The sequence below is a fragment of the Haemaphysalis longicornis genome, unplaced genomic scaffold (genome assembly GCF_048455015.1).
Source record: "Haemaphysalis longicornis isolate Haplotype H1 unplaced genomic scaffold, Haemaphysalis longicornis Haplotype H1 scaffold_1, whole genome shotgun sequence".
In the NCBI taxonomy this organism is placed as follows: Eukaryota; Metazoa; Arthropoda; class Arachnida; order Ixodida; family Ixodidae; genus Haemaphysalis; species Haemaphysalis longicornis.
Window position 1 is genome coordinate 72655200 of NW_027526203.1, and position 144179 is coordinate 72799378.

General features: G+C 47.9%; 4 protein-coding genes across 7 annotated transcripts; 1 reads left to right on the forward strand and 3 right to left on the reverse strand.

The window, feature by feature from the left end:
* Positions 1 to 2104: 2104 nt before the first annotated feature.
* LOC144177519 (uncharacterized) lies at positions 2105 to 60081 on the reverse strand. The gene is made up of 7 exons (XM_077705265.1): positions 59997 to 60081; positions 45123 to 45275; positions 40508 to 40667; positions 33680 to 33846; positions 6688 to 6927; positions 5401 to 5632; positions 2105 to 2314 (listed from the first exon to the last, which is right to left on the reverse strand). Exons 3-6 carry the CDS (start codon positions 40651 to 40653, stop codon positions 5469 to 5471), a joined length of 717 nt encoding a protein of 238 aa, XP_077561391.1. The 5' UTR covers positions 40654 to 40667; positions 45123 to 45275; positions 59997 to 60081; the 3' UTR covers positions 2105 to 2314; positions 5401 to 5468.
* LOC144178360 (uncharacterized) lies at positions 45123 to 83527 on the reverse strand. Its single transcript, XM_077706181.1, has 10 exons — positions 83491 to 83527; positions 81453 to 81505; positions 81190 to 81359; positions 76708 to 76874; positions 72406 to 72449; positions 67051 to 67183; positions 65758 to 65798; positions 65258 to 65408; positions 63335 to 63870; positions 45123 to 45210 (listed from the first exon to the last, which is right to left on the reverse strand). The coding sequence occupies exons 1-9, from the start codon at positions 83525 to 83527 to the stop codon at positions 63713 to 63715; spliced, it is 954 nt and encodes a 317-aa protein (XP_077562307.1). The 3' UTR covers positions 45123 to 45210; positions 63335 to 63712.
* Positions 83528 to 87284: 3757 nt separating this feature from the next.
* On the forward strand, positions 87285 to 88716 carry LOC144178423 (uncharacterized). Its single transcript, XM_077706310.1, has 5 exons — positions 87285 to 87485; positions 87550 to 87653; positions 87724 to 87797; positions 88038 to 88096; positions 88194 to 88716. The coding sequence occupies exons 1-5, from the start codon at positions 87285 to 87287 to the stop codon at positions 88197 to 88199; spliced, it is 444 nt and encodes a 147-aa protein (XP_077562436.1). The 3' UTR covers positions 88200 to 88716.
* A 7242-nt stretch (positions 88717 to 95958) lies between these two features.
* LOC144177535 (uncharacterized) lies at positions 95959 to 105577 on the reverse strand. 4 transcript variants are annotated; one of them, XR_013323826.1, is made up of 4 exons: positions 105337 to 105577; positions 104377 to 104405; positions 102860 to 103427; positions 95959 to 96167 (listed from the first exon to the last, which is right to left on the reverse strand). XR_013323826.1 is itself a non-coding variant. In XM_077705266.1 (3 exons), the coding sequence occupies exons 1-3, from the start codon at positions 105392 to 105394 to the stop codon at positions 96051 to 96053; spliced, it is 504 nt and encodes a 167-aa protein (XP_077561392.1). In that variant the 5' UTR covers positions 105395 to 105577; the 3' UTR covers positions 95959 to 96050. The 4 variants fall into 4 exon arrangements, 1 of the variants encoding a protein (XP_077561392.1); XR_013323828.1 differs by lacking the exon at positions 104377 to 104405 and having other exon boundaries at positions 102860 to 103465; XR_013323827.1 differs by lacking the exon at positions 105337 to 105577 and having other exon boundaries at positions 102860 to 102988; positions 103099 to 105328.
* Between the last annotated feature and the right edge of the window lie 38602 nt (positions 105578 to 144179).

A 144179-nucleotide genomic window follows, 5' to 3' on the forward strand; every position in this document is an offset into this window, starting at 1 on the left:
CCAGCTAAATATTGTGGTGCTTCTAATTGTGCCCGGGTACACCTTAAGAACAGCAACGGAAGTTGCCACTACGCCTCATCACCACAGCCGGATGTTACTCCGGGCGGCACAAGTAGCGCGTTACTGGGAATATTTTGAGCATGACGCAAGCCGTTTCCATGATTTTTTTACTTAATATGCTTATAAACTACTGCAGCGACGACAAACTATGTTAGAAAAGCCAGACGATTTCACACATTCGTAGACATCGCCTTTTAAAACGCGTGCTCCCATTGAGGTCCGGGTCCTTCGCTTAGGCGGAGTGATAGCGCACATGAGCTATTGCCGCTCTTAATTTCTGCCAGAGTATATCAAAAAATTTCCAGCTGGGAATAAAGATCGAAATGGGAATTTCCTACCATGAAATAAATTATTCCACCCGGTAATTGTACTTGTCCTGCAAAAGAAAACTAATTTCTAGCTAGAAATGCAGCTGGAAATTTCTGCAATCCAGCTTGAGTTGCAGATTTTTTCAGCTACAAAATAACTACTACTCCAGGTATCAAAATTCCAGCTGGACATAAAGCCCAACAAAACTTCTGGGTCTATAATCCAGCAAGAAATAGAATTATTTGCACCTAGGTGCACCACATTGGTGCACTACTTTTGCCAGTAAGGCATTACACTTAAAGGAGCCATGAAGAGAAAATGCAAGTTGGTTTTATTCGAAAGATTTCGAGTTTTATAGTGCCCCCAGCGCTTGTCCGGATACAAACGGTGCTTTATTCACTGAGAAATTAAACAATTTAGGTTAAAATTTTGATTTTCCCGCTCAATCGTGCGTTTTCGTGGCCCCAAGTGACATCACGGGAACCGACCGCTCTGCAGCCTAGAGTACCTTCATTCACGCATCCGCTGTACAGGGTAGAGACACGTAACGCTGGCGCCGCCATGTTCGGTTGCTCGCTCGCCGCCGAAGCAAGTCATTGTGTCAAAACCGCGCTAAAATTATCGCCGCAACGCGGTTTACTGAAGAAGTTTGAATCATATTGTCGGTTTCGCATTGCTAGGTCTCGTGGGAAACGAAAAGAATAACGCGTTGAGCCCGTTGGCCCAATTGCGGTGGCACGGGACCGTTCAAAGGTTGTCTCCACCCTGTACAGCGGTGTAGGTTTGTTCCCGCGTTTCTTTACGTTCCGTAACCTAGATGGCGCCACCATACCGTGGCAAGCGTTTGGTTTGTTTTTGCCCGCATTTAAACCTGGCTTGTTTTTGTTCTAGGAGAAAATATTCGTTCCCTGAAACACTGCTCGCTCGACAAATGGGGTCACGTAAGACACCGTTGCTTGCGTCAATCGGCCAGTGTCGTCTGAGACAACCCCAAGCCCCGTAGTGCTGTGCAGCTAAACCAAAGCATGCTGTGCGCAGTACGAACAGCAGAACGTATCAGTACTTATGTTTACATGTGCTTTCGCAACTTCCACTGTTTGTCCCATCATTCTTATTGCTTTGTAAAGAATGTGCCCTAAATTTAAGCGCAAATCGCTCGTTCGTCTAGTTTGTAAGCTCTACCTAATTTGCGTCTGCTTCTGCCAGCCTCCGCCAATCGCAGAGCTTAGCCCATGTGACATCACAGGTTCTGTTGCGGGAAATGAGCTGGTGGGTCGCATGACCATTCCCGTTTTTCCTAATTATGTAGCTTATTTGAGCGAAGTGTACGTTAAAAGTGGTGTCAGTATGATTCTAACGAGACAATCTTTTGAATGAACCAAACTCTCCTTTAAAGCTCATTTTTTTCAAACTTCAATACTTCGAATTTATGGATAATTAGAACTGTACGATTTGGTCTGGCCAAGCTCCATAGGGGTCGATATATGAAGAAGCCCACGCATTCGAACCCGAGTAGGTTCCGCCACACAGAACTAAAATACACACCACAATGCCGGTGCCTTAGCACCTGGCACGTGGCCAAGGAAATGCACCCGATGCCTACACATGAAGCTGCGTACAATAGAGAAAGCAACATAGAGTAAAACTGATCTAAAATCCCCCATGGCAGTTTCTCAGAAAAACGTATTCTTTGCGGATTACCTCCTTCGGCTTTCGAAAATGCAATACTGCTTTTTCGGCTTTCGAAGATGCACTTCTGTTTTTCGGCTTTTGCAGATGCATTTTTGCTTTTGCGGCTTTTGAAGATGCGTTTTTGCTCTTTCGGCTTTGGATGGTGCATTTCCGTGCCGTGGAAGATGTGGGCCTCGAGTCTGCGCCAAGATCCACGTGATGATGTGGCTCTGTTGGGCCTCTCCCAGAGAAGTGTGGTGTTGGGGGGCGGTGCCTGTAAATACAAGAAAAAGAACCCAATCAAGGGACGTGTGTTTGCAAATGGAAACAGTTCACTACTGCAGATTCTATTCAATGTTTCACACAACTGCAGCTGTACTGGAGGGCACAAATCAACGAATGAGCTCTGAAAGAAATCATAACAGCATGATTGCTGCCTTTGTGCGGCGAGGAGTAGTAGTATGTAAGTCTTTATGGCGCAAAGGCATCGAGGCCCAAGTGCGCCAGATCAAGATGATTGGTCTTTCAGTCAGTAAAATACAACTGCAACGAATGTGAGGCCTAAAAATAAATATTTGGCATGGGGGTGTGAGAAGATGGTCATGATGAAATGATGACAGCATCAATGTGTAAACAGTGCCCAGAGCATAAAACATGTCCCACGCGTTATCAAGAAATGTGAAGGCCCCGACTTATCCTACTCTGGACTTACGCACAGGAGGTACGGAGTTTAAAATATCTCGAATGTAAGTTAAAAGGTGGTTCAGTGAAAACATATGTTCATCCATTAAAAGTAACGATGGGTGTAGAGGTATGGCGTATCTACAAATCTCAGGAAAGTGCCGGCGTCTAGTGTCCTCAAATTTTCTACACTCAATTAGGATATGGAGAACTGAGAGCCATCCTCCACATCTGTTGCAGACTGGTGGTTGTGCACTGCTAAATACATAATGTACCATATGAGTGGCAAATTCTCACTCTGCATATAGATATTTCAGTGTACAGTAAAAGGTCGTTAATTTGACACCCGTTAATTCAGAAATTCGGATTATTCGGACGGATCTATTGGTCCCGGCCAAAGCGCATGTCAGTCTAAGGGACCAAACCTTCGTTATTTCGACAGAATTCGGCCCCGCACCGCTTCATTCGGACAAATGCCGACGGCTGCCGCTGCACAAACGTGTGGTAAATCAGCAGCACTGGAACCACTGGAGTGAAACAGAAACCTGAAAGGCATCGCCATCGTCATCAACAACGATTCTGACGAAGAGTCATGCGAAGAGGTGCAGACACGACATCATCGCACCTCACGAGAAGTCTCGGAGGCGCTTTTGATATTGGAGGACGTTTTCCTGAGCAGTTCCGACAGTTTGTGTGCTGTTGGCCACTAGGAAGTGTTAAGAAAAATTGCACTGCCAGCCGGAATCTGCGCGAAAAAGCAGACGACTATTACAAAATACTTCAGCAAATAAAGGTATGCTTCTCCAACGTGATTTTAATGTTGTTTTTCCTATTCATTCATTAATTCGGCATTCGGATAATTCGGACATTTTTCCCGGTCCCGTGAGATCTGAATTAACGAGCTTTTACTGTATCTTTTTTTTTTCTGCAGCATATTCACCCTACTGTGGTTTCATGAAATGTAACTTGTTCTCTAGTAGTTCATCCCATTCTTGTTGCCAGAGTTTTCTTTGTAGAAGTGGCTTTATGTCCTGGTGCAGCACCGGTGATAAGTCTATGCCACTGCGGTGTGCGGCCTCGCCAGCACATCAGCGATTTCATTTACCGGAATGCCACTGTGCCCAGGCAGCCATCAAGCTATTTGAAGGTTTTCAGAAAAGGCCAACATTATCGATCTGATGAGATTATTAAAACCATGTTTCTACTAGCTCTCCCTGTCTTAACGCTGTTAAAACACTCAGTCTAAAAACAATTGAGTGTTGTGCTTTGGTTTTTATAATGTAGTTACTGAGAGTAAAATTTCATGTGCTCCCACTGTAAAAAATACTGGCGTTTGTGTTCATTGTTTTTGTGCTGTCCAAGTTCCGGCCATGGGCTGCACATGAAACAGTGGAAGCAGACTTTGAGGCATCTGTGTAAAAACAATTTTACCGGTACTTGTCTCGCAAATACAAACAATGTAAAATCATATCTGTGGGCACATTCTTTTTTGCTAAACTCTTTAAAGAACACGGGGGCAACAACATCTCAAATACTGGTTTGATAGGTTCCTTGGAATGAGATCCGGAATTCTTCAGCCTGCCCGTCGACTGGAAATGGGAAAGGCCTAGCAATTGATGGACAGTTTAAAAACATGTTTTTAGCAGACACGCATGCCATTTCAAATATTACAACACGGATGCTTTTGAAAAGAGGTGACCTTTAAAAGCATACATTAAACCAGTGCATGTTCGCCAATGTGTTAGGCTCCCCTTATCCCACCCCACGTACAAACTTTGTGCAGGGCTTGTCTGGAAGGCAACAGACCCAAGTGGAAAAGAAGCCTTAAGAGTAGCTCTGGGTCTAACATTTTTAATGATGGTGTCAATGCCAACTTCTACACCACACTCTTATAGTCTAGACGATCTTACTAGACTATTAAAAAGCCTCACAAGACATGCTTTGTCCAATGCCTAGGAGTGGTGGGAAATTACCTCTCAAACGTTCAGTGAATTATACACTTCATTTTAGTTTGTTTGATGTGTGAGATACTTTCGATCCAGCAGAACACAAAGAAACTTGTCTTCATTTTTCACTGGTATGTCTACTCCTGTGAGTGGACGCTAGGCAATGGTTAAATGGCACGGTCTATGAAACAGAAGGCAGGTGCTCTTTTCAGGATACAGTTTATATCCGTTTTTTTTGTTTTTTTCTGCCCACTTCGAAAGTTTCTTCCCACCTAGTCTGCTGACGGATGATGGCATATCTTTCAGGTCAGATGCGCAAAACCTGCCCCTGCCAGTGACTAGGAGGAGGGGTAGAAGCACGAAATACCAGTTCTCCCGCCCGCTCGGAAGCCAAAGCTGGATTGAACGCCGGCCATGGCCTCGAGTCATGGCCCACGTTTTGAGGAAGGCGATAACGAGGCGTCCTCTGCTTTCACTCGTTAGGGCAATGCTGCTCCCTTTCAGGACAAAAGGTGGGCTGCAATCACAAACCTTTCCAAGCATTCCTGCTTCCCAATCCCAGTGCAGTGTTTTAAACTTTTCATTCCTTTGAACTGAGATGGCTTCCCTTGCGGTTTTAAGTAACGAGCCGTTACTGTATAAACAAACACTACAAGCTGTGTGAAGTGCTCACACCAATCCCAGGTACCTCGCACGAGGAAGGTGTTACCTGAGATCTCTTAAGCTTCTTTACCTGGCACAGTGGTGCAGCTTTGTCGTCATCGTTTTCTCCATCTGCTCTTTCGGCTTTCGAAGATGCATTCACAAGCAGTTGAGGACATGGAGATCGGCTCTTTTGGCTTGCAAAAATGCGTTTCCAGGCAGTGGATGAGACGTGGGGTTCGAGTTCCTCTTCGCAGAGAACGTTGCGATGACGTGGCTCTGCAGAAGCTCTCCCGAAGCAGTGTGGTGTTGGAGGGCAGTCCCTGTAAACACAGGAAAACGAATTCAAGGAATGCAAATGAACCCATTTCACTGCTGTACATTCCATGTAATGTTTCACAAAAGAACTTCAGCTACACTGCAGGGCATATATCAACGAATCAGCTTCGAAAGAAGTCATGATGGCATGAACTGCTGCCTATCTGAGCGCTAGAAGCTTGACCTGCCGGGTTCCAGTCACAAACAAAAAGAATTAGAAAACTTGAGTCAATCATAAAGAAAACGCTTCGCAAAATAGCACCACGTATAGGAACGATATGCAGTCGTGAAAGCTCGTTAATTCAAACTCAAATAATCAGGAATTATTTGAGCTGGCCAAGACTCCACACAAGTCAATGTATAAAGAAGCCCCTCAATCCTAACCCGAGCAGGTTCTGCCAGGGGAAATTCGAACTACGCAACACCATGGCGGCGTCTTGGTGCCTGGCATGCACGCACTGAAATGCACCCGTAGCCCACAATGAGGTGCGCAGAACGAAGAAGGCACAATAGACTAAAACCAATTTAAATCCCACAGGACGGATGTTCTGGTAAATGTACTGCTTGCGGATAACGCCAATGAGGACACGAGTGCAGTGGTGTGCAGTCCGCGGACAGATGTGAACATCATTTCTCAGGAGACAAGCGCAAAACCCACCCCTGCCAGTTAGGAGGAGGAGGAGGAGGAGGAGGAGGAGCACGAAGCCACAGTTCGGCCGCCCGCTCGGAAGCCAAAGCCGGACTAAACACCAGCCATGCCCCCGAGTCATGGCCCACGTTTTGAGGAAGGCAAAGAGGAGGCCGTCCTCTGCTTTCCCTCATTGGAGCAAAGAGTGCTGGCTGCTGCCTTTCAGGACAAGAGGTGGACTGCGGTCACAAACTTCTTCAAACACTGCTGCTTCCCAATCGCAGTGCAGTGTTGTTAAACTTCACTTTCATTAGTTCGAACTGAGATGGCTTCCCTTGCAGTTTTAATTATCGAGCAATTACTGTACAAACACTACAAGCTCTGTGAAGCACTGAAGCCAATTACAGGCACTGCGCCCGAGGCAGGCCTTACCTGAGACCGCTTCCTCCTTTATAGCTGGCATCATCCTCGTCTTCTCCTTCTGCTCCTTCAGCTTTCGAAGATGCATATCCGAGCAGTTGAGGACACGCGGATCTGCTCCTTCGGCTTTATAAGATGCGTTTCCAAGCAGTGGACGAGACGTGGGGTTTGAGTTCGTCTTCGCAGAGAACGTTGCGATGACGTGGCTCTGTTGCAGCTCTCCCGCAGCAGTGTGGTGTTGGGGGGCAGTGCCTGTGAACATGCAAATGAACACATTTCACAACTGTAAATTCTATGCAATGTTTCACGCAACTACTGCAGCTGCACAGCAGGGCATAAATCGGCACATCAGCTCCGAAAGAAGTCATGATGGCACGATTGCTGCCTATTCGTGCGGCGAGGAGCCTGACCTGATGATGAAATGAAATGAACTGGGTTAAACTCTCCGGCTTGCAGTCCCCAAGTTTGTAGGGTTTACAGTATGTAGGGTCTGTAAGGTTTGGCATTGCACGTAGGCAAAATGCAGCAAACGTAACACTAAAACTGACTAATGTCCTTTTCAAAGATGAAAGTGCACGTGAATGCCTGCCAAGTCCACAATTCCTGCTTGCCACGGTGTCGGATTGTATTGCTGTCATTAGGAGGTTATTGATAGCTTCCGGCGATGTGGAACTTAATCCGGGGCCTTCCTCGGATTCAGAGTCGGAGTCTAGTTCCACCACCGAAATGTTAAAAAAAATTTTGAAGGAGCAAGCCAAAACGAACAAAATATTGAAAGAATTAACCACTAACCTAAAACAAGTTGAGTCAACGGTTGACAGCATTCAGAAGAGGGTTACTTCTATTGAAAAAGAAATGGGTAAGCTGCAGACGTTTGAACAAAAACTTCCGGAATGCGAAGCAACTTGTAGCAACACCAGCGCACAGGTCTCGGAATTGTCGGTCAAGGTAGACGACTTGGAAAATAGAAGCAGACGCAACAACCTTATATATGGCATCAATGAGGAACCAGAAGAAGACGTCAAGTCATTGGAGGATCAAATTAAACATAAAGTATTTAAGGACGTGTTAGAAATAGAAGTTACATCAGTGGAACGAATTCACAGAATAGGAAAATACAAGAAGGAACAACACCAGCCCGTTATTGTAAGATTTTATGATTTCGCCGAAAAAGCCAAAATTCTGTCTTGCTGCAATAAGCTGAAGGGAACTGATATCGTGATTTTGGAGGACTTTTCCAAAAGAATGCGAGATACAGTCGAAACCCGCAATAACGAAATCCCGCAAGTACGAAATCCCCGCGGCAACGAAATATTTCCGGATCCCCGGCGAACGTCCATAGAAGCCCATGTATTTCATATCTCGCAGCAACGAAATGTTTTTCAACAGCGATCCCGCATTAACGAATTTTCTACTACGGTGCGGGCCTTATTTTATCCGCCCGTCAAAGATTAACTGTCAAAAATATGCTAGTACGCGTGTTGTGCGCACTCAAAATTCGTAAACGTCTGCTTTTGGCGTGCTAGCGTGGGTACCGCCATTTGTGTTTACATAAATCGGCGATGGGGTCTGTGTCAGGCAACATGCCTGGCCACACTGCAGCAGGCGATGGCAAACAATCATGCTAATACAGTCAGCGGTGCCACCAGACGGCGCCATCGGACGAGCTCAACAGGCCAAAGCAACACCAACAGTTCGAATCAGTAAAAACGACGAAGAGAAGACTGGGACTGGTGGCGAAATCGAGACGAAGTTACAATGGTGCCTGAGAAAAGCTTGACGCCGGGAGCGGATTCTCCGTTATCGCGGAGAAAGAAAAGAACGGCAACAATATCATCATCATGTTAAGCAGCCTTGGAACGACACCCTTAGGGGGCGACACAATCCTATCCTGCGTTGCTTCCGTCATTCCGTCACTTCCGTAGCCTCGCACACGCGAGTTCGTTGTGTGTGGCCAGGGGTTTCCCCAGGCATCGAATCAAGGGGGGGTGTCTCAATGGCTCTGGGGGGGGGGGGGGATGTCATAAACTGGAAAAGCTATTTTTTTTTATCCCACTAGTTAAATAATAGACGTCTGTTAACCAAACGCTCATCCCCGTGACGAACGTTTTTCATTTTCTATATATATATATATATACACCTGAGAGGCGGTGCTTTCTATTCAATCTCAGAAAAAAACAAATTTAGAGAAATTCATTTTTTACCATGACAGTTTTTTTTTTAATTTCTCGCCATTTTTCAACGTATAAGGACATTTTCGAACTTGTTACCAGGGCCAGTGACGAAATTTGAGCTCTTGAAACAATAATTAGGTAGTACACGAATTATGCAGCACTTATAAATCAGGCACCGATTGTACGCTCCCGATTTATTAAAACGCCAGGATTAGCTTCCGTAGCGCTTCGCCTCGCCGAATTGCCCATTTTAAATGTACATGCTGAAAGAGCTTCTGCAAAGATTACGGTTGTAAACAAAGAACGACATCGAATCAATGAAGAAAGTAAATTATATCTGTGTTTACTGCACTTAGTTCAAGTGAAAGGCGGCCTCAGTCGAAGTGAAAAAGGTCCATACAAGGACTGACAAGAGTGAAATTTGGGGATTCAAGGGGGGGTGTCCAGAAAAACTAGGGGGTTCTACACACCCCCTAGGGGGGGTGTAGGGAAATCACTGTGTGTGGCCAGTGTCACGCGTCACTGTTTGCGTGAAAGTTGTGTGTGTGGCGACCGGCCCATCGGATCTTGCTAAGATGCCTCCACCAGCCAAAAAGCGGAAGTTTCTGACGTTTCACAATAAAGCTGCCATCATTGCGGAAGTTGAAAAGGGCAGAAAAAAGAAAGACGTCGCCGACGAGTATGGAATTGCATGCAGCTCGCTTTCGACCATATTGAAGGGCAAAGATGCCATTCTCGCTGCGCTTGATAATGGCGCACGTGCGCAGAACAAGACGGTGACCGCGGCGGCCTTTCCGGACGTCGATAAGGCGGTGTTCTCGTGGTTTTGCGAACAGCGTGCCAACAGAGTGCCACTTACGGGAAAAATACTACTGCAGAAGGCACTGGACTTTGCCTGCATCCTCGGGCACGACCAGTTCCGAGCAAGCGTTGGATGGTTGGGTCGCTTTAAAGCCCGGCACGACATCGTGGCCAAGGCGATTTCGGGAGAAGCAGCAAGCGTTGACCCTGTAACAACGTCGTCATGGCTGCTGACCAACAGAGAAGTACTGGACCAGTACCAGCCCTGCGACGTGTACAACGCGGACGAGACGGGGTTGTTCTTTCAAATGCTCCCGTCGAAGACCCTGGAATTGAAAAGCCAGAAATGCCATGGGGGCAAGCACAGCAAGCAACGCGTTACCATTTTGTTGTGCTGCAATATGGACGGCACAGACAAGCGGCCACTTCTAGTCATCGGCCGGAGCGAGAAGCCCCGCTGCTTCAAAGGAAACCGCCGCTCGCTGCCCGTTCAGTACGCCGCTAACAAGAAGGCGTGGATGTCTCGCGCTCTTTTCTCCAGCTGGGTTGAGGTGTTCGATGCCGACATGCGCAAGGCGGGCAGGTCGGTGGCCCTTTTTTTAGATAACTGCAGCGCCCACCACATGGACGAGACGGAGCTCACGAACGTGCGCTTGGTTTTTTTTCCACCAAACTGCACTTCCGTTCTGCAGCCGCTCGATCAAGGCGTAATTCGCAGCGTGAAGTGTGCCTACAGGGAGAGGTTGATCCAGCGTCTGCTACTCAACCTTCACCGCAAGCGTCCCACCGACGTGAATTTGTGCATAGCCTTCGAGATGGTGGCCGCCACATGGGTTGCGACATCCCCTTCCCTGATTGAGAACTGCTTCAAGCACGTGGGCTTCACCACCACCGTGCAAGCATCACGCACGGATTGCGCTTCAGCGTCACCAGACGAAGATTTCGACGAAGGTGCACTTGACGGCGAGAGTGCTGGCAGCGCAGTGCCGCTATCACTGACCAACGCCTGGGGGGCACTTCGAGCCATCGACATCGACATCCCAGATGGGCTCACGGTTGATGCGTTCGTTCGCGCCGATGACGATGTCGTCGTGCATGAAGAAATGACCGACGAGGCCATTATCGAAAGTGTGCGCGAAGCTGACGACACCGAGGACCAAGAAGACAAGCACGCGGAGAAACCCAACCCGCGGGTTGTTTTGGATGCCCTCGACACTCTTCGGTCCTTCTTCACCGCACATGACGACGACGTGGCAATGGACCACTTTTTTCAGTGCGAAGGGAGAGCTTTGAAGTTGTTGCATGGCAAGGGTCGGCAAAGTAAGTTGACTGACTTCTGGCAATAAATTTTCGTTCTGCTGGCCATATCACTGTTTTTATGTCTCGTACTCGCGGCAACGAAATCCTCGCGAAAACTAATTTTTCCGGTTTCCCCGGCGATTTCGTTATTGCGGGTTTCGACTGTATACGAGCTAAACTTTGGCATTCCGCTGCCAACGAAAGAGCTAATGGCGTTAAAGTGTCGCGGATGTACGACAAGATAAAAATTGATGATAAAATTTTCGCTTGGGACTCTGTTAATAATCGCAGGATTGAGGTAACATCGTCTACGTCTGCGCAGAAGCCCTCAACGAAAAGGAAGTCTGCGAAATGACAAAACCGCACCAAAAATCTATCGCTAAATGCACGCAGCATTGTTAATAAACTACTAAACTACATCTTCTGGAAAGCATATTAATAACTCATGACCCCCATGTTTTAGTTATTACTGAAACCTGGTTACATGATGGCGTTCAAGATTCTGAAATAGTTCCCTCTTCGTACAAGCTAATTCGCAAAGACCGAACAACGCGAGGAAGTGGCGTAGCGATTGCTATTAAGAATAATCTAAAGTTTACTCGTCTAGCTGATATCGATGACCATGAAAGTGTATGGGTACATGAAAAATCCATATTATTGGGGGGTGTATATCGACCGCCAAATGCTCCTCCCGAATATTTAGAAATTATGCATGACTACATTGTTCAACGTACAAATTCACGGTCAAAAATATTTATATGTGGAGATTTTAATCTGCCTGGTATTAACTGGTCTGAGTTAACTCACGATGGCAGAGAGGCAGCCAGTGCAGAATCCCTTTTGCTAACTGCATTCAGCTTTTCATTAAATCAATTAGTCTGCTCCGATACCCGAGTTAAGGCCTCTAAACGGTACCTCCGTCGAGGGCGTTCCGGTCCGTCCAAAATCATTCCGGCGGCCGGAACGCGCGGCGGAAGGCGAAAGGGGTTTAAACGGTACCTCCGGCACACCGCGCACTCCGGCGCCACGAGAGCCTCTCTATTGGTTTAGGCTACCCACCAAGCGGACCAATGACAACCTGCTACATCCTCAGAGCCAAAACAGCGTCAACAGCGCCTCTTTTTGGACAGCGAGCATTCATCGAAACAGTTTCTTGAGCTAGCCAGGAGGCTATGGCTAGCAACACCGTTGGCTTGTTTCAGAGCCGCCACTGCAATCCGCTAGTCCGCTGGCAACCAGACACTAGGGTCTGATCACTACCGGCAACTAGCGTCTGTGCTTTTTTGCTGGTGGCAGTGATTTTAGTTCGTCACCAGATGAGTACTCCTGTGAAGGAATGTTTAGTAGCATACATTCAAAATGCGCCTCGAGTCAGCTTTCCCCTCATGGCGGCATTTGTTGTAGCCGACACCGTGAGGCAGAAGCGACTAGTGGCTCGTAGACATAAGCCTATGCGGCAGATACTCAGAGGACGACGTAAAAGCAGTGAGTACTTCACGTTGGTCCAAGAAATGAGGGTTGGTGAAGGCCGGGACTTCTTCGAGTACTTCCGGATGTCGGTTGAAAGGTAATTATTTTTTTTATTTGCACTTTCTTTGCATCCGTTTTTGTGACACGTGCGCGCAATGTTTAGCGGGGGAGCCGCGCGTTACTGCTAACCTTTATGAAATTAAAGGGGGTAGGGACAAACAACTGGCTTGACTTCGCGATATTGCATTCAACAAGTCTGCCCGAGTAATGTCTACTTTTGCAACGGGGTCATCATACAGATGGTCGTGTTTCATTTATCCGTCTACTATTTCTGTTCGGGCCATGACCGTGTAAGCATCTTCGTATGTGTAAACGCCGGTACAAGGGGACCTGCATGCATAGTGTGCCATTGCCCCCTAGGACAACAAATGCTTGGTGGGAAACACAAACTCGTCTTCTTTCATAGCAGTGTAAGTCGGGAAAAAGTGGCTGCCCTGTTCTACCCCGTACATTGCTGAACCGACAAACTTCTATCCACGTCCATTGCCGTTCCCGTTTTACACCTGCATTCTGCTGTTGCCACCGTGCAGGTTTGACCGTCTCCTTGCTTTGGTGAGCCCACTGATCCGGCCAAAAAGGGTGACAAGAGTCACTGTGTCAGCCGGAGAGAAGCTCGCCTTAACGTTGAAGTAAGTTTGAGCTGTTAAATTTGAGTATGCAGTTTGCTTTTAAAGTACAGCCGGCTAATTTTGCAGTAATATCACAGGAGAGTTGACCGGCGTCTGGGTCAGTGCTTTATCACAGTGTAAAGCGGCAAACGAGCGAGAGTGCATCGCATGCACAGAGCGGTCCCGCCAGTGCAAACGTTGTCTGCTCGGCTGTTCCCGCAAGCACAACACAGCCCGTTCCACAAGTTGTCAGCCGCCTATCTTGATTGCCGGAGCGGTGACAGTAGTTTTGTGTGCTCCTTGTTCACAGCAAGGCAGCTGATAACCAGCGGAAAGGGGCTGTGTCGTGCTTGCAGGAATAGCCTAGCAGACGACTTTTGCACTGGCGGGATCGCTCTGTGCATGCGATGTACTCTCGCACGTTTGCCGCTTTCTACCGTAGTAAGGCACTGACCCACACGCTGGTCGACGCTCCCGTGATATTACGGCAAAATTGGCCGGCTGTACATGTTTTGACCGAATTATAGCTAAGAGCAGTGCTTGGGTTTACAAGTCTTGTCTTTTGTCCTCCTGAACTTCACACTATAGTTCATACCACAAGCTAGATGCAGCACTGTGGAGGCTACATTGTTGTCAACCGCCCACCCCCTCAGGGCGCCGGGGCCTTGCTGTGCCAGAAGGGAGAAAGGAATGCCCTTTCAGGACCCCCTTCATGACGAGTCAGGCGCCCTCAGTGGGCGCACTATTGATAACAATGTAGCCTCCACAGTGCTGCAGCTAGCTCATGGTATGAACTGTAGTATAACAGCATGATATGAAATACCAGACGGAAAAAATGTGTACATTTTCGGGTTACTGGAGTGTGTTTCGTGCGGTTGGTACTTAGAAATACGAACTGTGCATGCACAACACACTTCATATGCAGCATCATGTGTTGCAACGTAGAAATCTGGTCTCAGCGCATGCGTTGGTCTTCCACAGACAAGAGTATCACATGCCATTCAATCAGGCTCAGGTTCATTAAAGGAGCCATGAAGACAAAATACGAGTTTGTGTTATTCGAAAGATTTCGTGTTTTGTAGTGCCCCCAGCACTTGTTCGAATGCAAACGCTGCTTTATTCACTGAGAAATTAATCAATATATGTTAAAATCTTAATTTTCCCGCTAAATCGTGTGTTTTCGTAGCTGCTATGACATCACAGACCGCTCTGCAGCCTAGAGTCCCTTGATTCCCGCGTCCGCTGTACAGAGTAGAGACACGTACACGCTGGGGCCGCCATTCTCGATCGCTCGCTCGCCGGCGAAGCAAGTCGTACCAAAATCGCGCTAGAATTATCGCCGCAACACGATTAACTGCCGAAGTTTGAATCAACTGATCTGTTTCGCGTTGCTGGGTCGCGTGGGAAACGAAACAAACAACGCGCAGAGCACGTTGACCCAATCGCAGCGGCACGAGACCGTTCAAAGGGTGTCTCCACCCTGGACGGCAGAATTGGTATCGCGGTTTGTTTTACGTTACGTTGCGCGTTTGTTTACGTTAATGAACCTAGATGGCGCCACCATACCGTGATGTGTCGTTTTCTGCCTTTTTTTCTGTTCTGGGAGAAAATCTTTTCGTGAAACATACTGCTCGCTCGACAGATATGTTCACGTAAGACACCGTCGCGTCAATCAACCGGCCAGTGTCGTCTGAGACAACCCCAAAGCCTCGCAGTCCTGTGCAGCTAAACAAGAATAGTGCGCGCAGTACCAACAACAGTAGTACGCAGCGGTACTTCTATGTTTACATGTGCTTTCGTAACTTACACTTACCACCATTCTTACGGCTTTAAAAAGAATGCGCCGTAAATTTAAGGCTAATAGCTTGTTCGGCAGGCTGATACTCTGCCTAATTTTTGTTTGTTTTTGCCGCCCTTCTCCAATCACAGAGCTGTCTCGTGTGACATCATAGGTTCTGTTGCAGGAAATAAGCTAGTGGGTCGCATGGCCATTCCCTTTTTAAATGCAGAGCATTTCTTTAACTCACAATGTCACCCGTTCCCGTTCTTGTAGGCGTCCGCAGCCAGGCCACTACACTATAAAAAAAAATAAGTTACCGGCGCCCGGTTTCGATCCCATGACCCTGCGGGCGGAACACAAGGTACATGGTACTCTACCCACTGCGCCACAAAACCGACACAGAATCCAATGCTACGAACGCGCCTTATATCCTTGACTCATTCAAACTACGTCGTCAGCGGCGTGCGTTGGCGACTCAGCGGCGTGGTGTACACGTGATACCACCAACCCCCCAAACACTAAACGTTAACGCATACACCCACCCCCTATGCAACGCATTTACTCGAGTCCCCCTCGCGGGGAGATGGGCGCATACCCACTTAGGGGGATTGGCCAAGAAGAGCTATGGTACAAAAGAAAATGATGGGTAGGAATGTAAAGCGGGCATTGGCGCGGGCTCACTCCAGCTGTGCATTTACAAGTGTCCCTTGCCAGGGGCATGCGACGTTTTTTTCCTAATTATGTGGCTTATTTGAGTGAACTTCACGTTAAAAGTTGTGTCAGTATGATTCTAACGAGACAATCTTTTGAATGAACCAAACTTGTGTTTTCTCTTCATGGCTCCTTTAAGGACATGCTGTATATATAAGTTCAACACCATTTCAACACTACTGCACAGATGAGCAATAGGAAGGTTGTCCACTTTCTCTGGGGGCTCAACTAATTTCAGCTCGCAGGTAATGCAACATGTGTAACATTGTGCTTTAGATTATTCATATTTTCTCGTGTAAACCTGCACACGCATTCCGAACAGGATTTTGTTTGCACCTTGGTTTATTCAAGCTATAATGCCATCATATTGTAAATTTCATGTACTTATGCAGAAACCATTAGCAATGGCGTGTGATGTCTAGATATTCCCTATTTCAGGTTCCTGGCCCACGGATCATCAAAGCAGATAATTGCTAAATCGTACCGGGTCTCCTCGACGTCGGCGGGCCGTTACGTTTTGCAGACTTGCAAAGCTTTGCATAAGGTTCTAGAGCCATTGTACTTGCCAGAAATGACTGCTGCCCGATGGAGAGAAATAGGGACTGATTTTGAAAACCTCTGGCAATTTCCTAATTGCATTGGGGCAATCGACGGCAAACATGTGCACATAGAGGCCCCAGCAAACTCTGGAGGCCTGTTCCGCACTTACAAAGGCCGGTTTGCGTCACTACTTCTCGCGGTGTGCGATGCCAGATATAGATTTATTCTAGTCGATGTAGGCGAGGCGGGATCCCGAGGAGATGCAGGTTGTTTCAACGAATGCAAATTCGGGATTAAATTTAGAAACGGCCTATTGCACATACCGGGCCCAAAACAGTTACCGGGAAGTCCTTGGGAAGCACCTCATGTTGTGGTCGGCGATGAAGCCTTCCCTCTCCGAGAGAACCTAATGCGCCCATACCCAGGCAAGCAACTGAACGCTGAAAGACGCATCTTTAACTACAGACTTTCTCGAGCCAGGAGAATTATTGAAAACTCCTTTGGCATCCTAGCAAACAGGTGGAGGATTCTACGCCAAGAAATGAAAGGTAAATTAGAGCTACTTGATGAAGTGATATGGTCCACTGTGCTTCTGCACAATTATCTCAGAACTCTTGATATTGAAAATCAGCCCCAGTTCATGTATTGCACTTCAGATGATGTGGACACTTTGCTTGTAGATGGTAGTATTGTGCCAGGTAGATGGAGACGAGAACAAGAAGCTGGTGACAACTTTTTGAGTGTTCCTCGTTTGGCAAGCAATAATTACTCTTCATCTGCAAAGGCAGTGAGGGAAACGTTCACACGCTACTTCCAAACGAGACACGGCAGGGTAGCATGGCAGGACAGGGTGCTGGCTCCAGACCTCTGATAGTGTGTGTGCCAGTTCCCCGGTGCTGTGATTTTGCCCCAAGCGCCCTGCCCGTTCTTGTGGTCGGCCGTTCTTCCGACACGGCCCCCTTCGGGTCCCTGCCGGGTTTCCGGATGGCCGCACCTGTGCTTGTTGTGCCGTGGATGGGGCGCCGGGCAGCACCGCATAACTCCGTTCTCTCCGGGCAAGTCTGCTGGCTTTAGGAATTCAAGCGACGGCCAGTGTGCAGTGACAGCTCAGCGCTGAGACGCGATAGGTGCTGATCATTTGCACTCTGGGACCCTGCTCCTTGAATGCCTAATGGTGATTTTGCCCCAAGCGCCCTGCCTGTTCTTGTGGTCGGCCGTTCTTCCGACACGGCCCCCTTCGGGTCCCTGCCGGGTTTCCGGCTGGCCGCACCTGTGCTTGTTGTGCCGTGGATGGGGCGCCGGGCAGCGCCACTTGTACATATCAAGCTTGTCGCTTTGTGCTTGATTTTCATTGTGCCGTGGCGAGTGCCGTGAAACTGCGTTGTTTTTGTGTGCGTGTGTGTGCCTTTGTGTCTGCTTGCTTGTTTGTTTGTTTTTCAGGTACAAATGCTGACCTGCAGGTGGTGCTGGTGCCTCAAGATTTATATCCTTGACCAACCTGGCATGTGGGTGGGCAAGGGATGTGATGAAAGAGTGGAATCTTCTTGTGCGTGCAACGGCTGGGAAACCAGACCAATCAGTTGTACTCTCGGCAGAACCTGCCTGCTAGAGACCGCGGTCCCCAGTTGGCGGATAGGGGTCCTCTGCTGGCTGGCACTCACGTGTACCAGCAGTAGTTGTGGTGCTTGCACCTCGCGGACCAACAGGCATATCTTTTCAGGACATCATCAGGGCTGTACAGTCACCGAGCTTCGTTCGCACTTCCGAGGACCATCATGAAGAACTTCTCCACGCATCTCCTGGACACTGAAGCTGCCGAACTTGTGTAGTTTATACGTTAAATAAATGCATTTGTTGTGTCACCTTCCTTGCCTTTCTGTTGTATGCATACTGCCAGCAGCCTAACCTGCAATCGGCTGTTTTGGAGTGTCAAAGAACTCTACGGCGCCGACACGTCTGTACGAAAAGCGTGCTCAGCATGTGCGAGGCTTTCAACGTGACTTTCATTGTTTCTGTTAGCGATAGTAGTTTATCACACCACTACCTGTAAGAAATGCAGGTGAAACGCTCGTCGTTCATAGCACCTTAAAAAGGGTCACCAAGATGGTTCGTCGCTCTTGTACGGCAGGACTGCAGGTTAAAAAAAGATTCATTCGGTGGGGTAGTTGTTTGAAATGAAGTCATTTGCAAATTGCCGGTTGCGTTTGAAGCGATTTTTTATTTTTTTAACATTCTAATTTGGCTGTGTGGGTTTTTTTTTTTTTCCCTGCCATGAGCCTAGCAAGACATGGATGCCTTGCAGGCAAGCCAGTACGGGGTTGAAACTTTTGCAGTTGTTGTGCGGCGGGAAAGCTGCGCGAGACCCTTGCGGGTTTCATCTTGTGCCCGGGTTGTCTTGGTGTATCTCGCAGCAGCATGTACAGTGCAAGTGTTGCACAAATTTTAAAGTGCACGTTATTTGTGCTCCTGTCCACTTCTGAATCTGTCATCTGCAGTCCTCTGATTCAACTTGAAATTTTCTGCTAGTTCCACTTGGGGTGTGATAGACTTGTAACAAGACCACTGGTAACAAAATTGTTTTATAGGTCTAAGTCAGTGTTCTTGTTTTTGTAAGTGTGAGAAGAGGTGATGGTAAAAAAATGGGATCTGGTTCGAACGTTCTTGTTTGGCATTTCTGAAAGCTAACCCAGCTCTTAATTCCTCAATCTCGGTCTCCATCGTTTGCAGGCATTTTGAATGGTGGTAATCGCCATCATTAAGCAGCAAATGGACAAACTTTGCTGGCTTCACAAAAGGAGCAAAACAAAAGACCTGTCAAAACAAGATTCGCTCCTCGCCTCTCACTACCCTGCGAACAGACTTGCCAGGAAAACACAAAACCAAATAAGAAGGCTCCTGCAGCACCTCTTCGCTCCCTTTGCAGACTACGTCAGCCCGGCCAGCATGAAAACTAAAAAGGCAACGCAAGCTGAACAATGTCGTTGAGCTGTTAGGCTGTTTTCGTGAGGTGCCCGAGATTGACGACGTTGCTTATATCCGATACTTATCTACATGTATTCATAATGGAGGACCTCTAGGTTTGAACTGTTATTGGTTCAAAGGTAAACTAACATCCCTGACAGAAGTTTTTGTTCCCTTGAGGCTAGTCACTACTATCAAACATATGCCCAAGTTTAGGAAATAAGTTGACTAAGAAGCAAAAAGGCCTTTTTGATGTAAATACAGAAAGGCAATAAAAAGAGAAAAGGACACACACACTTTAATCACACCTTTCCTAATATGTTAACAAGCAACCAGAGACAGTTTTCGAAGATTGCGAATAAAAAACCTGACCTCGAATTAACACTGAAAACACTGGATTTGGCAACCCATAGCGATGACTGCTGCTGTTGACCCCTGCCTTTGCATTGACATTCTTGGGTTACATGTACAACTTGCATTGTTTGACTTCAGTAATGTAAACCAAGGCAAAAAGTATGAAACATGTTTGAAAAAAGTACACATTTTTATTTTTGATCATTCACAAATGTACGAGGGCAATCTCACCGAGACATGAAAATAAATTACTGGTGATCAACAAACCAAACAAGTGCACCCACAACTGCAAAATACCCAAGTTTTCTTCAAATTCCACCTAAGAAACAAGCTCTTTTGCAGCATTGTGGCAGAGACCTTGCTTTCACTAACTGAGAGTGCTAAAGGGTCTTTCCACCTACTCAGACATTACCACCTGCGATACAGCTTCTGCATTACAAAAAGGAAAAAAAAGACCGCCTCAAGGCCCTGACTCCAACCGGCTTTTTATCCAACCCTGCCCTCGCTCCCAAGATCAGCCGAAATTTTCATAAACAAATATTTTGCAAATGCTAGCCTTACCCCCGAGACATACCGTAAATGGTACACACCGTCTCTACCGCCTCGATGCCCCTTCTGCGCCTCCCCCACGCCTGCCAATCTCCAGCACCTAATTTGGCACTGTCCTAAGTTCGGGCGGTACAGAACCTTCAGGCCTCCTCCAAATACAACCTCCGTTTACATCGACCCTCGAACACTGGAACCCTCCATGCTCCAAGAGTGGTCTAGCACGAGCAGTTTAAAGTCGTGAGCCTGCCCTCCTCACCCGACGCGGCCTATCCAACCTTCTCAAGGAGTCCACCTGTTTCGGGTCGCACTGTACGCATTTGAGATGTCCCAAGTTACAAACCCCCCACCTTATACTCCCCCTTCCCCCACTTGACGTAGAGTCTCCCTCCCACAATAAAGGCTACCTCCTCCTCCTTGAAACAAGAAGGCTGTTTCCATTCACGGGCATGCAAAACAAACATTCAAGCTCTGAATTCGAGTTCCTTTGCGTCATGAGCAAATAGGTTTTTCTTGCATGTAGCAGCTATGGCATACAGTTCCAATTGGAAGTTCACACACTTCCTTGTCTGCATGCATGCACGTGTATGAAGCTTTTTTACAGCGCAGCCGTTAACCCTATGTGGTGGGGAGAGCACGATACAGCTCACTCAATAAGTTTGTAGATGAAATACAATCATTTTTCGTGTCATGACAAATAAAAGTAAATGTAAACCTTCTTAATTTCATCCAATGATAATTGTTATCGTGCTTGCTGACACAACAGATTGGTTAAATGACTGAATTGCTATAGCTGATGAATATCTTCAAGCAAAGTGTGCTACATCCCAAACAGTGGTGGCAGTACACTGGAAGGCAGACTCTAGTATCAATTTAGTCTCTTTGTATCCTAGACTACGGCACAGTAGCCCCCTAGTTGGCTACTGCAGGCTGCAAGCTACTCTGTTACGGAATGGAGCTAGGTGGCATTGTAGTATTTCATAGTGATGTTTTTCGTAGAATATCCAGTATAGCTGGTTCATTACAACCAAAGCAGCACAAAAACCTTGCCTTCAAGCGTGTGCATCAGGCAACGGGACAAACACTGGAGTGGGATGTGTCCCGCATGAACTGCGTCATTTCGTTACTCAATTTCTGTACACCAATGTGCAGTAATACAGGCTTCAGTACAATATGTGGGGAATTAGTTATGGCTTAACAATGTGCAACAATTGGCATGCATCCAGTGTTTTTTATTTTCTACATGACAGATGTGGACTCTCATTTATACATGTATGATGAGCTCATTATGGGTATGAGACAGTTGCTGTAGAAGGAAATGCGAATATTTGGGGGAGCAGCAGAGTTACAGCTGTTTATAGCCTATGTATTCATATGTCACTCGAACAGCAAGTGTCGGACATGTCTTGCTGTTGCTCTTTGGTGTTGTTAATAATCTTGTGCAATGTTTAACCTTGTGCTTAATGGGGCATTCCCTGGAAATAAAATCACGGTTGTCCATTTTGCAGATGCCATGCTTATATTAACTGTTTCTTGAGAGTTGTGCAATCATATTAAGGCTGTGTACATGAGGCAAGTGCAATGGAAGTTGGTTTGGAATTCACTTGGTAGCCTCTCAGCTCCATGGAAGAAAGACGGCATACTTTGTGGCAAGTTCATGCATGTTAATGTTGGCAAATTTGAGACAAAAACAAAAGGTACGGAGGAGGAGGAGGAGACATGCAAGATCGGATTAGTGAGTGCCTTAGGAGCTCTGGAATGCAGTTTCCACTGGCACTGTCTGAGCTGTCAAATGCCAGTGTCAACGAGATATTTCCAACTGAAAAATGTCTCTAGCAGTTTAACAAAAGCCGAAATTTATTTCCATGAATGGGTGTTCTATTCATTTATTGCAAATCAATTCAACACACACACACTGTCTTGGGTGGCATAGCTAAAGTCAAAAGAAAATATCGCTGACAGGGCCATTTCACCTGTAACAATCAGGGAAGCAGCGAGATCACAAGAAACAACAGAAATGTTGCTGCACAGTCTATAGAGCGAAGAAAAAGAGAAAGAGTGAGAAAAAAACAAACGACTGGAGAGATGTTTTGTAAAAAATGACAGCTTATATACCTAATCCTTTTTTAAACTGTGAAAGAAAGCGAGGTTTGTTGGTGTAAAAGTAAAGTCTGGAAACAAGGTGATGAGTTTTATTTTTTAGTTGCTGCTCGTCCTGTCAATTGTTCCATTTTACTCGTGCATGACTGTGCCACAGAGCTGAATGTAGAGTGATCCCCACTCCGGAAGGGAAAAAGCTACATAGTGGATACCATGTAAAATGGCCGTGAGGGTGTGCACTACGGCATGCATGCATTGTGTAGGAAGCTGCCGACTTTATGGCCGCAAAACAGCAGCAACACAAGCGATGCCAGAGGGTGAAAAAAGACTTTAGACATGCTCCAGTAGCACTGCAATCCGCTTGATAAAGGTGAACATTGTCTGGTGATATTTTACTAGGTGGGTGAACAATTTGTAAAAATTTTTCTAAGGGTGCGAAAAGGGACAGCCTTAAATATTACCACATTAAACTTGGAGAACAAAAACTACGCTGGCATATTTTACATGCAAGCACCAAATTGGTGAAACTTAATGGTGCAATTATTTAGTGGTTAAGCCCCTACTTCCCCTCCCTCTCCTTTTTTTTAAAACTTACTACTTGAGCCATGTTTCGTGCGTGTTCCCCACTGAAGAAACTTTAGGTAAATTCAGCATCTGTTCCATCTTAACAGTGTTACTTTGGCAAAAGCATGCTTGCCAAGAACAGCAAAAATTGTTTACTCATGCATACTGTTAACACACAGAAAGTGGGCTGTGGGAGTGCGCACTTGTTTAAGACTGCATGTTCTCAACAATGAGTTGACCGAGCCAGAATGGCACATTGTATCACCCGTTTTTATACATTTCAATTAGCCTTTTTTTTTTCTACTACGTGTCCAATTTACAAGGTGATATAAAACCTGGGACATCACCAACGCAACACCTATATTTACAGACTTAGACAACTCTGCACCGCTGCTTCCACAAGTCCTGCAGAGTGCAACCTATTAGGCAATAATCCTAGCCACAGCAATTACTGGCTAGGATTCTTGCCTAGCCCCTGCACTCAATGACATGTTGGTGGCTCATTTTGACCGGAAGTGGGACTAGGCAACCTTGGTGTTGTGCGCGTTTTCAGGTTTGTAAATGACTGCCATCTTCTTTTCAAGTCGTCAGCTGGCCCATCGGACAAACACTGCTAGACGGGTTCTGGCAGTTTTCGAAGGGGCGCTTGACTGCCTCACACTAACCGTGGAGCTGCCACTTGAACGTGGCCCGAGGTTCCTTGACCTGGAGCTGACATTGTTGGAGAACCATGTTTGCTGGGTGTACTAGAGCACCGCACGGGCCCGTTGTCTCAAGCCGAGGCCCAGCCCAAGCCCGGACATTCATTTTTGAGCCTAGGGAGGGCCTGCGTGTGTGTGACGAGGCCCGGTCTTAGACGCCGAAGAAAATTTGTTTATTATACATTTGGTCCAGTGTCTTCGTAGCGGGAAATCAGACAAAGCATCTAGTCCTTACAAGCACGTCCTGAATTGAAACGCAAAAAATAAGGGTTTCAAAGTGCACGTAGTTTAGCTTACACCGTCTGCAGTTCACGCCACATGGGCGTAATAATAGCTCGTATCCTTACACGAGAGACGCCATAACCTTTGATGACTAGACTCTTAGCAACTTCACGTGATTGTCTCGGTCACAAGTTGGCATTGCTGAAATTTCTTGCCCCCCATTTGAATTCCCGAGCGTTGAAATATTTTCCCTGCAGCAGTTGTTCAGCGGTGGCACTTCTCTAGCACGTGCGAGTTTGATTTTCAGCCCTGCAGCCGCATTCAGATTGGTTCGACATCTAAAACACGCGTACACAGACATAGGTGCACAGCTCCAGGGTGTCTTAATTAATAACTTCACCACTAGAACAATCCTTGTAACCGTATCTTTCGTATGTTATACACCAAATTATAAAATCTTGATGCAGTGCATGAAATGTCATTAATAATTACAGCGTACTGACTATCTGACCTAGCAAAACACGTTTTTAAAACAATGTGTACAAGTAACATCAAGACGCGTGTAGAAGTGAACTCGGAATATTCATTTTTATGCTCTTTTCTCTACTTCACGTCGAAACTAGCAACGGCCGGGGGTTGAATTCGGCCCGAGTCCGGCCCATAACGTCAAGCCCAAGCCAGGCCTGGGCCCTCCGGCAATTGACTTCGCCAGCCGGGTCGGGTCCGGGCTTTCGGGCGGGCCCAGGGCCACGCAGTGCTCTAGGGTGTACTCTCCTTACTCCAGGAAAGCCTTGCTTCCATTCGCCTCTGGTCACTCAAGTTGGTCAAGTAGGGCATAGCGGTTGCTGCCTCAAAGGGGCCCTAAATAGGTTTCCGAAGGTCGCCATTTCAATTGCGCAATCGCTAGAGTACCCCTTCACGACAACGTATACCAAATATTACACCTCTGCGTAAAGCAGGGGCCGCACAAACACGCAAAACAGATTCCACTTTCTCTCCTGGCTTACCAACCGTACCTTGCCGCCACACTTGCACGCTGTGACGTAGTTTTGTCTGCACTGACGTGCCGCTACGATGCACGAGACATTGCCCAGTACGGCGCCGCGAACGCGAACTACAGCGACAGCACTCACCGCGCAACCGGAATCTCGTGGGCGGAGCATGCGCGTCGAGTGCTAAAAAAAAAAGCGCGCGCAGGGCTTAGCACAGCCAACGACTACACGTGCATCAAGGAGGGTGATGGATTGCCCTGTTTCTCTCGGTGGTCTTGCGCCGAGTCGATGACGTCATGGCTTCCACAGTGCTTTGGAGGAGCTACTAGAGGAGGAGAGCCCCAGGCCTTATGGGTGGCCCCTTTTAACGAGTGATAACTCGGCTAATATTTAACGCATTTAAACAATTTTTGCGGGATGACGTTTCTTGGACAGTACTCCAGTGACTGCACACGCAAAATCGTAACATTCGGCACCCTATTTAGGGCCCCTTTAAGAAACGCCCTCGTAAGGTCCTGCCAGCATCAAATACAGGTCAGTTTTGTCTTGCAGGTCGGGAAACTGTTCCAGGCAGGCTTCCCTGCATTCATGCTATGCGGCTTGGCGGGAAAGCTTTTAAGTGAGCAGCACTCCCAACAAACTCGCAGCTATGTGCCGATAGTGAACCGCTGTGGACCTAGGCCGCCTGTCTGCACCAAGAAGCATGCCAGTGCGTTTGTGGAGTGTACAAAAAACGTAGTGTATGAAATTGCCTTTAAGTACGCCCGTGTATACGTAGGACAGACCTCAACGACCTCATTGCTGCCTCAAAAACCGGTTGCGGGAGCATGCGGCGACGCTGAAGACAGGAACAGGAAACAATTTGATGCTTCACCGTAAGACGGAATGCAAGCCTAGGGGCTGCGTGACAGCGTTCGAAGGACCCGAGTGCTACAGTTGTACCACAAAAAAGAACGGGAAATATCTGAGGCCCACGTCATAAATTATGTGTGGGACCGGTGTGTCAGCAAGCCTTCAGTTGATCTTTCGAGTGAAGTGGATTATCTGGATGATTAGTAAGGAGGGTGCTGCTGCTGTAATCGCTTCACACGTGGTGCAAACTACTATTACTTGGTGTTTTTCGTGCCTTCACAATAGCTGTCAGAGTGAATAAAGCTCAGTTATTAGTGCACCTCTTTCCTGTCAGTTTTCTTTCCTCCACTGTGCCTGGCGCTTGATCTGTTCCCATGATTAGCGGGCTCTGCTCAACGCAGGTCACTTCCCATGTGACAATCGTGCTTTAAAACAGGGGTCTCAAATACACGGTTCGCAGACCTTTCGATTGCAACCTGGCCTGTGTGTATTTACCCTGCTCACATAGCCAAGGATGCAGACGACCAGAGACTGCTCAAAAACGCATGGAGGCCATGCAGGCAGGCTGCTAAACTGAGGTGCCATTAAGTCGGGTGCGCAATGTTTACAGGCAACTGCAACTTGTGAATTGGACACTCTACAGTGCGTACAGGGCTGGGCGAGCACAGGGTATTTTCATAACTTTGATTGTTTACCCCGCCATTCTTACTGCTGTAAAATGAATATGCCTTACATTTAAGCGCAAATGGCTCTTTCAGCAAGCTTATAAGCTTTGTCTAACTTGCATTTGCTTTTGCTGGCCTCAGCCAATCACACAGCTGGACACACATGACATCATAGGTCCTGTTGTGGGAACTGAGGTAGTGGTACGCATGGCCACCCCCTTTCTCCCTGATTATATCGCTTATTTGACTGAGGTGCGCATTAAAAGCGGTGTCAGTATGATAATGTGACAATCTTTCGAATGAACTAAACTTGTGTTTTGTCTTCATGGCCTCTAAGTATAAACTGAAGGACAGCACTGAACAACTTGATCAAATAAACCAAGAACTGAAAGGCTAATCAAAATGATTTTATAAGGGCTCAACACAGCCAAAGCTACACAACACGTTCAAAAGCCTGTTAGTATAACTGGCACTATCGAGACCAAAATTTTGGACTGAGATGAATGCAGTCGCGCTAAGTGGGATAATTACATTGAATACAACTGGGCCTTCGCATCAAGACAAAACAACCTTGACCCAATACAAACAGGATGGCCAGGCATGACTGAAACGATTACTGACCACTTCACAATGAGCATGCTTTCACGTGTGACTTTTCACTCCACCCTAAGCATGCTACCAGCAAAACCTATGTCACCCAATACCGAAATAACAAATTGCATCATCAGGCAACATTAAGCAACGTTCACATTATTAATCCAATTCTTTCAAGCTGCCCAGTTTCCTATACTCTACGAGACGGCAATCCAATCAGCAGGTTTTGAGCTTATTGCATATAATGGCCTCCAGAGGAAACTGCCGACAAGCATGCACAATGTGCAACAACCTATTGTGCACTCAAGCCAGACACATCTCGTGACTTCACCTCAAACAATCCAGCAAGGTCCCCCAAGCCCCGTTACAAAATGTCAAGTGTAGTCCCTTTTTGCTCGAACATATGACTCGGGGAAAATGCACAATGCCACTTGCCAATGGCGCAAAAGCTTTGCAACCCAGACGAAAAAAACCATTGCAGGTACACATGGTCGTGTACAAAGAATTGAACAAACCAAATTCAATTGGTTCCAAATGGTTCAGTGGTGTTTTGGACAGGGCCCATTGGTCTTCCAATGTTTTTTTTGCTGGGAAATGTCTCGCAAAAGCACTGCCTTTAGTGTAAAACCACCGCAGGTTACCCGTAATGAAGCTCTAACAAATTTTCATTACAAGGAAAAATTTCATTGTTACCGCCACCACAGCAAAGAGAACAACTATACAAGGTGAAGCCCATTAATGACGACACCAATCACACTGAGAACACACCTGCGCCCGCGCACAAAACACGACAGCACGGTAGTGACAGAAGAAACAGATTGGGGGGGCAAAAAAAAAAAAAAATGCTGTTTGCTGCCACCTGCTACAATCTCTGTGGAGCTCTAGATTACAGCCATAAATTGTTGCCGTAGACGCGGTGAAGAATAGTCACGGCAGCACTTGTCTCTGCAAGAAACACGGCACATCACGATCATTCCTTGCTCGCAACACGATAAACGATGGTCGAAAGGTTTCCAGATGGGCCGCGCACGAACCCGCCTGTACAACGCATCGGCAGGAGACCGTGGTCGTAGTTGCAGCGGCACCGAGAACTCGCACTGTATAAACCACGACACGACGCAATGATTCTTTGCTTGCTTCATTATCAATCGCGATCGGAACGTTTAGACATGGGTCGCGCACAAAATCACCAGTACAACGCATCGGCGGGGACCCTGGCTGTAGCTGTAGCGGCACCGAGAACTCGCACGGACGTCCGCAGCTGGTCCGCTTGCTGGTTTATAACTCATTGATCCATTGTGGGCGCTAACGCGCACGAGTGACGGTATCGATTTCTTCAAACACATTCACGCACACACAAAAACAACGATAAACCAGCCATCACCGCAACAGGGGGTGTATGCTATCTGCCTTGATGTTGCGGCACTCTGGATCTCAAACTAGGCGCCGTGCATGTATCCTGCCGTCAGCACAAAGAAATGCTTCGCGAATTTATAACTCGATCAAAATAGCCGCGAAATAGCCGCACCGTAATACAATCTGCCGAAACTAGGCCTCGCGATTTTCCCTTGCGATCGCCTCGCCTCGCTTCGCTTGGGCAACCGCCATGTTGTTGGGGCTGAAACTTGTTGATAGCCCTGATTGGCCAGTAGGAGATCGGTAGGAACCAATCAGGGCGTCGGATGATGGCTGGTGAAACGCGTCATCATCGCGGTCCGGCGAAAAGTTGAAGTTGGCCAACTTGTGGCGGAGAGCGATTTTCGGCCGGAACGCGCGCGTTCCGGCCGCCGGAACGCGTTTTGGACGGACCGGAACGCAGGCGACGGAGGTACCGTTTAGAGGCCTTTATGGACGGTAGTTCTTCATTGCTTGATCTTGTGCTGGTAAGCAGTTCACTTGAAGATTGTGCTATTGATGTTCAAGACGGTATCTCCGATCATAAGATGTTAATTTTGACGTGTCCTTTTTCGCTTTCTCAAAAAACTATAACACCGAACGTTACACTTGTCAGGGATTATACGCGTGCAGATGACAGTGCTATATTTGCCTATTTAGAGTCCTGTTTTTATGAATTCGAAAAGATGCAGGATGTAACCGCATTATGGTCATGCTTTAAAGAAGTTATAAGCTACTGTGAAAGCCGCTATATTCCATTAAAAAAGAAACGCGTTCATCGGGAGTACCCTTGGATCACACGTGATATAATACAGACGAAAAGGAAAATCAAGCGACGCCGGAAGCGCGGAATGACCGACGAGCTTCAAAAACTTATAAGTACCTTAAACGATGAAATTCGCACTGCAAGGCTTTGCTTCTTCACCGTGACGCTGCCGTCATTCATGAACTGTGAACCGCAAAAATTCTGGCGCTACTTATCCAAAGATCGCCCTGTCATTTCGCAACTTACATGTGCAAACAAAATCGTAACTGAGCCTGACGTCATCGCAAATGAATTCAATATGTTTTTCCAATCTGTCTTCACACGTGTATCTTCTGAAGCAACAATCCCACCGTATTCCGTCAACTACCTAATGCCAGAACTTGTAATTGACGAACATGGTATCTTGTGCCTCCTGTCTAAACTTGATTTAAAGAAGTCACCGGGCCCCGACAATATATCAAATACTTTTCTTAACAGATACGCTGTTTGAATTAGCAAATACTTGTATAAATTGTACACGACATCTTTGGCAACACTGTCCATTCCTGACGACTGGCGATGGGCAAAAGTTATTCCGATACATAAATCTGGTTCCAGAGTCGAAGCTAGCAACTACCGTCCGGTTTCACTAACCAGTACATGTTGCAAGATTTTGGAGCACATCATTTTTAAAGCTATCATAACACATTTAGAAAGGAATAACTTACTATACAGTCGGCAACATGGTTTTCGATCGGGCCTATCAACCGTAACCCAGCTTGCAGAGATAACTAATGATATTGCTAACGTGATTAATGATAGAGGGCAACTAGATGCAATCTTTATCGATTTTTCAAAAGCGTTTGATGTCGTTCCCCACCATGACCTAATTACAAAAATGCGTGCAATAGGTATTGAGAGTAATATAGTTTCATGGGTAGAATGCTATCTGCGAAACCGCAAGCAATTCGTTGCTTTGAACGATGAGGTATCAGGCAATTTAAGTGTTTTCTCTGGCGTCCCCCAAGGGTCGGTTTTGGCACCAATTCTGTTCCTTATTTACATTAATGACATTCACTTCAGCATTAACTCACCCATTCAATTACGGCTATTCGCAGATGACTGCGTCATATACTCAACAATAAATACAACGGAAGACCAAGTTCAGCTGAATAATTCCTTACAATTAATTCATGCATGGTGTAAAAAGTGGGGAATGGCACTCAACGCCAAAAAAACTGTGAGCATAACTTTTACAAATAAGAAAACTCCGCTAAACTTTGCCTATACTCTTGACAATAATGAAATTGGTAAAAGTAACCACGTGAAATATCTGGGCGTAACGCTTACGTCTAACCTAAGCTGGGAGACGCACATTGAGGCTGTGTGTTCTAAATTAGAGCACAAGGAAAATTGGCGTTTTTAAGGAGAAAGCTTCGTAATGCACCTCCTGCAATGAAACTAACTGCCTATAAATCTCTTATAAGACCAGCCCTAGAATATGCAGATATCATTTGGGATCCACATCAAAAATATCTGGTTAAGAAAATAGAACGGATTCAAAACTTGGCAGTTCGGTTCATTTTTTCAGATTATTCTAGGCATACCAGCGTAACAAATCTGCTGAACAAAGCCCAGCTCCCCTCACTCACACGCCGCAGAATAACTTCCAAACTAAAATTTTTATATCTTCTTTATCATGGCCGTTTTAAAATTTCACGAGACGATTACCTCCTTGAACCTTTTAAACATTCCTCACGAACAAACCATAACAAAGTGCTTCGACAACCTATTAGTCACAACAATGCTCATAAATACTCCGTTTTTCCCTCCTCTATTTCTTACAGGAACCGATTACCGGCAAGTGCTGTAAACTGTGAGACCGTGCAATCATTTCATGATCATATTCAGGATTTGGAATTTGTATAAAATATAAAACTCATGTGGTATTTGTTTCTGGAAAAGAGAAATCCAGCTGTTAATTATTGTCTTTATTACCTTTGTTTCTTTATCTTAATAATGTCATGACGGTTTTTTGTTTCCTTCATATATTTGTGCCTCTCCGTGTGACCATGATGTATGTAATACTTCAATGTATTTTGTTTTACCACTCCTGCTTGGACCGCCAAGGTCTCCAGTATATTCAAATAAATAAATAAATAAAAAGTAATTATTCGTGCTGCATTCAACAATCTAATGTGCCATTTTGTGATAAGCTGTCTCGTAGGCACCTATTGCGAAAAAAAATGGAACACAAAAATGTGCCAGTACTCCTTTAAACTAAAAGATGGTGCCACATTGTCAAGCAGAATGCATTAAAGTGACTATATTCCGACTATCCATAACGAGAATGCAAATCAAAAGAGCGCCCCTGTCGTCGTTCTCACTGCGGTTGCACTGTCCGCTAGGCATTTTGTAGGTAAAGTAAAAGGCCGCACGGCCCATTCACATTGTTTAACTCTATCGTTACCGTGGGAAATTGACCAATTTTGAAGGGTCTAACAAAACATTTTTTGTGCTATACATATTGGTTAGGCACACATTGCAGTGACATACAATGCAGATTATTCCACGCGCTTTCCAACGACACCAGTTTTATTAATGTTTTCCTAAATAATGATTCCGAAAAAAATTATCGAATTCGAAATTTTTGCCCGCGCGTCGAAGAAAAAAGAAAAAAGTAAGTTGTGTATAATAAACCACGTGTAGTAGAAAAAATTTAGAATATACATTTTGTAGGTAGACATTTCAAAAACCCGCCCTAGAAAAAAAATTGAGTTGCGCAGTACAATTTGTCAGATATAAAAGAAAATGTTAGCCCACGTGGTGCCCATGCCATGTGGTGAAGCCCAACCTCTATTTCAAGTTTTGCTATTTTGGATAGTTCTCTAAAAGAAATCTGGTGGTTTGACATTATTAAAGGCCCAAATTAGCCTCCACGTGATGTAAAAACAACTTGTCAATGATTATGACCACCACAATATTGAAGGCAAGCAAGCGATGCGAAAAAATCCGCTTGGAGTTGAGAACCAAACTCTTTGGTGGATGCTTGTTAACGTTCTCATGATCGCTCATCAGTCAGAACTTTCATTTGCGTTTTATTATCATGTTCTGACTCACTATGGTAGCCCTGCTTGCAGGAATAAGGTACAATGCGCTAGAATCATGCCCAGCAAGCTTTCACCAAGCCGCCGTCGGGCTGTGAAGCAAGTTCAGCACTACGAGCCTACTACATTGCAGCGCCACCTAACAATTTTGAAAAGAAACAAATACAAGGCTGTTGGAGACTTTGTCAGAATAAACAGTACTACTATGAAGCGACACTAGACTCCCGGAAATACCCTCGTATGAAACCGAAACTGGCCGGTGAACAGCTGGCGGTGTTCAAGGCCAATTGGAAGCGTTCTCCTCATCTGAACTGATACCCGACGACTTGGTGTTATCGTTTGACTTTCAGCGGAAGCTCTTATCGCAGAAGCAAGGCGTAGATAAAGTGGAAGCGCGAGCGGCATGCTTGTTTTGAGGAGCAGTAGCGGGCAACGGAGGCGCCATGGCAAATGAGCTTGTAGTTGGGTAACTACGTAGTAGCGCCAAATATGAATTTCGCAATGCGAAAACGAAACCGGAACTGCTGGAAACTGGTTGAAAATGTCAGGCACACTTGCTAGACATGCGGGGGACCATCAGAAATAAGCTTTGGGAGAATAAAGCTGCTCTTTGTCCGAACCAAAGATGATTAGTGAATAGCTGGGGCCATTTTCAAATAATTATCACCTCTCAACGCTGTCGGATTACAAAGCTGACCTCATTATTTGGTATTTGACTTGCCAGGAGCCTTTTGACAAAAAATATATTACGGTAATGCAGCCTAACCACGACCTGCATCCTTTTTTCTCAAGTGCAGCAGCCACGCCCCCTTCGTCAGAAACACGCGCACCTCAGGTCGCAAAAAACGCCGCCAAAAATCTCAATGTCGCCAGAGCGGGAAAATTTAAACTGATTCTAAAAGGGCAATGCCTAGACTAATCACTGGCTGCATTAGGTGTACGAGAAACGACTACAACATGTCGAAATGGGCAATATAAATCATCGATCACCGGTGATCGATTTGAATAGGCGTGGTAACGAAAGAGTTAACCCCCATCTCATGTCCCGTGCGGCACCACGATAGACACACAGAGAGTGGCAGGCAACGGACTTGTAGGGCGGGCAAGTAGTTTTGTCGTATGTGCCCAGAGCCTGACCAGTGGCTCCTGTGGCCGCAATGGTTCACTCGGAAGGTTTTAGTTTTCCTGCTAGACGACACCGCTGTCTCCCTCGCTTCTGGCCTCCATTTACGTCATGAAACTTCACAAAATGGCGCGAGGGATGAAATGCATTTTTCAATTGGTAATTTCACGGCAATTAACACATCTTTCGCCATCAAATAAACCCTGAGAGGACTTCGAGGCAGTAACAATTTCGTCTTAGCCCAACTTGCCAGTAGCCTTCAGTGTCTCTTCAAAACTTGGCGGTGCTTGTGGTAAGAGTTGCTCACTACAATATACAGTGTCCCACCTATCATGTACCAAGAATTTAAAAAGAGCAATGGCATTACTCAAAGAAAACCTAGTGCATTATGTGTACAGTACAGTGGAGTAGCCACTAGTAGTTTTTTCGTTCGTGAGTTTCAGTGGTCAGATGCTCAATTGGTGCTACTACTAAAGTAGCTACATCTCTGGGGATTAAGAATGCCAGCCCGTTTTCACATTTGGGTACAATGGACACAGTGTGTAAGGCAGCATGGGCCCATAGGAAATACAGGGGTGGTAGAGGCAACCGTCCCGTAGCCCACCCTTATAATTTGCAATATGGCGTGTGCTTGACTTGCCCCGTGTTGGCGGGGCATATCTAGGCCGGCTGGCGTCAGCGATGCCCCTGCCGAATGACCACAGGTGTCCACGGGTGGCGCGGCAACCCTGTGGCGTCGGTGAGGCATCCAGAGGTCCACCATGAACCTGGACCCAGATGGGGCCCGGACGAGAGCTGGCACTGCACCTGGGAGAAATGTTTTTTATGAAGGTCTCCTAATTCAGCGCTTTGTGCGACCACTGCGTTCAACCGGTGAACTGCAAGCATTGCCATGCCATCCAACCCTGCTTCGATGAATCAAGTATTCACGGATCAGTTTAAGGCCCTCTTTTGACAACCTCTACGCCTGCTGTCTCAACTGCCACGCCAACATCGCTGTCAAGAAGGTAAACATCATTAAGGAAGAGATTAATGACTTCCTAGGGAATAGTATACACAGTCGGACCACTTCCAAAGTGGTCCACTTCCAGTGCGAATTCGTGGTGCGAACCAACAATGTTCTGACATGTCCATATTAATCATGATGATGATGAAGCCCTGCATATACTGGATAATGTTCAATCAGGGAGATTGGAAGGGAGAATTAGGAGCCAGCAGTGGTGGCTCAGTAACTAAGGTGTGCTGCTGAGCCCAAAGGACACAGGATCGGTACCGGCCACCATGGCCCTTTTTCTGTTAGAGGCAAAAAATGAAAAATGATAGTGCGTCGATGCTTTGGCACTCTTAAAGATCGTCAGGTGGTCTAAGTTCATCCGGTGTCCTCCACTACGGCTTGCCTTATAGTCCAGGTGCAACCTTGGTGAGGCTCAAACCCCCCCCCCAATTGAAAAACATTTAGAGATGATGAGGAGAGCTAGATGTAGTTTATCTTAATGGCAAAATGGAACACAAATAAGACAAAGCCTGCACAATTGCACAAGCACTAAAAGTGGGAATTGTGGTATAAATGTTGTAAGCCGTTCTGATATACACAGAGCCCCTTTAAAGTTGACTTCACTACTACACCGAAACTAAATTCTGAGAAATAAGCAGTCTGAAATTATTCGGCTTCCCTACTATGCCCTAATGAACTGCAAGGGCATTTCTAGCTGCGAATACAAGCAGTCTGATATCAGAAATGAAGTCTTTCGGGCATTTTATTAAATACTCCCATAAAACCTCTTGTATTCCTGTAGAACACCATACAAAGACCTTCATTAAAATCATGTTTTCAGTTATACACAAATGCATTGCTCAGAAGACATTTTTTAGGCCTCATAGGAGCATTTCGGTACAAGAGTATGAAGATCATGGGGGCTGTAATTTATACCCCTGTCACACGGGCACTTTCAATCGCGATTGAAGTGAATCGCGATCGAGTTTTCGAGCGCGCTCGGCGTACTGCCGCTGCTACACGGCACGTTTCAATCGCGATTGAGAAGTTGCACGGGTTGCGCTCGTGTTCGCCAGATGGCGCTAACCATGTACTTGCGGCCGGCGTCTGGTAACTTCGCGCGGTCGTAGGTATACGTAACTATGTAAATATTACCTCACGCTTATTTAGGTCAAGTTATTTGACACAATTTGTGGCGTTAGTTGAAGTTGTCACATTCGGTGCCATTACTGAGCGGGGACGAGAGTATCGCCGCTTTCGTTCGATCGCGCTTGGAAGCCTCGATCGCGCTTGAGAAACCAGGATTGAGTTCGAGCGGGATCGAGCTCGATCGCGATTGAAACTGCCGTGTAGCAGGTGCCCGATCCGGATTGAGCTCGATCCGGATCGACTCAATCGCGATTGAAAGTGCCCGTGTGACAGGGGTATTAAATACCTCCATAAGCCCTCATGCGCTCCAGAGAAGTGCTACACATACAGCCCCTTTTCTACTACATATCCTCCTCAGACCTGGTGGAATGTGTGGCCACACAGGGGCGAGAAAAGCACATTTTTGGAATGTCTGCAGATAGTTTATTGCACAATAAAAAAATTGCACTTCTAGATAAAGCGGATGTTGCGCATCAGGGTGTGCATTATAATGCACACTGGGTCTTAAAACATACTATTTGTACAACACTCATGTACAAAAGAATTCAGCTGCTGCTCCTTACAAACAGACCTCTTATTTCGAGTGGAACTGCTTGTAGCAGTTTCGCATTGCTGTTACGCACAGGAAAATGTTGCACGTTGTGCACACGATCAGCTTCTTTATCAGTGAGTCCTAGGAGAAATAAACGCTAAATTTCACAACCAAGAGCAAGGAACACATGAGAGTGCAAAGCGGATAGGCATGCAAAAACATAAATTGAGACCGAGAGTGCATTATAATGCACACTGCAAGAAAACAGCTTGCGCGAACAAAAACGTAGGCATTTAAAGTTACAGTTCGTGCGGCAATTACTCCTAAACACTTTGCGAGTAGATTAGAACAATAATTAAAAAGTATTACCCGACAAGTATAGCGTAAGTTGCAACTAACTTGGACGCCTCGAGTAGAACGTTGATGTCGAGAAAGACGCCATGTTTCTAAGCTCAGAACGGCGCTCCCGCTGCGGTGCGCTTCCTGAATTCGTGGGCAGATGGCAGCACATGATAGAGGATGTGGTCGCGCGCGCGGTCTTTGCTGCAGCAGTGGCGCGAAATTTAAAACCGAGGTTGAAGCAAATGTGCATTTTAATGCACGCCAGGTCTGAAGAGGATATACATATGAACTCCTGCGGATACATTTTTCTGAAGCCAGGTGCAGTCTTATATGAAAATATCAAAGACGTAGGAGCTTTTATTATAGACACGGTCTTGATTGATGAAATGCGTTTATTCACAGTAATGAGACCCAGGAACAGCCTAGCGAACAGATCGAGAAGCGGCCGGCCCAGTCACCACCTCAACCTCCTCTTTTACTAATCCACAGTGCGCATGGCCAATCCTTTACGTTACAAACCCAGGAGACAACCCTCGTCGAAACTGCTCTGTAACTACATTTTTGCGTTAACTGTGTGACTCTGCTTGGACATGGCATGCCCTAGATTCTTTTTCTTGAAAATCCTAATAAAGCTTTCTTTCCGTCACCTGCACACTATAGCCACAAAAATATTCAGGGACACTTGTCTACCCACAGCAGCAGATAGTATATCCCTGTGGCAACACCACGCCACTAAGAGGTCCTGTGAGGTCATTCTAGCCAACGCCGCCTGTATAAACATTGCCTGACGCGTCGCGCGCTTTTCAATGGGAAGGGTAGGGACGCTTAGTTCAGGCACTGATCCGCTATGTGGCGCGTGCCGGCAGACATCTCGCCTTACGTCACTGCTCGCGAGTCGCGAACGCTGCACCTACGTCTACGACGTGTGTCAGTCAGCTTGCCTGTTGGGCTTCAAGGGCCGTTTCGCTTACATCTTAGCCGCGACGGGGCGCTAGTTCTGTGGCGGACTGGGGGATCTCATTCAACGTGTCGCTCGCTTCATACTTGCTGCATTTTTCCAAAGATAAAGACGGAGGGGGACTGAAATAGTGTAAGAACATACTGATTGTCGGGTAGACATATAGCTAACAGAAAAACGATATTTTCGGATGGGGCAGCCATTATTTTACTCATATTTTTCTTTCTGGAGTATTTAGAGAAGAAAAAATTGCGTGCCTGTTTTTTGTTCGGGCGCTCATTCTACGATTACTTTCCAATAATATCACGTGCTTGTAAACTTCAGAAAATTATAGGAAACAAAAGGATAAGCAGCTAGGATCCCGCCACGCTGTCCGGATGCTTCTACAGTACAGTCCTCAATTTTAGAAGTGCGCACCGATGCGGAGTGCGAACAGCGGGGTCAAAACAATACCTAAATGCGGAGGGGATAGAGGTGGGATGCCCCACTCAGAATTTCAGGGCCTGTGATCTGAGTAGATAAGCGTGCAAAGCCAGCATCAGCCTGCGGCAGCGCAAGGGATTTTGCTTCGTGACAAAGGAAGTTTTATCAGTGACAGACCAAGACAGACAGGCATGGTGAAAAACAAGAAGGCGTAGGAGCGCCGCCTCGGGAACGTTAAACAAACTTTCCACTATTTTGCATAGTTTCTGAGAAGCGGCGCTGGCTGGCAGACACGAAAGCACGCTAGAAGGCTACGGAGCGGGGAAGGGTAGGAGAGAGACACAGGAGAGTGGCTGTTTGGCCATTTTTCGCTCACGCGTTAGGCAATGTTTATACAGGCGGCGTTGGCCTCACACTATGCGTGTGGGCTAACGTACGGGATAGCAGAGGACCCCGCCTAGCTCCGCTAGAGAACGCTACGCGCCGTACACTAGCCCTGCGGAATCCGAAGACTCACGCCCAAGTTCGGGTACTCACATGCGGTAGACAGGCTCTGGCAATCCAAAGTGAGGCTGTATTGCCTGGCAGATACAGGGCATATACCAGACAACACGACTATCGCTTGCGGGGAGACAGTGGCTCCTGTCGCTCGCTCAAGCCGCGGGACTCAGACCTTGATATCCGTCATCACGCCCGCGGGAGCAGGGGAGGCATCCCGTGCGACCGATCAGGGCAGAATCTCTCAGCAGAGCCCGTGGAGTCAACTGGGTTCACCGTCATTGGGGCATTCGGCGTAGGTACTGCCGAGCCAACCAACTCCGACCAAATCGCCCAGTCGACTCCCGGCGGAGCTCTCGTTCGTCCCGCAGGTCAGCTCGGAGGGGAGAGGAGGTCTTCCCCGGGTCGGAGAGAGGGTGGCGCAAAGGAAGGTGACAAACTCGTCCCCCTTCCCTTGCGCCCTCGCGCACACGTTCGCGTCGAGCCGGTTCAGCGCATCGCGCGGGGTCATGAAGAGGACACGACCTACGTGACGCGCCGGCTACCCAAAATGGCGGCTACCAGCTCGCGAAAACATGTGCAGGCGAGGCGTAGGAAAACAAGGGCCCCCACACGCGAAACGCAATACCGTGCCAAAACAGCGTCCGTACTACTGCGGTGACAGAGAAAGCAGCGGCTTCCAAGCCAGAACTGGGTCGCTACTTATACCACAGCGCCGACACCAACTGTTTTGAGTACGACCCAAGGCCCGTCTGTGCGGAGCCCCCAGTGAAACAAGACATGTATTGCACCAGTTTTGTTGTGTAAGCTGGGCGAGTTGGTACGGGTTCATGAAGAAACAACCAGCGCAAGAAAGACGAGGACGACGAGGGCTACAAACAGCGCTGCTGTAGTTGTAGCCTTCCTGTTTGTAAAAACACAGTGCAGCGCTGTGCTTGTAGCCTTCTTCGTCCTCGTCTTTCTGTCGCTCGTTGTTTCTTCTTCAGTGAAACAGTTGACCACTCTTCTATGACTGCCCGAAGATGACCACAGCCGCCTCGGCCTCCAAGGTCCTAGCCGAGAGCTTGGCCCTGTGCGGGAACTCGACAGAGGACCAGGCCAGAGTGGCCAAGGTCACGAAGCAGCACCGCTGCCTCTGGGAACAGCACTGAAGGCACGGCGACGCTAATAAACTCGGCGATGCAGCAGCGAGCCGCCGCAAGCCCCCTAGACTGCAGTGCCGAATAGACAGGCAAAAATACATGCACCATGGTGTCGCAGTCTATGCTGAACATCGGAACTATGGTTCATTTCAGAAGCTGCGTGCGGCAGTGTGGAGGCTACATCGTTGGCAACTATCTGCCCAATGAGCACGCGTAACTTGCTGTGAAGGAAGTCTTCAAAGGACCCTTCCGTCTACCCTCTGCGCAGGTGGAACCGCGAGGCCTCGGAGCCTAATGGTGCTTTCCTTCGCAGTGAGTTGGGCGCCCTTGGCGGGCGGACTGTTGCCAACAATGTAGCTTCCACGGTGCTGTACGCAACTTTTGAAATGCCCTATAGTAGGGGCACTCCTACAAAAACAAGTCACGCGTGAAGCGCTGCCCGTGGAAGTCCGCTGACTCATCCTATTATTAACACCATTGTACGACCAGATTCTTCTCCTCAGATTGCAAGCAGACATGTTTGCCAGCCGTGACCTTGCCACACCCATCAATGGTACCCCGCATCTGCGAATCCCTTGAGCCACTGTACAGCAGCTCCAACTAAGCCACTACTCAAGGATCCACCAGGCCACCCACAATTTTAACGGTCCTCCTGAAGTCGTATCCGTAGAGACTGGGTTAAGCTAGTAAAAATGCCTCCCCGTAATTTCTCAGGCTCTATCCCCTAGAGCACCCGTGTTCGTCACCTTTGGACGCATGCTACTGGTGTAAAGGCGTCACTCACTCCCGTGGCTAGGCGGTGACCACGGGAAAAAGGATGGGTAGTGCAAGAAACGTGGCAAACAGCAGTAGCAGCTCCGCTTCACACCAAACCATCTGGACTGGTTTTCTCCCTCGCCAAAATTCCTTGACATCAATAACATGAAATATAATTTCAATGCGCCCGCGTTCAAGACAGTGCACAATGCGTAGTTAGAGTAGTGGAAACGTTTTAACAAGCCACGACGCGAGAGCATAATAATTGCTAGAGATTTTAACCTGAATAATCCATAAATTTTACCGAAACGGGACAGAAAGGAGGGACAGAAAAAGTACGGGGGGTTCAGGTTCCAGCAAAAACAAAAAGAAGCGAAACAAGAGAGTTGCACGTCATCTCGGATAAACTGCGCAGAAGCATAGAGGCAACTTCAGGTGATATTGCTGAAAGATACTGCAATGATAAACGATAGAAATATTCCACACCCAATTGTAAAATTACCATTACTTGTGCCAAAAAAAAAAACAACAGAGGGTTCAAGCCCCCTCATGGATACAAAAATCTCACATTCCTCCTCCTGGCTATACCCCCTCTCAGCTTCCCTTCACTACGGCTTCAAATCCCCAAGCAGTCCAACCATCTCCATGAAATAAGGCGTGAAGTCACTTCCTACCGCATGTCTCTTAGGAAGCCATGGCTCATGTCCAGGCCGGGGCAGGAACACTCGATCCCAGAGTGGCTGATCTGCTCTGGAACAGAGGCGCCGCTTCCTTCACCGGGGCTCTGTCCATCCATGTCTCTGGCCACCCACGGGTTCATTCGGGCATGGACGACTGCAAGCCCACAGAGCAGAATGAACAGGCTTGAAGAAAATCAGTCTATTTTAGACAGCCATGCGGCTGTCTAATTTATACATATTGTGGGCATTGGGGGTGTACTGTTGTGATATTTATGCGTGGAAGCGACATGACCATTGTTATATCCAGTGCGGAGCACGGCGGGTCAATCCCTCTGTTCCTTCTACCCATCCAAACCCATCGCCACTGTCATCTGTGTATAACCATCATCATCCCCGGACGGTTCCGTCTTTCGGTGGACTGTGCTCGGGAGCCTAATTAAAAGTGGTCCTTCAGCATCTCGGAGCTCTGTCTCTCAATATATATATATATATATACACACATATTCGTGTATGTGTGTGGGTGCGTGCATATCTATGCTCTAGCTTCAATTGCTGTGGACGTGCCCTTCATTGCAAGCGGCCAGAACCCGGCACCTTCGAGTCGCCAACACGACACCTTCGACTCGCCCAACTCGCCACCCTGCTACACCTTCGAGGGACAGGCCTCCACCCTGGCGGACCACCTGACACCTCCATCGGTGGATATGGGGACCCCACCACCGCTCCCTCCTTGCGTTTCTTCGCGAAACGGGAGTTAACCTATCCCTGTAACGTAGTCTCAATGCCATGGGGTGTACTTGCGCAATAAAAAAAAGAAAGAAGGCTACACTAACTGGATAAAGAACGCCAGTCAACGCTCAATAACAAACTTCTGCCAGGTCCCACAATATTAAACATATTACCTTCACTGTTAACAATTTTATGTAAGAGGTGGGTAGGCATCAGAGCTCTAGCGGGTGTGCAACGTATTTAACAGAACATTGGCTTCAGGCACAACACAATAGCTCCAGCAAAATCAGATGTCTCTTTTCACCATACTTTGCAAAACACTTCTCTTGTGGTTGATTTCCGTAACTACTCAATGAACTCGCAACCGGTAGCAATAAGCGATTCAATTCGGCTTCGGAAGCGGCTGCATGCACGGATTAGGAGCTCCTTAAAGATGTTGGCCATTGAGTGAGCAATGGCATCCTTCAGCAAGTATTTTGTTTCATGCGACTCTTTGTTGGCCTCTCTCTCAAAGATGCCCCAGACATAGTAGTCGAGCGGATTTAAATCTGGAGAACTGGGAGGCCACAAGTTGGGAGTGACGTGGTCGTAGAAGTTTGTCTGCCAGCCTACTCTTGGGTGACGCAGACAGTGTGGGCAAGAGCCGAATCTTGCTGAAAGACATATCGTCTTCCTTTCGAAACACTCTCTACCCATGGCTTTACAATGGTGGCATGCACATCCACGCACGCGGCAGCATGAATGCGGAGTCCTTCAAAAAAGTGTGGCTGCATGACGTCACCCTCATTGCTGACGACAGATAACCCGATCACAGACTAAGGAAATTTTCTGCGCATCACTGTAGGCACTTCATAAGCCCTTGCACAAAGCCACCAGTCGTGACGCCGGTTCACTTTTTGGTCTTGGTTAAAGTTCTTTCCACCTGTGAACAAAGAAAAAAAAAGCATTGTAGGCTCCTCTGGTCTTTGCAGCTGGTTTAGCAAGCGCTTGGACCGGAGCAGACGATTCTCTAGAGTTATCGGACATGATGAATTGCCCCCTCCTCATCACATAGGAATGGTACCTCAAGTCCTTATGCGCAGCAAGCCTGACAGTCAACTCTGCAACATGGAGCTCCTTCGCAATGGCCCGCATTGACTTCCCTGAGTCGTCACTCACGATGACTTACAGCGACGGAGAAAATCAGGGGTTCCGACGACGTCTGACCACTGACTGTGCTTTTTCTTTTCGCCACAGATGCCACGTCATCGCCACGAAACATCAGCTCTGTCCCCACTAAGTAAACGAAAGACTTTGCTATGTTCAGAAAGGTGGCAATTTCCAAGTCGCTGGGGTGCATGGCCAGGGCGACAAGGACTGCATGGCCTTTCATTCCCTGCATCAACTCGTACGCTTCCATCTTTGAACAAACTGCCCAGTGTGAATGATAAGGGGTCGACAAAAAAGAAGCCACACACCTAGATGTATATATGATGAGCCTATAAGGAGGAGTGTTCTCAAATACTTTGCGCACCAAGTATATCAATTTCTATTATAACCCTTTCAGGGTCACAGACGTACATGTACCGTATTTATTCGAAAATAGGTCGAGCACGAATATAGGTCGACCCCCTAAAAATTGAAGTCGCCGAAAAAAAAAATAATATATTCGATTATAGGTCGACCCATACTTTTAAGAAAAAAACTTGAGGAAACTTTTTAAAACTCCCCTTTATTTACAACGCGGTCACCTCACTGGTCGGAGCCACACACTGCGTCGTCGTCGGAACTTGCGCCGCATGCGCCGCAGTTCATTACCCACCCCCGCCCCCGACTGGCTTTGAAGGCTGAACGGCCAATCCCGCCTCGCAGCGCTAACTGTTGAGCTTTGGTCTGAATATCTTCGCAGGACACTCGGTGTCCTTTCGCACGCTCCTCTTCCACGTGCAGCCGGAGTTTTTTCTCGAGAGCATCGTGCCTCCCACCACGAAACGCACGACGCAGTCCCCTACAAGCAAAAAGTTCGTCCCGCTGTTTCCGCCATCCCCTGATCAGCTTTTCATTAACGACTAACTCTCGCTGAGCGGCACAGTTGTTCAAGTTCTCAGCAAACAGGATCACCCGGCGCTTAAAGTCCGACGTGACATCGCGAAATGCGCACGAGAAAAACGTTGTGTGCGGAAATCACAACGAAGCAAACACAAAGAAAGTGCATGAAATGGAGAACAGGAGATAGTAGAGACAGCGAACGAAGCAGGCAACGCTGTTCCGTTCACGAGGTGGCTACGCTAGGTGGCGAAAGTCACCTTTACCCCCAGTTTACCCCCACCTCGCGCTAGCCGTTACCGCCGCTCCGAAGTCACCAAGCCAAGCCAATCTGGCTCTCTAGCCAAGTACGTAAGCTCGCTCGTGCGGTTCGGCCGCAGGTAATGCGCGATAGCCGGCAGTGACTGTGGGTGGTTTTCTTACGCTGATTGTTTTGTTATTTTTTCCTTTATTTTCTTGCCTGTCTTTGTTCTAGATGCTCCGCGCTGCCGCCTCAAATTGAGGAGCGCCGGGCACGACGGAGAAACGGATCGCTCGGTGCGCTCGCCATATTTGATCACGACTATAGGTCGAGGTTCTTCGGTCACGATTATAGGTCGACCCTCAATTTTTAAGCACATTTTCGGAAAAAAAAGGTCGACCTATATTCGAATAAATACGGTACATCCTCTGCAAACACCTACAAAATGGTCAATAACGTACACGTACGTCATCGCTTGTATGTTTAAAAAGTGCACCTTTTTCGCCAACTTCTGTTGCTTGGCATGTGCTGCCACACTGCGGAAATACGTCAAATTATTTTCTTGTGCCGATGGCTCTTCTTTTTATTTTTTTATGATTTACTTCAGCGGCGTGCCGGCTATCGCTTGCGCATCCGGTAACGAGGGGTCACACTGGGTATCGCTCACCGGGCACTTCACTTCTTGCACCTGCCACAGACCAAGGACGCCTGCAAAACTGATGGGGCTCTTTTCTCCTTTTATTGTATGTTTTAGGAGCGGTGCGCCGCCTATCGCTCACGCATCAGGCCACGTGCGCACCGCGCAGCGGCTGGTTTTGGTATCGTCCTCCGGGCGTTTCCCTTCCCACTTTTTGCGTACTCAAAAGGTGCTGGCTCGTTACTCTCTCGTTTTTATTTAGAATTTTTCTTGTGTTACTCATGAATAAACCACATGTATGTAACAACACAAACGATTTTTTTGTCACTTTATGGTCACCCTAAAAAAATTACGATAATTTTTGTTCTCGAAACAGATTCATCTGAAGAATTTAAATTAGAAATAAAAAAATCGACCCTGGGGGGCCGCATTTGACGAAAAAATTGGACCCTCAAAGGGTTAATGCAGCTTGACACCCTGATGTCAACAAAAAAAAGGCCACCGACTTTTTTTTTTCAGCCCACATCTATTGACACCAAGCTACGGTATAAATCTACCAGCATTCACTGAATTTCGGTGTGGCAACTGGCATACAGGAGTCGTAAATGTCAAAAAAAAAAAGCCACGGGGTTCAGTTCTAAGTTGTATGGCCAAATAAATGGACAATGCTTAATCGGTCAACAGCTCCACAAGTCGTGAGCAGAAAGCAGTCATCAGCTGTGATGGCTGCCAGTAGCATCCATCACGTAGGCAGGTTTCGTTAAGAGCAGCTTTAAGCATGGAGAAAAAAAACTCGAACAACATGACAGCTTCGTCTTGGGGATACACAATGTGACCACGTATTAAACTTCAGGACATAAAAGACACCGATGGGAGGCAACTCGGCTCCGTCAAAAATGTGGGCACGCTAACAGCAATCGCCCCGTGACGCCCTCCCTTGCCTCTCTAATTTGCGAAATGGCTTGTGCTTGACCTGCCTCATGTTGGCGGAGCCAATCCAGCCCTGCTGGTGCCACCGATGCCCCTGCCGAATGACCACAAGTGCCCACGGGTGGCTCAGCAACCCTGCGGCGTCGGTGAGGCATCATATGTTCACCACCTACAGGACCCGGTGGGGGCCCGAACGAGAACTGGCATTGCACCAGAAAAAAGAAATTCTATGTTTACTTACACACTCCTTTCTTAAAGGTCTCCTAATTGAGTGCATCGTGACCACTTCGTGGATGATCTGGCAGAAACACGCCACAAAATACTTTTTTTGGGCCACCTGGCATACGAGAGCGCAATTTCTCAATTGGGATGGAAACCTGCTGTGTAGCAGTAGTGGTGCGTTGATCTTGCCTGAAAGCCAATCCCACTTCCCTTCAACACAGATTGAAAGTGCTTGTGCAACATATACGAGATGTGTCCCCTCGTAAACGAGCTATGTTTCACTGCTTCCTTGTTAAGGGGATAAAAACTGAACAACCTAAAGGGGCAACACGAGAGGGGAATATACAAGCCAGGAAACTAGCAGGAGAGTGCTCATCCTGTCAGACTTAGTGCTGTCCTGTTGGTTTTCTCTCGTGCATTCATCTCTTATGCTGCCCCTTCAGGGTGGTTAACAGGTACCAGCTCGCCCAAATGTTCATCCTTTTGGTGAAACACTGGCCAGAAAATGCACCAGTTTTGTTTCACATGAAACTATTTACAACACAGCAACTGCAATCCTTACACAGCAAACAGCAACTGCAATCCTTACACTGCAAACACAGCAACTGCTTAAGCAGTCCCGTGCATCATTTTAAAAGTTTTTTTTTTTTTAAGAAAAACGGGCTACCTCTGGGTAGCCAAACTGCTTGCTGCCTTTTTGCACTTACAGCTGCAAGAAATGTTCCCACAACATGGCTACACAAGACACTCTCAGGTTTAGAGAGATTTACCTTCTAATATATTTAGAACATTCATGATACTTATCAGCAACGTCAAACACCAGTGTTCCAACTGGTAACTCTGCTGCCTTACATATATATACACATATATATACACACGCACACACACACACACACACACATATATATATATATATATACCGAAAAAAAGTTTGGTTCGGTCACAGTTCTGGTTCAGGCGAAATCATTTTGTTCAGGTTCAGTTCCAGTTCAACAAAATCACGTACTGAACCGGTTCGGGAGCTTGAACCAGTTCGCGAACCGGTTCGATTGGTTGAATTATCACTAAAATTAGAAAAAAACATTTAGTACTTTAAAACGACAGTCAAACCAAAATCACAAACAAAAATTCAAAATGCTGCTGTTCCCCAAGGGCAGTGGCCCAATTGCAAACTAAACTTTAAGCAATTACGAGATATTAGAAATACAGATGAAGTGGCGACGATTTACCACGTACTTTCTCGCCCAGATTTTATGTTGTCCTAGCGACTATTCATAAAGCCACCGCCAAGAAATATGACGGCGGTATATAATTTCTGCCCTTTCCTTTTTTGTTGAAATCACAATCGTCGCTATGGAATCGCTCATCACACTAACCTTAAAGCTTTAAATTTAGACCTGCGCACTGGCGCGTTCAAATACAAGCGCTTAATACCAATGGCGCACATTTTTTATATTTGTAACAAAAAAAATCCTACAACAGGCACATAAATACTACCAATGAATTAGATTATTTGACCACCCTGAATAATTTGTTAGCTGTCACCTTATCGAACGTGTTAGCCACACTTTTGTTAAAAGTAAGCTTTATTTATTTAATATATATATATATATATATATATATATATATATATATATATATAGGATTTCGATGAGTTTTGCAACGGGCCAGAAGAAACGGTCAGGTAAAAGATAAGAACAACTTTGCGGTTAACTTGTTTATTATAAATTAGTCCGACAGTTTCGGAAGTGGAACTTCCTTCCTCAGGGACAATCCCACAATGAACACCGAATCCTTATGCACACTGCATGCGAGGGAGAGTCTCTCCTCCTCTCCCTCATAAGGAGGGGAATACGCCAGAGAACGTAAAAAATCGGGTAACTTGATCCCTGTGTAACTTGATCCCTGTCTTCCGCGCGGTCCGACCGCTATGCGGCTCGCCGCTGGCTGCCGCTAGTGCCTTTCTCTGTCGCCATGTCGCGGCCCTTCAAAGGGCAAACAAAGTAGACTTATCACCGGTTTCTTGGTAAAAGCAATGATTCTCCGTTTAACGGTCTGTTCTGTGTGAACCCACGAAACAAATGCCGGGCCAAGACCGCGTCCTTAGTTACTACACCACCGCCCCGCTCTTCCCATCTGTGCTCATGCGTTGTCTGTGGTCTGCTGGCACATCCGCGTGAGTGGGAGGACGACGGGTCATGAACGCCAGCGCGAGTGAGAGCAAATGGTGAATGTGAGTGCGAGTGGTGATGGCGAATGGCGAGTGTGAGGACTAGTTAGAACGAGTGGCGACGGCAAGTGGTGAGCGTGAGCGCGAGTGCGATTATGTATTTTGTTTGTCAGTTCTCTTTCATCCCAGCCGCAGCGGGCCGACAGAAACCTTTGGTCCCACTCCCTTCCCCCACCAGAGCCGTTTTCTCACTAAAACCACCGCCTTTCCTCTTTTTCTTCCTTTTTTTTTTTTTAATTGAAATCCTCTCCACTCAGCAAGTGCCCTGTTGTTACCCGATTTTTTACGTTCTCTGGCGTATTCCCCTCCTTATGAGGGAGAGGAGGAGAGACTCTCCCTCGCATGCAGTGTGCATAAGGATTCGGTGTTCATTGTGGGATTGTCCCTGAGGAAGGAAGTTCCACTTCCGAAACTGTCGGACTAATTTATAATAAACAAGTTAACCGCAAAGTTGTTCTTATCTTTCACCTGACTATATATATATATATATATATATATATATAGAGAGAGAGAGAGAGAGAGAGAGAGAGAGAGAGAGAGAGAGAGACACACACACACACAAAAAAAAACTGATCATTTGATCATTTAGCACGTGCCACTTTGTTGGCGCCGAGAAAGCACTACAGAGACAATGAATGCACATCCTAAAACACTCGCATCAGTTTTGTGTTCCCCTTTGGTTGTAACAATGAGTTTTTTATCACGAACTATTGTTACCCTCATACTACTCATACTTCACCAACTATCGTTACTTCTTAGTGTACATTAATGATATTGCAGCAGATATTGGTGACGGTATAAAGGTCAAATTGTTTGCAGATGATTGCGTTGTTTACTCTGTTATCAAGAGTGGTTCTTGTAAGGCTGTACTGAATGAAAATGTCAGCTCGTGGACTGGTGCGATAAGAGGGGAATGGAAATTAACCTTTCAAAATCAGTTTCGATGGTGTTCACAACAAAAAAGAATCCGTTTATTCACTTATCTTATTAAAAACCGTGATCTCGAAGTTGTAACGTCTGTGAAATACTTGGGCTTAACAATTACTAATAATCTGAAATGAAATGCGCATATTGATAATATTTGCAATAAAGCCTTTCAGAAGCTATGCTTTTTGAGAAGAAAACTGAAAGGATGTCCCTCTAATATTAAATTAGAAGCTTATCGCACCTTGGTTCCCCCAGTCCTCGAGTACTCATCAATAGTTTAGGAACCGTTTCATTCCAAGAATATTAGCCAGATTGAACGTATCCAGCATCCTGCTGCACGGTTCATTTTGTCATACTACTGGACATAGTCATCAGTAACCAATATGATAAGGAAACTCGTCTTGCCACCGCCCGCCTCAAATTTTTGCATCTACTGTACGACAACAAAACCGGCCCGTTACACGAAGATTAGCTGCTTCCCGCACCACAAAGGTCATCGAGGATCAATCACAGCAAGCCCATACGACCGTACTTCGCCCGCACTAAAATATTTCAAAAGTATTTTTTTCCTAACACCATAGACCAATGTAACTGTTTGCCCCTATCGATTATGGAATGTACAAGTGTTGGTGCATTTTAACATGCATTGTATGTTCACATTTTGTAACCCTCTCCTGCTTGGGCAGCGATGCTGCCTGCAGTATTTCTAAATAAATAAAAAATAAATAAAAGGAAAACTATCGACAATAATGTAAATAGGCAAGTACCATGATGCATCACAATCATCAGAACCCTCTATCCTGGCAACAATTTCGAGAGACAAACGAAACAGTTCAAGATGTATAGATGTGAAGACGAGCCTTTGCTCAGAGCCGCCAGGCACACAACATGTGCTAGAGATAAAACATTTATGCCTCATAGAAAAGCAGCTTGTGCATAGAGCAGACAAGCTCGCATAAGCACGCTTTCATGCTAGCAAAGTTGGCTACCATGAAGCATGCTCCCCAAGCCCTCAGTCCACAGCTCCCACCTTTCATATCCATATGTTCCATTATTACCAGGTTCATAATAAGCAGACCGTACCGCATTAAAGCTATCAGTGAGCTTTTATGTAGTGGCTCAAGAAAGTGCACTCAAGAAGAACATGTCACGCAAATACCTCTTAGCAAGAACAAAAAATAAGCACCACCATAGAAGAGTGCTGTGAACCATTTTGCTGAATCAGACGCGCTCTGTGGTCCAGCGTTCGCAGTGCCAAGGGGTTTCAGACTTAAGCCGTAACCACATGGACGCGAAATCACGCGTCGCGCAAGCGTCGGCATCGTTTGGCGGCAACGCGCGGACCCACAGGAGGGGGCGAGTAACCACATGAGACCGGCGAAGTCGCGCGCCAGTTGCTGCGTCGGCGTTGCTGGACACGTATGCCATCCTGTTGAAGCCGTTTATGAGCAGGTACTGTCGATTCTTGAACTGCAATTATCAAGACCCTAGCTTTAGCCAAAAAAAAGAAAATCACTTGGCATCTTTATTCATTGCTAAGTATGTTGGCGGGCAAATATTGAAATGCTGCGAAATGTATATCGAGTCCGAACGGTCAAATCTGAACAAAATAAGATAGGATGATAAGCGAAGACGCACTTCGCCCAACTGCTTTACTTGCTACTTGATTTAACCTTCATGTTATATACCGACTGCACTTTCATGAATTCAAAGTGAAAGCAAAAGAAATTTCAGCGCTGCCTTGATGCTGAGGTTACCGTCGAATGTCATTTGTAGGTTAAAACGCACGGTACTCTGGCACCCTGTCTGTACCCCGTAAAAAAAAAACAAATCAAACCGTCACCGCAAAAAAAAATTGTGGCTTTGTGAGGATTCGAACCACGGACTTTCAAAACAGAAGACCGGCACTCAATCGCTTGACCACGCCAGGAGACGAGGCGGCCTCGAAGAGTTTGGTAAACTAACCGAGGCTGCCCACGAATAGTCTCAGGTGTGCTTTGTTTTGGTCGTATTTGAGAGATTTGAGCAGTGGTAACGCTTGTTTATTGCGCACCGATCTTGGAGCCAAGGACAATAATGCTACTGCTGCAAGCGATGTAACCACAGCTTCCCTATTTGACTCAAGAAAAGCTATCGCATGTCCCCGACCTCCCCTGCGCAAGCCACGGTAGCTACGAATGGAATGGAATGCGCCGCTAGAGTTCTGGCGTTGATAACGCTTGCTCCTCACGCACCGATCTTGTAGCATTATGCAGCGGTGAGACAGCTGAATCAGATTCAGGAGCAGTTTTTGAAGCAGCAAAATCTCGATTTTGGAGCAGAAGAACCTTGAGTTGGAGCAGAAGAACAACATTTATTATGTCACCTTCATCATCATCATCATCATCATCATCACCAGCAGCCTATCTACGCCCACTGCAGGGCAAGGGCCTCTCCTATTATTCTCCAATTACCTCGGTCCTGTGCCAACTGTAACCAATTTATCCCCGCAAACTTCTTGATCTCATCTGTCCATCTAACTTTCTGCCGCCCCCTGCAACGCTTGCCTTCTCTGGGGATCCACTCTGTTACCCTTAATGACCAGCGGTTATCTTGCCTTCGCATTACATGCCCTGCCCACGTCCATTTCTTCTTCGTAATTTCCACTAATATGTCTGTAACACCAGTTTGCTCCCTGACCCACTCCGCTCTCTTCTTATCCCTTGATGTTACACCTATCATTTTCCGCTCCATTGCCCGCTGAGTCGTTCTCAATTTAAGTTCAACCCTCTTAGTGAGCCTCCAAGTTTCTGCACCATAGGTGAGTACCGGTAAGATGCAGCTGTCATACACTTTCTTCTTCAGCGACATTGGTAGGCTGCTATTCATTATATGAGAATGCCTGCCATATGCACCCCACCCCATTCTGATCCTTCTAATTATCTCTCCCTCATGGTGGGGATCTGGGGTCACAACTTGGCATAAGTAGATATATTCGCTTACCACTTCCACTGCCTCGCCACCTATGTCAAACCGCTGTGCTGTCCCGAGGTTATTGATCATTACTTTTGTTTTCTGCATATTAATTTTCAGGCCCACGGTTCTACTCTGTTCGCCCAGTGCGGAAAGCATGCTTTGCAATTTGTCCCCCGAGTTAAAGCAAGGCAACGTCATCAGCAAATCTGAGGTTACTGAGGTATTCTCCATTAACCCTTACTCCCACCTGTTCCCAATCCAATGTTCTGAATACTTCTTGTAAACATGCTGTGAATAACATTGCAGAGATTGTGTATCCGTGTCTGACACCCTTCCTTATAGGTATTTTACTGCTCTCCCTATGGAGGATGATGGTAGCTGTAGACCCATTGTAGATATCCTCTAGTATTCTTACATAATGCTCATCTACCCCCTGGTTCCGTAATGCCTGAATGACTGCTAGGGTTTCAACCGAGTCAAATGCTTTCTTATAATCTATGAAGGCTATATATAGGGGTTCAGTATACTCAGCGCACTTCTCTATCACCTGCTTGATCGTGTGAATATGGTCCATTGTTGAATAACCTTTACGGAACCCTGCTTGTTCTTTAGGTTGACTGAAATCTAAGGTTGCAGAAATTCGGTTAGCGATTACCTTGGTAAATACCTTGTAGACGACTGACAGTAAGCTCATCGGCCTGTAATTTTTCAAGTCCTTAATGTCGCCTTTCTTATGGATTAGGATGATGTTCACGTTTTTCCAAGATTCCGGTACCATTGCGGTCATTAGGCATTGCGTATACAGGTTTGCCAGTTTTTCAAGTACAATTTCTCCGCCATCCTTCAAGAGGTCTGCTGTTATCTGATCCTCACCAGGTGCTTTGCCCCCTTTCATTTCTTTCAAAGCCTTCCTTACTTCTTCGGTTGTTACTGGTGGGATGTCTATCTCCTCTAAACTACTGTCTCGTTCGGCATTATCCTGGATGTCCCAGCTACTGTACAGATCCCTATAGAACTCCTCGGCCCCTATGACTATTTTATCCCTATTTGTGATGACATTGCCTTGCTTATCCTTAAGTGCATACATCTGATTTTTCCCCACGCCAAGACGTCTCTTCACTGCTTTCAAGCTACCTCCGTTCTTTACAGCGTATTCGATCCTCTCCATATTATGCTTCCATATGTCAGCTGTCTTACGCTTATTGATTAACTTCGAGAGCTCCGCTAGTTCTATTCTGTCAGCTGCGGTAGAGATTGTCATGGTTTGCTGTTTCCTGATTAGATCTTTCGTCTCCTGTGAAAGTTTACCAGTATCCTGTCTAGCCATAGTGCCCCCCACTTCTACTGCACACTCCGTGATAATGCGTGTAAGGTTGTCGCTGGCTTCCTGTGTCGTAAGCTCGGCTTCCTCGTTAAGAGTGGAATATCGGTTCTGCAGCGCGATCCTGAATTCTTCTACTTTACGTCTTACTGTTAGCTCATTTATCGGCTTCTTTCGTACTAGCTTGTTGCGGTCCCTCCTCAAATCTAGCCTAATTCAAGATCTTACCATACGGTGGTCACTACACCTTACCCTTCCGAGCACTTCCACATCCTGCACGACGCCAGGGTTATCGCATAATTTGAAGACTATTTCATTTTTGTGCTCCCCATTCGGGCTCCTCCAGGTCCACTTCCGACTCTCCCGGTTACAGAAGGAGGTATTCATTATGCGTAGGTTATTCTGTTCTGCAAACTCCACTAGTAGGTCCCCGTGTAAGTAAGCGCAAAATGGACAAGGACGAACGAAGTGAACGGGACACGGCGCTACTATCAACTCATTTTATTTTCACTATGATGTCCGATTTTATACCGGAAGATACACAGCTAATGAAAGAAAGGACGAAAGGGGGAGGAGCACAAGCAAGTACAAAAAAACAAAAAAGTGAAGGATGACATTTCAAAGGTCGCGTTACAAATGCACTTTTGCATGGTAAAATCTAATGATTTGATAAGTATTGCAGTTCTTTCTTTGTCAATGCTAAAGAAGCTGTGCTAACGCTGTTGTCTTTTAAGGAAACTATCTGGTGGGCCTCGATGATCTCTCGTGTCAACTGATCCTCGTGTCGAGCTACAACCCTAGTCCTATCAAAAAATGGCTTACACTCACAATTTCTGCAGTCTCTGCAGTGTATGCCCAGATGTCCTTTAATCTTATCTACATTATTCCTGTGTTCTCTAAGCCGATCGTTTAAAGGGGGCCTGAGATGGATTTCAAAGTGTTTTTGTTTGTGTCAGAAATCTACTCTATAGTTCTTGTAGAAACAAGTCCAAAAATAGTAAGCATATTCGCTCACGCTAACAAAAGTTATTACCCCGACGAGACAGAACTATTTGTTGGCTCGGCGGCTTGCGATGACGACATAGTCCGACCTCGTCCGAGGCGAAGCACTCATTTCATGGTTGGCCGCCGGAATGTACGCGATTTTTGACGGCAGCGGTTTGGTTTAGAGCGTCGTCGTTACCATGGTTACTTCAGCGAGTGGGTCGCACATGAGACGACGACGTCCTTTTTTTTTTTTTTTAAGCTACGTTTTCAGTCTTTACGGACTTTGAGCAGGAGATACTGGTGATTGCGGAAGTCGACCTTGCATGCGCGAGAGTTTCCGTGAACGGTAACTTATTTTTACCGTCGCTACATAGCGATACAGAGGCTAGAATTTCTACCAACTGTAGTAGCGGGCCCCCTGCGCCGGCGAAATGTACTCGCGTTTTGATTAGATTACCGGAAAGTTCCGAGTGAACGCCCTCCCCCGAAACATCGCCCACCCCCTTTTACGGGTGAAATATTCAATTTACTGAAAGACGCGCGCCCACCCCGTAAAATCCATGGCTTTAGCGCCGATGAGTGGAAAAAACAAACCCGAATCATCTCTTCATGTGTAGATGCGGTCACTTATTTGTCCTTTCCGCGCTTGACCCGAAATTTCGCCCATCTCGTATTTTTCACTTGATATCACTGTACTTAAATTTGGGTGGGCGTTCTTCCGGAACTTTACGGCACAGCAAATGCGCTGTGCTCGGCGCTTCATGCAAGCAATCTTAGTTGATGTTGTTTACTACATTCTTGCTAAATGATGATCAGGAGCACGATAAATGACAATTTTTTTTAGAATGAGCGAGCAAAATTTCCGCCCCTACTCCAGCTTCCCACGCTTCCAATGGTTCAGATGCCTTTATGAACTAGCATAGCTCTTTTATGCTTTCAAAATCGTCTTGGGCAAGGTAATATAGGTAACTGCGGAATCATTACAATATATCTTACTCATTTTATATCGAAATATTTAGCGGTGGCGTGAATTCTGGTTAATGCAATACTTGGTCCTAATTCTTCCCACTAGATGGCGGCGTCAACGTCATGTTTTCGATTTTTTAAGCTCTACAGTAGAAGTATACGGCTCTTTTAAAAAACATTATTGTATTGTGAGAGTTCAATCTAAGACGTCTAAGATTCAAGCCATTTCAAGCGTAAGCGAGCCGTTCTGGGCAACAAACGTTTGTGTCATTTGCTTTGCGACAAATTCTCCAGATGTCGCTACTCGGCAGAGCCGGTAAGCCGGAACGCAGAAACCGCAGAGTGCAATCCTTTCGTTTTCAGCGGCAAACGCGGCTACTCTTGCTTCATTTAATACGGTAAACGGTAAAGCGCGCTAAGGACACTAGGCAACAGGTTCATTCAGAAGGCCGGTGCAGCAAACCACACTTTCCTGCGATCATGACTTGATGGGAAGCAATGAAATGAAACTCTTTGGCAGTTGTCGTTACGGGATGAGCATGCTCTTGCCCTTGTCGCGACCGCCGCAGAGAATCAGCTGCGACAGCGCTTGGGCTTGAACTGATTTATTCAGCCCGCGTGAGCGCACTTGAGCGTGCGCCTCGTGATCACCAGCAGTGCCCGGCGTCGTCCAAGCGCTGCGTGCGGAGCTCCTCCTTCGTCGTCGGCGCGGCGCTCCCTTGGCGCGCCGTTCGTTACCACCTCTGAAACAACGTCGAGGCTACGCTCGAAACACAGATGGTGCAAAGAATCCTTTCGGGTACAGCGTCCAAGAAAGCAAATGCAAAGAAAACTGATGATACTCTAACACCAGACACGGAGCGCTGAGCGATCACGCTGGCTGCAAGCGTCGTTGCTCCTGCGTTCACTGTATCCTTCCGCCGAGAACGGAGGAGTGTCAAGCCCGGTTTGGCCCGGTGTGTAAGTGCTTTACACTCCGGTATAAAACAAATATGTGTGACTGTGTAAAAGCACCCACACACAAAAGATGTTCTTTGTAGCTTTCTGATGTTTTTACGCTCGTAAAAAATTGATTAAATCAAGAGCGCACAAACACGTCACGATTAGTTCAAGAAATAGCCGTTGCGCTCAGATACCATCGACCCCCCAAAAAACCCCATCTCAGGGGCCCTTTAAGCAACGACTTGACTGTCCGACGTACTGCCTGCCACACGGTAGAGGAATAGAATAAACTGTGCCTACTGAGCAATTCACGAACCGGTCCCGATGCTGCGTTGCGCACTTGCTTTTCTTTTTTTCTTTTCCATTGACTCTGTTCATTAACTTCGACAGTTTGTTGGGAGCAGAGAAGACAACGTTAACGCTGACGCGCTTTCCTATTTTCTTTAGATTGTGCGAAATACCATGTAGGTACGGCACGACAGCGCACTTCAACTTTTCTCTTTCTTTCTCCCTGGGTTCCACGTCTGGCTTGTTCCTAAGCTGTTTAAGCATCTTATTCGCGACCGACAACAGAAGAAATGGAGGGTACCCGGCAGATGTTAGACGTACTGTCTGTTTTTTGAAACTATCTTCCACGACATGGCAGCAGGATTTCATCAGCGCGTTGGTAAAACAATGCCTAGCGATCCCACGTTTGGTCAGCTTTGAGTGTGCCGACAGAAAAGGCAGAATCGGTTTCTGGCTACGCGGATCATACTCCCAACAGACGTGATTGGGACCGAACGAGAGCCTGAGGTCGAGGAATTTTATAGACCACTCACTTGGAGTTTCATAAAATTCCTCGACCTCAGGCTCTCGTTCGGTCCCAATCACGTCTGTTGGGAGTATGATCCGCATAGCCATAAACCGATTCTGCCTTTTCTGTCGGCGCACCCAAAGCTGACCAAACGTGGGATCGCTAGGCATTGTTTTACCAACGCGCTGATGAAATCCTGCTGCCATGTCGTGGAAGATAGTTTCAAAAAACAGACAGTACGTCTAACATCTGCCGGGTACCCTCCATTTCTTCTGTTGTCGGTCGCGGATAAGATGCTTAAACAGCTTAGGAACAAGCCAGACGTGGAACCCAGGGAGAAAGAAAGAGAAAAGTTGAAGTGCGCTGTCGTGCCGTACCTACATGGTATTTCGCACAATCTAAAAAAAATAGGAAAGCGCGTCAACGTTAACGTTGTCTTCTCTGCTCCCAACAAACTGTCGAAGTTAATGAACAGAGTCAATGGAAAAGAAAAAAAGAAAAGCAAGTGCGCAACGCAGCATCGGGACCGGTTCGTGAATTGCTCAGTAGGCACAGTTTATTCTATTCCTCTACCGTGTGGCAGGCAGTACGTCGGACAGTCGGGTCGTTGCTTAAACGATCGGCTTAGAGACCACAGGAATAATGTAGATAAGATTAAAGGACATCTGGGCCTACACTGCAGACTGCAGAAATTGTGAGTGTAAGCCATTTTTTGATAGGACTAGGGTTGTAGCTCGACACGAGGATCAGTTGACACGAGAGATCATCGAGGCCCACCAGATAGTTTCCTTAAAAGACAACTGCGTTAGCACAGCTTCTTTAGCATTGACAAAGAAAGAACTGCAATACTTATCAAATCATTAGATTTTTCCGTGCAAAAGCGCATTTGTAACGCGACCTTTGAAATGTCATCCTTCACTTTTTTGTTTTTTTGTACTTGCTTGTGCTCCTCCCCCTTTCCTCCTTTCTTTCATTAGCTGTGTATCTTCCGGTATAAAATCGGACATCATAGTGAAAATAAAATGAGTTGATAGTGGCGCCGTGTCCCGTTCACTTCGTTCGTCCTTGTCCATTTTGCGCTTACTTACACGATGAATGACCAACTCGCTCAAGAAACCACTCTGATGAAGTAGGTCTCCCCTGCAATTTCTACAGCCCAGACCATAGTTCCCAACTGCCTTGTCTACAGCCTGATTCTTGCCTACTTTAGCATTGAAGTCCCCATAACTACGGTATACTGTGTTTTTACTTTAGCCATTGCCAATTCCACATCTTCATAGAAGCGTTCCACTACTTGGTCGTCGTGGCTGGATGTGGGCGCATAACAATGCACCACCTTGAGCTTGTACCTCTTATTCAGCCTAATTACAAGACCTGCTGCCCTTTCGTTAATGCTATAGTATTCGTCTATGTTACCTCCTATGCTTTTATTGACTAGAAAAACCACTCCCAGTTCTCTTCTGTACTCTAGACCACGGTAACATAGGACGTGTCCATTTTTCAGCACCGTAAAGGCTTCGCCTGCCCTCCTAACCTCGCTATGCCCTATTACATCCCATTTAATGCCATCTAGTTCCTCGAACAACACCTCGAGACTTGCTTCGCTAGATAAGGTTCGCGCGTTAAACGTTGCCAGGTTCAGATTCCATTGGCGGCCTGTCCGGATCCAGGGATTCTTAGCACCCTCTGCTGCGTCACAGGTCTGACCGCCGCCGTGGTCAGTTGCTTCGCAGCCACTGGGGACTGAGGGCCGTGGGTTAATTGGCATAATCAGGGGAAGTTGTGGCCGTTACTACACCAGGGTGGCCAATCCGGCTCTGGTGAGGGAGTGCATTACCGGCAATGGTCGCCGGGGTCAGGCCGCACCCCAAGCCCTTTTGTGCAATTCCATCAATACGCGGATTTTTTTTTCTAAGTGCGATGCACTTTATAAGCGACCCCGAACCTTCCGCCGTCCGCATTGCTCCTCCTCCTCTCCCCTACCAATGGCGCGAGGAGCGGAGAGGAGCGTCTGTAGCAACGGCGCAGCGACGTCACACCCCACGTGACCCGCGCGCGCTCCGCCTCCCGCACCGTGGCTGCGCGCGCCCGCGCCGGCTCCCGCACCGCTCCTCGCGCCGTGACGTCACACTCCCACGTGACCGCGCGCTAGCGCCTTTGCGTCTGCTCCCCCTCTCCTCGCGCCGTGACGTCACATGCTCTGCAGCTGGCACGCCTCTCCCCCCGTTAGGTTTGCACTCACCCTCGGCGCGCGCCTCTCCCCTCGCCTGACAGCTCCCCCTCGCCGGTACTGCGCCTCTCAAGGCGATGGCAGAATTACTACGCCGTGTACTCTCGGCGCAAGAAATGCATTCGCACTTCCTCACGATTCCCTTCGGGGAGGTGGGGGCAATTTTTAATCCGGTGGGAATTGTCCGGCACCGGGATTCGAACCACGGTCCTTCTGCACGCGAGGCGGGTGTCCTACCTCTACGCCATCGCTGCATAATCACCATAATCACCTGCATAACCGCTGCATAACCGTAATCACCGACTCTCAACAAGCCTGCCGACATTACCTCCGGGAAAGAGTATCCCCGGCAGCGCTCAAGCTCCTGAAAGCGATTCCTGACCTACACGTACAATAATAATCGCATGGACCCCGGGAACGCCTCACTCCCTGGGAATGAAGAGTACACGCTACGGCCCGCGAGCTTCACTTACGGCCGTTCCCTAAAGGGTCAGGCGGATCGGCCTCTACGACGGCCACTCTCCACCCTCTTGCTCCCTGCTTCATCGACATCCTATCACACTACCGTCCCGCTCACCGGAGATATCCCTTGGCTCACCCTTCCCTCTCCGTCGCGAATCTGGGGCCGACTGCAAACTGGCACATACTATAACTCCACCCTCCTATCCCACAAGTCCCCTTCATGCTTCGAATATAACTGCCAGGACTGTCACGTTCCTGCCACCACTGCTCTCCTCGTCTTCATGTGCCCTCAACACCCGGTTCCGCTTCTTTCCCCAACCCTTGAGCGCTGGGAATGGGTGAAGACCATCTCAGACCTGCAGGAGCAGTGCAGCCTGATACAGCAGGCCACACGAGCCGCGGCGACGCGCGGTCTCCTGGACTGAAAAGGCCACCCACCTCCTCTTCTTTTTCTTGCTCAATAAACGCTTTACCTCCTCCACCGCCATCTTCTCACCTAACATTTCATATACTCCGCATGCTAGAACTATAGCAGACATTCCTGTAATGCTTGAGCACTAGTATAATCTGGAAATTCACATTTGTTATGGATGAGAGGATTTGTGAGTAAATAAAACTCATGCGTTATCTGTCACTGAATTTTTCAGTTTTTTTTTTTCCTTTCTGCGTTTCTTGGAATCATTTTTAAGCACTAGTCTGCCTCATTTATATTTTCTCAGAGTCCCGTTATACTATTGCGGAAGAAACTGGGCAGGTGTTTTCATTCCATTAGATGCTCACAATTTAGAGTATACCTGTTCTGTACCGCGATATGTTCCCTGCGGAGTTCAGTACTGAGGCCTATGGAACGTAACTGTAAGACACGCTGCTTTGCACCACTCACCCTGAGTCTGGCTGGACACCAAACGGATCCCGAACTGCCTGTTGCCTCCTAGCGTGTCACCCCTGAAGGATGCGTAGTGGGGATCCATTTCCGCGCTGAAATGATTGTCAAAACTGTTGAGCCGAACATGGTCTGCCTTCGCATTGAATCCACCGACGGCGACCACCGAACTGGCGACGACGTCGACGACGTGTTAAGAGCCTAAAAATCAAACTTTTGGCAACTCACGGGAAAAAAGTGCACTTTTTAATCGGTTTTGAGCGTACATAGCACTGAAACAACCTTTCAATAAAGTTTTTTCGACCAGAGTATCACCAGGTGCGAACTGCACTACCTTCTTACAAACCATTTTTAAATTCTTAGTCTCTATGCATAGATAGCGTGGAGTGCCACTGAAAATATCGAATTGAAAAACTAAGCAATCTTAAGGCATTTTCATTATGTGAATGCCGAAATTGTTATTTTTGTACTCCCAGACTCGGCTTTACGCCCAAGGGTAGAACCCCGGCAAAAGTTGTGCAAAGTGAGGTGACAGTCGTCGCACCCCACCAGGCCTCCTATTCAATTCCCAAGGTGCACGTTCACTGCGATCGTAATTTGCGTAACGTTGGTATGTTTAGCGGCCTCCCTCTTCGCATTAAATTTTACTTCAGATAAATGAACCATTATGACTAGTGTGAAATACTAGCCCATCCCGCTATTGTGACACTGCTTGAACATTTTACGGCAATGTAGCCTGTAGCGTCGATCGTCCCATTCCCACCACTCGCCAGCTTGGTGTGACAGGCAGCAATAACTCAGCATTTTATGACACTGCAACGAGTCCGAAATTTCACTTCAAGCACGCACCGGCCTCACACTCAAGGCCGAAACACGGTGAATTTGGAAGCACCAAGTTGTTTTTGATGAACTCCTGTCTTTCGAGGCTCGCAACTTCCCGCAACAGATCAGACGACTAAATGTAAACCCAGCCACCCCCATCACTAAAACCAACGCAGAAATCGGCGAAGAGTGCGCACTCTGCCTGAACCACAAGCACCTGTTTCGCCCGGCGGCCACTTCCGCAGGTGGGCGGGATCACTTGCTGAACAGACGCAAGCAAGCAGGTGGGTACTGGCGGCCGGGAGTTAATCTTCGATGGCCCCACAGCAGAACGCCAACGCGCCAACCGCGAGAAGTCAAAGGCCCAGACAAGTGGCCCGCGGGAATTCGATGCTACCATTGAGTCGATTAACGTGAAAACACATACGATGCAACCCAACATCCGCTTTCCTCGACCGCTCAATTAGAGTTTCTCCCTTACACATAGCTCTCTCTCCCCCTCTCTCAGCTCTGCTTATCAGTGTCTTTCCAAGCTGCGTTGTCGCTCCGCTCCCTTCTTTGCCACCTTTTTTCTATCGCCGCCTTGTACTATCCTTTATTTCGCTTTGCCTTGGCAGTTTCGCACTCTCACCTGTTCCCCTCTCCACTCCCTCGAGCACGTCTGCCTTATCTCATGCACGCGAGACGAAGAGCTGGCAGGCCATATATACGGCCGGATGGCACAAGGATCGTGTAGTGCATGATGCATGGAGTGGAGAGGAGGGGGCACAAAATAGGCGTTTTATTTTTAGAAACTTTAGAGTAAGGAGTTCGAAAATTACACGAGAACGTGCTCAATATAGTAGCTTACTTAAACTCTTAGCCACCCTGATCCGTGAGACCATCTAAATAAACCGGCATTTACTCTAACCCCGATCAAAAAAAACCCAGTCATACGACACTTTCGCACAGTCCCTTGAAAATAGTATTATCAGGTTCCACTGTATGTGGAACGCTGAATCCCACCGAGGTGCTCATCTAAGTTGGCTTTCTCTCGGGGCCAAAGAAAAATTCCACCGGCACGCCCCTAAAAGTCGGTTAGCCCGCCCGCTCATGGGCAGGGGGCAGCTCTTTCCCCTCCTTGCCCTCGCTCTCCCTACCATGACTGCACTACCGCGTTGTGTAGAGCAAGCCATCAACACCTCCCATAAAAAATACGATTCTTACCCGCCCTCCACACTTCTTTTCGTTCGCTGTGTTTGCATCGTTAGTGCTTTGTGGGCTTTCTTCGAATGGGTAGCTGTGTTAGCTAGTGCTAGCGTCAAAGCGTCCAACCAAAGGTTTATGTAGTGGCTCTAGCTAGCGCGAAGTGGCCGAATTTGAATTTCGCAGTGAAGCTGGCAAACTTAAATCAAGCCGAACGAACATTCACGCCTTTGCAGTGTTTAAATGACAATGCGACCACGTCGCCTTGGAAACTCGCTCACCAAATGTAATGTGGTCATATGGATGCGATAAGCCAATAGCCATTGCATCCTAGAAAAGATGGGATTCCAGCTAAACATTGTGGAGATAGATTCTAGCTGTGCCCAGGTACAACTTAAGAACGGCAACAGAAGTTGATGCTACGCCTCATCACCGCAGCCAGATGTTACTCCGCACGGCACAAGTAGCGCGTTACTGGGAATATTTTGAGCATGACCCGAGCCAATTCCATGATTTTTTTTACTTAATATGCTTATAAACTACTGCAGCGACGACAAACAAATTATGTTAGAAAAGCCAGACGATATCACACATCCGTAGCAATCTCCTTTCAAAGCGCGTGCTCCCGTTGAGATCCGGTTCTGCCGCTTAGGCGGAGTGATACCGCACATGAGCTATTGCCATTCTTAACTTGTGCCCGTGTATACAAAAAAATTTCCAGTTGGGAACCAACATGGAAATGGGAATTTCCTGCCATGAAATTAAATTATTCCACCTGGTAATTGTACTTGTCCTGCAAAAGAAGACTGATTTCTAGCCAGAATTAAAGCTGGCAATTTCTGCAATCCAGCTTCAGTTGCAGATTTTTTCAGCTACAAAATAACTACTACTCCAGGTATCAAAATTCCAACTAGACATAAAGCCCAACAAAACCTCTGGTTCTATAATCCAGCAAGTAGTAGAATTATTTTCGCCTAGGTGCAACACATTGGTGCACTATTTTTGCCAGTAAGGCATTACACTTAAAGCTCATTAATTCAAATTTCAATACTTCAAATTTATGGATAATTAGAACTGTACGATTTGGTCTGGCCAAGCTCCATAGGGGTCGATATAAGAAGAAGCCCACTGATTCGAACCCGAGTAGGTTCCGCCACAGAGAACTAAAATACGCACCACCGTGCCGGTGCCTTAGCACCTGGCACGTGGCCAGGGAAATGCACCCGATGCCTACACATGAAGCTGCGTACAATAGAGAAAGCAACATAGAGTAAAACTGATCTAAAGCCGCCATGGCAGGTTCTGAGAAAAACGTATTATGCGCGGATTACCTCTTTCGGCTTTCAATGATGCGTTTCCGTGCTGTCGACAATGGGGCTTGAAAGAGCCCTTGGCTCTTTCGGCTTTCGAAGATGCCTTTCTGCTCTTTCAGCTTTCGAATATGCATTTCTGTTTTTTCGGCTTTTGAAGTTGCATTTCCATGCAGTGGAAGATGCGGGTCTGGACTCCATCCCCGCCTCTTTCGACTTTCGAAGTTGCTTTTCTCCTCATCCGGCTTTTGAAGACAAGTTTCCGTGTAGTGGAAGATGTGGCGATGGACTCCATCCAAGCCTCTTCAGGCTTTCGAAGATGCGTTTCTGTTCTTTCCACTTTCGAAGACTAGTTTCCGTGTAGTGGAAGACGTGGGGATGGACTCCATCCCCACCTCTTCAGGCTTTCGAAGATGCGTTTGTGCTCTTCCGGCTTTTCAAGGTGCATTTCCGTGTAGTGGATGACGTGGGCCTCGAGTCTGTCCGCGCGAAGATCCACGTGATGACGTGGCTCTGTTGGGCCTCTCCCAGAGAAGTGTGGTGTTGGGGGGCAGTGCCTGTAAATACAAGAAAAAGAACCCAATCAGGGGACGTGTGTTTGCAAATGGAAACAGTTCACTACTGCAGATTGTATTCAATGTTTCACACAACTGCAGCTGTACTGCAGGGCACAAATCAACGAATGAGCTCTGAAAGAAATCATAACAGCATGATTGCTGCCTTTGTGCGGCGAGGAGTAGTAGTATGTACGTCTTTATGGCGCGAAGGCGTCGAGGCCCAAGTGCGCCAGATCAAGATGATTGGTCTTTCAGTCAGTAAAATACAACTGGAATGAATGCGAGGCCTAAAAAATAAATATTTGGCATGGGGGTGTGAGAAGATGGTCATGATGAAATGATGACAGCATCCGTGTGTAAAGAGTGCCCAGAGCATAAAACATGTCCCACGCGTTATCAAGAAATGTGAAGGCCCCGACTTATCCTACTCTGGAGTTACGCACCGGAGGTAAAGTGTTTAAAATATCTCAAATGTAAGTTCAGTGAAAACATATGTTCATCCATTAAAAATAACGATGGGTGTAGAGGTATGGCGTATCTACAAATCTCAGGAAAGTGTCGGCGTCTAATGTCCTCAAATTTTCTACACTCAATTAGGATATGGAGAACTGAGAGCCATCCTCCACATCTGTTGCAGACTGGTGGTTGTGCGCTGCTAAAAAGATAATGTACCATACGTGTGGCAAATTCTCTCTCCATATACATATTTCAGTGAATCTGTTTTGTTTTTCTGCAGCTTATTTACCCTACTGTGGTTTCATGAAATGTAACTTGTTCAGTAGTAGTTCATCCCATTCTTGTTGCCAGAGTTTTCTTTGTAGAAGTGGCTTTATGTCTTGCTGCACGACCGGTGATAAGTCTATGCCACTGCGGAGTGCGCCCTCGCCAGCACATCAGCGATTTCATTTCCCGGAATGCCACTGTGCCCAGGCAGCCAGCAAGCTATTTGGAGGTTTTCAGAAAAGGCCAACATTATCGATCTGATGAGATTATTACAACCATGTTTCTACTAGCTCTCCCTGTCTTAACACTGTTAAAACACTCAGTCTAAAAACAATTGAGTGTTGTGCTTTGGTTTTTATAATGTAGTTACTGAGAGTAAAATTTCATGTGCTTCCACTGTAAAAAATACTGGCATTTGTGTTCATTGTTTTTGTGCTGTCCAAGTTCCGGCCATGGGCTGCACATGAAACAGTGGAAGCAGACTTTGAGGCATCTGTGTAAAAACAATTTTACCGGTACTTGTCTCGCAAATACAAACAATGTAAAATCATTTCTGTGGGTGCATTCTTTTTGCTAAACTCTTTAAAGAACACGGGGGCAACAACATCTCAAATACTAGTTTGATAGGTTCCCATTGGAATTTTTGTGAGGAAGAGGCACTCACCTCTGCTAACTGCAGGGTCCACGAGATGTTCTTCCGAATGGCCGCCGTGCACTGCTGGAGCAGGTGGTGTGAATGGGAGCTTCCTGCGTGACCGCCTCCGCCTGATCAAGCCGTGACGCCGCCTCGGGGTACTCCTGCGAGTTTTGCGTGCCTACGAGCAAGACCAGAAACGTTTTTTTAAACAAATCAACCTCGGCAGGAAAAACTAGGGACGGGAAGCTCTCATTTAAAAAAATAATAATTTCGGTATGTATGTTCCGAAACGTTGAGCAAGCTGAAAATTGAAACAAAACCAAATTACTCTTCCTAGCGTATTCTCCAAGTGCCCGGAGTGTTGCGGCTGCGCTGCCAAGTAGACGCATTGTAAACAGCGCGACTATGGAGACAAAAAGGGCGGAGCACATTTTTCCCCCATTATCCCTTAACCTGTGAATGCCAGAGGAAGATTGGCCAGCATGCAACAGAGTACTAGAGAAATGCTGTTTGTATGAAGGCCTTACCTTGGGTGTCCTGGATGCCTGAATCGCAGCGTCCTTTTTTTCTGCACGGAGGAAACAAGACGACGTAAAAGGGCAATGAAAAAAAAGAACCTTGCCATCCCTTGCCAAAGAAAATTGAGACGCGTGAAAGCTTTCCGACATCAAAACTGGGTCAGAAGTGCGTCAACACCTTCGTTAAAAGTGTGCCTAACCTTCGCTGAAAGTGCGTCCAATTAGTCGTCAAACCTTGAAAGACTCAAGTCAAAAGCGAAGAACGAACCTATGCGACGGTTTTTCGTGCACTAAGTAAAGGCATTCACAAACATACCTCTGCAAAGTTGGCGCGGCTCACTCAAACAAACTCACAAATTTTTTTTCCGAATCACCACTCACTAAAACTCATACTCAATGCTGATCCGCACATCTGCGCTCCCTCAAACTCAAACTCACAGTGAGCGCAAAACTGAGAACTCACTCGGACTCAAAACTCACAAGGTACTAGAACTCAAAATGTACTCAAACTCAAAATGTGCTCAAACTCAAATGTACTGAAAACTCAAAATGTACTGAGTACTCAAAATGTACTGAGTACTCAATATGTACTCAAACTCAAAATGTACTTAAAACTCAAAATGTACTTAAAACTCAAAATGTACTCAGTACTCAAAATGCCCTCAAACTCAAAATGTACTCAAAACTCAAAATGGACTCAAAACACAAAATGGACTCAAAACTCAAAATGGACTCAAAACTCAAAATGGACTCAGGCGTACTCAAACTCAGTCGGGCTCAAACTCATTCAAGCTCAAACTCACCATGCCACACTAGCCTCGCGCTCCCTCAAACTCAAACTCACGTGTGAGTTTGAGTCCAAATGAGTCTGAGTGAGTGGACTCATGAGTGATTCCGCCAACCTGTGCTCACAAACAATCGAAATGTATGACGATACGTGGTTTATGGAACAAAGGTCTACTATTGTACTCCTCCTTCATGATTGATGAGTGTACTCTCTTATCTAGAAATGCTAAACGCTCCTTTTTTGCATTTTTAAAGACACCTTGTTGACACAATGGAAGTCTGGCTTCACATACGCCCCAAGTGTCCAGAGCTTTTCAGCCGACCACTCAGTCTATGGGGCAATGCAGCAGTTTTTTTTTACAGCACGCCACCAGTCCCACTGAGAGAGCTTTTGTACACAACCAATGATGCTAAGAAGAAGCATGGACTTTTACACAGGCACACTAAACTTACGCTTCCAAGACAGCTGGCAACCAGAACACAATGTACTAACACAATGTACTCGAAACCACTCACCACTGTGCCCCACCCTCTCGCCGAAGAACACCTCAACGCTGGCCCCAGCTTGCAAAGCGGGCGTGAGCGAGTACTCCATTCGCGAACAAGTCCTCGTAGCGCGGCCAGCCTCCTTATTGTGAATTTTAGACGACTGCAATTAGAGGAAACAACCGTTCATTAACTGGTGAAGTCTGTTCGCCGAGGAAATCCCAAACATTTCCACTCTGTTTCAGTTAAACACCAGCCATTGCAATGCAGTATCGCGACGCAATGGCAAGCGAAACGAGCTAAATTGGAACTGAAATGCAGTAGGATAAACACAAATACACACAGAACACAGCCTATTACAGGGGCCCCGCAGCACTTGCTATCGACGACTTGGAAAATATTTTGGGGTGAAGTATGTCTTAGCAATCTCCTTCTGCAAGAATTATGAAAATCTGTTCACTATCACCGGAACTACGCGCGATGAGAAATCGCGCATACTTGTACCCTCTCAACTCTCGACCGCGGACAACGCGACGAAAACTGCGCACTCTCTCCCGGAGAAGGGAGCAGCTATAGTTGATGACAGGGTAAGAGTGCAGCTCTGCCCACAAGCGTTGTTTGGCCGCTAGCTGACTCTCCGCGGTTAGAAAAAATAGTTCGTTATATTGCAGCTGTTTATACCCATGATTACTAATATGAGCAGCTGACAGTATAACCATCCGATTAGGATGTCGTTTATATATGTTTCATTCCGAAAAATGAATGATTTTCACCGGAAAAAGAAAAAGTCATCCTCATTGAAAACTGGCTCAGGAGAAAAAAAAATTACCCACCAAAACAAAGGTTATTCTTGATAGAAACTATTCCCGGTGTATTTTATGCTTAAATCAAAGCTATCTGTGATTGTTTTACTGTTAGACAACAGAAATAAACATATAAGCAACGCGCACACGATTTTTTGGGTCTGAATAGTTCGAATTTCGACCGCTGCACGTCGCTTAGCCGTCGTCTGCTTGGAGAAACATAACATAATGGTCGTCGTTATATTTTGTCGGGCTCGTCGCAGTTCGACTATTTCTTCACTTCGCGTGTGCAATCATTGTCAAGAAATATAGTTAGTACAATATCTTCCACAGCCATCATCACCGCTAAATCAAGCGTCGTAAACGCAGGGTGGAAGAAAGGGGCGGTTCGTCGCCGCAATGGCTGGATGCAGTGCACGGACTGTGTAAGCCCAGGGTGAAAAGGAAACCAGCGGCGAAAATTCATCGGTGTCTTTCAGAAATCGGCCGCGATATGAACGGGCCACGCATTGTTCTATGCGACTGTTTCGAACGTAGTGACACACTGCTAACACCTATCGCGGCGACGCACGCAACCGTGGAGGTCGCGATGCCGCATAAGGTGTCCTGCCTTGCGAAATCAGCTGTAGGTGCGAAGAAACAAGCGTTATTTTATTCCGCTTAAACGAGACGACAACACCGTATGGCGCGAGCAGAGAACTGCGGGATGTGAACCGTTACAAGACTAAGCATTTCTACTTCACGAGACACGCGAGTGGCAAGACGCTTACGTCAGTTGGTTAGATTGACAGTATACAGTGTCATGCTTTCAATCCAGGCGACCATTTCCGAGGTGTTTCCCGGCGATGTAATAAAAGAGCTGCCGGCGTTTCTTTAGTGTCATATCACCACCGCGCAGTTTACAGTGGAATGATAACGCAGAGAACCCCAACTGAGGGTGAAAATTGATAGAAAAACACCCTTAAGCACTAGCAGCCGCCTAAAAAAATTACTGTTGCGAGCTTTTATGGAAAAAAACGAATAGTGACCTACAAATGCATCCGTCCTAAGTTTGTTTCCAAGTTGTGCTACATTCAACTTTCATTGGCTTTACACTGATGTGCAGCAGCCTACCGTGAAGATATTTTTATTGTTGATGAGGCTTTTGAAATAGCATACATAAAGAAAATATTCGGTTCAACATGTAGTTGCTTTGCAGCCATGTCATGTCAAGCTTTTGTGGAAGCATTTTAATTTCTGATAATCTTCCCGAAGCCAATAATCTTCCCCTATATACACCAAACAGTGACGTCGAACACTGACTGCCCCATACGAAACCCGAACGAACAGCTATACAAGTGCACTCAATTCTTACTGCACCTATTTAGACAACCACACTCAACAGGCCAAATGATATGAGTATGAACGTGAGATCTAAGTGAGTTATTTAAAAATGTGCCGGCATCTCCATGCAAGCATTTCCATTTTATGCACTTCTGCAACCAATCAGAGCACCAAAATGGAATAGGGAGAAGAAATATTTAATTCTCACAGCCCCTTGTCAAGGTGTCATGGGCATTTTCTATTCTTACCACACTTTCCAGCCAGCAGCAGCAAAGTGCCACCCTGAAAGCCTGACATTGGATCCATTTTGATTTGCTGCACCAGTGTTTTCAATGCATAATGCAGCTTTAAAGCCAAAAGCAACAGTGTGTACGTGAAAAGCAGTGACTTCACAGCGTGAAGGTGTGGCATGAATTCATTCTAACGTACTAAATAAGCATCTTCAACTCTCACCACAACTTCATGGCCAGAAACTACAATGTGTGTGCGAGAGAAGCAGCGATTTCATAGCCTGAAAGTGTGGCATGAATTTATTCTAACGTACTATGTAAGTGTCTTCAACCCTCACCACAACTTCATGGCTAGAAGCTACAATGTGTGCATGAAAAGCAGCGACATCACAGCTTGAAGGCCTGGCATAAATACATTCCAACGTATTTTATTAGAGCTTTCACTTCTTACCATAGCTTTCTAGTCATAAGAAACAGTTCAACCTTGCAAAGGAGTTACATAGCATCTTGAACAAGTGACGTAAAATCGTTGCGACCTGCTGAGTAAGTTTTTCCAATTTTTACTGCGTCTGAACGAGCTGGAAGCAACAGTGCGCACAGAAAGCAGTGACATGACACTCTGGAGGCCTGAAGTTGAACCATTTTGATTTGCCGCATCACTGCTTTCTATTATTCTTGCAGCTGTATAACCAGAATCAACAGTGCATGCTTGAAAAGTATGAACATAGCATTCTGAAGGGGTGACATACCTCATTTCTACCTGATACACAAGTGCTAGCTAGCAATTACTGCAGCTCTTCAACCTGAACCACCTTCAGTCACTGTGTGAAGGCTCTCCACAGTTGCTGGAACAATAACAACATCTAAAAGTGGGAAGCGGTGTTGAATCTAAATTAAAGTATGCTCCATGATAAGACGCTCTAACATGTCCTCCACTCTGTATATAACAGTCTATCATGACAGAGACACTGGAAATCTGAATGTCTGCCAATACACTGTAACCCCTTTGTTGAAACTTAAACTGCACAAGCACCAAAATGCAATCATTAAACTACAGCCATCACTATGAAACACAGCTGCAATAGACACATTTTTATAACTCATAAAGCCCATCACACAAACTGCATGAAAATAAAGGGAAGATAAACTATTGGTTCATTCCTACTAGACGCATTCAGCTATTTCAAAACAACTTTAAAAGCTCACGACACTTATGAGAAATTCCACACTGCACACGAAATACGCAGCCTCAGTACATGCATAGTCAGTTTCTCTGATGCCACTTAGTGTAGCGATGGGAACATACGCACCATAAGCTTAGCAGGCATAATAAAAAGCTGCGCGCGTGTGTATTTTTGGCAATGTATAAAAAACTACGTGGTCATGTTGCGGGGCCACACATTTCCGGCTTCCTTCAACGACGTGGTTCAAAATCCACCAATCATGCAGTTTCGATGTTTATTTAGCCCTCTTATACGTTTCAAAAATTCTACTGATGATTACGACGAACCAATGACAGTCAAGAAACGAAACGCAAACCACATTTGATTACCTCAACAATACTCGCACTCGTTCATACTTTTGTATGTTCGATAATGTGCCCATTGGCACAAACAATGCCATAGGCACCCGTCTCTCGCAGGAAGGCAGGTTCATACCGATTTTCTTAAAGCTACCCAACCCAGTCTCGGATAATTGTGCACGAACGTTTACTTCTTCGCGAGTATCTGCAATAATGGTTTAATCATACCTGCTTACGCCAGGGGGAAAAAAAACGCCACACCGCTGCTCCGTTCGTACCCCGGCAAGCTAAATCAATGCGCGAATCACCAAGGAAAGATACCCTACATTGTTAGATTTGGCAATCGTCTTAATAACGTGTTCGGCTGTACGAGCGGCCGTATCCGGCCAAAAAACACGCCGCACACGTTTGCACGATCCGCGTCGGGCCGGACGGACACCACGTAGGCCTACGCTCAACATTGGGCACAGCCTACGCTCACAGCAACAAACGAAAACGCTTGCAACTTGTCACCGCTAATGCCATAGACGAAAGCAAATCGCATTATTTCTTCACAAAGGTTGCGTTACACCGACACAATTTCCACAATCACACCAGCAACAGATGCAGCTTCGACGCTTTGCCGTTCTCAGATCGAGTTCGTTGACGACGTTCCGAGTACGTAAAACAGCCCACCAGTGCCGCCACGATTTCCTCACGTACGTACACACCACGACGCGGCAAGACACACACGGGACAGGTGACGATAAGCGGCTTCTTGATGCACTACAGCACATTCGTAACACAAATCGCCTACAGAGCTGTTGGTTCTCGGCAACCTCGTTGTGGCTCGACAGCGGATGAACACAAAATCCCTTTGATCTTGAAAAGTCGCTGCAGAGTTAAGCTGTCACCAACTATAGCGGCGTTCTCTTCGGCAGCCTTCGATATATCACAGGTCGGGGAGTTTTCTCCTTCTCTCCGCAACATGGAGGGGTCTATTTCCGGTCTGGTGCCACAAAAAAGCAGGCATGGCTGCCTGGTTGCAAGCGTGCACTCAGGCTGGTAGGGTGTTTTTGAAGCAATAAAGGTCTGTTGTAGAGTGGTCTCATTCAAAGGGGAGTATTGTGTTCGCCACTAAAACTTGGCGCGCACATAGAACACAAAAGAAACTCCAAAACTGTGCGTACAGGTTCAGGCATAGAGGAGGTTAATACGCAGCGCCTGCAACGGCAGATCGTCCCAGGAAATGCGAAAAATAAGCCGAAAGTTGACCAGCGACAGCCGATAGGACAGCCATGGCCTCAATGACGTCGTTTAGGCCATGCCAGGGGTGCATAATGAGGAAAATTGAAGAGAGCGCGGTTGGTTTTTCCGAGTCTTTCCCAGCGATTTGCGCGCTTACCGCTTCACATGCACATGTAATATTTGGCTCAGCTATTTCTGGCAGTGTAATCTAGACGTCCCGCAGGTTTACGCCCACTGTTCAAAGAGCGTTGCAGGGTCCCTTTAAGTGCAAAAATCCTACCTTAGGCGTGGACGTATCTGCATCCTCAATTTCTTTCTCTTTTTCTGTAAGTGCAAGGGGAGAACAAATAAAAAACGTCAGTCATTTCGCGTTACTGCACAGCCAATGGTGCGAAACAATGCGGTGCTCAACAAAAGTCCACAAAACATTCTTTTTCAGAGAGGACTGATGGGTAGATAAGCTTTAACCCTTTAGCCGCCAACCCCGAGCTGTACTCGTCACCCAAGTTTGTACCAATATCGCCAACGGCGAGTCACGCTCGTCCGGACCGATTTTCCGCTCCTTCTGCCACCAGAGAGACGTATCACGGTCGTCAATTCCTTTGCTTGCCATTTTCAACCCCAGATGGCGGTAGTTGTCCATGGAAAACTGATTTCGTGCCTTTCGCGCGCGAAAGGCGTGAAATAGCCATTTCACAATGGCACTTCGCAAAAGGAATGCCGGTGGCGGCGACGCGCCAAGAAAAAGAAGTGCTTCTTGGAGCTGTGAAGACAGCAGTGTTGGTGAAGAAATGGATTTTGTGTCCGACAGTGACATGGATGTGGACTTTATCCTGGATATTGCTTCAGATGACGACGAGAGCGACGGCGATGATGACGACAACGAGAGTGACGCACTGACCAGTGCACGTGTGTGGCAGCGCATGGGCACCGATAACCCGCAACCTGCACCTCCACGGTTTCCCTTCTCTTCAGTGCCCAGAATCGTGCGGAAGCCAACTGACGAAAATGACATTCTCGGCTGGTTTCATGTATTTTTTGACTGGGACATCATTGACCTAACCGTCACGGAAACAAACCAGTTTGCGGTAGCGTACTTTGCTGCCCGGGGTTCTACGTGGAAACCAGTAGACAGCGATGAGATTATGGTCTTCCTTGCACTGATAATATTGCAGGGTATTGTCGGCAAACCTCAAGTTAAGATGTACTGGTCAACAAAGCAAGTTTTGCAGACACCAGTGTTCAGCAAAGCCATGAGCAGGAACCGCTTCAACGCGTTGATGCGCTGCCTTCATTTCACCAACTTGATGGATGAAGCTACTCATCCACACCCCCGGCTATGGAAGCTGTGGCCCGTTATCACAAGGCTGAACGAGGCATTCCTTGATGCCTATGTGCGAGAACAGGATGTTCCCGGTGATGAGAGTCTCCTGCTTTTCAAGGGAAGATTAGCATGGAAGCAGTATCTTCCGCTGAAACGTGCCAGATTTGGCCTGAAATTATTTCTATTGTGTGAATCTTCAAGTGGCTACATCTGCAATTTGACGGTATACACTGGCAAGGGGACAGTAGATGTGACCGGAGATGAAGCCATGGGCACTAAGGTAGTGATGGACCTTATGGGGCCCTTTTTCGACAAGGGATACACCTTGACGATTGACATTTACTACAATTCACCGGAACTAGATCACATTTTTCTCAAGTGGAAAACCGATGTCTATGAAACAGCTCGTCCCGGAAGAAAGGGCATGCCTCCGTTCAAAAACACGAGTTGGAAAAAAGTTGAAATTTGCGCCTCTCGACGTGGAAAATGCCTCGCCCTCCAATGGAGAGACAAGAAGCTTGTGAAGTTCATCAGCACCATTCATTCACCTACCACGCAAGATGTTGTCACCCGCAGGAACGTGCAAGTTTCTAAGCCCACCATCGCTCTCGACTACAACAACACAATGGGTGGCGTCGACCGGTCGGACCAAAACCTGTCATACTATACATCGTTATGCAAGGGGCAGAAGGTCTACAACAAGAAACTATTTCGCCACTTCCTTGAAATAGCTATCTTCAATGCATTTACTCTGTACAAGAAGTCAGTAGGACGACTGAGTCATTTGGATTTCCACGTACGACTTGTGGAGGTAGTACTTGAGAAGAGCCTCCACACTCTGGCTGGAGCAGGTCGCAGATCCGACTCATCTCTGACAAGGCTCAAATGCCGACATTTCAAAAGAAAAATTCCACCAACGCCAAAAAAGCAGGAGCCAACACAGAGCTATGTTGTCTGCACACGTGCCCATTCTAAGGATGCATCAAAAAAGTCACGCAAAGAAACGCGATTCTGGTGCGAGGACTGCCAAGTCTGGCTTTGTGCGACACCATAATTCGAAATCTACCACACAAAGAGCGACTACTAGTCATGAAAGCTTTTGTTACGCCGAAGGAACATCTGTGCAATTTTCTGTGTGTTACTGTGATTGTACCAAATAAATACTTTGACTTTCAGTACGTTTTTTTACTTATTACCACGGCATGCATTGAGGCAAAGCCACCCCAGCAGCAGGTTTTTTTCTGTTGTAATTTCTGTGCTAATTCTAAACAGAAATTATTCATGCAATATATTTTCAGAATCAGAATTGCATGGGGAAACATATGACTGCTTTAAAAAAATTCACGATTTTGGTACGTTTTTTGGAAGTTGAATTGGTGGTTAAAGGGTTAAAGAAGTACTGACACGAAATTTCAAAGCTAATATAAAAAGCTTCCTTTGTATATATGGAGATACCCCCTCAGAAGTTTAAACCATAACCGTTCAGTAGAACATATTTTAAATAAGTTTTATTCATTGCGCACACAAGGAACCTCATCCACACCATCGAGCAAGCTTGTGACTTCATCTGCGCTTCAACCCAAACGAATGACATCAGGGCTCCTGTCACATATAGCCTGTATTCAATAGTGAGGCACGCATGCAGACAATCATGTGAATGCGCCGTCACTGGTTACGTCGGGCTACTTGCCCGTGCTAAGCGCATGATATGGGTTGGACATTTCAAGCTCTAGCCCGCCGAACACAAAGTAATGCTTCGACTCCAATGTGAGTGCGATTAATAACAACTCTGTTGACACCACCGTTGAGAATCGGGTTGAAACGGAGCAGACGACGCACACTGAGGTTATTTTTTTTCTTCGGCATGGGGGCACAGTGGTATAAGCCGAGCCATGTCCGTAACGCTTTGGCCATGTCCGTGGCCATTTCAGTTTTGCCAAGCAAAGAAATTTCCAGCTAAACTTTTCAATGAACACCACCTATAGAGGTGGCCGCGGTGCTGTTGGAGCGCTCTTTTCCGCCTTCTGCATCACGTCAGTTTTGGGGAATGATATCACGTGCAACTGAGGCCAGTCGGGCCAGCGTGGCGCGCACGTGTGCCCAGACCAGCATTGGCTGCGGTGCGACGAGAACAGTGACGTCAAATGCACCTTCCTGTCATGGCGGCAGCCTTGGAGTTTTTTGCTTGCTTCACCGAAACCGAAACTGACATGAATAAACTGAGCTGCAAGTAATTATTCGTGCTGCATTCAACAATCTAACGTGCCATTTTATGATAAGCTGTCTCGTAGGCACCTATTGTTGCGAAAAAAAATGGAACACAAAAATGTGCCAGTACTCCTTTAAACTAAAAGATGGTGCCACATTGTCAAGCAGAATGCATTAAAGTGACTATATTCCGACTATCCATAACGAGAATGCAAATCAAAAGAGCGCCCCTGTCGTCGTTCTCACTGCGGTTGCACTGTCCGCTAGGCATTTTGTAGGTAAAGTAAAAGGCCGCACGGCCCATTCACATTGTTTAACCCCCATCTCATGTCCCGTGCGGCACCACGATAGACACACAGAGAGTGGCAGGCAACGGACTTGTAGGGCGGGCAAGTAGTTTTGTCGTATGTGCCCAGAGCCTGACCAGTGGCTCCTGTGGCCGCAATGGTTCACTCGGAAGGTTTTAGTTTTCCTGCTAGACGACACCGCTGTCTCCCTCGCTTCTGGCCTCCATTTACGTCATGAAACTTCACAAAATGGCGCGAGGGATGAAATGCATTTTTCAATTGGTAATTTCACGGCAATTAACACATCTTTCGCCATCAAATAAACCCTGAGAAGACTTCGAGGCAGTAACAATTTCGTCTTAGCCCAACTTGCCAGTAGCCTTCAGTGTCTCTTCAAAACTTGGCGGTGCTTGTGGTAAGAGTTGCTCACTACAATATACAGTGTCCCACCTATCATGTACCAAGAATTTAAAAAGAGCAATGGCATTACTCAAAGAAAACCTAGTGCATTATGTGTACAGTACAGTGGAGTAGCCACTAGTAGTTTTTTCGTTCGTGAGTTTCAGTGGTCAGATGCTCAATTGGTGCTACTACTAAAGTAGCTACATCTCTGGGGATTAAGAATGCCAGCCCGTTTTCACATTTGGGTACAATGGACACAGTGTGTAAGGCAGCATGGGCCCATAGGAAATACAGGGGTGGTAGAGGCAACCGTCCCGTAGCCCACCCTTATAATTTGCAATATGGCGTGTGCTTGACTTGCCCCGTGTTGGCGGGGCATATCTAGGCCGGCTGGCGTCAGCGATGCCCCTGCCGAATGACCACAGGTGTCCACGGGTGGCGCGGCAACCCTGTGGCGTCGGTGAGGCATCCAGAGGTCCACCATGAACCTGGACCCAGATGGGGCCCGGACGAGAGCTGGCACTGCACCTGGGAGAAATGTTTTTTATGAAGGTCTCCTAATTCAGCGCTTTGTGCGACCACTGCGTTCAACCGGTGAACTGCAAGCATTGCCATGCCATCCAACCCTGCTTCGATGAATCAAGTATTCACGGATCAGTTTAAGGCCCTCTTTTGACAACCTCTACGCCTGCTGTCTCAACTGCCACGCCAACATCGCTGTCAAGAAGGTAAACATCATTAAGGAAGAGATTAATGACTTCCTAGGGAATAGTATACACAGTCGGACCACTTCCAAAGTGGTCCACTTCCAGTGCGAATTCGTGGTGCGAACCAACAATGTTCTGCCATGTCCATATTAATCATGATGATGATGAAGGCCTGCATATACTGGATAATGTTCAATCAGGGAGATTGGAAGGGAGAATTAGGAGCCAGCGGTGGTGGCTCAGTAACTAAGGTGTGCTGCTGAGCCTAAAGGACACAGGATCGGTACCGGCCACCATGGCCCTTTTTCTGTTAGAGGCAAAAAATTAAAAATTATAGTGCGTCGATGTTTTGGCACTCTTAAAGATCGTCAGGTGGTCTAAGTTCATCCGGTGTCCTCCACTACGGCTTGCCTTATAGTCCAGGTGCAACCTTGGTGAGGCTCAAAACCCCCCCAATTGGAAAACATTTAGAAATGATGAGGAGAGCTAGATGTAGTTTATCTTAATGGCAAAATGGAACACAAAGAAGACAAAGCATGCACAATTGCACAAGCACTAAAAGTGGGAACTGTGGTATAAATGTTGTAAGCCGTTCTGATATACACAGAGCCCCTTTAAAGTTGGCTTCACTACTACACCGAAACTGAATTCTGAGAAGATGTGTTTACGGTCAATATAAGCAGTCTGAAATTATTTGGCTTCCCTACTATGCCCTAATCATAATGAACTGCAAGGGCATTTCTAGCTGCGAATACAAGCAGTCTGATATCAGAAATGAAGTCTTTCAGGCATTTTATTAAATACTCCCATAAAACCTCTTGTATTCCTGTAGAACACCATACAATAACCTTCATTAAAGTCATGTTTTCAGTTATACACAAATGCATTTCTCAGAAGACATTTTTTAGGCCTCATAGGAGCATTTTGGTACCAGAGTATAAAGATCATGGGGGCTGTAATTTAAATACCTCCATAAGCCCTCATGCGCTCCAGGGAAGTGCTACACATACAGCCCCTTTTCTACTACATATACATATGAACTCCTGCGGATACATTTTTCTGAAGCCAGGTGCAGTCTTATATGAAAATATCAAAGACATAGGAGCTTTTATTATAGACACGGTCTTGATTGATGAAATGCGTTTATTCACAGTAATGAGACCCAGGAACAGCCTAGCGAACAGATCGAGAAGCGGCCGGCCCAGTCACCACCTCAACCTCCTCTTTTACTAATCCACAGTGTGCGTGGCCAATCCCTTACGTTACAAACCCAGGAGACAACCCTCGTCAAAACTGCTCTGTAACTACATTTTTGCGTTAACTGTGTGGCTCTGCTTGGACATGGCATGCCCTAGATTCTTTTTCTTGAAAATCCTAGTAAAGCTTTCTTTCCATCACCTGCACACTATAGCCACAAAAATATTCAGGGACACTTGTCTACCCACAGCAGCAGATAGTATATCCCTGTGGCAACACCATGCCCCTAAGAGGTACTGTGAAGTCATTCTAGCCAACGCCGCCTGTATAAACATTGCCTCCAGTATGCGGCGCGCGCCAGCGGACGTCCCCGTACGTCACTGCTCGCGAGTCGCGAACACTGCACCCACTTCTACAGCGTGTCTGTCAGCTTGCCTCAAAGGCGTCGGAGCGCTGCCTGGGGAACACTAGACAAACTGTTAGCTATTTTGCATAGTTTCTGAGAAGCGGCTCTGGCTGGTGGACATGAAAGCACGTAAGAAGGCTACGGAGTGGGAAAGGGTAGGAGAGAGCAACAGGAGTGGCTGTTTGGCCATTTTTCGCTCGCGCATTAGGCAAGGATTACACAGGCGGCATTGTTCTAGCGAACTCCTGTATGTAGGCTCTAAATGGTGTAAAATGTTCCCTGCAGCGCTATTAAAACTTCTCTAAGGGCTGGGTAGATGCCAAAAAGTGTAGAAATTATTTGCATGAATACAGCTTGATGGCCAAAATTCAAAAAATGAAAATCCACTTTCTAAATCCACTGACTAAATTTTAGAATAGGTGATGCAACACAAAGGCAAAATGTTTTTTTTTTTTATTTTTAATCAGGGCATATACAATCATTCCTCTCCTAGGTTAACGTCGATGGTCGAATGACACCTTGGAAATGACACCTCATCCTTTCCCACGTCCTTGATGCCTGCGATACAGTACACTGATGGGGCCGCTTTGCCATTCCCTGTGCCAAAAGAAACAGTTTGTAGGGTTCCGTGGTCAGTTCAAAGAACGGTGCTTATCAGTGAACAGCCGCATGTTGTCAGTGAGTCGTCAGGAGAAACTGCTTGGCATGCCTCTGCTGTGATGGCGAGCGGTAGAGCCCAAACCTCGTACCAGTGTTTCTAAGAGCAAGCTTGGCAGTGGCAGGCACCATACACCATGAAATCGGAGCACGAGTAAAGTAGTCTTGCTTGGGGGCTCAAAAAAGGTACAGAAGTAAAACTGGGATTGAAAAAATAAGCCGCGTTATCTACTTCCTTCACTGCAAATGTCGGCGAAAACTCCTCTTCCGCTCTGCGCTCGCAGCCCTCGCGCTCTTCTCCCCTCCCGCTCCTCTCGGGATGATTTGGATGAGGTTTGTTGAAATAAATTCAATTTGCCCGCCTACACACACAGCTCGCGCGCCATCTGTTAGGACCACGCGCATCTCCAGGCACAACGTCCTGGAGAGCGGCAGTAGCAAACAAAAAACAGAGCCTCACACTACGCGAAACGCAATACCGTGCCAAAACAGCGCGCGTACTACTGCGGTGACAGAGAAAGCAGCCTCTTCCAAGCCAGAACTGGGTCGCTACTTATACCACAGCGCCGACAACTGTTTAGAGTCCGACCCAAGGTCCGGCTGTGCGGAGCCCCCAGTGAAACAAGACATGTATTGCACCAGTTTTGTTTTGTACGCTGGGCGAGTTGGTACGGGTTCATGAAGGAACAACCAGTTCACGAAAGACGAGGACGACGAAGGCTACAAACAACGCTGCTGTAGTTGTAGCCTTCCTGTTTGTAAAAACACAGCGCAGCGCTGTGTTTGTAGCCTTTCACGTCCTCGTCTTTCTTGCGCTGGTTGTTTCTTCCCCAGTGAAACAGTTGACCACTCTTCTACGACTGCCCGAAGATGACCGCAGTCGCCTCGGCCTCCGACAGCTTGGCCATGTGCGGGAGCTCGACAGAGGACCAGGCCAGAGTCGTTAGGGTCACGAAGCAGCACCGCTGCCTCTAAGAACAGCACCGAAGACACGCTGACGCCAATAAACTCAGCGCGCCGCAAGCCCAGAGACTGTAGTGCCGAACAGACAAGCGAAAATACACTCACCACAGTGCCGCAGTCTTCGCTGTACATCGGAACTAGTACGAACGCTCCTACGAAAACAACTTACACGTCTGAAGTGCTGCCCGCGGAAGTCAGCGGAATCATATGATTATTAACTCCAGGATTATTAACATGGAGGAACCATGATTATTATTCTGATTCGGCCATGGATCTCGCAGCCGACCCGACATGGCTCGGAACGGATTGGGAAGCGATACCATACCAGCGACTGGGAAAAAAAAAAAAAAAACTAACTGCGGCGAACAAACTGTAACCAACGTATCTTTTTCTTTTGTTTCTCGTTCTACCTAAAGCAGCCGGAGCTGGAGTTTTGTTGCTTGATTTCATCTCGCACGTGCTTACGCCCTTCTGCAACATTTTCAAGGTATCGTTTTTCGTTTGTTTGTTTTTTTTTTCACCAACGTGTATTTTTAACTAAAAGGAAAATGTGCAGTGTTGAATACATTAGGTGTCTTCGATTTTACTGCACTCGCTGCACTCATTCAGGTAGTGCAGCACTCGTCTCTTCGATTTTCGAGTGCAGCGCGCGGCGCCTGCACTTTTCTCTTCGATTTACCGACGGTGCAGAGAGTGCAGGATGAGTTCACGCTTTCCCTGCACCTCCCAGGGAGGAGGTGCAGAAGCAGACGACAAAAGTGCAGGACCGGTTCTGCAGTGGCGGCGACTGCGCTGAACTGGCGGAACTCATCCTGAACTCATGCAGAAAGTGCAGGCCAAATCGAAGAGACCTATTGTCCCGGGTACCACTCCTTGCGCCTCAAATTCGCGAGATGGCTTGTTCATGACTTGCCTCTTGGTTGCGACGCAGGCAGGTCCAGGCCTAACGGTGGCAGCGGTCCTCCCGGCGATCGGCCATTGGGGCCCACGGGTGGCGTGGCAGCCAGCCCCCTTGGCCTCGGCGCAGCATCGTTGGTCTACCGCCGACCAGGACCCGGTGTTGGGCGCGACAGAAGACCGCACCTGCGAATAAAGAAATCCCTGCTCAAGGTCTCCAATTCATCGATTCGCAGCCGCAAAACGGATGCCGCGCTCAACCACACACCGGCAGCTCACCGCGGTGTAGAAGGCCTCACTGAGAAACTTCGCTGCATGGAGGTCGGGCCGACCTCCATGCAGCGAAATGTAGGCGAAAAGGCGGCGAACGTCGCCCGGCGGCGGCCGCTCCGCCGCCGGCGTCGAAAATACGGCTGTTCGCCGGCGATCTACGCGAGCTAGATGTCGAACGCGCGGCGGCGAACGCGACCGGAAGCGGCAAACTGCATTTTGAGGCCGCAGCCAATCACAGCCTCGTACTTCGTTGTACTTCCTGTCCTGTCTTCCATCGGCGGCGTTCGCCGCGTCATGTTGCATGGAGGTTGGGGTGGACGAAAACTGAGCGGCGCGTCAAACCACGGCGTCCGCCGCGCCAAGTTCGCCGAGAAACTTCGCTGCATGGAGGTCGGCCTTAGGCGAGCTAGATGTCGAACGCGCGGCGGCGAACGCGACCGGAAGCGGCAAACTGCATTTTGAGGCCGCAGCCAATCACAGCCTCCTACTTCGTTGTACTTCTGGAAGACAGGACAGGAAGTACTACTTCGTTGTACTTCCTGTCCTGTCTTCCATCGGCGGCGTTCGCCGGGTCACGTTGCATGGAGGTTGGGGTGGACGAAAACTGAGCGGCGCGTCAAACCACGGTGTCCGCCGCGCCAAGTTCGCCGAGAAACTTCGCTGCATGGAGGTCGGCCTTTCTAACGTGCTGGCAGTGCTGGTCCCTTCGAACAGCTGCGGCGCGCCAATCGCGCTTTGCCAGCACAAAGCACGAGACGCCACGTGCCGGTGGTGGTGGTGGCGCTCGGATGCGTACCTACGCAGGAAATTGGCCGAGACAGGAGATGACTTCCCAAACCCCTCGTGCAAGAAAATGCTAGAAAAATGGTAGGAGAGGAAACGAAAGCTACGTACGAAAACAGAAACTAATTTGCGGCGAATCGAATATACAAACTCTGAAAAAAAAAAAATACTGCTGATATATATTTTGGGAACACGTAAATTATTTAATTTCAATTGGACGCTGTGGAAAGTAACTGAAAATGTAGAATTCATAAATAGGGTAAACGACCCGAATCTGAAATGAGTGAAAATCACGAAAAACATCCCCTGCAAATGTCCATCCCCAATGACCCAAATGGTGGTAAGTTAGCTCCGACAAGGAGGAGGAGTAAAAAACTTTATCAAACGCAACATAACCGAGTACTTCAAGTGCATTCTCTTTATTTCTCTTAATCCCACGCCCAGTTTTTTTTTTTTTTTTCTCAGTTAGCGCCCATTTCCTGGCCAATCCCCCTGAGTGGGTACGAGCCATTCTTTCCGAACCAACCAACCAACATTAAGCGTCGAGAATGTCCCGGGCCAGGTTCACCAACGCCAAGTGATCTTTGAGCTGGTCCGGGGCTAGCCTAGTCCGCCACGTTGAAGGAGGAGGGTGTGGAAAATGTGGGGATTGAATTGCAATGGGGAAGGAGGTAATGCAGTGTTCTAAATTAGCGTACGGCTCGGGACAATTGGGTCATGCTGGGGAGTGTCGTCGACGGTAGAGAAAGGAACGCGCGGGTGTAGGGAGCAACGTTTTGTAGGGAGGGTATTTAACTGTATACGTCCAAGAATGCGTAGGTGCGTGGTGGTTAGAGATTTGGCAGGAACAGGAAGTGTAGGAAGAGTTTCTCTGGTGTTCTTGTAGTGAAGCTTTATTTCTTGTTTGTAGTGGAGAGTAACAATAACAATAACAATACTTTATTTCAACCCAGGAGGGCTGGGGTGTGCTGGAAAGGCCAAAGGCCCATACCGAAAGGCCCAGCACACGTGGGTGGATAAGGCCAGGGAATCCCAGGCGCCGCCCGGTGCAGAAGTTCGCGGGCGAGCCGCGAGGCTATGCACTAGTACCTCAATGCCTGGGATTCCAGCGTGACCACGAATCCACCTGAGTGGGACAAAGTGGGGACGTAGCTTTGTTAAGACTTTGCGTAGATCATACTGTAGTTCTTCAGGAATCCTACCCATGTGAATGGCGCGGATAGCTTGCCGGATTAGGGGGGTGCTAAGGATGGGTCCTGACTCCGTCGGAAGAGCAGGACGTTGAGGACGTGCTGCATGGTATCTTCTACGGGGACAAAAGCAGCACAGTGCGGAAGGCGCTAGGCGAGAACGGTGGGATGGACGAAGCGTATATACTGAGCTAAAAATGAATGAATGAACGAATAAAATCTTTGGGGACCCTTGTTTCCCTACGCCTCGCCTGCAGATGTTTTCGCGAGCTGATATCCGCCATTTTGGGCAGCCGGCGCGTCGCGTGAGTCGTGACCTATGTGTGACGGTAGCGTATAAGGGGAGGAACGGCTGGAAACGCTGATTGGTTAACAGAAATCAACGCTCAAGAAGGCGATCCGTCTCCCTAGAGCGACCCAGGGTGCCTAGGGAACCAAAAAAGGTCCCCAGAAAGGTCCCTGGCCGTACGGCGGCGCCACCGCGCTGCGGCCGCCAGCGGCCGCGGCCGACCGGCCGAGCCTGCCGGTTCATTCGGCCCTCCCCAGCAAACCATAAAACATCTTGTGGATGTCCATTCAATGTAACTTCCCTGATATCCAATGTGCAGAGGATATCCGTGAACACCCACGTTATGTCCACAGGATATTCAGGCGATGTCCCTATTGCCTCGGAATAGACATCCACAAATACTTTCGTCTGGATATCCACAGGATGTCCTGAAAATTCATGGAAACTTTCTGTGGACATTTCACAGATATCCGGACGACATCATGTAATGTCCATTTGATGCCATGTTGAGGCATTCTCAGGACCTTATACTATTATTATATAACTATTTATATATTATTATTAGTGACATGAAACCATCCCCATTTTTATTGCAAAGAAAAATGGTATTTATTTCAAAATCATTTCAATATCCACCAGATGAACCTTGCTGGAAGTCCAAGGCCTAGAAAACATTTAAAAAAAGCACCAGTTAAACGCTTGTTAAATGGTATTATTGAAACAGCTGCTTACACCATCTGCCTTTTGAAAGAGTGACAGGTTAAAAGAAAATTGCAATCAACCGGGCGGGTCAAATACTTTACATACAAATTCACCATCAACAGGCGTGCATATATGAATCGTTTCTTAACTGTGCAGCTAAAACGAGACATGAGAAAAACACAGCAAAGATTTCAGCAAATAATGTGATTCAACTTGAAGCCGTGAAAACTTAAGCAGAGAATAAATTTTAAATGTAATAAACCCACAAAAGAAGAAACAGGACGGAAAAGCAAAGACAAATTTAGTCTCTAAAAAAATGCAAAAGAAGGCACGTGCTTAGATTCATGTTAACGTGTTCTGTAAATTTGCTTCTGAGAAGTTGGGCCACCAGTTGAAATCTTGCGTTTGATCCAGAAAGCTTGTTTCTTCAGCAGAAAGAGCGGCAGCAAACTTCGCAGCAGCGGCAGCAGAATATAAATTTGAATAAAAGGAAAAGGAACGAAATGCTAGGTACCCTTCTTGGAATGGCAGAATCTGGAGAAAACGCTAGTTGTCCTGCAAGAAAATGTATTTCTTGGTTAGCTTCAGCTTACTGCTGACATTATGATAGTTTCTTACCTGCTACTTGAGACGTTGATCAAGGGGCTGGGATGAAGTTTTTGTGATGTATTCACTGGCAGTCGATCTCAGAAGGAAAACTGGAAGAAAATACCAAGCAGTAATTTGGAGCCGCGAGTAACATCACAATGGCAAAGAAGAAATACCTTGAACAGAGATTGATGGTAATTATTGAAGTAGAAGTATACGGCCGGGTCCTTGAAGTGAAGCCGATCGGTGATCTGAGAACCGTGTGGTGCAGCCGAAGACAGGAATTCCGAACACCAACCGTCGATTTCCCGTCCTTCGAGCAGCTCAGTATGGGACAACTGTGGTCACAACAGCCGAGCAAAGAGCGAGTGAGCGACTGAAAAGCGCGGGAACTGCGGGAACCACGGGAACCCAGCTCCCCGTCGGAGAGGGCGAAAATGTTTTCCTCCGGTCCTCCTCCGCCGCCGCCGACGCCGCCGCTTTTGTCAGACGATACGCCAAGCAAGTACGGAGAAGCTGGGAGGGAGTATGCGGCGCGCTCGGGGGGATGGGGGGCGAATGCACGGCACTTGCTTCGCGCTCTCTCCGAGACCCCGGCATACAACCCCCCCCCCCCCCCTCCTCGCCCTTTTCATAGCAAGTGGGAAAAAACGCGACCGAGCTTTCTCGCGCAAACCCTGCCGCAGCCCAAAACGAAGAATCTAACGCCACACGCGCGCCTTCCCCCCGAGCACAGCTTTTGAAGCTCCTTTCATGGCGGCCGAGCTCGTGTGGGCCATTCAAAATGCAAAAAGGAGAAGTGCGCCCGGGGCTGACGGCATCACATACCAGGCTATCGGAAACGTAGCCGAGAGGCAGCGCTCGCGCCACCTTGACTTTGCAACTTCTACTGGTCTTTCGGCACCCTCCCTGCTCAATTTGGCCTCCAACTTGTTTCTCCCATCCTAACAAAGAACAAATCTCCCAAACTTTTCTCCTCTTCGTCCTATTTCACTCACGAGCGCTGCCGCCAAAATTCTCGAATCCATTGCGCTCGCACGCCTCGAATTACCATGGAGGAAAGAAAAAGTTTTTCTTTCCTCCATTTTTCTTCCTTCATGCGAATTACCAGTATGCGCGAATCTGCAACTTGAACCCTGAGCAGCAGACAGGTTTTTGCCGCCAGCACAGTGCCATCCCAGGTGAAAATATGTGTTTTTTTTTCTAGCTGGATTATTCAACCAGAAATTTTCTCCTACTAGAAATATTCTAGCAAGAAATAGCAGAATTTCTAACTAGAAATTCAGTTTCTAGTTTATTTCTAGCTGGATTGAGATTTACTTCCAGCTAGCATATGTCAGTTAAGCGAAGAAAAAAAACCCGCAAGCTGGAAATAATCTTCGCTAGCTAAACTAAGAATTTTTCTAGGTAGAAGCTGTCGATTTCAGCTAGAATCTAATAACCGAGTCATAAATGAAGCCGGAAGATATGATTTCTTGCTAGAAATGCGCTTTCCATTTTCACGGGGGATCGGATGGATTCTCTGCACTAGAAAACGCGAAGGCTACCAAAAACTGCGGCCTTTGTCGTCCTTCTGGACATTCGCAAAGCCTTCGACTGCTCACCCCACGAGGCTATTCACGATGCAGTAAAACGCTGCAAAATTACTCGGCCGTCACCCTCATCTCCCCCGACGTTACAAGACTGGACGAGACACGCCACTCCATCGCGCAAGAACTAAACAAGCAACACCAAGACGGTGGGTTGCATCATGCAATGCACCTGCTCGCATCCAAAGCATCAAATTTGGGTGACAAGAGTCCTGCCCACTCAGTGGGCTCCATACTGGTTCCGCACTGCAGGCTGCGTACGAGTGCTCGTAGAAAATTAGAAATGAGAAAATCTACAGTCCCGCTTGTTCTTCATCCACATAAATCAAGCAGCCTAAAATATAGAATTCAATTCCCGAATCAAACAGAAAGGCAACCAGAATTCCCTCAAATTCCAAATCAAATAACTACCCGCTCTTCATTTAAAATATCAGTTAGAAACAGGCCAGAAAATATTTCGAAGCTTAAGGAAAGACGGGGATGAGGGGTGATTTGAACTAAGACACACTTTGTGTGGCTGGGGCCCCATATGTACACTGCGCTATGAGTGCGAATTCTCAGTGTGAGAAAAAATGTAAATTAGTGGACATCCTAGCAATATCGCATAATGATGTTATAATAACACACCTGCAGTGATATCGCATGGATGTCCGCAAGCAGATGATCTTGGGTGAAACATTGTATGGACATCACATGAATGTCCCAAAATGACATTGGATATTGTGACCATTTGTGGATATCCTATGGACTTTCGTGGTTTGCTGGGTCCCTGTTCTGTGATTCGGCTCCGGTGCTTGCGGCGGGCGGGTGCACGACGTGCTGCTCGCCGGTGCCCACTTTTTTGCGCGACCGTCGGAACGAAATCGTGGTTCTGCAGGAAACGCACAACAATCTCAAGGTAAGCAGTACATATTCCCGGCAAAAGGGTTTTGCCCCCTTTCTTATTATTATTTTTTTTTCAGCTGCAGCAGGTGCACGACGCGCTGCTCGCCAGTCCCCCTTTTTTGGCGCGAAAGCCCATCGGAACTAAATTATGGTTCTGCCGAAAACGCACAACAATCTCAAGGTAAGCAGTACATATTCCCGTCGAAAGGGTTTTGCTTTCATGTGTTTTGCCTTTTTTTTTTTTTTTTCAGCTGCAGCAAAACGTGCCACCCCATGGCACGCCGTGATGGTTTTCGCGCGCTGAGCCTGAGCCGCAAGGACGGAGGTAAAGTAAAGCCTGCGCAGCAGCGATCTGCTAAAAAATGGACGTTGCACGTGAAGCTGGTGGCCGTTATCTTTTGTTCTTTTCAAGGTGCAGCACGTGGCGTTCCATCGGCGGCCGCAGGGGACCGCAAGAATCCAATAACCTAGGACGGAGGTAAAGTAAAGCCTGCGCAGCAACGATCTGCTTAAAAATGGACGTTGTGCGTGGACCTGGTGGCGGTGATCTTTTGTTCTTTTCCAGGTGTAGCACGTGGCGTTCCATCGGCGGCCTCAGGGGACCGCAAAAATCTAAAAACCAAGGTAAGGCACGCTATGCTGCTGCAAACTGACCATGGCATTGTGAACGAAGTTTTTTTTTTTGCGTGGAGCTGGTGGCGGTGATAATTTTCTTTTCAAGGTATAGCACGTGGCGTTCCCTGAGCAGCCCCAGCAAAGGACCGCAAAAGTCCGAAAACCAAGTTAAGCCACACAGCAGCCCGCGCTGCTGGAAACTGTCCTGTGTGTACACAATATTGTTTTTGTTTTATTGCTTTCCTTCTCTTTCAAGGTGCCACCTGGAGTACGGCTATCACCCCAGCAACTGGTATTACGCGCAACAAAATTCTGGAAAGCAGGCTGAAAACTGGCGATTTAGGCAAAGTGGCACTTTTGTTTGGCGTGACCACAGAAAATTCTGCTGTGTTGTCGTCCAGCGTGGCAAAATTTGGACCTGAAGAAAATCTGCAACAATTTCAAGCTAGGTAGCAGGCAGCTAAAAGCCGGTGATTTACGTAAAGTGGCACCTCCTTTTGACGCGTTCACAGAACAAAACTCTGCTTTTTGTCCGTCGAGAAAAAATAATTGCGTATCACAAGAATTAGCATAATAAGAGTCGGAATGAATGTTTGTGTTTGCTTGTTTGGTGTACTTGAGAACAATAAATCTGTCAAGTGCTTATCTGTGGTCTTTCCTTCGTGGTATGATGAGCCCCACTGGGCGTTTATATGTTCCACATATCATTATGACCGTCAAAAGAGGCAGTTCACTCCCGCAAAAACTTATTAGCTGCTGCAATGGTTTTTTTTTTGCCTAATTTAATCTTGTCAACAAACTAGCTATTGCGCTTCCGTTTCTATCCCATGGCCCCCGGCCAGCTCTATATGGGATAAACATGTCAAGGAAAAATAATACCAGCTGCACTTTATTCTGGCACAGAAGGATGGCGGCAGGCATGCTGTTATCGTGTGAACTTCATGCTAGCATTATGGCAGAGCTATCAAATGAAACCAGATGCCCCACTGCAATAATGCAATCACTTGTTGGTGGCTTGCAACTTCACCTAGTCCCTGTGGTGTCCCCCCCCCCCTTTTAATTAAATTCTTTTCTTGTTTAATAAGAGGTTTTCATTGAACATGTCGAACCTAAAACATCTTGGTGCACAACCTAGCGGTACTTCAGTCGCAACACGTACCTGATCGTGCAAAGCGCATGCCACACAAGCTCATAGCATGTGGTTGTTGCATTGACGACTTAAACACAAATCCTTGAAGTTAATTTAGCCATCTGTGATGAATGCAGAATTGGCAATGTTTCATAGCACTGTTTGACATATAATTTGCAAGCTTCGTGTTATAACGAGTCTTTTTGGGAAGCTTGCCATTAAATGACCTGCCATCAGATACAACGATGCATGACTGAGTATGCTAATAACTGCAGAGGAGCATTTCTAGCCAAAATGCTTGCATCTGGCCCTATAACCTCACACCTCTTTTTTGTTGTCATTAGTTTTTAACACTGAGTAGTAGACACCCTCCTTCATGTGTTGTGTTTTCATTCCTGCTGGCACATTGCCAGGCACCGTGCCCCAACAAGGGCAGATTAATGTTATCTTGCACACTCCGAAAAGGCCAACCTGGCACATTCACTGGCTCCACTGTCCAAATGCGATAAGAAGTGAATGCTAAGCATCAATGGAAATTTACCCGCCGCAGTGGCTAAGGCGTTGCGCAGCTGAGCACGAGGTCATGGGTTCGATTCCCGGCCGCCGCGGCTGCTTTTCTGATGGAGGCAAAAAGCAAAAATGCCCGTGTGCACGAGATTTCGGCGCACGTTCAAAATCCCCAGGTGGTCAAAATTAATCCGGAGCCCTTCACTACGGCATGCCTCATCGCCTGTGTTGCGTCGGCGCATTAAACCCTTCAATCAATCAAATCAATGGAAATTTTTGCGGTATCACAAATTGGCTTTCTTGAACATTCACGGTTGAGCACTGCCTGCTGTTGGATGGTACTTTTAACAAAGATAATGTTGATGCGTACTGAAACACAATGCTCCAGTTCTGCTGTAATTATTGAACAAGTAAAAGGAGTTTTGGGTGATACAGAAAGCCCAGGCTGACATATCTTGTCACTGACAGTACAGTAGGCTCTCAATAACTTGAAGTCACTTAATTGGAAGTAATGTGCTGGTTCCGGCAATTTTACATGCAATTCAACGGAAGAAATTGCTTGATAATTTGAAGCTAGAACCCATTATATTAGTTAAATGGAAGTTATATTGAATAGAAACATCAAGGTGACTGTTATTTCTCGATAAAAAACCATTTTCAAGTGTCGAAACAGCGCCCTAATTGTTCTCTACTGATGTCAGTGCCATCAGAACTAAGGTAGTGCACTGTTGATAAAGCAGCAGGCTAGTTCAGACTCGCGCCAATGTTCACATCTCTTGTGAGGCCCTCAACCTTCTTTGTTTCTCACAGCACTGTGTGAACAGTTAGGTGAACATTTGAGGCTTTGATTTTAGCGATAAGTCTGCACTATCACGACAACCCATGACATATAAGCTCGACTTCACAACAAAAGTCAAGATTCTGAACGAAATGAAAAAGAGAACGAGTTGCGGACTAGTGACAATGCTGTTCAGGTGCATTTTGTTCAATTGAATTGTGGTCCCTGTGGACTTTGTATTATTGGGAGTCAACTGTGCCTTCAAGCGTGAAAGCAGTACTGAAGCTGGATGTTTGCTTCTAGGTGTGCTCAGACAATAAAACATACAACATATGCGCTGTAAAACACCTATATACGCTCTTTGACTAGAGCTTCTTGAGTTCAATTATCAAATCAAAACTTTATTTTATAGGAGTGAAAGTGAGGGAACAGTAATTACGAGAAGGCACATTGACTTCTAATTTTTGTTCATGTCACAAGTATGTGATGCTTTCTTCCTCAAGTTATTGAACATGCATTTTATGTGCATTTCTTTTCTTTCTGAATCTTGAACTGTGAGGAGACTTTGTCCATGACTGCTGTCTACGAGAAGGGTCACGCACCCCTTAATCCATCAATGAATGGCTTTCTTGCTTGGCTCCCTTTCACCGTATAGGGATGAACAAGTACAGAAGTGAAAGGAAATCCAGTTTTGGCCACGTAGACAGGAATCTTCCCATCTGTTTTTCACATCCTTTCAAGTCAATACAGCTGATTCTGGAACTTCCCCCGTGGAATCGTTTGCCGGTTAAAAAAACAACGCCTTCTCACACAGCTATCGACAGCTGAAACAGTCGAAGAGGCTGAAATGCCTAGTCTCAATGCAGCATGCACAACTTTAGGCTGTTTTTTTCTTTTCTCTTGTGATGCTGAAGCATTTCTGGGTATCGTACTTATCAAAAGGTTAAATTTATGCCTCTGCATCTGCATGTATCTCTTGGTACCAAATCATAAGGGGGATCATCCCATTCTTTACATGAGTATTGCACTCCACACCGAATGATCTCTGTACCTCATAAGAGAAGGGTCATGATCTCTCTGCTCATTCTGTTCTTCACACTACCGATGAGCAATATCAAGAGAATTCCACTCTTCACATAAGTGAGGAACAAGACGAAGCACCATTGTCTACCACAAAAAGCAAGATCCTGCTCCTCAATTCCTTCCTTGATCATACTAGCAAGGAGTTGGGTAACATGCAAAGTCCATCATGAGGAGCAGTTCAGCTCTGCAATGGTCAGCCTCGAATAACAAACACAAGGCAAGGAAATGAAGGGATGATATGCACCATGCAACACCGTGCATGCCTGTTTTTTCTCCTTTTGTCTGAGTCTTCAAGCTGACTGTCGTAGATTCAACATGTAACAACTGGCTCAGATTCTTCCTATTTGATGCTGAGAAGGGAATCCCACTCATCACACGATAAATCATTGTTAAACACCACTGTTCATGAAATGAGAGTAGCATCATGATCCTGCTCTTCAATTATGATCCCCAAGTTAATGAGTAGTAGTATATACCTCAGACCAACTATAGATGTTTCTTAACTTCCTGCCTTTTTTTATCCTTTGTACATTACAATTTCTTATCTTTACTACCTAGTTCATCATACAGTTGTTATGGCCCAAGACATGGTCCTTCACAAGTGGTTGCAGCTGTGGAACCGCATCATTCACAATAAAAAAAAAAAAAAAAAAACTCTGACGAAAGTGGAGCAAGTTTAACAGTACAATCAAGGTGCGCAAATGCTGTTTAATTGCCTATTGTGTAAGTGCTGCAACGGTGCCTTCTGTTTGAACTCAAACTGGCTGGAACTTTAAATGTAATATCAGTGTTTGGAATTACTTCTAATGAAAATGGGAAAACGTAAATATGCTAACAATGCTGGTAAAAAAGTTAGGCTGCTTTGTCTGAGCATGACAATTCCCAAAGCTAATATTTGTAAAATTAAGTGGCCAGGTGTTATCCCCCAGCAAAATCTATCTGCTGGGACCATTTAAAACAAAACTCGTTCCAATTTGGACCCACATCGTTCAGATGCTTGTTTGACCTGGTGCCTGGACTCCCAGACGGAGCCATTTTTAGATGAAAGGAGAGCCGGTGACTCCTAAATAGTTTGGACATGAATGAACCGAGAACAGGGACAGTTGGTAGCATACAACAACCACCGCTCCCACCGATTTCCAGAAAGTCGGCTTCGCTTCGTGCACGAATGCATCGATCGGAAGCTATCGCTCGCTCATCGCTCGCGACGCTTATAATGTATTAATAATGACACTGTAACTCACCAACCTAGCCTCCCCCCGTCCTTCCTCGTCTTAGCGGTGTGCAATGCAAGCTTTTTACAAATTCAAAAAGCGTCTGGACAGGATGATCGAGTTTGCTTTGTTCAGTTTAAACTTTCTTGACTCATTTTGAAGCTGATGACCTTCATTGGTCGCCGTGCATCGTAATTTCGATAGGTATAACCAGTTTACAGAATACCGCCTTCATTCCTAGCTATTAGATGAAGAAATAAACTATCGCCTCTGGTACTGGGGGCGCTGAGTAAACACACGTGTTTTAAGCCTAACGCAAAAAAATGAATAATAACATTTCCGTTTCTGCATACATCCCACCCCAAAGGAGCGTCAAGCGTGCTCTGCACATCGCTTTCCAAGTTTTGAGGTTCCTATGAGCTGACACGACACTTTTCATCAGCATTTCCGACTTTTCGTTAACAAGCACGGAGCGCGCACGTGTTTGCTTTGTATTTTATTCGATTGCCTCAGCAAAATAAGCCCCAGTTCTGCATAATTCTTCTTTTTTTGGGGCGAAAGATGAGCCGTACTACCAACCGCTATTAAAACGTGATAAAAGGGCCAGATGGCAAAACATCAGCATTTCAAAACATACCTCAGTTACCAACGTACATGCATGGATATATATCTCTTAAAATCATGATACGAGAGTTCGTCCCACGATGCACATCGTGGGGCTCAAGTGCACAATACAACTGCAGCAAAAAGAAAGCTCCAAAATGTTCTACTCAGATAAAAATAAAGTGTAAATGCTAAACGGTAAGAGCTAGCTTAAAGATGCATAGCCTGCATTCGGCGTTATGTTTGAACATGAGTGGATTAATTAGGAAGTTTCAACTTAAAAAGTGTGCTATATATGCTTCTCGCTAGATATTTTATAAGCTAATTCAGTTTAAGGCACAATCTGTGTGCTTTGAGGATGTGTAATTGATTGGTATACCTCATCCTGTTTATCCCACTGATGTCAGCAATACATACGAAAAACTATGCAAACAATTTATAGCAAGGAGGACTATATTATAATCCTTGTAAGACAAGTTTGATTAAAAGCACCACGATTCAATTTGCTAATTTACAGACAAGGGCAGCTATGTGCAAATGCTGCTGCTCTATGGAGGGAACCACCTGGGTCTCTCACCACAGCAAATCGATCACTGTCACCTATGGACGTGAGTAAAAAAAGTGTGGAGGGGGGAGGCAAACCGAGAGGCACCAAACCCCCTGTGTTACCAAAAATAAGACATGTAATAACATAAATTGCTTCCCTCTTCACAGGGAACTGATACAGGTGCTCTGTGCCACGAAAGCTACCAGATTACATTTAAACAATGCTACAGTTATTGCAATATTTTGCTTTTATTTAGAGGTTTACTTATTTAGACACCATTTATTTGAGGTACGTAATACATGAACACATGTTCACGTATGATGACATGCACTATCAGGTAACGCGTATGAAAATGTGACCGCAGTCTTGGGATCAAACTAAGGGAGTTTTATGCGATGAAGCCAGGTACAGGCTATGAGGCATGCCACAGTAAAGTGCTAGAGATATCGCAGTACTGGATGACAACTGTACTGTTGACCATGATGCATTATGCTTTTGCTAAAATAGGTTCGCACTTTTTTGCTGAGTTACTTTCAGTTTCTTTCAGTTAGTCCATTAACTGATCAATCAACCGAACATAAACTCAGGGGTTTACTGCCTTGAACATATAAGTAAACTGTAGAGTTGATTTTAAGTGAGTTACTTTAACTGAGTTACAATTGATTTTAAGTGTGTTACTTCACACAGTATTTTTGATCAGTGCACTACGTTCCTTTTGCACAGATGTAAAATATACATTGAGATCATGACCTATGAAGCCAGTCATGGTGAATGTGCTATGAAACTGCAGTCATAAAATATGCCTTATATTTTATTTGCATACATTTCCCAGTACGGCTACTCACAGCATCTGTACATATTCCGAGTACGCATTTGCTTGATATAGAAGGCATAATTTATAATTTGCCTTGTAAAGTCCCTAAGAAAATGGTACGCCACAGAGCTTCCTTTAAAAATTCTTACAATCTCTTAGGATGGCCATAACCACCATCATGGGGGTATTCTCAATGACAGCAAGACGTTTCTGCAGGGAAGTGTTATTTCTGAAGAATGCAGCAGCATAGCGAAACTAGGAAAACACTAGTGCGACTTTAGACGATACGAAGCGCATAATATTTGTGCAAGTTTCCCTGAAAGATGGCCCTCAGTCAGCAGTGATGAGCTTCCAATTTTTCTCGACAACCTAAACTCTTCTGCGACGCTGCACTGAACTATAATTGTGTGACAATTCAGCTTTCAGTCATCAGGATATTTCAGACTAAAGCCCCTACTTTGAAGTCAAGCAAATTGCACTTTTCTTCTGGTCAGGCATGAAGAGAACAGTATATATACTCACTCATTTCATATGCAAGTATGCACTGCCCTGATCTTCCATTGTGTGCAAAAATGTGATTGCCGTCTTCGGATAAAAAAGCCAAGGTAGTTTTACATGCTGAAACTAGAAATGGCTACAGGGAATGCCATAGTGGATGCTGGGAAATTGTACTCTTCGATGAACTCTACTTCTGACCATGTGTTGACGATCTTTCCTAAAATAGGTTCGAATTTTTGCTGCCGAGGTTTTAAGTTACTTTCACTTAATCCATTTGTCAATAATGCTTTTCAGTGTTCAAAAGCAAAAAATTCTGTTTGAAGTTTCCCATTTGTGGCACACCATTCTTCAGTTGGATACGTCCAAGGACACCGCAGGTTTTTTGCAAACCAATCAGTTGGTTTGCATTTTTTCCCACTCAGGCCGACAGGAAATTGTAAATTGAATAAAAGAATTCTATTTGTTCCCAGGACTTCGCTTAAACACATGTATCATCAGCCATTTATAGCATGGTGCAAACTGAAATGATTAACAGAAGTCAGCACGTTTAGAAGTGGTAGTGCACTGAAAATTGCACCTGATGGGAACGGGATGCGTCTTTTAGTCACAGTCATTTTCAGTGTAGTTTCTTTTTTGCTTGCATGCATGGCTACATATTCAGTGGTTGCAGGTTTGCATGAAAAGTAAACAGACACAGCTGTCAAAAGATGTGGACACACTTTATTATTGAGGGTACATGGGTATTGGGTTCAGACCTTGAAATTTATTTATACTCTAACAAAGAATAACTTTAGGCAGTGCCATCCTCTTGCAGTCTTGCAGGCAATAGTTCATTGTACCCTTGTTTGCACAACGCCAGCAATCGCAGCATAGGCGTCTCTGCACTCCTTCCCGTCATGCTGCAAACCTGTAATGTTGAAAGGAAACAAAACACAGGGTACCCACCAGTGTTCTGTAATGACAAGCTTATCATTCATTGACAAGGAAACAGCATGGGTTGCTAAGGCATTTTGCTACAAAAGGCACTGAAACAGGGCAGGTTTCATGCAGTACTACTGTGGACCCATAGAGCACCTTCTGTAAGAAGAGCTCGGTAGTCGTGTATACGATGCACACCAACGGTGGAACCCATTTGTGTACTTCTTTCCAGACGTGCCAGGCAGACAGGCCGAGAGATAATCGAAGCGTGTAACATTTGAAAACTGGGAGGCGATTGTGTTACATCGCCAGTACTTTGTGACAGAGTTCGCCTTCTTAACCAGTACATGCCGCCAAACACAAGTGCGGCATTGAACTTGATGTTCCTCAACTCTGTTATCAGCTCGGCAGTGGTCCATAGCTGAAGTATCATGTGCGTCAAGTAAAAGGCTTTACCAGTGTTTGTCATGTGAGGGGGGCGGGGGGAAAAGGGCAAGGAAGTACGTTCGAGTGGAATGTGTTCCATCTCTTTTCTTCTGTTGATGCCAAGGTTTATTATGTTTAGTGCACATTCCACAAAAAACTAGTTGTGAATCATCACTCGACTTGTCTGCTTCGTTCGTCCCAGTCTTTTTCGTGCTGTTGTTAAGATGACACATACCAACTTGCCCAGCTCACCCCTCTGGATATGTTACGGTTGGCTATGCTACAGCTAGTAAAATATGAGCAACCACACGTAAAGCCATACAATAAAAAAGCTTTCAAGGTGGGATTTACTGTAATAACTTCTTGTGCAAGAAGTTACTCCGGTAAGCACTCAGAATGATAAAAACCAACTTGATGTGGATAAGCCGAGTCCAATCGTAGTGCTGTTGCAAGGGCAAAAGTTTTTGGCAGCAGGCACACGAAATTGGAGAACCAAGGAGTACATGTACATCTCAGAGCAGCTCACAGGCTTCCGGCAGCACCAGGCTGCGATGAACTCCATTGCCAACGTAATGAGAGCTAGAGCACACCCAGACTACCAGGAAGGTGGCAGCCCTCGTGCTACTTGATGCAGTGGCATAGCCAGGGGGGGAGGGCTGACCGGGCTTCAGCCCCCCCCCCCCCCCCCCCCCCCCCCCCCTCGAAATTTTTCCGGCCATCGCCATGCTGCCTGTATGCCTGGTACGTCGCGTGTGAACAAATCGGCATATTTTTCGAAAGTGCCACTAATGGCACTTTCCACGAAATGCTACGAAAATGCCACGAAAGTGCATGTCTACCCTTCGCATGGAAGGGAGCCGAGTCCGGCCGTGACAAAACGAAGCGCCTGAGGGGTGCGAACCGCTGAGGGATGATTTCGGAGGGGTGCAGCCCCAAAAGCGACGGCGCCTTCGGGTAAGCTCAGCGCACGGGACGCCAAAGGCATGCGTTGTATCCCTTTGTGCGAGACATGCGGCTAGACAGAGAATAATTGGCCGGCTGAGTTGTTCTCAGCAGAGGAGATTGACTCATCCGGGGAAGCATGGAGTGGTCTGCACCACGGTCCGCACTAACTCGCGGCGGAAAAAAAGAGGGACCGCCGGCCATTGATGGTTGAAGAATGGTACAATGCAGGCCCGAAAGGGAACAGACGATCTTTGTATGTTAAGCAGAACAATGTGCAAGCGGCAGTGGCTGATCACGGCCGCTCCCTCTCCTAGAAAGGGGGAGATCAAACGGCCGTGGGCACACATTCAAGACTCGTGCAAGGTAACTGAAGAATGCGATGGGCTAAGTAATGGGTGAAACGTGCAGTTTAGCTGAATGAATGCCGTGCGCGGGCAGAGGGCCTTTGCGATTGAGACACACCGCAAGGTACGCCCCTCTTCCTCGCGTCAGCCCTTCATTCTTCCTTTTTCACATTTCTGTCGAGGCCCGGACGGTTTTGTTGGAGTGGGCTCAGATTGCGCGCACTGAGTGTTGTCCCCTTCCGACGGCGATGTTGCGACAGTCAATTTCACCCCCGCGATTAGGCAGATTTGTTCGGCGGTATTCTCCCCTAACCTAGGAAACTGCAAAACAGCGGGTCGACAAAAAGGGCGTTTTGCGGCTCCCCGAGCCAGTTCCAGACTTTATCCTAAATGTGAAGGCACGACGGTCACCAGCCCTGCCACAGGCAGACGGCGTCGCGACAGTAACAACGATCAGATGGCCATATTCGACCTCTATCACAACTAAAGCACCTCCGTTGCGTCCACGACCGCTTTTTCCCTGGACGGCGGCTGCCCAGAGCAGTGTATATTCAGGGGCCGGAGTCACAACGGCGATATCGAATAGTAAGTTTCTTCCAGTGACTAATGCTTACATGATCACTGATGTCTTTTGACGATGGAGGTTGCATTGTACGTTAAGTTGTGCGGTGCAGATCAATTATGCATTCTTTGATATTTAAATATTCACTTCGTAATATTTACACGATGCCACAGTACCTTGTGTCTCTGAGCTAAAAAATGTCTATCTTGTTTTATTCCGAATGCAGTATTTGCGTTTGAATTGGTAATTGAATGCACCCACGGTGGAGCGGATAGGTGACTTTTAATGAGGGAAAATGTAAATTCAACTCCTGTAAAGGCCCAAATATTTTATTATGCACGAAGTTGGAGAGGATTACTCAGAGTGTATCGGGACAGCGTAGCATCAGTACATGAAGAATGAAATATATATTTGTTCTGGCTGCAATCCACTGCTACACCCAATTTTAAAACCATAGCAGTGTGCGCAGCACAAGTGAAGGACTTTCGTACTGGTGGCAAAGAAGAGCTCTAGAGAGAGAGAGAGAAACAACTTTCGCTGAGCCCATTTCAGGTGACGCTCGCAGGCGTCAGACGGGGTGGAACCCTATTCACGAGTCCCATATGAGTCCAATAGCTCTTGGCCCCTGGACGCGAGCTCTTGCTGCGTTGACAGGTCGGGGCTGGACATCAAGATCTCCCATCGCTGGGTAGGGGGGGTGCCTTTCTGGTAGAATTTTCCTTTAATGCTTCCTGGCCTTCTTTGAAGCTCTGTGGGCGCAGGACTATCGTTCTTTCAAGGCTCAATCAGTCGTGCATGACAACAGAATTTCCTAATTAAATAAACGGCCACATACAACAGGCCCTCTCAAGAGCACCAGCACACCTCCGCCAGCCTCCTCCCCTCACCCCCCCCCCCCCCCCTCGACGCGCGCACACACACACACACATACGGGTGCGCGCCAATGTGATTCTTCCCGGATCCACAACTGATACATTCTAAAATGTTGCATGAAGCACATTTTGAGCAATCGTCAGCATTTCTTAAGTAACCGAAATAACCAAGGAAGTATCACGGTAAACAACTTTGCAATTTTTAGCCAATCTATTCTGTCGTGGCCTGAAACCATGCTTTAGTTTGAACATCACGGTCGCTGTCAACCAAGGAAATAGTTTAACTGCGTCATTACTGTCCGCTTCATGCTAAAGCATGGTAGTCTTTGGTCTTTCTGTATGCGGGGCCATGCCAATACGCATGTTTTCTTGGTGCACTCCGGGAAACAAATCTATCCTGTTGTAGCCTGAAACCATGCTTTAGTTTGAACATCACGGTCGCTGTCAACCAAGGAAATAGTTTAACTGCGTCATTACTGTCCGCTTCATGCTAAAGCATGGTAGTCTTTGGTCTTTCTGTATGCGGGGCCATGCCAATACGCATGTTTTCTTGGTGCACTCCGGGAAACAAATCTATCCTGTTGTAGCCTGAAACCATGCTTTAGTTTGAACATCACGGTCGCTGTCAACCAAGGAAATAGTTTAACTGCGTCATTACTGTCCGCTTCATGCTAAAGCATGGTAGTCTTTGGTCTTTCTGTATGCGGGGCCATGCCAATACGCATGTTTTCTTGGTGCACTCCCGGAAACAAATCTTGCCTGTTGTAGCCTGAAACCATGCTTTAGTTTGAACATAACGGTCGCTGTCAACCAAGGAAATAGTTTAACTGCGTCATTACTGTCCGCTTCATGCTAAAGCATGGTAGTCTTTGGTCTTTCTGTATGCGGGGCCATGCCAATACGCATGTTTTCTTGGTGCACTCCGGGAAACAAATCTATCCTGTTGTAGCCTGAAACCATGCTTTAGTTTGAACATAACGGTCGCTGTCAACCAAGGAAATAGTTTAACTGCGTCATTACTGTCCGCTTCATGCTAAAGCATGGTAGTCTTTGGTCTTTCTGTATGCGGGGCCATGCCAATACGCATGTTTTCTTGGTGCACTCCGGGAAACAAAATGCTGACTTGTTTCGGGCATCGCACCATGCCCGAAGGTCATGCTGGCTCTGCACAGCTGCCCAATCCTCCGTTTTCTGGTGGACAAAGAAGATTTCAACATAATTTCCATTTCCCGCGTCTGCAACGAAAACTACAAAACTTCTGTGCGCCGTATACATTCCAGAACCGCCCATGCTCATGAACTGCAAATACTTTTTTTATCGTTTAGCTTTAAAACCGGCAGTGTGTACTCGGCTGAAAAATGGCAGCGCACGCGTCAGCTAAAAAAGTATGTCCTTTCATTAAAGTTTGAAACCAAAATGGTAGGACCGCATTATAACTCTTTCATCAGATCTCACGACAAAATTCAAAACGTAGCAATATTTTGCTCAGCTTGCACAGAACATGCCTGCCCGCAAGAGTATGGTCAGACATCGCCGTATTTGCGTTATTTTTTCTTGCTAAGTATAAAGTTCGATACAGCATTGAATGGCGAACTTTGCAGTGACTTGCTCTACCTCATCTGGGAGTGGTAACTAAAGGGGGTGGCTGCTCCAGAAAAGGTATAGCTTGATAGTACACGCCTTCAGGCAGATTATAGGGCATTTATGCACGAAGCATTGAAAACGTGACCGCTAGGAATGCAACTACTTGAGAACACCAAGCTCATTACAGCAGACTCTAAGTTGGGTTGTGCAGAAATGTCAACCAGATTCATTATGTTACAAAAGCACAAGCTTCTCCGCCCCGATGAGACACAAAACAGAAGCGCAAATTTAAACTGGCATGACTTAACAAATGCCGATGGCTGAATTATTCCGCTTTGCGTGTGGACTAATATTGCCAGGTTCATGTAATTTTCGCCCTTAACAGCGCTGTTCTTGCGCGTGATAAGATCAAATGATAAGATCAATGAAGGCCCCTCAAACATCACGCAATCATGTTTCTTGGCGATGACTTAGGTCGTTGGGCACCAATCATCCAACAAGATCCTGTGCTGTCATAGTGAAATCGCCGCCGGAAAGTGGGCGGGGATTCGCCATTGCTTCAAATGTTTAATTTAATATATCGATAATTCCTTCGAAGTTTGCTGTAAGACTGATATCATTGTTATCGAGACAAGAAAGTCTTTTTAATGAACCAAACATGTATTTTATCTTCATAGCCTTTAACCCTTTGAGGGTTTTTGCCGTACGTGTACTGCGGTGGTTTTCCGTCCCGCAAGGTCTTTGCCGTACGGGTACAATTTCGAGCATCCGTTTGAAATTTCGCGCCATATTAACGATGCATGCTCCCTGGGAGGTGCTGCCACCTCCTGGGACTTACAAGAAGTGTTTGAAATTTGATTGTGCTACCTTTTTGCGGTGAAAAACAGAACTCTCTGGCTTCAGCGCGTTACGGCGTCTGTACGTGTTAACGCGTTTCGTGGTTTCAGTTTCGCCACGTGATCGCATCGGAGGCACGCGAAACTTGATCGACGCTCGCTATCAGGGGCGGCGGAAGTTGATTTCGATCTATATTGGCGCTGCTCTTATCTTGTTTATTACCCACGCTCACTAGGTATTCTTGCCCTCCTTGCTTGGAACTGAAGTAACCTAATCGGAGACTCCATTGTGGGGGCGGCGGAAGTTGATTTCTATCTATATTGGCGCTGCTATTAGCTTGTTTATCACCGGCGTTTTCTCGCTCTCCTCGTTTACTGGGTTGCCTTCGAGTTCTTCAGATGCACAGCAAAGCAGCGACATGGCCCAACGAACTGCCCGCTCTGATGACACCGACCGCGATGACTCTTCTGAGTTTACTCCTTTCACCGAATCTGAATCGGAAGACAGCCTTTTTTCGGAAGAAGGCAGCTCATTTTCGGACATGCGCTGTATGTGTGCAGACTTCAATAAGGCACTGTGCATAGACCCGTGTTTCAAGGAATACCACACTCTGAAATACTATTGAACATTTTTCAGTTCTAAGTGATGCTGACCCCAAAATACTGTTTCTGATAATTTTTTACCATTTAATCATGACTTTAGACATTTTGTACATTCCAAATCCGCAATAAACTAATTTGACCACCAGTGAAAGTTCTTTTAAAAAAAATTCGACCCTCAAAGGGTTAAGGGCGCTTGCAAACTTCCGCGCTTTTTTTTTCTATAAGGAGGGGGGGGGGGGGGGGAAATAAAGGGTGCCTTCAACAACCTCCAGCACCCTGTCATCTCCCTGGCCATAAAGGAGGCCGGCATTGCGGACAAGCTGCGGGTCTCCGTCGAGGCGTTCGTGACGGGCCTCATGGCACAAAGGCAGGTAGGCAACGCCCTGTCGGTGCCCCAACCAGTGGATGTGGGCCCCCTGTAGGGCACAGTCGTCAGCCCCTTACTCTTCAACATGGTCACAGTGGCACTATCAGACTGCCTGCCCAGTAGAAGGGCGCACAGGGTGTACCTGTCTGTGAACGCCGACGACGCGGCCCTGTAGGCACTAGGCCCCATGGCGGGCTGCCGAGGCGTCGTTCTGCAGCTGCAGGCACCCCCGGATGCAGTGCGGGCCAAGCTCGCCAATGTCAGCCTGCAGCTGTCGGGCACCGAGATGGAGGCGATGCTTGTTCACTGGGACACCCAGACCTGCTGCAGAGCCTGCAAATTGACAGCGAGCAGCTCGGGTGGAAGACCAGGGTGCGCTACCTGGTGCTCATGCTGGACCACCGAGATGGCTTCTGCCAGGCCGCCAAGCAGCTCCGTGCCAGGACCGGATGGCCACCTCGGCTGTGAGTAAGGTGGCCGCCCAAGACTGTGGCTGCTCCCAACAGACAGCCTTTGGCTGTAGGGCTGCTGATGTGTGCGCTGCCGCTGGTCACCTTGCCGAAACCAAATTGGTGGCAGTTGGAGGGTGACTGCCGCAAAGGCGCCCGTGCCTGCTTTGGAGCTCACAGTGCCACAAGACGCTGGCCAAGGCGGGGGTGTGGACAATCGGGATGGCGGTAGAGCAGCAGGCCCTGGGCCACATCGACTGGCTGCAGCGCGCCAAAGGGGGAGGCCTCCTCTGCAGTAGCTGCGCATCCACCTGCACTCGTTCAGTGCTCCACCACACCACCTCAATTAAGGACTGATGCCACAACCAACGTGCTCCATCGCAAGGAATGAAGGAAACTGGCCACGAGGTACTTTCCATTGGTTGCCACATTTGATGAGCTCATGGCAAAAATGTCTGCCTACCGGTCAGCAAACCACGTGCAGCTTTGGAAGAGAGACACTAGAACTATCACAGGAGTGAAAAAGCGTGATGTAAAGATTGATAGCAAGATGCCCAAGACCCTGAAGTATTACCAGATACGTTAGTGCTGCATCCATGGGGGCATGAAGTTCGTGAGCAGCAATAATGGCGGCGTGCACATAAATTATTGCAAGTCCCTCCTTGAAAACGTTTTTGTTACATTTACCCGCGGTTGCTCATTTCTTGCTAGCCATAACATTGCTAATCTCCAGGCTCAAGCCTTACTAGTTTCACTATGCACTTTGTTGTTCGGCTTGCCTGAGAGAGAGATCAAACTTTATTTAAAGCGGCCCATGTCCGGGCTGCCTGAGCACATTATCACAAAATGCGATGTATGCCTGGCTCCATTGAAACATATAGTTTTATCGCTTGTGCATAAAGCAGCGCAGATCCATCTGTCTTGCTGGTGGAAAAAACATCTCTGTAGACAGCAAACGGGAGCCGACTGAAATTTTAAAAAGGAATTTTCACGGATGCCGGAAGAGTGGGTTCAAAAGAAATTTACTGGCAGGTTGTCATGCGGACCCCAGTCGGCTAACGAGAAACAACTGCCGCGAAAAATTTATACAAGGGATTATCACGGATGCAATGAGAATTGCCGCAGCCATATCAGATTTTGTGCTATGCCAGGTAATTAGGCAAGGCTTGCGAGTTGCTCTTGCCTTATTTTGTAGGAGCCTCGCACTTACCACCTGGCGGATGTACTGTCAGGCAGGCTCTGTGAGTAAAACAACAACAAAAAACATTCCGGCGAAGCCACAAGTAATAGTCTACTGCAACAGGGTTTTCCGAAGGCGCACAAAAATAGAAGCGTGTCATACATTCGCTGTAAGCCCCCGCCGATTAGGTTCAGCTTTTGGATACAGCTTATTTTATTAGGCATCAAACACAGAGTATTTCATGGGAAATACAGGACAATTACATGACCTACATATGTTTCTTTCCAGTCGCAAGTGGTTCATACTTGCGACTGGAGCGGTAGAAGCGACGAGATTTCTGCCGCTTTCCTTGTTCGTTTGGTCTCGACCAATTTTTGTCGCCGCGGACAGCAATCGCGTCGCTTCTATCGCTCCAGTCGCAAGTGCGAACGGGCCTTCACACTTGCGCTGCGTAGCCACACCACATCGCAATCTAAACCCATTTTTCGTGATTCACGCCGCCGTTAAAGCATGCACTGCCCATGTCAACACAACATTTCAATCTGCTATCAGGAATTTCACGATAGGCAAGCGCTTAAGCTTATTATTTGTGGAATGTTGGAAGCGGTCTCGAAATGTTATTAGAAAGTACGCCTTGCTGCTATGGTTGAGGCTCTGAACAGGGTGGACAAAGGGGGTGATCGTCATTTCCACAGGGACGGTCGTCATTTCAGTGCACAGGCGCAACAATACCTGCACACGCCACGCAGGAAAAATATGGAATACAATGCGATCGTTCCACGAACAAATCTGTCGTCAAAACTTGTTTTATCTCCCTTTTTTTTCCCCTGAACACACTGAGTTCATGGAATGACGCACGTGGAGCGTGCACCTTCTGCAAAAGAAAAACAACCGGACCCAAAAGTTCACGTAAAAGGAATGTTTAAAGTAAACAAGAAGGCCAAAATAAAAATAACCGAGCACTAATAATAGAGCACATGGATGCCTCACCTTTTTTACTGCGGGCAGTGGCATCTACAGTGTGCTGAAACTCAACACACCACACCATGATGAATAACCAGATTCTTCTTGCGTGAAAGCGACGATTGCATCGGTCGAATTTTAAGGTATATGCATGTCTTTAACACATTTTCCCTTCAGTAGCTAACTTCTGCAATCTCAACACAAAGAAGCCCGCTTGAAAAGCAAGAGCTTTCCGCCATTTTGGCCAAGCGCGGGGACTAGGCAGACTAGGGAGGCATTTTCTGGGGAGAAACAACAACTAAACAAACCAATCTAACGCCAAAAAAATAATGACGTCATGCATATTTTAATGACGTCACATACATTGACCAATCAGCGTTTCCAGCCATTTCTCCCCCTATACGGATGTTTCGTGACCCCATGCGACGCGCCGAACCGGCTCGCCGCGAACGTGTGCGCGAGGGCGCGGGGGAAGGAGGACCAGCTTGTCGCCTTCCTTCGCGCCACCCTCTCCTCGACTAGGGGAAGACCTCATCTCCCTCCCGAGCTGACCTGCGGGACGCGCGCGCATTCCGCCGGGAGTCGGAATCGGTTGGCTCATATGGCCGCGAGGCCCACCACTGGAGAGGCCGGCGCTGCGATCGTTTTGACGTCACTTGTAGGATCATCGTTCCTAGAGCGTCACTGACGCTAATCGTTCCTATCTTGCTGCGTAGTTGGCTTGCCGCTCGTGCCGCGCGTGACGCTTCGCTTAGGAAGCACGTTCTAAAACTTATTTTCGTGTTAATTTCCTTCGTTTGAAGTTAATTCTCAGTGCGTCAAGCGCAATTCGATTTAACGGTGACTGTATAACCGGATCAACTGTGGTGATTATCCGCAAACACCATGAGCGTGGTGGTGTGTAGGCGGGTAAAGCTGGCTCTACAGTGAACTAGAATGTCTTGATCCAGTGGCGCGAACGGGAGCGCTTTGCAGCGTTCGGGCTGAAGCAAAGCGCGTCTACCGCCGCCAGGGGCGCCACTGCGCCTTCTTCGAAAACGGTACCGCGGTTGCACGGGCCGTTCCTTGGGGCGCTCGCCAGCTATTGCCGCTGCCGTTTTTTCCTGTGGTACAGTAATTAACCTTTATGGAAGAAAGATGCTCACTTTTGTTGTCCCTGTACTTTTCTAAGAACGTTTTGTTGCTTATCAGACCCGTTTGAGCCATCGGGCAACGGCTACAAACAAATCGTCTGCTAGCGGCGCAGACGATACGAGCGGATGTGCGATACGTTGGCGGCGCGCGGTCGGACAAACTCTCCGTCTGTTTATGGCTGAGGCCGGCCTTTCATTTTCTGCGTGTTTTACGTTTCCGTGATGTTCCACAGAAGCAAGAGGTATACAATCGTCAGGAATATAGTTATTGCGAGTGCTGTCGAATAGAGGTTGGCCAGGCCGGGTACGCGATGTCAAAACGAAGGACGGACATGTGCTTTGCTCCGGGTTGTCACAGTGGTTACCCTGCAGGTGCTCCCAAGGCGTCTTTGTTCGCCGCTCCTTTGGACGATGAACTGTGCAAAAAGTGGGGACAAAATTTGGGAAGACTGGACAAACTCTTGACCATATCTTCAGCCGTTGGTGAGCGCCACTTTGAGCCCGAGTGCTTATTGCGTGATTACATCCACGTAATAAACGGCTGTAAAGTGCGACTTGTACGCGGGAAGCTGTCACTGGCTCCAGGTGCTGTACCTACCATCCTGCCTGACTGTGCTTCGAATTCTGCGCGGAGCATGCACGCGGAAGCCGCAAAGGAAAAGGCGGACAAGAGTTTCAGTTTCGGCAGCCAGCAAGCAAGCTGAAGAGCCGAAAAAGATGAGGTGCACCAGCCACAACACGAGGCTCTCTCTCCGCAGTGCTCATCAAATGAAGTCGCAAGTTCTGTGGAATGATGCTTTCACAATGAGCCATCTTCAAGAAGGCAAGCTTCCTTCAAAGCTCTGGTGCCGGCTAAATTGTGCCGACGATCGAAACGTTCGTTTCGCTATACGACATCGATACGAAAAAAAAAAAAAAAAAAGCTAGACATTTTCACGAGAAATCTGTGCTCTTCTATCCACATGACGACAAAGTGTCGTCGCAAACATTCTTTTCGTGGTGTGTTATGCGGAAGCGGTGACATATATTCCCTAGCTGTTGCGAACATTGTGCTGCAAGAAGCTGACAGCAGTTCGGCCTGCAAAGGGGCCATGACGACTACGAGGTTTAGTGATGTATTACACGTGCTAACACAGAAGCTGCGATCTCAAACGACACATTTGGAGACGCTGCCTTCAGCACTAAGTGCCTGGGGAAAGTTTCCTCTGAAGGTAATTTGTTTATTGCAAACTTTGCTGCTGAGAAAATCAGCCGGGTGCTACTGGACGCGTGAATACTGGGTATAATTTGCTTTTGTAGAGTGAAATTCACAAGTAGGTTCATGCCGGGACTTTATTACAGTAAATATAAAAAGTAAATCCATTCGTAAAGAATTAAACATAGCAGTTGTCCGCCGGCAGCACATCGAACGCGTACGCTCGCATCGATCGTCTGCGCAGGTAGCAGACGACACCAAACAACTCGATTTATAGCCGTTTCTCTACAGCTCAAACGGGCAGATTTGCAACAAAACGTTCCTAGCAAGGTACGGAAATGCCAGACGCGAGTAGCATTTTTTTTTAAGGGTTAATTACTACCCAACATCGGAACAGCGACAGCCTGCCGCGGCGGCGCCTTTCGAAGATGGCGCAGCAGCGCCACCTGGTGTTTTCTACACAGAAGAGCACGCCCCTTCCTCGCCGTTCGCGCCACTAGATCATTCTAGTTCACTATAGCTGGCTCAAAAATGTGTCTAAAACATGTCTAAAACAAATGCCGCCATGATGCCACGCTGTAGTTGCCAGATGAGTAGTTGAAGATATGTCTAACAATTTTTGTTGAAGTTGAGGCACAAATTTAGGGCCCTAAGCTCAAATTAGGCAACTTTTATGGCAATAACGGAGTTTCTTTACGAGTTTGTATGCTTTTTATTAGTTTCTTGAAGTATTCATGCTTTACGAACAAAAATAAATGAAATTATAAGCAAAAAGAGGACGTACGGCTGAGGCGCCAAATTCAGTTTCGGTATATTGTGAGGGGCGTCAGTCGTGTGGGGCTAATTTACAAAGGTTCATACTAACACTCCTTAGTGTCTGCTGTGTCACTTCGTTGCTTGCGAAGACAAGCTTGCGAAGACTGCCGACGATACGGAATAAAGCCGCCGCCGCCTATCTTCAAGGACACCTTCTCTACATGTCCGTAGTGGCTGCTGCCGATTTGAACTCGCCGTCAGCCGGTCGTATCATGTTACGCGAAACATGTCTGGGCAGATCGGCTCCTTTTAATCGTATATGATTGGTAAATTAAAAACAAAGAAACGTACGAACCATTTTACTATGCCTAGCGTATAACTAGGCTCTTGTTTACGGGTGCTGTTATACTTTCATTGAACGGTGTTTTACTTGAGTCAGAGATAAAACAACCGCCAACTAATAATAATAATGGTAACTTTATTTGCACGATGAGGTGGTTTTCTGGAGGAGCACAAGGCGAAGCCGAAAAGAAATCCCGAATGTATGTGCAGAAATCTTCTGTATGGGTGTGTGCGATTGGTGCATGCTCCTTCGATCGCTGAAACACGCAATCTGAAATTTTCAAGAATATATTTGATGCTTTGCATGACACATTTCTTAAATTCGGCAGATCAGCGACGTTGCTTAATTACATATAGTTGCACCTCTGCTCTCATATGGCCCATGTATATACCTGCACAGAGGAGGTGGGGGAGGAGTAAACTTCGTTCATGCGAGATGGGCACCCGTGTGGTGGGGCGTTAAGAAAAATTATTCTGTCCTTCCCTGGGTGCCTTCGCCAATGAACGGAAATGGCCGCTTCTGTTCACGCCCAATTATCAGGACCACCCCGCCTGCAGGCGGTTTTGCTTGAAATGCCTGCGGGTTCGGCCGGAAATATGTCTGTCAACAGAAACCGCCTAGGAAGCATGTTGAGGTAACACACATATGCGCTTTCTTGGGTAACGATGGGACCGTCATGTATTTTGTGCAAGGCGAAGTCGACGAAGGATATACGTCTCCCCTGAAAAGTAAATTAATTTGAGTGCACCTATAAATTGTTATTGCCGCTCATTAGTTCAATCATAGTGGTTAATTTTGAAACAGCTGCCAAACATAACTATAGCAGGTGAATCAGACTGCCTAGCATGAGACTATCAATCGCTAATATAGAGTATTCAGACACTTAATGTGAATTGCATATGGCAGTCACTAAGAAAGCCGACAATAAATTGAACTCTCAATTTTATTATTTGCGACAGTTACATCTGCATGTATCGGTTCAGCCAGGGCCATCTGGAGACGTTCTTCAGCTGTATACACTAGATAAAAGGAAGGAATGCGATATGTGAATGCGATACGCGATAGAACGAAGGAATTCGATATGTGTAGCACAGCCTTCTCATTTATGCCAACATCAAACCGGTGGCCACAAAGGTGCCACACCAGACCTTGTAGAACTTCCACGCTTCCATTCCAGCGTGCTCACAGCAACAAGGATGATGACGAAGTTGCATTACCGAAGCTGGGTTCCAGTAACGCTGTAGCTGATTATGAAAGTTCTGGCTAATGCTCATTCAGATTGTGGTCATCAGCATTCTTATTTTCATCAAAAATAATGGGCCATCGCAATGCCATCAGTCCGTGTATCAGAAGCAAAAATAAACACATAATAAATAAACACATAAAAAAGTATATGTACAAGCAATTCTTATCTAACAAATTTTATTTCACCACCAGTAATACCACCACAACTCTGGGGAAGTTTGCGATGGTAAGAGCAAGGCTAAGATGACCTAATGTGCGACTTCAAAGAAAGGAAGAAACTGTAGAAGAAAGCTAGGGAGATTAACCAAAGAAAGAAGAAGAAGAACTGTCCAGCTGGCTGTGCTACATGTGGAAATGGGAACAGGAAACTTGAAAGGAAAGGACTGGCATAAAATAAAGGATAAAAAAGCCGGGAGAAAAAAAAAACATGGCGAGGAAATGGCCAGTACAAAGACAGCACCATGGGCGAAAAAAAGATAGGCATAAAAGAAGCAGGCAAAATGACAAAATGGGCAAACGAAGGATGCTGCATGCAGGTAACAACCCTTCAGCACCTGTGACTGTTTTTCTCTCTTATTCACTTCAATCTGCTTCTTCAAGGCAAGAACTGATTTGGCTACTTCAGCTCCATCTTGTCTAAAACCACTGAAATATGTCTGATTTTCTGTGTACATAATGTAAATAGGGTACATAATTTCTAATTTTTTAAAATTTCTCCTGAAGTGTCTGCTCCTTCGTGGAAGCTTTCGTGACTAACTGCCTCGTAGAATTGCATTTGCTTTGTTCATTTTTTGCTTTTATGCTGCCTCTGCTTCTATTTGTTTATTTCGTTCTTCTCCTCTTCTCCAGTGCTTAGGTTTTTTATCATGAAATTGTTTTTTCTTCAAGGTTTTTTGGCTTTTAACCCTGTCTGTTTATTGGCTTTAAACCTGCCATAGCTTTGCTGGAAATAGTTAGTTTCTCACACAATTTTCCTCTTTCTTTATTCTGGGAGAGGGGGCATGAAATTTTAAAAGGCAAAGAGCCCTGCAGTGACTAATGAACACTTGCACTACTTTCTTTGTAGTTGGAAGTACTGAAAGCTATAGTTCCACAAACCCAGAATGGAAATGCGCGTTCTACATGATCTCTTCTAGTCCCTGGTTTGCTTTTGTCGAGATTTTGTTTAAGCTGCTATTAAATAATTATTGCGACGTAATGTAACCTGACAACATTAATCATGTACCTTGTGTGACGTCCCCAAGCATACAATCAATGACAAATCTTCTAAGCGTACCTAGAAAAACGGAAAATCTCTTGAGAGAGTTTCTTGATGCACATAACTTAGTAATATTAGGCTTGGGTATTTCACGGTTATTGAATCTACGCTAATGCAAGGGCCACTAACTAAAAGCATTTCAACTGGAGAAAAAAGTTGACACACGTGCTGCAGGGGCCTCGTAGGCAGGCACAGGAACAGGCACAGAAAGCCTGTTTGTTTAGCATAAAGTGCAGTCACAAATACGATTTCCATTTACATGCATTTCTTGGAAGCGTTATCCAGTTTGAACTTCCATTCGTTAGAACAGCAAGTAGTTGTAAAGAGCCCCTCAATAGATTGCGAAAACAATCAGGTGACGCATACAGGAGGGGGGGGGAGGCGTGTGAAACATGTTCAAATAGCGCTGTACAGACGGGACAACAAAGAAAAGACTACACAGGACTAGCGCTGCATATCAACTGAACTCTTTTAGGACACACAAAATGATATATACAAAAACAGCGCATGCGCGAATGCAGGGGAAGCCACCAGGAAAAAAATCGGGAAAAAAGCAATCAGGGGGAAGTGATTTCTTTTTAAAGGAAGCAGAAAAATAAATGGACTGGGGATATTATTAATCTCTCATGGGAGCTCACCTGCATTTAACACAGTCCGGAAGCGGGAATAGTTGGGGAAATAGGATAGGAGAAAGAAAAGTAAAGATTAGAAAGGTGAGGAAAGAGTAGAGAAGAGTAGGTAGTTCCACTGTGGTCGATTCCGTCGCACACAACACACCACGAACACTGTTGGCTGGCGTAATGCTGCATCCGGGAGACGAGAAACCTCGAAGGAACAGTGAAGCGCGGAGGCGAGCATGGTGCGACGAAGAGCGAAGTCTGCGGCGGTCCCGACCGCTTTGGAGACGGGTACCGGGGGGGGGGGGGGGGGGGGGGGGCGGGGCGGGAGCTGGCACTCGACCACCCACACCAGCAGAGCGAAAGCCGGGCGACGTCCAACGGCCCGCGCTTGCAACGGGCCGCCGAAATGAAGCCCCTCCGAAGCACAGGAGCACGAAAAAACACGTCCGCTCAACTCCGAAGCGACGACCGAACTCCCCTGACGCACCCGCAAAAGCTACCTCTCCGAGCGTACGAAGTACCCGCTAATCTACGCGCTGCCCTTCTCAGTTGCGGAGAATGCAAAACTGCATCTAACGCGGCAGCATGGCACAAAAGTTCGCTACCTACCACAGGAAAAACTTTACACAACGTTTCTGCACAGCAAAGTTTTCACGGCGCACTCACAGCAACGGTGGCTGCCATGATGGAATGCGTTGGTTACTAGGTGAATACCGACTACTGCCGCCAATTCTAGTAGGCAAAAAGGCAGCGGGCAACGCTGTGAGGGTGGCATCATGTCAGCGCCCGGGTGTAGCACGGTTTCGATATGGTGTCTGGAAGGGGAAGTGTGACGGGCGCTATATGCGCGCCATGCTTGGCTGCTGCACGAAACGCGATGAAAACCTTGCAGTCCGCTAGGGGCGCTGCACGAGGGAGGGGAGCGGCCTTGGAAGGGTCGTCGCATGCGTCGCCGGCGTTGTGTTCACCTTTCAGCCGAGCGTGTTGTCCTGTGGTGTTGTGCTGTGGATGTTGCCTGTTTTGTACGCGTACCGTATTTATCGTCTTGAATGTACGTTGTGCGCTTTCCTTGTCGATCGACATTAGCAGGAATGTAGCGAAACCTTCAAGCACATCATTCCGCCGAAGCCACGGACGGCAAGCTTGGTGCTATAGGAGGCGTTTACAATGGTTTTCTCATAGGATAAGACTTCATGCGTTCAGCATGCATGATTTCATCGCTTCTTTAAGCTGCCTAAAATTCGACCAAGCCTGTTGTCAGGCTCACTGTAAGGCCCTGAATAAGGAAAGAGTTGAGCCGCCGGCCGGCAAAAGCATTTGATTGATTATTGCGGGGTTTAAACGCCGACGCTACACAGGCGATGACGCCCGCCGTCGTAGAGGGCTCCGGATTATTTTGACCTCCTAAGGCTCCTTAACGTGCGCCGAAATCTCGAACGCACGGGCTTTTTTGCTTTGCGCGCCTCCGTCGGAAAAGCGGCCGCCGCGGCCGGGAGGAAAAATCATTTAAAGCTTCGGAGATGTTGCGCTTTCAAATTTATGCACTCTACATGCTTTATTGAAGTGCATGCAAGAAATAAACTGGAATATGCCCTTCAAATTGTGCTTGTGTGTACTTATTTTGCAGGTGTATACTGATTCCCAGCGAACTTGCAATTATATCCCCGACATTTGCTATTGTAAACATTGCAATTGTTTTCTTGGATGTCAGATAATAATTGTACATCAGTAACAAATGAACCGCGATCAAGAGCTGAAACACGAAAAGCAAAGTTCAATCATAGGCCGGGAAAGGTTGATACTATCCCAGATTATTTCGCTTCGAAGGCGCAAAGACTGCCCTTTAAAAGTGTTATTCAACATCGCTTGTATTCCTCCTCCAGAAACTACTATGTTTACATTTCTATTGTCTCATTCACGTTTGAAAGTGCAGTACTGAGTTGGAGAAGTTGGTGTCCGTTCACAATGAAAAATAGCGCGGAAGGAAGACCGACAGCACGACCAATGCCTCCGCCAATGCCTCCGATGCATTGGCACGACGCAGACAAGATAGCTCTTGTCTAAGGGTTGAGGCCCGTCTTCTATTTGCGCTATTTTCATCATTCAGTATGCGTTCATGTTCCAAGCTCGCCCGCATGCGCACGAAAAATGCCTTTGCCGCGATATGGCAATAAAATACTGGCGGAAGTTACCAATGCACCTGGATCAATATCTAGGCACAGCATTGTTAGTGAATGACTGCATCGAACAGACAGCCGCTCTAGCTCTGGACAATGAAAGGAGCTCGTCTGCTTAGGTGCCGAAAGACGCGAAAGAACCAGCGTAGCAACGAAGCCGCCTGCACGCAACATGTGTCAGCGCCAGTTCCAAATTACATCGTCCTTTTAGTCGTTTCTTCAATTGAGGAACTGCTTGCACCCTTTTTGCGTAGCATATTTACGGACACAATCAAATTTCCGCCTATCAAGGGCGATTTCGGAAGAAACGCAATGCCAGCCGCCGGCACTCCGTACTTTCGGTGGCAGCGTATCGGCGCTAGCGCTAGCTCCCCTCCTCCATTGTGGCGCCACCTAGGAGCTGTAATCGCTGATCTGTGCAGCCTCTCGCTTCCGCCCGTCACACTTCCCCTTCCAGACACCATAGTTTCGATGCACGGGCTGGCCGGGCAGCTTTTCCTCTAACACTACGCCTCGAGCTTCGCGATCGCTGCGCCGCCTGCCGCCGCTTCTCCGCGGCGTTGACGGGATTTGCGCTGCGTGGCTGATAGGGGCTCGTGCTGTGTTTTGGTTCTGTTTTGCTTCTTTTCGCCTTTCCCCGCCCTAAAAAACTTGTCATTGTGACGTCTATAAGCAAAGAGTACGTTTAGGTCACTTAAAAAGCAGCTGCGTCTTCGTAGAGTACGCGATCGCCTGCAAGAGCTACCCGGGGACGCGGTTCTGCGCACTTCGTCGCCGCTCTTCCGGGCGTCGGCGACGGTGGCAGCTAGCCGCGCGCCACTGTCACCTCCAAATACGTCAAGCACAAATGAATTCTACTGTCGCCTCGTTTAGACCTGATACTGGCGCAGTGAGAGATTGGCTTCATTTTGCAGTGTGGACAACGAATGCGGCTTCGTTTCGAATATATACGTGGCAGAAAAATATGTTTCGGGGATATGATTACCCAATCCCGGACAATAACTTATGCCTTTTATAAGAATATAAACCATGCGAAATTTTTAATGTGCGTCGTTAAATATTTGCCCACACACAGCTTATAGCTAGAACCAAGGCAAGTTAATGAAAACACGGAAAAATAAATTCTGTGCAAGTGCGGAAGAAACATGATAGCTCTAACGGAAATAAAAAAAAACAGTGCACCTTCTGACATCCTAAAGACGTTCGTCGAAACTTAAGCCAGGTAGGGTTCACCAGACCAACTATACGCGAAATGCACTGCTATTTCGCGAAACATAGCTGGGGGGGAGGGGGGGCGGAGGGGAGGGGGACACTGTGTACAAATTCGGAGTAGAATCAAGCAATTAACGTTTTAGTAATCACACACACAAATCTGGCGTTCATTGTCATTTTGTTTTTCGGCTTCAAGGAATAGCTGATCGTACGGCGGACGCATTTTTGGAAGTATACATGGTAGGTAATTCAACAAGCGATGAAAGTGGTCGTTGGAAGAGTGTGGCATGAGATAAGGCCCTCTGATTTCCGTTCCTGCTTTATTCTACAGGCTCCCTGTGCCATATGACGATATTTCGAAAAAGTATTTAGTCGCGGACGCGAATTATATTCTAAGCCCGTCTCCGCACTGCTCGAATATGATATATGTAGCAGATGAATGTTTGCGGGCGCTCACCTCACGACAAGACGACTCTGTAGTGTGCTGATCCCCGAGTATAATTATGCATTGCCCATCATACTTTTGTTTAATATTCCGGGAATTAACACAGACTGGCTTGTAAATTGTGGTGATCAATATCAGAGGTATCATATTGGCAAACGTAACTGGCGTGCTGTCAGGTATGAGTGCTCCGCTGATTATGTAAGCGTACAAAACTGATTTACATTGTAGTGTATAGCCATAGCATGAACATCTGAGGAACCGGTGGTTACGGAGACACTGCAATTAAATTCAGGGCAGTGTAACTACAATCGGCTCCATCATACGCCAGTTCCGCGACGCTGGCCTGTGACACGAACCTGGCGCTTATAAAGACCGAATATACCACACTAAGATCTCGTCAGAAACATTTACACTCTTGTAAACACACCCCATTTGAAAGCAGAGTGACTACTCCACATAAACGATTTCAAACGCCCGCCAACGGTAAATCTCGGTCGTGAACGTGCCGCAAAAGCAGCGGCGACAGTGGGGAGCGGGACGCGGACTCCCGCGGCTGCTTTCGAAACGGGCCGCCAGGAGGATTTCAGTCTACAGGCCGCGCTCGAGGCGTATATATTACGCATGCGACCGAAGCGCATTTCCCCGATCAACAATGTGGACTACGACGATCGCCGAGTGAAGTTTCTAGATTTCCCTGTTTGCAAGAAATGTATAAAGCAGAAAATCGTGAAGCGTTAACTGTTCGCAGAAGCACACGCACCTGCCGTGCCTGCCCGCACAGCCGACGGTGCGGCTCGAACCGACGCAGGTCGCGGCAGCAGCAACTTGTCGCCGCTTTTAAATGTAGAGCATTTCAGTAACTCACGATGTCACCCACGTTGACGTCCGTAGTCGTAGTCCGCATCGCTCCCCGTCGGTCTGGCATTGGCTTGGATTGGATTAAAGTGGATTGTGTTGCGTCATAGCCGCGGCAGGGGGGCAGGGGGTTCACGGCACGTTTCACCATCGACTTCATCGACAATGTCTACGCTGGAAGAGAAGGCGGCGCGGCGGCGTGCTGCGGATCAGAGCCTTCTATACAACTACTAGTTGTATAGAAGGCTCTGCTGCGGATGCTGAGCGCAAGCGCCGCAAGCGAGCCGCCGACGCCGAACTTCGCCAGCGAGAAGCCGCAGCCATTCGTGAACGTCGGGCTAGAGTGTACTAGAAGTTCTAGTACACTCTAGTTAGAGTGAACTAGAATAGGGGAGTGGCCCGAGCGGGCGGAGACGGCGTTGCTTTCGGCGTGCCGCGCGCCGTCGACCACCGCTAGGGTGGCTAGCGGCGCTCGTGCACGATCTCGCAGCCGGTCAGCCGCGCCCAACGTTTTAAAGCAAAGCTTTCTACCTCTACCCCCCAAGGGTTCTTTCGCGACCGTTGGTGTCACCAGAAAACTCCAGCGAACAAATAAAAGAATTTACTGGCACCGCCGGGAATCGAACCTGGAACTAATAGACTAACAAAGCGGAGCCCGTTGTCTTACCGATATAGCTACGAGCCCACGCGAACACGGGAACACAAATGGTGTACTGGCCAAACACATCAACGGGTTTACCCCCTGCCTTCTCGCTGAATGCCACGTGAAAGCGTCACACGACCACTCACGCCCGTCTAGCGGCCCTGTGCGCACCTTGCTCATGTGCTAAGTGTCACGATCTAGTCCCGCGTTCGTGAACCTGGGAGGGTAGGGGTACCCTCCAGCCGAGAGACGACATGCAGCGTGCTGGTGGTGACGGTGACTGACCCCCGAGCAGCCGTCCTCGGAGGTGTTTATTGCCCGGCCACACACAAGGTTGCCCACCGAGCCTGGTGGGGCCACTGAACTTAGCGGCCAACGAATATCAGGGATGGGGGGCGCCACACACTTGTCACACCCCTCACCCCCAAGTTTGTTTGTCCTACACAAACACAAAACACCTGTCACCCCGGCGAGTAACGGTTCGGCGGTCTCCGCGCTGTCTCTCACTCCGCCGGAGCACAGGTGTCGAAGCCGTTGTGGCAGCATTAGGTGCTGCCTGGGTCACACTCGCACCAGCTGTCGGCCTTGTAGGTGGCCCCGGGCTTGCAGGTGGCGCCACAGTTGTGCAAGTAGCACCAGCCCCTGGTGCTGTGCTGGCAGTGGTCGGTGTGGTTGGCTCCCCTGCCTGCTGGCTTCCTGAAGGGGCGGCTGGGGTCGCCAGACGAGGCCTCACATGGTCAGCGTGCCGGTGCCACGCGGTCCCATCCGACATGCGAACGAGCAGTGACGATGCACTGGCAGGAGAGACCACGTGCCCGGCAGACCAGCGTGGACCAGGCCGGAAGTTCCTGGCGAAGACCGGAGTCCCAGACTCCGGCAAGGGCCCAGGACGGCAACCTCGGTCAGCCGCCAGCTTCTGCTTCAGCTGCTTCAGGAGCGCTGTGGACCGGAGGTCTGGGTGTAACACGTCCAACGGTGTCTTCACCATCCGGCCCAACAGCAGCTCACAGGGGGCACGGCCCGTGACGTCGTGGGGTGTGGTCCGGTACTGGAAGAGGAACCGGGCAACCTGTGTCCGGAAATCCCCAGCCTGGCTCTTTTTCAGCTTGTCTTTCACCGTTTGCACCACCCGCTCGGCAGCACCATTCGACGCAGGGTGGTACGGCGGAACCATCATCCGACGGATTCCGTTCTTCGTCAGCCAGGCCAGGTACTCCTCGCTGGCGAAAGCGGGACCGTTGTCGGACACGATGACGTCCGGCAACCCCTGGGCTGCGAAGACTTGCCGCAGCGCCGCAATGGTTGCTCCTGCCGAGGGAGTGGTGACTGGCAGTACTTCCACCCACTTGGAGAAGGCGTCCACCACCACCAGGAAGTAGTGGCCCTTGAAGGGGCCCCCGAAGTCCACGTGCAGGCGGGACCAGGGTCTCTCCGGGAACGGCCAGGGGGTGATCTCCACATGGCGCGAGGCTCGCTGGTTCCCCTGGCAGACTTGGCAGCTCTGCACCATGTGAGCAATGTCCTGGTCCAGGCCAGGCCACCAAACGTGGGACCGGGCCACCATCTTGGTCTTCTCCACGCCTGGATGACCCGCGTGCAGCAACTGCAGGACCCTGGACCGCAGGCTCTGCGGAATCACCACCCTGGAGCCCCACAGCAGGCAGCCCTGCTGCAGGCTCAGCTCGCCGGCTTTGTGGCTGTACGTGCGCTCAGCCAACTCCTCCCCTCGGGACACCGCCTTGACCACCTGCGACAGGACTGGGTCCCGGCTGGTCGCCTGCGACACTGCCGACCTGGACAGCACCTCCGGGTAAGCGTGCTCCAGCATGAACACTTCGGCAGGTTCAGGAACTGCAGCAGGCACCTGCGGCAGGGGCAGTCGGCTCAGGGCGTCAGCAGGTGCCAGGTCCTTTCCCGGACGGTAGACCAGCCGGTAGCTGTAGGCCGCGAGCCTCAAGGCCCAGCGCACCACTCTAGGCGATGCCTGCACTGGAACCGCCTTGTCAGGCCCCAGCAGTCCCAGCAGCGGCTTGTGGTCCGTGACCGCCTCAAACTTCCGGCCCCACAGGTACTGGTGGAAGCGCTCGACCCCGAACATGAGGGCCAGGCCTTCTTTGTCCAGCTGGCTGTAACGCTGCTCTGCCGCATGAAGCCGACGGGACGCAAACGATACAGGGCGTTCCTGGCCATCCTTCTCCCGGTGGGCCAGGACGGCTCCCACGCCGTACGGTGACGCATCTACGGTCAGGACGACAGGCTTGGCCGGATCGAAGTGCACCAGCACCGGAGCCTTGGTGATGAGCTCCTTGCTGCGCTGGAAGGCCAAGTCCTGCTCCTTCTCCCAGGCCCACTGCTGTCCATCTCGAAGCAGAAGATGCAGCGGCTGCAGATGCGATGACAGGTTCGGCAGGAAGCTCCTGTAGAAGTTTACCAGGCCCAGGTAGCTCTGCAGCTCCTTCTTGTTCTGGGGCTGGGGCGCCTTGAGCACCGCCTCAACCTTGCGGGGTGCCGGGGCTAGGCCTGCCTGGGAAATGATATGACCCAGGTACTCAACGCTGGGGGCCAAGAACACGCACTTCTCCAGCTTGAGCTTCAGCCCGGCATCCTGCAGTCGTGCCAGGACGTTGTGTAGGTTCTGCAGGTGGTCTTCGTCGTCGGTACCGGTCACCAGGATGTCGTCCAAGTACACCGCCACGTGCCTCATGCCCCTGAACAGGTTGTCCATCTCTCTCTGGAAAATGACAGGAGCTGAGGCCACGCCGAACGGTAGGCGCTTGTACTGGAAGAGTCCCAGCGTTGTCGAAATGGTGACATACTTCCGGGACGACTCCTGGAGCACCAGCTGCTGGTACGCATCTCTGAGGTCGAGCTTGGTGAACTTCTGTCCCCCGGACAGTGCCGACCAGAGATCTTCAATGCGTGGCAGCGGGTACTTCTCGACCGTAGCGACGGGGTTGATGGTGACCTTGAAGTCCCCGCAGATCCTTACACTGCCGTCTTGCTTCAGGACTGGCACGATGGGAGCAGCCCACTCCGAAGATTTGACGGGCACCAGGATCTCGTCTCGCTGCAGCCGTTGCAGCTCCTGGGTGACCCCGTCCTTCAAGGCGAATGGCAGCGGGCGCGGCTTGAAAAACCGGGGCTTGGCTCCCTCTGGAACATGAATGCTTGCCGCCGTGCCGGTGAATGTGCCCACCCCGGGCTGGAACAGGGCCTCGAACTTGGTCAGGAGGCCGGGGACGTCTGCCACTGCATGCACTGCTTCCTGGTACTCCGGCAGCCTCACGCCCAACGCCTGGATCCAGTTCCGGCCCAGCAGCGTCGGTGACGGCCCCTTGGTCAGGTACAGGGGAAGGGTGGCCTCCCTGTCGCCAAGGCGGACGCTGACTTGGGCTTGACCCTCGACTTGGGCGAGCTGTCCGGAGTAGCTGCGCAGCATGACGCCCGACGCCTCGACGGCCACGCCAGGGAAGGTGCGCTTGAAGGCTTTCCCGGCCATGACCGACACACTGGCCCCTGTGTCCAGCTCCATGGAGATGGGGCGCCCGCAGACTTCGACGGTCAGCATGTATGGTGGCACCGACGGATGCACTGTGCCCGCGTGCCACATGTCGAAAATCTGCGGGTCTTCGGCCACGACGTGAAGCCTAGCCGCTGCACCCGAAGCTGCTGCCGCACGCCCCCGCCGCCTACCCTTGCGCCGACTCCCTTGGCCTTGGGCTGGCGCGGAACCTGTGCTCGACGCCGGCTGCTGCTTCCGTCCGTCCGCCGTCGTCCCCCCTCGGCACGCCCGAGCAATGTGCCCAGTTCTTCCGCACGCAAAGCACTCCGCTTGCGCGAACTGGCACTGGGAGGGGGGGTGGTCACCACCGCAGCGAACGCACCTGCCATGCCGTGCCGCCATCTTGTTCACCGCCGCCTCCGCCGACGGTGCGCCGGCCGCACACGCTATCTCGCCCGCGTCCTTGGCCGCAGCTTCCATCGCCAGCGCTGCCTTCACGGCGTCGTCCAGCGAGGGGTCGGGAAGCTCCAGGAGTCGCGTCTGCATGGCGGGGTCGTTGATGCCGCAGACGAAACGGTCCCGGAGCAGCGAGTCGAGCTGCTCCCCGAAGGCGCAGCCGCTCGCCAACCCTCGCAGCGCTGCGACGAACTGCCCGAGCGTCTCTCCGTCTCGGCGGCTCCGGTTATTGAAGCGAAAACGCTCCATTAACGTCGACGGAGCCGGGCTGTAGTGCGAGCGTAGCGTCGCGAGCAGCTCACCCAGCGACTTGTCGTGCGGCGTGGCCGGCTTGAGCAGGTCGAGCAGGAGAGCGAAGACGCGGGTCCCGCAGCTGGCCAGGAAGATGTCGCGCTGTTTCGCCTCGGGTGTGTCGTTCGCCCGGAAAACCACGCCGACTTGCTCCTCGTAGACCGGCCAGGCGGACCCTTCACCCTCGAACGGCTCGAGCCTCCCGTACAGCGGCATGGCGTAATGGCGGCTGGCTCGAGGGGGCGGTGTCTCGGCGTTCTCGGTGGCGGCGTTCACGGTGGCTTCGGCCGCTCCGCGGGCCTCTTCCCTCGTCGCCAGTGTCACGATCTAGTCCCGCGTTCGTGAACCTGGGAGGGTAGGGGTACCCTCCAGCCGAGAGACGACATGCAGCGTGCTGGTGGTGACGGTGACTGACCCCCGAGCAGCCGTCCTCGGAGGTGTTTATTGCCCGGCCACACACAAGGTTGCCCACCGAGCCTGGTGGGGCCACTGAACTTAGCGGCCAACGAATATCAGGGATGGGGGGCGCCACACACTTGTCACACTAAGAGTTACAAAAATTAAAGGAAGCTCACACCAATCCATGTAATTTCACTTTTAGTACGCCAATGTGCTAAAGCCTGTGGCCTCCAGTGTTCACGTAAAAAATCACAGCTCCTTGTCGTCCGCCCTCACGCCAAATCAAGGAATACATTCAAATACTCCTTGATGACCAGGCCATTACTCCAAACCCCAGCATCAAGATCCTGGGCCTACATTTCCAGGCCAACACCAAGAGTGACGTCTCCTTGCAGCGCCTCAAAAACAGCATTAATCTAATCATACACATGATCAGGCGAGTTGCCACCAAGAAGCGAGGCCTAAAAGAATCCGGTACCTTTCGATTAATTGAAGCTTTTGTCCTCTCGAGAGTTACTTACGACAAACCCCTATCTTCTTCTCGACGAGGAAGACATAGAGATGCTTTATATAATGATTAGAAAGGCGGTTGAGCAGGCCATTGGTCTTCTCATGAGTGCGTCCACACTGAGGCTGCTTAGCACGGGCTCCACAACACGGTGGAAGAGCTGATAGAAGGCCATCTTTCTAACCAGAAGGTCCGACTCAGAACTGCGGTGGGTAACCGCATGCTTCACCAGATTGGCTGGGCAGCCCAGAATGTCACTCCGCTTGACGTACTCCCAGACTCTTGGCGACTAAAACAAAAGATGCTCCCTTTGCTTAGAAATATGAACCCCTTACATGACGAGGGTCAACGAAAAGCGCGGGCTCACGCGCTAAACACAACCCTCGGTGGGGCTCATGCAGTTATCTACACAGACTTCTCCAAACATCGAGGGCAGCAACACGCCATCATCGTGGCTACCTCCAGAACCAACCTCCTTGCGTGTACCTCGCTTAGGACCCAACAAATGACGGCAGCAGAAGAGGCAGCCATCACCTTGGCTCTCACTCAACCAGGGGTTCGGAGGGTAGTCACCGATTCCCAGCAAGCCTACTGGAATTACCAGTCGGGTTGGGTGTCCTGACCTGCACTGTGCGTGCTAAAAAACCACTCCCCAAACGGTTCCATTCAGCTCATCTGGACACCGCCTCACGCTTCAATGGAGGGCAACAAATACGCCCACCCAACAAGCCTGCGCTTTTACCTCCCGTGCTATGGAGCTGCACGAGGACAGTCACCCGCTTGTCACGTCCAGGGAGATAATCCAGCATTATCGCCTTCTGAGACAGACCGCACCTTCGCCTTACCCTGACCTTTCCAGAGAACAACAAACTACCCTGCGGCTCCACAGCCTACGCGTCTTCACGTAATGCATCCGAATCGCTACGACGCTGAATGTAAATTTTTCTCAGAAGTAGGAATACTCCGCCCCGTAATCGGGGTGTGCGACTTTAGCCCTCAGCACCCTCCTCTCTTTCCGTCAACTACCCAACAAGAGCAATGGGAGATGCTGCTGTCCAGGCCCTCTCTACCTACCCAGCTTCAGCGGGTGGACAGTACACAGGCCGCGCGGACTGCATATGGGCCCCACAGAAGAAGGAATCACTCCCCAGGGCTGCAGTCAGGGCCGTTCAGAAATCTGAACAGAAGTATTTCTTCCTCCTCCTTCTCAGCCGCAAGTCTCGTCGCCTCCGTCCGCGGCGCAGACGGAGAAAGTCAGATCGTCTAACACCGGGTTGGAGCTTACTTTGATTTTATAAAAAAAAGTTTCCACTCTTGTGCTACACCAATACAACTCAACCAAACACCGTTCATGCATCATGCATTGATTTAACCTTACCAAGAATATCTCTTTGAAGTAAAAAATGGTGTGGTTAAGTGCATTTCACTTCTCTCTGGTTTTACTATTTGTAGAGCGATGTGAGTGATTTTAAGTGACGTCGCATGAGTAATCGTTATGGGTGCCGTTTACAGCTTTGCTTTCCAACCACATTCACGGGGTGGATTGGCGCGATTTTTTTAGATTAGGAATCTAAAAACGTTGGCCGCGCCCGAGCTGTCGCCGCAGCGGCGCAGCCCTCAGACCGGACGAAACGTAGAACTTGGAAGGTGCTGGATGCACGTGCGTTCGGTGGAATCGGTGCGGAGGTTCTGACGTGTTTTTTTAAAACAGTGAGAGAGTGCATTTCGTCAAGGACCAGCATGTGAGGAAGATGGCGAAAAGAAGAACTGATGCGCACTGTTTTGACCAGGCTGTCACGTCGGCTATCAGGGCGCTCCAAAGGCGTATTTGTTCGCCGCTCCAAGAGAAGAAGAGGTTCGAAAGAAGTGGAAGCGCAATTTGCGCCGGCAGGAGAGAGAGACAAAGTTTTTTTTTTTTTTTTATCGAGTTTTTAGGTGGGGTGGTTCCTCACTTCAGGTAACCATGTGCCGTCCCGGCTCGACTGGCCCTCTCGACCAGCAGAAGTTGATCTTGAGAAAGGGAGCTGGAATGCAGTATGTCCCACTGCTCAGGAGTAGGGGAAGGAAAAGGAGGTGGGAGGTCTGGGTTCTTGACGCACTCCCATGGTTGAGTACAGAATTTACATTGTGCGTCGAATTGTGTGGGAAATAACAGATGCATCCTGACTGAATGGGCAAACGTATTTGGACAAGCCCCTCACAGAATCGTCGGCTGCAGTGTGCGAGCTCCACTTTGTGTACAGGCCGTTCTGCACCGGTTTGTGCTAAACATGGAGAACGCGTTCACTGAATGCTTCAGTGTTCTTGAGCTTCATTGGGATAGCATCCTTGACATTTTGAGTGTGGTGAAGGCTAAGCAGCAGTGGGAACTTGGGTGCAGTGATCAGCGGCAGAGGTGCGTTTTACCTCACGACCCGCATTCACTTCTACATCAAAAGCATCAACAGAAGCAATGCAAAAAGACGGCAATCTGCAAAGTATGCTAAACTAGGTAAATGCCCGTAGTACTGGACCAAATTGCGAAATAAACATGACAGCACACTGAAAGGTAATCTGTTCTATCTCGTTCAGTGTATGTATATTATAAAAATTCTAATCGTGTTTGAAAGAGGTGCAGCTAGGTCATATAGCTGTACACAACTTTGCTTAACATGTAGCATTGCATGTAAGTGTTAACATTAGTTACTGTTCTTTTTTATAGTAATTATAACAAGAAATAACTACAAAATAATTTGCCTTTCGCCCGATAGCACCCTTGATCTCTGAAAAATAGTAAAGACTCCATACCATATTGGCAAGCAAGCAGCAGCAGTTAGTTTCGTTTTTGTGCTATGCGGCGGGTCTAATCTTCCTTTTAGGAGATTGGGGGTGATGGGGTCAACGTGCTTATTTGCGCACATGCGCCGAATAATACATCAGAGTTTACTGCAACACCTCGGCTAAAAAAATTGTCGCTCATAAATGCTGCTATACGAGCAATGACGTGTTTTTAGAACCGCGATGCTCTGCCCTCTGCAGGGACTAACAGTCCATGCTGAACACCTGCCAGTTCGCAAAAAGTAGTTAATTTTCAATCGTCAGGCAGTATTCGGCGGGTTGCGGAGAACACAGGTGACAGTTCATTGACATTCAGAAGCACCCGCGCCAGATATAAAGCTCGGGGTGAATCAAAATCGTGGATAGCGGAACTAAAGTGCCTGCAACCAGAACGGCTCACCACATCGAGGTCACAGGTCTTATACTCGACCTGAGCAGCAGTAAGTAAAGCAAAAATTACATTTGGCCGGTTAGAATCTTGCTTAGCTTCTGAATGCCTTTGAAAGCCGAAAGAGAACGAGAGAACATGATAGTGCAAGGCCAGACGCGTAGTGTCACTGCGCCAGACCAGCTGCGAAAGGGCGCAGTCGCGCTACCTCGCGGTGTCGACGCCAACCGGAGCGGCTCCGCCCACGGCCGGACTGGAGCAGCGGCGAGCGCGCACTTTCATACGGCCTGCACACCCAAGAAGGAACCAATACAGCAGATTCTTTACAGTGGGGGCGCTTCGAACCAACCCTCTGCCCTTCCAACCCGCCTTTCTGTTAGTCGACGCGCATCGCCTCTCGCCGAACAGCTGTGTGTTTTAAAGCAAAGCTTTCTACCTCTACCCCCAAGGGTTCTTTCGCGACCGTTGGTGTCACCAGAAAACTCCAGCGAACAAATAAAAGAATTTACTGGCACCGCCGGGAATCGAACCTGGAACTAATAGACTAACAAAGCGGGAGCCCGTCGTCTTACCGATTTAGCTACGAGCGCACGCGAACACGGGAAGACAAATGGTGTACTCACCAAGCACATCTACGGGTTTACCCCCTGCCTTCTCGTTGAATGCCACGTGAAAGCGTCACACGACCACTCACGCCCGTCTAGCGGCCCTGTGCGCACCTTGCTCATGTGCTAAGAGTTACAAAAATTAAAGGAAGCTCACACCAATCCATGGAATCTCACTTTTAGTACGCCAATGTGCTCCAAGCCCTCTCTCCAATGTGCTCCAATCACTCCCAGCCCCAGCATCAAGATCCTGGACCTACATCTCGAGGATAACACCAAGAGTGACGTCTCCTTGTAGCGCCTAAAAACAGCATTAATCAAATCATACACATGATCAGGCGAGTTGCCACCAAGGAGCGAGGCCTAAAGGAATCTGGTAGCTTTCGATTAATTGAAGCTTTTGTCCTCTCGAGAGTCACTTACGTCAACCCCCTGTCTTCTTCTCGACGAGGAACACATAGAGATGCATTATATAATGATTATAAATGCGGTTGAGCAGGCCATTGGTCTTCTCATGAGTGCGTCCACACTGAGGCTGCTTAGCACGGGCTCCACAACACGGTGGAAGAGCTGATAGAAGGCCATCTTTCTAACCAGAAGGTCCGACTCAGAACTGCGGTGGGTAACCGCATGCTTCACCAGATTGGCTGAGCAGCCCAGAATGTCACTCCGCTTGACGTACTCCCAGACTCTTGGTGACTAAAGCTAAAGATGCTCCCTTTGCTTAGAAATATGAACCCCTCACATGACGAGGGTCACCGAAAAGCACGGGCTCAAGCGCTAAACACCACCCTCGGTGGGGCTCATGCAGTTAACTACACAGACTTCTCCAAACATCGAGGGCAGCAACACGCCATCATCGTGGCTACCTCCAGAACCAACCTCCTTGCGTGTACCTCGCTTAGGACCCAACAAATGACGGCAGCAGAAGAGGCAGCCATCACCTTGGCTCTCACTCAACCAGGGGTTCGGAGGGTAGTCACCGATTCCCGGCAAGCCTACTGGAATTACCTGTCGGGTTGGGTGTCCTGACCTGCACTGTGCGTGCTAAAACACCACTCCCCAAACGGTTCCCTTCAGCTCATCTGGACAGCCCCTCACGCTTCAATGGAGGGCAACAAAAATTAAATACGCCCACCCAACAAGCCTGCGCTTTTACCTCCCGTGCTATGGAGCTGCACGAGGACAGTCACCCGCTTGTCACGTCCAGGGAGATAATCCAGCATTATCGCCTTCTGAGACAGACCGTACTTTCGCCTTACCCTGACCTTTCCAGAGAACAACAAACTACCCTACGGCTCGTATAATCCGGGCTCCTTCCCACAGCCTACGCGTATTCACTTAATGCACCCGAAACGCTACGACGCTGAATGTAAATTTTGCTCAGAAGTAGGAACACCCCGCCCCGTAATCGGGGTGTGCGACTTTAGCCCTGAGCACCCTCCTCTCTTTCCGTCAACTACCCATAACAGCAATGGGAGATGCTACTCTCCAGGCCCTCTCTACCTACCCAGCGTCAGCGGGTGGACAGAACACAGGCCGCGCGGACTGCATATGGGCCCCACAGAAGAAGGAATCACTCCCCAGGGCTGCACTCTGGGCCGTTCAGAAATCTGAACAGAAGTATTTCTTCCTCCCCCTTCTCAGCCGCAAGCCTCGTCGCCTCCGTCCGCGGCGCAGAGACGGAGAAATCAGATCGTCCAACACCGGGTTGGAGCTTACTTTGATTTTATAAAAAAAAAGTTTCCACTCTTGTGCTACACCAATACAACTCAACCAAACACCGTTCATGCATCATGCATTGAGTTAACTTTACCGAGAATATCTCTTTGAAGTAATAAATGGTGTGGTAAAGTGCATTTCACTTCTCTCTGGTTTTACTATTTGTAGAGCGATGTGAATGATTTTAAGTGACGTCGCATGAGTAATCGTTATGGGTGCCGTTTACAGCTTTGCTTTCCAACCACATTCACGGGGTGGATTGGCGCGATTTTTTTTTGACAGTGCGCTTCGCTGCCGGCGGGCCGCTCAGCCCGACCGGAGCGTGAATAGCAGAATCACGTTAACTAAGCGATAACCCTATCTCCCTCGACGGGAAATCATTCGCGTCACTGGTCGTGCCCTGTGCGTGTGCAAACCAAGACATCATCCGAAAGGAAAAATAAAAAAATAAGAAATGACATTTCAGTCACGGAAAGTGCCATGTTTATTTGCCTGTCTCACCATTTTCATATAATACAGTCGCTGATAAGATATGAAGGCCTCGCACATTTTTCTTCATGTGCCCCGAGTTAAAATGTTTCTTTCAATTTTTTGATTAGCCGCTTCCGAGTGATAATGTTAGGCTGTTTGACCCTATTAGACCGAAAATTCAGAAGGGGGAGGAGTCGCCTATTTTAATGACGCACATGTAAATTTACACGGACAGGTATCGCGTGTAGCCACGGCAGGGCTAGAGCAGTGGCAAGTGCGCGCGCGCCGCCGCTCTACCTACCCCGCGCGTGCTGTAGGTCCGGCGAGGGTTGGTCCGCAGCGACACGAACTAGCGGCGGTCAAAGGTGGGAACTATACCCGAAGCGCAGGCCGTATGAAAGTGCGCGCTCGCCGCTGCTCCAGTCCGGCCGTGCTCCGCCACGGCCTCCGCGATCGGCTGCCGGCGGCGCGCCGTTGCTCCGGCCAACGTTTATAGATACTTTTTCAGTTCCGCATCTCCCCGCCGCGGCCATGGAGAGAAGGCGGCCGGCCGCGACTCTCGCCACCGCGGCGCTGCGGTTGCGAGTTGCGCTAGGAGAACGAGCGTCGTCTGCTAGCGGGGAGCGCGTTCCGCTCGGCATCTCCGGTCTTCGCCGCTTCTGGCTGCGTACTGCAAAGGAATGACTGTTCTCGGACGTTGCTCATCATTTTGTTGCGCCCGTTGCAGTTCGAGATCTATTCGAAACGGACGGTATTATGCAAGCAGTCGTGTACGTACGCCCAGGGATTTGAAGCGGTGGCTAAAATATCAAGAAATACAGCGTTTTAAATGAACGCTCACGTAGCAGTGGCTGTCAAGCGTGCACACAAATTCTCTTGCCATGCCGATTGCGCAAATTTATTGCATCACGAATGATATTTCCTCACACGACTGTTGAAGCAGATTCCCGTTCAGTAGACAACATAGGTGATATCGTCTCTGACAACAACGCTCTAAAGGATTGTGTAGGCCCCCGATTTCTTTCCGGCCCAGTAAAAAACAATTTGCCGACGCTGCCCCGGTTCTTCTTCGAGTGCTGCCGTTCTCCAGTTGGCTGGGAGCCGTATTGCCGCAGTGTTCTCGTCTATCTGAGAAAAATCGGTGCATTGCTGGGGAACAGGCGCCTTAGAGAGCTCCACTTGTCGCTCATTGGGAAAGTGCTCTCCTTTTGTAATCACCTAACTCGTGCGCAGACGCTACCTTTTACTTTTTCGGAGACCGCCGCAGAGTCTGCTTCCTCAGCAAGTTGCTGGGCAAGTTGGGAAAATTAACGGGAACTGCACTTTCCTTCAGTGCCCAGTAAGCCCGGCCGATCTCGACGACTTTACGTTAATGATCGCAATATCCTCTTCGAGGAAATGAAGTCCACATACCTTGCGCGTTTTGCTTATCTGGAATCGCTCTTTTTTATTGGGTGAGAAGCTCTTGATCCGATGACGGCGCTAAAAAGTGACACTTCTGAGTGTTCCTTCTGTATCTGCTCGTACAGCCAGGTGCGGAGCACGTTGGCAATGCGGTAAGCCAGGCTCATCGAAGAAAACACAGCGTCTTGACGGAGTCACGAAATCCTCGATGAAATCGGTACTGTTCAATAGCGTCACAAACTGCATGAACACACTTAAAGGGCAAGGAATTCGCGCACAGGGGTCAAAAACAAACGCAAACGAAAGGAAGAAACTTGTAGAGACACGCAACTACGCCGAAACTTTGAGCTCAGCCGACTGGAGCACGCGTATATGCATGCTCTTCTGGAAGTGTGGAAGAACCAAACAAGTGGCAAAAAATTTCGTTGTCTTCTGTTTATTGTAGCTGTTTGCTTTCGAGAATGTACACCATTACCAAATGTGTGTGCCCACCCACGCACGCACAGCAAACATGCGGAGCGCTCAACTAGTGGTTTTCGCCTTCCTGCTCCAGACGGAAGGAAAGCATTACGTAAACCGCATGTGAGCGCTGGGATGTCAGCGCGCAAGAAAAGCTCTGTGCGCTTGAACCTAGAGCAGGCACAGAGAAGAATAATGGGCCCCACATGAGAACGTCGACTTGCCGGAGAGCGCGTGCAACGCCGTGCAAACGCAGCGCGCGCGTGAAAAAAAAAAAAAAAAAAGAAAGAAAAAAAGAATGTCAGAAAAATATAACGTCACCAGAAAAAAAAAAACAACAAGCCTGCCGCCTATACCAAGCCGGCCTCGCACCCCCTCAAGCCATCCAGATCCTACAACACCTCCCCGAAGACATCGACATCTCTATCATCTGGACACCAGGCCACACCGGCCTTGCAGGGAATGAGGCGGCCCACGCCGTAGCCCGCGACCTCCTCAACCGGGCACTCCCAACAGCAAGGCCAGGAAGAACCGGACAAGCCCCACCTGTCCCACAGGCACTGACCCCACTCGACCTCACATACAGCTCCATTCTCTCTCATTACACACACACAAGAAGGATATACCCACCTCCTCATCACACTCTTTCCAACCATCAAGCGTATATCTACCGGCGACTGCAAACCGAGACATACTACAACCACACCATCCTGTCCCACATCTCCCCATCTCTGTTCCCCTACAATTGCCCACAGTGTGACATCCCACTCTCAACTTACCACCTAGTATACTCCTGTCCCCACCACCCTCACCCCATCCCATCCCCATCCCCTGAGCAGTGGGAGTCTGCGCTGACCAGCTCGGCGCCGGAGCGTCAACTCGCGCTGGTGCAACGAGCCACGGATGCAGCGCAGGCCCGCGGCCTCCTGGACGAAGGAGGCTGACCACACCCCTTTCCCTACCCATTGAGCTCAGTAAAGAACGTTTTTCACCACCACCACGTGGGGTAACATGTTACGTAGGGTTGGTGGTCACGTGATTTTTTTCGCTCTTGGACTACTTCGCCCTCATGCAAATGCCGGCCCTCCCGTAGCGTTCCGCCCCAGCATCTCGGGTTGTGATCTGGCTGCGTACTCGAAAAGAAATAACTGTTCTCGGAAGTTGTTCAACATTTTGTTGCCGCGCTATTCCAGTTCGCTATTTATTGGAAACTGGTCGATTATGCAAGGAGATGTACGTACGCCCTGTGATTTTTAGTGGGGGCTGAAATACCAAGAAGGACAGCATTTTAAATGAATTTTCGCGTAGCAGTAGCTGTCAAGTGCGCACACGATTTCGCTTGGCATGCCAATCGCGCAAGTTCGTTGCAGCACGAATGATATTTCCCGATAACCATGCGCAGCAACTGCATGTTTTCTTTATGAAAGACATGCGCGTATCCTTCGTAGTTTCAAAGAAATCAAATTTTTCCGTGGGTAAAGCTAACCCAAAATCCTGGATAAATTAGGAAGTTTTGCACTAAGATTTAAAATGTATGTTTTATAGTTATATTGAATTAGCATTAGGGATTTTTGTTTTTGTCCATTAGTCTGTTTTGTTTTAATAATAGTTTTTTTAGCATGAGGCTACATTCCGTCCTCCTCCTCACAGTTGTTGATAGATTGTGGGGTTTAACGCACCGACGCAACGCAGGCGATGAGGCCCGCCGTAGTGGAGGGCTTTAACGTGCCCCGAAATCTCGTACACACGGGCGTTTTAAAGCAAAGCTTTCTACCTCTACCGCCCAAGGGTTCTTTCGCGACCGTTGGTGTCACCAGAAAACTCCAGCGAACAAATAAAAGAATTTACTGGCACCGCCGGGAATCGAACCTGGAACTAATAGACTAACAAAGCGAGAGCCCGTTGTCCTACCGATTCAGCTACGAGCCCACGCGAACACGCGAATACAAATGGTGTACTGACCAAGCACATCTACGGGTTTACCCCCTGCCTTCTCGCTGAATGCCACGCTGAATGTCACACGACCACTCACGCCCGTCTAGCGGCCCTGTGCGCACCTTGCTCATGTGCTAAGAGTTACAAAAATTACAGGAAGCTCACACCAATCTATGGAATCTCACTTTTAGTACGCCAATGTGCTAAAGCCTGTGGCCTCCCGTGTTCACGTAAAAACTCACAGCTTCTTGTCGTCCGCCCTCACGCCAAATCAAGGAATACATTCAAATACTCCTTGATGACCAGGCCATCACTCCAAACCCTCAGCATCAAGATCCTGGGCCTACATTTCCAGGCCAACACCAAGAGTGACGTCTCCTTGCAGCGCCTCAAAAACAGCATTAATCAAATCATACACATGATCAGGCGAGTTGCCACCAAGAAGCGAGGCCTAAAAGAATCCGGTACCTTTCGATTAATTGACGCTTTTGTCCTCTCGAGAGTTACGACAAACCCGTATCTTCTTCTCGACGAGGAAGACATAGAGATGCTTTATATAATGATTAGAAAGGCGGTTGAGCAAGCCACTGGTCTTCCCATGAGTGCGTCTACCGAAAGGCTGCTTCGCACGGGGCTCTACAAGACGGTGGAAAAGCGGTTAGAGGGCCATCTTTGTGTATAGAAGCACCGAATGAGCAGAACTGCGGCGGGTCGCCGCATCCTTCACCAGATTAGCTGGGCAGCACAGAATGCCAATCCGCTTGATATACTCCTGGACGTTTGGCGACAAGAACTAAATATGCTCCCTTTTCTTTGAAATATAAACCCCTCACACGACGAGGGTCGCCGACAAGCACGGGCTCAAAGGCTCTACACCAGCCTCGGTGGGCATCATGTCGTTATCTACACATACGCCTCCCAACATCCAGGCTAGCAGTACGCCATCATTGAGGCTACCTCCAGAACCAACCTTCTTGCGGGTGCCGCACTAGAGACCGTAGAAATGACGGCAGCAGAAAAGGCAGCCATCGCCTTGGCTCTCACTCTAACAGGGTTCGTAAGGTAGTCACCGATTCCCAACGAGTCTACCAGAATAACCAGTCGGTTTTGGTATCCCGACCTGCACTGCGCGTGCTAAAACCACTCACGAAACGGTTCTATTCAGCTCATCTGGACACCCGCAAACGCTTCCATAGGAGGCAACGAATACGACCACCCAGCCTTCACTTTTACCTCCTCCCCCCATCCTATGGAGCTGCACGAGGACAGTCACCCGCTTCTCTGGTTCAGGGACACAACCCAGCATTATCGCCTTCTGAGACAGACCCTACCTTCACCTTACCCTGACCTCTCTATAGAAAAACAAACTACCCTACGGCTCGTACAATCCGGCTCTTTCCCACACCCGACGCGCATTCACTTAATGAACCCCAATCGCTACGTCGCTGAATGTAAATTTTTCTCATAAGTAGGAACACTCTGCCACATAATCGGGGTGTGCGACTTTAGCCCTGAGCACCCTCCTCTCTTTCCGTCAACCACCGAACAAGAGCAATGTGGTATGCTGCTGTCCAGCCCCTCTCTGCCTACCCAGTTTCAGCTGCTGGGCAGAGCACAGTCGGCGCGGACTGAATATGCGCTACAATGAAGAAGGAACCACTCCCCTGGGCGGCACTCTGTGCCGTTCAGAAATATGAATTTAAGCATTTACTGATGCTCTCCCTCCTCTCTTGCTCCTCCCCCATTTCTGCAGCCGATGTGATCGCCTCCGTCCGCGAAGGCAGAGACTGAGAAGTGAGATCGTCTAACACCGGGTTTGAGCTATAATTTCTTAAAAAATGAGTTTTTACTCATGTGTTCCACCAAACAACTCAATCAACCACCGTTCATGCATCGTGCATTAATTTAACCTTACCAAGAATATCTCTTACAGTAATAGAGGGTGTGGTTAAGTGCATTCCACTTCCCTCTGGTTTCACAATATGTAGAGCGACGTGAGTGAAATTAAGTGACGTCGCATGAGTAATCGTTGTGGGTGTCGTTTACAGCTTTGCTTTCCAACCACATTCACAGTGAGGATTGGCGCTAATTTTTTTTTGCTTTTCGCCTCCTTCAGAAAAGCAGGCACCGTGTCCGGGAATCGAACCCGCGACCTCGTGCTCAGCAGCGCAACGCCTTAGCCACTGAGCCACCGCGGCGGGTCTCCTCACAGTTGTACATTTTGTAAAGGGCATAAGCATGTGCCTCATGCACGATGCATGTGCCCAGCCTCCTCACGAGCATCACTGCTAAAGTGGGCTGGAAAATCCCGTACAGCCGACTGCGAGTTAAGCAAGTCGGCATTGCACCAAGCCCAGCACATGAAAGAAAGCACAGCATGTTGATGGAGTCACGAAATGCTTTCACCCGCGGCCGCACTGTTCAATAGCATCCCGAACCGAATACACTGAAAAGGCAAGTTTCTCACACAAGGGCAAAGACAAACGCGAGCGGAAAGAAGAAACTTGTAGGGCAGATACGCAACTACACCGCGGCCGCAACTTTGAGCCCAGAGGACCGGCCGCGCACACCGTCAACGCTGCCGCCGGAGCCGCCGCAGCCGCCGGCACAGCGCAACTCTAGGGTGCCTCGATGCGCGCCCGCTCTCGATGCGCGCCCGCTCTGCGGAGGGTGGCGCCACTCTTTGAAGGGGTCGCCGCCGCCAAGACCGGTTCTCGGGAGGCGCCGCCGCCATTTTCTTGCATCCCGCCCCCGCCGGCTCCCGCGCTAGGCGCGCGAAAAGCGGCGCTCTTCACAAAATCTCTTTGCAGAATGTCTGGGTGCTGCGTTCTCTTGTGTTCTAGCAGCGCTAAAAATCTCTGGAGCATGTTTCGTTTCCTAGAGACCCAAAAAGGCGGCTTCTGTGGACGGTGAAGATCAAGCGGGACAAGTGGCAGCCGACGAAGCACTCCTGCATATGCAGTGCAAGTACCCGGCTTCCAAGCAGTGCAAAATCTATTTGGGGCTATTGTAAGCTTGTCTGTGTGGCTGTTTCTCGATACCAGACGCACGGTTTTACGTGTTTATGTTGGAGGTTTCATCATGCTTTTGCGGCCTTTTTATATTTCGATCGATGCAAACGGACGTGGCCTCTTAAAGCGGGGGGCCGATATAAAACGTGTGGCGCTTTGCATCTTTAGTCATTTCACTTTGTATCACGAAATAAGGCGCTCGTTGTAAAAAGGTGTGCGACCTTTCTCAGTCCCGAAGCGTCACCACGGCGCATCACGCTTACTTCCCCAAAAGCCCATTTTTTGGCAGTGTGAATGATATATCCCAAAGCGTAAAACAGCATGCGACGCGTTATTCTCGTGTTTCTCCGTGTTGTCTCAACTTAAGGTCTCTTATAAATCTTGTTGTGCGCAAAAATTATAATATTTCAGACATTTATTGTCGCTTATCATGCCATAAAAGTAGCGCATGGAGGTGAAAAGAAATGTGTTAATTACACCTCTATTATGTGAATCATGTGGGGATGTGAACCGATACGCGTGGATGCCGGTTTGTTTGATTGGCTTGATTTCACGTCATTTATTCTTATTTCTCGGGAGCAAAAGGCACCTATATTGACAATTTAGCGTGCAGGCTCACTTTGAAGGATCCTGTTTTGAACAAATCCGTGCAGATGGATGGAAGGAGCTGAAGCCAAATGCTGTGCTAACGCCTTTCCCAATCAGAGGTCGGCATTTACCATTTCATTCACTGCGTGTTTTCGTATAAGTGCGTACATTACTTTAAAAATCGGTCCAAAGCAGCGAAAGCCACCCGGAGACAGAACGCAGCCTGAGCCCACATCCAACAATGAAGAGGTAGACAACCCCGCTAAAAAACTTCACGCATCATCAGACAGCGGAAATCCTCCCCGAGTCAACTCACGAGAGACGCCATCGGTATCACAAGAGACGGTATCACAAGAGACGTCATCGGAAAACCTCCAACTCAACAGCCCAGGTGTCGAAGCTTTGAATGTCGAAATTCCAAACTCGACAAATAAAACTCTCACAGCTAGTGAGACACAACAAAGGGATTGAGCTGAGTTGAAAAAGCAGTTGGCAGACCTGGAAAGAAGATACACCGCACTTCAAGAACATCACACACATGCTGAGAACGCAATTCAAAACCTCAAAGAGCAAGTTCGAAAACATTCGAGCGTAATCAGCATTACCTGTATTATAACTGCAGTGAAGTGTGTTTGTATCATTTTGTACATAATGTATTATGTATCAGCAGTGGAGGATGTCGTTCATCACTTTGTGCATAGTGTATTTTTGCTTCAAGGTATTAAATGATTTTTCTACATCCGTGTAAGCTTTTATGTTTAGATTGCAGCCCAAGGACGCTGGTTCGATTCACGACCGCGGCGGCCGCTTTTCTGATGGAGAAGAAAATACAAAACGCCCGTTTGTTCGAGAGTTCGGCGCATGTTAAAGATTCCTAGATGGTCAAAATTAATCCGTAGCCCTCCACTACGGCGCCTCATCACCTATGTAGCGTATGCGCTTTAAACCTCACCAATCAATCACGTTCAGATTGCGCAGTGCATGCATGACACACTTTGCCGCCAGGCAATCCTATATATGTAAGTACCGAATAATAGTTTCAGTGGCTGTAAGCGTGCCGGACATTCGCACTTGAATATGCAGCAGTTCCCTTCCTTCGTGTACACCGCCTACTTTCTGCTATGTTTATATATAAACGCAACGACAGCAAGTTCACGGCGCCGGTATGACACGACGGCGTGAAGTTTTCCGCCGTGTCACGTATCGTAAAAAAAGAAAGGCATTCACCATACCTTCGCTTATCACCTCAAAATAGAGAATCCTTCACCAAAACCTTACTCTTCTGTTCATCTACGCTAGAAAAAGAATGTATATCAAAAGTAAAGCCAAATCAAGCCCACACTGTTAGCGAGACCAGCACTATCCAGGCGCGTCACGCAGCAAACGCGCGCCCCGCGCATAGCGGATGCAAGAAAATGGCGGTCGCGCTAGCAGACGACGCGGTTGTCCTCACCCTCAGCGGAGCGGGCGCGCATCGAGGCACCCTACGCAACTCGCGACCGGAGCGCCCCCTCAGCGCCTAGGGTAAAGTCGCGCCCGCTTTGGAGGGCGCAGTTTCGAAACTGAAAAAGTATCTATAAACGTTGGCTCCGGCCGTCCCATAGAGTTAATACTACTGACTCTAGAGCAAAAGCTGCCCGGCCAGCCCGTGCATTGAAACCGTGTTACACCCGGGCGCTGACATGATGCCACCCTCACAGCGTTGCCCGCTGCCTTTTTGCCTACTAGAGTTGGCGGCAGTAGTCGGTATTCACCTAGTAACCAACGCATTCCATCATGGCAGCCACCGTCGCTGTGAGTGCGCCGTGAAAACTTTGCTGTGCAGGAACGCTGTGTGAAGTTTATCCTGTCGTAGGTAGCGAACTATTGTGCCATGCTGCCGCGTTAGATTCAGTTTTGCATTCTCCGCAACTGAGAAGGGTAGCGCCTAGATTAGCGGGTACTTCGTACGCTCGGAGAGGTAGCTTTTGCGGGTGCGTCAGGGGAGTTCGGTCGTCGCCTCGGAGTTGAGCGGACGTGTTTTTTCGTGCTCCTGTGCTTCGGAGGAGCTTCATTTCGGCGGCCCGTTGCAAGCGCGGCCCGTTGGACGTCGCCCGGCTTTCGCTATAGGCCTCCTGCGCTGGAGTTTTGGCGACATGCAGCGCCCCTAGCGGCCGACGCCTCTGGGTAGTACAAAAGCAGACGACCCTCGCCGCCCTCCATGTGTTTTCAATTACAAGCCAGAGTGAAAGGTCGTTGTGGCGCTTTGCGGCGTGTTTAAATGGCTGCATACTGTATGAAATAGCCCTTAAAGTATCAGAGGCTAAACAAAATAATATCCGCTAAAAGAAACCGATTTGTCGGCTTTCTTTTGAGCGAGCTGTCGCGGTGGTCGCGGCGTGGGACAGTATCGCTAGGTCGGGTGGTTTAACTTTTTGACGACAGTTACAGTTTTTTTCTTGTTGCGTGAGGTCGACAAAGGAAAGTTCACGAGTAGCATAAACACGGAACGCTGCTCATCTTACATCCTGAGGTAACTGCAAAAGGTTGCTTCATCGGAAGCTTTAAGCGAGCGCAAGAATTGCGCAGCCGACTCAGCTGACACTGCTGGCTTGGCACAGCCTTTGAAACGAGTGGAAACTTTCTTTCGTATTTTCGCAAACTGAATGACTCTTGCGTAACGTTTTACGCCGCACGATTTACGAACGGCAGGGTACATGTATACTAGCGAGTAGGTGGGGCAATAGCGCCAATTAAATAAACAAATTAATAAGCGCTATTAAAGGACGCAAAACACGCACCAAATCACACGCACAGCATAACATAATACAGCCGCATACACGGCGCGGGGCCCCGAATATTTACACACGATTATTACTGACTGTGTTGGTTTTCAAGTGCAGGGGTCGTCGAATCTGAACGGCGACACGAAAATTTTGACTTCAAATGGAGTTAGACAGCGAGACAAGAACAGAGAATTGGCGTCAGCCAGTTAAATTGCCCCCTCCCCCCCCTCCCCCTTCCCTCCCCCCCCATGTTCACACTTCGCCAGAATATTGTCAAATATTATTAGAACTTCGCTGAATTTTTTCTCTTTGCATTCAAAGCCCCGTCCTCCTCCCCCCTCCCCTCCCGATTTGCCGTCCAGCCCTCCGCCGTGTCGGCTGCATGGAACTCGGCCGTTGCTGACCCTCATTGTAGGCTATTAAGTGCTAACTGGGAATGTATGTTGTAAGAGCGTAATTAAGTAAAGTGAGAGCAAACAAGGAAAGCGAGCGGCCTCTTAGTTCGCCCGACCACTTTGTTTTACGGCCACTAATTTCGGAATCGCAAAACAGATATGCTTCTGACGGTCGCGGCATTTTGTCACTGAGACACGCAACAAAACGGCAAGCTAACGCTGCACCATGTATTCGTAACGGCGACGCAAACAAGCACTGTTTAATGAAAGTGCACGCATAGTGTGCAGGTACGCAAATTTCGGCGCACCGCAGCAGGCGAGCCTGCGGTCCGCCGGACTCGCTGGCTTTTTAAAGCGCGATCATCGCCGATTGCGTCACTCTTCTTTTTTGATCGGCTGTTTTTGAGAAGTATTTGTCACCTAGAGTATTAGCTTAAACTAGAAATTTTACTTAAAATTTCACTTCGTACGACCATCGATCGGTGAACCTGCGAATAGCAGACGCCGTCACGGTCCCGGCACTTTCGTCGGCGCTGTAAACGTGTTTAGCGCTGCAAAGCTTTTTCCCCTAATGCCAAGTTGATCGCTGAAATAGATCGGACGCGTCGGGGATGAGCTGGTGACCACGTTGCAAAATAATCGGGAGCGTCGACCTCATTTTGCTTCTGTCAACACGGGATCCTATGGGACCCACGCCGCTTTGTACTACCCGGAAGTACTTCCCGGAAGCCGCTTGCGCAGCGCCCCCTGGGCAGCGCAGGAGGCCTATGCTGGGGTGCACGGTCGAGTGCCAGCTCACGCCCCCACAGTACCCGTCTCCAAACGGTCGGGACCGCCGCAGACTTCGCTCTTCGTCGCACCATGCTCGCCTTCGCGCTCACCGTTCCCTTCGAGGTTTCTCGTCTCCCGTACGCAGCATTACGCCAGCCAACAGTGTTCGTGGTGTGTTCTGTGCGACGGAATCGACCACAGCGGAACTACTCTTCTCTACTCTTTCCTCACCTTTATAATCTTTACTTTTCTTTCTCCTATCCTATTTCCCCAACTATTCCCGCTTGCGGACTGTGTTAAATGCAGGTGAGCTCCTATGAGAGCTTAGTAATATCTCCAGTCCATTTATTTTCCTGCTTGCTTTAAAAAGAAATCACTTCCCCCTGATTGCTTTTTTTTCCCTGATCTTTTTCCTGGTGGCTTCCCCTGCATCCGGGCATGCGCTGTTTCTGTATATATCATTTTGTGTGTGGTAAAAGAGTTCAGTTGATATGCAGCGCTAGTCCTGTGTAGTATTTTCTTTGTTGTCCCGTCTGTACAGCGCTATTTTAACATGTTTCACACGCCTTCCCCCCCCCCCCCCTGCATGCGTCAGCTGATTGTTTTCGCAATCTATTGAGGTGCTCTTTACAACTACTTGCTTTTCTAGCGAATGGAAGTCGAACTGGACAACGCTTCCAAGAAATGCATGTAAATGGAAATCGTATTTGTGACTGCACTTTATGCTAAACAAACATACTTTCTGTGCCTGTTCCTGTGCCTGTCTACGAGGCCCCTGCAGCACGTGTGTCAAGTTTTTTCTCCAGTTGAAATGCTTTTAGGTAGTGGCCCCTGCATTAGCTTAGATTCAATAACCGTGAAATACCCAAGCCTAATATTACTGAAACTCTCAAGAGATTTTCCGTTTTTCTAGGTATGCTTAGAGGATTTGTCATTGATTGTATGCTTGGGGACGTCACACAAGCTACATGATTAATGTTGTCAGGTTACATTAGGTCGCAATAATTCTATTTAATAGCAGCTTAAACAAAATCTCGACAAAAGCAAAGTAGAGACTAGAAGATATCATGTGGAACGCGCATTTCCATTCTGGGTTTGTGGAACTATAGCTTGCAGTACTTCCAACTACAAAGAAAGTAGTGCAAGTGTTCATTAGTCACTGCAGGGCTCTTTACCTTTTAAATTCCATGCCCCCTCTCCCAGAATAAAGAAGGAGGAAAATTGTGTGAGGAACTATATCCAGCAAAGCTATGGCAGGTTTAAAGTCAATAAACAGACAGGGTTAAAAGCCAAAAAACCTTTTTAAAGAAAAAATAATTTCATGATAAAAAACCTAAGCACTGGAGAAGAGGAGAAGAACGAAATAAACAAATACAAACAGAGGCAGCATAAAAGAGCAAAAAATCAACAAAGCAAATGCAATTCTACGAGGCAGTTAGTCACGAAAGCTTCCACGAAGGAGCAGACACTTCAGGAGAAATTTAAAAAAATTAGAAATTATGTACCCTATTTACATTATGTACACAGAAAATCAGACATATTTCAGTGGTTTTAGACAAGATGGAGCTGAAGTAGCCAAATCAGTTCTTGCCTTGAAGAAGCAGATTGCAGTGATTAAGAGAGAAAAACAGTCACAGGTGTTGTAAGGGTGTTACCAGCATGCAGCATCCTTCGTTTGCCCATTTTGTCATTTTGCCTGCTTCTTTTATGCCTATCTTTTTTTCGCCCATGGTGCTGCCTTTGTACTGGCCATTTCCTCACCATGTTTTTTTTTTCTCATGAATTTTGTATCCTTTATTTTATGCCAGTACTTTCCTTTCCTTTCAAGCTTACTGTTCCCATTTCCACATGTAGCACAGCCAGCTGGACAGTTCTTCTTCTTCTTTCCTTGGTTAACTTCCCTAGCTTTCTTCTACAGTTTCTTCCTTTCGTTGAAGTCGCACATTAGGTCATGTTAGCCTTGCTCTTACCATCACAGACTTCCCTAGAGGTCTGGTGGTATTACTGGTGGTGAAATAAAATTTGTTGGATAAGAATTGCTTGTACATATGACCCTCTTGCTTTTTCTGTGTTTATTTTTGCTTCTGATACACGGACTGATGGCATTGCGATGGCCCATTATTTTTGATGAAAATAAGAATGCTGATGACCACAATCTGAATGAGCATTAGCCAGAACTTTCATAATCAGCTACAGCATTACTGGAACCCAGCTTTGGTAATGCAACTTCTCCATCATCCTTGTTGCTGTGAGCACGCTGGAATGGAAGCGTGGAAATTTTACAAGGTCTGGTGTGGCCCCTTTGTGGCCACCGGTTTGATGTTGGCATAAATGAGAAGGCTGTACTACACATATCAAATTCCTTCGTTCTATCGCGTATCGCATTCGCATATCGCATTCCTTCCTTTTATCTAGTGTATACAGCTGAAGAACGTCTCCAGATGGCCCTGGCTCAACCGATAGGTGCAGATGTAACTGTCGCAAATAATAAAATTGAGAGTTCAATTTATTGTTGGCTTTCTTAATGACTGCCGTATGCAATGCACATTAAGTGCCTGAATACTCTATATTAGCGATTGATAGTTTCATGCTAGGCAGTCTGATTCACCTGCTATAGTTATGTTTGGCAGCTGTTTCAAAATTAACCACTATGATTGAACTAATGAGCGGCAATAACCATTTATAGGTGCACTCAAATTAATTTACTTTTCAAGGGAGACGTATATCCTTCGTCGACTTCGCCTTGCACAAAATACATGACGGTCCCATCGCAACCCAAGAAAGCGCATATGTGTGTTACCTCAACATGCTTCCTAGGCGTCTCTGTTGACAGATTTCCGGCCGAACCCGCAGGCATTTCAGGCAAAACCGCCTGCAGGCGGGGTGGTCCTGATAATTGGGCGTGAACAGAAGTGGCCGTTTCCGTTCATTGGCGAAGGCACCCAGGGAATGACAGAATAATTTTTCTTAACCCCCCGCCACACGGGTGCCCATCTCACATGAACGAAGTTTACTCCTCCCCCACCTCCTCTGTGCAGGTATATACATGGGCCATATGAGAGCAGAGGTGCAAGTATACGTAATTAAACAACGTCGCTGATCCGCCGAATTTAAGAAATGTGTCATGCAAAGCATCAAATATATTCTCGAAAATTTCAGATTGCGTGTTTCAGCGATCGAAAGAGCATGCACGAATCGCACACACCCATACAGGATATTTCTGCACCTACATTCGGGATTACCTTTCGGCTTCGCCTTGTCCTCCTCTAGAAAACCACCTTATCGTGCAAATAAAGTTACCAATATTATTATTAGTTGGCGGTTGTTTTATCTCTGACTCCAGTAAAAAACCGTTCAGTGAAAGTATAACAGCACCCGTAAACAAGAGCCTAGTTATACGCTAGGCATGGTTAAATGGTTCGTACATTGTTTGTTTTTAATTTACGAATCATATACGATTAAAAGGAGCCGATCTGCCCAGACATGTTTCGCGTAACATGATATGACCGTCTGACGGCGAGTTCAAATCGGCAGCAGCCACTACGGACATGTAGAGAAGGTGTCCTTAAAGATAGGCGGCGGCAGCTTTATTCCGTATCGTCGGCAGTCTTCGCAAGCCTGTCTTCGCAAGCAACGAAGTGACACAGCAGACACTAAGGCGTGTTAGAGTGAACCTTTGTAAATTAGCCCCACACGACTGACGCTCCTCACAATATACCGAAACTGAATCTGGCGCCTCAGCCCGACGTCTTCTTTTTGCTTATAATTTCATTTATTTTTGTTCGTCAAGCATGAATACTTCAAGAAAACTAATAAAAAGCATACAAACTCGTAAAGAAACTCAGTTATTGCCATAAAAGTTGCCTAATTTTAGCTTAGGGCCCCAAATGTGTGCCTCATTTTTAGGAAAAATTGTTAGCAATATCTTAAACTACTGATCTGGCAACTACAGCGTGGCATCATGGCGGCATTCGTGTTTAGACACATTTTTGAGCCAGCTTTACCCGCCTGGGCCGTCCCAATCGCCCGGAGAGAGTGTAATTCCGAAGAGGCCGTTTCGCCGTTTTCCGCCGCACCGCGGCGCGCGGAGCTGATGGTTGAAACGAAAGCCGGGTATGCTGCAACGCTTCTCGAAATGGCGTTTCGTCAACTTTCGCGCTTCGTATCGCAATAAAAAGAAGCATAGCTGATGTTATGGATGCAAAGCGACTCATAGGACCTGATAATAATGAATTTATTTTACCTACGATTGCAGCTATGCGACTTCTTTAACATGTGCCGCATGACGCCTTCGACACACGGACAATATTTCCTACTACCAATGGAAAATTTCTGGTGCTTAAATAACGTTCGGTTCGCTAAAAGGTGATTATTTTCCAGGTATTTCTTATCCAGGCTTACGTACTTTATATAATCTGCATGGTCAATGCAGTTCAGTAGAGCGCGGGGCGCGATCGCGTCATACGCACCACGGATGGCTGCGCTCTTATCTGACCTTCGA

Excerpts from the sequence above, each read along its gene's own strand:
- LOC144177519 (XM_077705265.1), bottom strand. The coding sequence starts at position 40,653 with ATGAACCCGTGGGTGGCCAGAGACATGGATGGACAGAGCCCCGGTGAA. Across the intron at positions 6,928-33,679 it reads ATATGCCCCGCCAACACGGG|GCACTGCCCCCCAACACCAC; the intron begins GCAAGTCAAGCA and ends GCATGTTCACAG. Across the intron at positions 5,633-6,687 it reads AAAGGAGGAAGCGGTCTCAG|GGACTGCCCTCCAACACCAC; the intron begins GTAAGGCCTGCC and ends CTGTGTTTACAG.
- LOC144178360 (XM_077706181.1), bottom strand. The coding sequence starts at position 83,527 with ATGCAGCACGTCCTCAACGTCCTGCTCTTCCGACGGA. Across the intron at positions 81,506-83,490 it reads CGTCCTGCTCTTCCGACGGA|GTCGGCCCGACCTCCATGCA; the intron begins GTCAGGACCCAT and ends CGCTGCATGGAG. Across the intron at positions 63,871-65,257 it reads GGACCCTGCAGTTAGCAGAG|GCACTGCCCCCCAACACCAC; the intron begins GTGAGTGCCTCT and ends TTGTATTTACAG.
- LOC144178423 (XM_077706310.1), top strand. The coding sequence starts at position 87,285 with ATGTCCCAAAATGACATTGGATATTGTGACCATTTGTGGATATCCTAT. Across the intron at positions 87,486-87,549 it reads AAACGCACAACAATCTCAAG|CTGCAGCAGGTGCACGACGC; the intron begins GTAAGCAGTACA and ends TTTTTTTTTCAG. Across the intron at positions 87,798-88,037 it reads CCTGAGCCGCAAGGACGGAG|GTGTAGCACGTGGCGTTCCA; the intron begins GTAAAGTAAAGC and ends GTTCTTTTCCAG.
- LOC144177535 (XM_077705266.1), bottom strand. The coding sequence starts at position 105,394 with ATGGTGTGGTGTGTTGAGTTTCAGCACACTGTAGATGCCACTGCCCGC. Across the intron at positions 103,428-105,336 it reads CACTGCCCGCAGTAAAAAAG|CCAGTCGATGTGGCCCAGGG; the intron begins GTGAGGCATCCA and ends GGCGCGCTGCAG. Across the intron at positions 96,168-103,098 it reads TGGTCCAGCATGAGCACCAG|GTTTGCAGCATGACGGGAAG; the intron begins GTAGCGCACCCT and ends TCAACATTACAG.